Raw genomic sequence first — 144,179 nt, forward strand, 5'->3', positions numbered from 1 at the left:
AACACATTTCTTCCTTATGAAGCTTCCCAGTCCTCAGCCACAGGAACCCATTTTGAAGCGTGCAGGACCACCTAATTTCTTATTTAAGGGCACAAGACCAGTCTAGAGTATACATGAATGCAATTCAGATTAAAATACTAAACTTAGAATACTAATATAAAAAAGAAATACTCAGAAGATATTTTTATTTTTTAAGTAATATATGTATATGCTAAAAATTCAGTTGTATGAAGTCCCAGGTTACTCCCTTCCATAGAGGAAACTATGGTTATAAGTCTGTTGTAATCTTTTCCAAATGCATATTTGATGCATATATGAAGAGGAATCCTAAAAATTTTGTGAGGGGGGACTGGACAAAACTATTTCAGTTCATTTAGAAACATAAAAATCAGTGAAGACACAAGAAAACTATGTGTAAGAATAGTGAAAGATGATGTAGAGGAAGAAAAAAAATATTCTCAACCTTCTTAGGGTCCCTGGCTGGGCCTGAAAATTAAACTGACAAAACTGACAAGGACAAATTTATAGGAGAAAAAGCATGCAGATTTATTTAATGTCAGTTTCATGTGACACAAGAGTCTTCTTAAGAAAATAAAGACCAGGAAAACCAGTTAGACCTGAGTATTTTTTTTTAAAGAGAGAGAGAGCATGAGTAGTGGAGAGGGGCAGCATAGGGAAGAGAGGTAGAGGGAGAGAGAGAGAATCTTAAGCAGGCTCCATGTACAATGTGTATCCCGATGCGGAGCTCAGTCCCACAACTGTGGGATCATGACTTGAGCCAATATCAAGAGTTGGATGCTCAACTGACTGAGCCACCCAGGCACTTCTAGACCTGAGTATTTTTATGTATTTTTTATTTTGATGAATATTAGATAGGTGTGAAGAAATAGGATAGGTCAAAGAGTATGAGATTAGTATGGTAAACTGGGGGAAACAGCAAGACTTGTTCATCAGGATTCTTCTTGGGATAACTTTGTCTTCAGAGGTAAGGATGCTCCTTTCCCTTAAGAGTAGGGAGGACACCTCTCACTTGAGAGTCTTATGAGCTGTTTCAGGGGGAAAGGGCACAGGAAGTTGAGAGTGACCTTGCTTCCACTGTTTTCTTAAACTCCTTCAGCCAAGGTGCCGTTTTGGGGGCTAGCATTTCCTAAATCCCATCAATGACATGCCTTACCAGTTACCCTAATCACAGCTAACACTTCCCACTTACCCTGAGCCAGGCACGGCTCTGAACACCCTACATACATCAGTCCTTAATCCTCACAACAACTCCATGAGTTAGATACTGTTATTATCCCCCTTTTATGGTTGACGGTATTGAAGTAATTTGCCCAAGATCACAAAGTTGGTGGAATCTGATCTAAACTTAGGCCTTTGGTTTCAGGAACCCACATCCTTAACTACAATACCATCCTATTCAAGATTACTAAGCTAGTCATAAAAAGTACAGAAATAAAAAAAATATATGATATTGACATAGAAATAGATACATAGATCACTGGAATAGAACAGACTCCAGAAATAGATTCATGGTTAAGATGATGTTCCAATTTAGTGGGAAAGGGTGGAATATTTCCAGCATAGTGTGCTATTCCCTTAGATGTATCTTTAATATCTATTAAGATTTAAAGTCTACACAGGCTTTGACTTGGTAAATACATACTCAGACATCCATCCCATGCAAATAAAAAACGCACAAAAGGTAGGACACACAAAAGGGTGGTGGTCATAAAATCATTGTTTGTATTGGGAGGGGAAAAGAATGAAATGAATACAATCTGAATATCTAAAAAATAGGAACATAACTAAATAAATTCCACACTATGCAATAATATACAGTTATTTGAAAAATATGTCAGATCTATATTCATTGACCAGGAGAGACATCCTTGGGTAGATTGTTAGATAATTTTTTTAACTTTATTTATATATTTTGAGAAAGCAAGAGCAGGGGGAGTGGGAGAGAGAGAGAATCCCCAACAGGCTCTGCACTGTCAGCACAGAGCACAATGTGGGGCTCCAGCTCACAAACCATAATATCATGACCTGGGCCAAAATCAAGAGTCAGGCACCTAGCCGACTGAGCCACCTAGGCACCCCATTAGATAATTTTCTAAAAGTTGAATGATAATGTGTGTAGCATGGTTCCGTGTTTGCCAAAGTAAAGCAAACCAAAAGCAAGCATGTGGCTTGTGTTTGGTGCAGAAAGTGTAGAAGGAATCACTCAAGCTGTTAATTCTATTACCTCAGGAAGTGAGAATGGAGGAATGGGGATGGGAAAAACAATGAAACTTTTGGACTTTTTATTTAAATGCTTTTGAGAAGATATTTGCAAATGACATACCTAATAAGGGGTTAATATCCAAAAATCTGTGAAGGACTTATAAAACTCAACCCCCCAAAAAACAAATAATCCAGTGAAGAAATGGGCAGAAGACATGAATAGAAATTTTTCCAAAGAAGACATCCAAATGTCTAGCAGACACATGAAAAGATGCTCAACATCACTCATGGTTAGAGAAATACAAGTAAAAACCACAATGAGATACCACCTCACACCCATCAGGATGGCTAACATTAACAACTCAGGAAGCAGCAAATGTTGGTGAGGATGTGGAGAAAGGGGAACCCTCTTATACTGTTTGTGTGATTGCAAACTGGTGCATCCACTCTGGAGAACAGTACGGATGTTCCTCAAAAGTTACAAATAGAACCATCCTACAATCCAACAATTGTACTACTAAGTGTTTATCCAAAGGATACAAAAATGCTGATTCAAAGGGGCACATGCACCCCTATGTTTATAGCAGCAGTATCAACAATAGCCAAATTATGGGAAGAGACCAAATATTCAGCAACTGATGAATGAATAAAGAAGATTTGGCATATATGTACAATGGAATATTACTCAGCCATCAAAAGAATGAAATACTGCCATTTGCAACAATGTGGATGGAGCTAGAATGTATTATGCTAAGCAAAATAAGTCAGTCAGAGAAAGACAAATACCATATGATTTCATTCATAGGTGGAATTTAAGAAACCTTTGTGACCATACAGAAAGGGGGAAAAAGAGAGAGAGAGAGGGAAACAAACCATAAGAGACTCTTAACGATAGAGAACAAACTTAGGACTGATGGACGGAAGAGGGTGGGGGGGGATGGGCTAAATGGGCAATGGGCGTAAAGGAGGGCAGTTGTTGGGAGGAGCACTGTGTGTTATATGTAACTGATGAATCACTAAATTCTACTCCTGAAACCAATATTATGCCAAATGTTAACTAGAATTTAAATAAAAATTTGAAAAATAAAAGAAAATGCTTTTGATAATGTTTAATTTGTTAGGAGGACATACTACTTTTGTAAGCTAAAGCAACCTGTTCTTTGAGCACTCCAGCCCTGGTGTATTTTTCATCTTTCCTTCAGTAGCTGCTAATATTCTGTCATTATTTTCTCTTCCTGACTTAAGACAAATATTTTCATCTCGACAGCTCCAGCTCAAGAGTTACCCCATTATGAAGCTTTTTTTCACTTGCTGCGCAGGTAGACTTTTTTTTTGCACCCCTGTGTTTGCTACTGTTACTTCAGCACCTAGCAGAGTTGACTTGTTATTTGCTTTCTTGTCTGTCTGACCTTTGCTAGAAAGTAAACCTATTGAAAATAGAGACTCTGTTTTACTTATTTAGTATCCTCTGTGCCTGGCATAGAGTCAGGGCTTAATAAATGTTTGTTTGGTGAAGAGGCTAAATCTTTGAAGGAGAGACCTTGTCTGCTATAGTTCAGGAGCCTATTTATGGTGCTGTTCAAAAATATCATTGTTCCAGTCAGCAACCTTTAAAAAACTTGATGATTAAGGAAATTATAAACCCTCTTCCTCTGAACCTTAGTAAAAAAAAAATCTCTAGGATGGTTATATTTAAATTAGCCTTGAGAGGTTAAGCCATCATATCAAGTGTTTACATGTGTAATAGAAATAGACTTTTCCCCCTGTTCTGCATTCACTCTTCTGCTACCAAACACAAGCAAACATCACTGACAGACCTAAAAGGCAGTGAGTGATAGGGAGGGGGTGTATTATGCCCACCTTTCAAGGTTTACTTCGTTTTTATTTCTCCAGTGAAAAATACTGCTTAAAAAAATTGCCATGTGGGGCACCTGGTGGCTCAGTTGGCTATTAATGTCTAACTTTGGCTCAGGTCATGATCTCAGGCTCTTGAGTTCGAGCCCCACCTCGGGCTCTCTGCTGTCAGTGTGGAGCCTGCTTTAGTTCCTGTCTGCCTCTCTCTCTCTGCCCCTCCCCAGCTCATGCTTTCTGTCTTGTCTCAAAAATGAATAAAAAACATCCCAAAAAATGTAATGGCTATGAAAGTAATACCTAATCATTGTAAAAAAAAAGAATACATACTGCAGAAATTTATAAAGAGGAAAGTGAAACTCACCTGGAATCTTATTACATAGCAATTAAGCATTTAGCAATATGTATTATTTCAGGCTGTGTGTGTGTGCACCCATACCCACAAATATTTTTACAAAAAAGGATTGTATTAATCATACAATTTTGCAATCTGATTTTTTTCACTTAAAATAAATCTGGTCATTTTGCTTATTAATAAATATAGATCTGAATCATCTCTCTTAGTATGATTTCCTATCTGGATGTATCATAAATTATTGGACTGATTTCCTATTAATGGACATTTTAAGTTGTTTCTAATTTTTTGCTGATATAAAAACATGTCTTGGGATTGCTATCTTGAATTCTGCACTTGTCTGATTATTTTCCTATGATAAATTCCTAATGGTGGAATTGCTAGGCCAAAAGACACATACATTTCAAAGTTTTGGAAAAATAATGCCAAATTTTTGTCCAGAAAAGTTCTGTTTCTACTCTGGTCAACACTGTAGGCAAGTGCCTATTTTGCTACATTTACCTGTAGTACTGAGTTTTATCATTCTTTTATTTTGCATTTCTTTGATCACTAGTGAAGTCAAATATTTTCTCATTGTTTTTCTTTGAACTTTGATTATGGCAGTGTGTGTGTGTGTGTGTGTGTGTGTGTGTGTGTGTGTGTGTTGAAAAAGTTTTTCCTTTTTCTATGTTCAATCTGTTGTATTTTTTAAGGTATTGGCTTTTGATATCATATTTAGAAAGGTGTCTTTCATGACTGTGATAAATTAGTGCACCTATGTTTTCTATCATACCTTTACTGGGAGAGAGGCAGAGGGAGAAAGAGAGAGAATCCCAAGCAGGTTCTATGCTCAGCGTGGAGCCCTACAGGAAGCTCGATCCCATAACCCTGTATCATGACTTGAGCCAAAATCAAAAGGACCCTCAACCAACTGAGCCACCCACGTAACCCCCTTTTGGTTTTTTAATATTTAAATCTTTGATCCACCTGACAATTATTTTGGGGTAAAGTATAAAGTAGAGTTCTAACTTAATTTTTTTTAATTGTTTATCATAAAATAATTAGCCCTTCTCCTATTCAATTAAATTGTTATAGCAAATACTTCAGTAGTGATTATACACACTGTTCTGCATGCTTTATGTGTAGAACTCATTTAAACCTTGCCATCACATGGTGAAATAGGTTCTATTATTATCCTCAATTTATTAACAAGGGAACTGAGGACAGAGAAGCTAAGTAACTTGCCCAAGATCACATGACAAATCATTGCTGAAGCCAGATTGGAATTCAGGGAGCTCAGGTCCAGAATCCACTCACCTAAACCTATGCTGCCGCCTCAGTGAAAAGCCTCAAGATCCAGTCCTAACACTGCTTCTCCCAGCACCTTTTCTATTCACCCTAATGAGACATGCTTTCCCTCCTTTGACTTGAATTCTTCCTACTCACAGCATTTAAATTCCTGCTTGGCAGTAAAACTGCATGTGTATGTATATGGCTCCTATTCCATAACAATAATGCTACTTTCCTTGGTGGCAGGGACAGAATTAACTATATTTGCTCCAAATGCTGTGCTTTGCTCATAGAAGCATAAATGATTCCTTTCTGTGTGATTAGTTTCTATTTTAATTGGAAAATGATATATATTCATAGTAAGCATTTATATAGCACAAGAGTAACACTGAAATATGTCTTTGCTCTTACAAATGCCCTCCAAAGGCATTTACTAGACATTTTCCTATTTAAATATAGGTATATGTGTATATATTTTATTTCTTGTAATTAGGAATATTCTAAGTATCTTTTTTTCAATTCATATATCTTGAACCTACTTTCATATGTATACATAAAGCTCTAACTCATTCTTTTTAATGATGTTATAGTATCCATTGCAAGGAAGGGCCCTAATTTATTTAACCAGTCCCCTATGGGTGGGTATTTAGATTTCTTCCAAACTTTTGGTTTTACATTGATAAAATGAACATTCTTGTACATTTGTCTTTAAGGACACATGGGAGAATATATATATGATAAAGTTATAGCAGTAGAATTGCTAGTTCAAAGTATGTGTGCATCATAAATTTTGATAGATAATGCCAAACGAAACCATAGAGTTTTGAAAGTTAGATAATATTTTAGAAATTGCATAGTTGGCTTTCAATAGTGATTGAACACTGAAAGACTTTTGAAGAAAAAGCAATTTAAACATGTGTAGACAAAAAACAAATACTATGTATGGAAAAAAGGCTTACAAATTGATTTGATATTTACTGCAAAACAAGATGAGCTGGGATTAAAATTAATAAAATGTAAAGTGGTAGCCAAGGTCAAAGACCATTGAGGACCCTGACATCATATACTGGTTGGAAAGTAGCGTTAGAGTAGTTTAAATTAGGGCATTAGAAATGCGACTTCCTGTGTTTAAATCCATGGTGTGCCTCTTAGTTGTGTGACCCTGGGAAAATTTGCTTAACTTCTCTGGGCCTCAGCTCCCTCATCTTTAAATGTGGGAGGAAATAATAGTGCCCACTTCATAAGATTGTATGAGAATGAATGAATACATGTGAAACACTGAGAGCAGGGTTGATACACTGTATGTAAGTGCTCAGTAAATGTTAGCCACTAGGTTAAATGCCATTTGAATGTTAGTAAAGGAGAAAAGATGATCAAATGAGCTAATTGGTAACATACTCACAGACTAGAGGTTGAAATGCAAGAGTGAGTTTAGGAATAGATATAAAAGCATGTTTATCCGTAGTGTTCATCTGACATAGCTGGAGAATCTTTGCCTTTGTTTTTCAGGAAACAGTTGTTTCAGTTGTACTTGGCTCCACTTTAGAGGATGCACATGGCTCAATGCAGGATGAGACTGATTTTGGCAACTGAATGGAACACTGGAGTGTTCAGTTTTAAGGCTGATTTATGAAAAAACAATGGCAGTAAGGCCATTGATTAAAACATCCTAATCCAACAATACAAGAAAATGATTGTTTAGAGTGTTGGATGTGATTTTTGATTCTTGAATGAATTGCTTTGTTCCATTCATGAGAATAGTAGGGATTTTAACAAACGTTATATAGTGTTTTCCATTTTTGAAGAGCTTAAAGTTTACATAATTTTATATACTGTTTAGCAAAGCTATTATAGAAAGCTATATTTGATCCACATGTATATACTTATATATGTTACACTATTCATGGTTCCTTTAATTTAAATAATAATTATAACGAATTTAATTCTGTACACTTGTATAGTGCTTAAAATTCTTTTACAGTTTTTTTTTTAAATGTTTGAGAGTTGCTTCAATTGTTTTTCATGTATACAGATTAATCTCTTGGAAAAGATTGGAACATCAAACTTATTTAACATGAGGTTAAAGAAAAAAATGTATTTTTCTGTCATGAAGAAAATGCAGTCAGGAGGTCATATAAAATTAATGCCTGTTGAAATGTTAATTTTATAACTTTAGCTATAAAAGAAACCATGTGAGAGTCTGATACCATTCAAATCAGTTCATTTCTATAGGACACAAACTACATGAATCTCTTGTGGTAGGACTGGGGGAGGCAGAGACCACAGTTATTTCTTACTTGATAACAAAATGCTATTTCTGCATTATTTTTATTGGTAAAATCTCTCAGGAAGAGACAAATTACTTTTCTACCAGCTAAAACAAAACAAGACGAAACCTTGCAATTTAATTCTTTCATTGCACAAACTGTAGGGTTCCTGATGGTGGTGCTGTTTTCATGAAGGAAAATATTCTATAAATCTTTTATTTTTTTAAGAGGTAGATTATTATAATTGCTCCTTTATTTGCAAATGAAGCCATTTAAACAACAATACCATATGGATACAATTTCTATTAACCTTAAGAAATTACTGTTTCAGTGTGGGATTATTTTAATCTGTAGTGATTAATCAGCAATGTATTTAGCAAAAAGACAGTGGGATATTTATTTATAGTGACTAGTAATGTAAAAATGTGCATCACTCTCCTTTGTATTTGAAAAGCAAAATGCCCAGAAAATGCCCTTATCTTTGCAAAACACCGTGCTGCATTTATGAAGATATAAAAACCTGTGGAAAAGGTGCAAAATTCAAGACAAAAGCATGTCTAAGGTGGTTAAAATGGCAGCGCTATTCAAATTCACACAAGGAAGCAAACTGTTAAAGCCACACAATATGTAACTGCCAATAGTGCTGTTTTCGCCTTAGATAACATTTTATTGTTATTGTATGTTGTTTTTTTTAGCTTGGCCTCCTTGGTGTGAAAGTGGTAAAGAGAGAAAAGTAAATGCTTCCATGTCTTTATTTTCAAAAGTCACTTCCCAAGAGGTGAAAATTTCTTTCCATAAAATTTCCTATATGAAATAATGCCTGAATATCTGTATGTGGCTCTCTGAATAACTGTGGATGCTTAAGGGAAAAAATATCACCACATATTTACTTAAATTAGATAAAAGCCAAAAGTTTCTTGGGAAAGATCTTCAGCAATTCTGTGAATCTGGGCAGGGGCTGGTCTCTAGTGAGGAATTTGTTACCGTGGTAGAAGCCCATATAAAAATGATTGAATGGAACACTTACTGTAGGAAAATCAGCCACTCCCTATCCAGGCATCAGATTTCCCATGCCCCTTCCTTCTGTCAAAATGTCCTGAAAGTTTTGGAACTACTTTCTGTTTTTAGGGGAGTAGACAGCACAGTGGACTCAGAAAGGAATCCAAAGACTTGGATTCTAGAATCTCATCAACTACTATTGTTTGGTCTTGGGCAAGGTGCCTCACTTGTCTAAACTGTTCTTATAAATAAATAAAAGAGTTGGACTAGAATATAGATGACCTCCAAGACCACTTCCAAATCTATAATTCTGGTCAAAGACAATAATAGAGATGTAAATATATATTAACTATATGTTAATTATGCATATTGAACATATATTTAAATACTAAGCAAAGTCTATTATCTCATATAACAGGCAAGGGGATAGGGTGATTACAGGCTTGCTTAATTTAGTAGTCAGTGACATTATCAAGAACGTAGATTGTTTTCTATCTTTCTGCTCTGTCATCTTCACTATCTTGGCTTTTCTCCTTAGGCTTGTTCTTCACATGGTTGCAAAATGACTGCTTTAGTTTCTAGGTGTGGCATGGAGGCATGACCTCATCAAACAGAAGAAGAGCCATTTCATTCTGTGACCTCCTGTTATTAAGAGGGAAAATCTTTCCTTAAAGCACCCCTACTCCCACCCCAGCAGACCTGCTTTCACATATCATATGTTATTAGCCAAAATTATACAACACATGTCCATGCCTAAACCATGACTGGCTTGGACCAATAAAAATTCACTTTCTGGGGGAAGAAAGGACTAGATATCCATATTTCAATGAAATTAGGGTTTATTAACAAGAAAGAGTTGAAGGAAGGAATGACAGGTAGGCTACCAACAGGGCCAGCCACACTGCTAAATAGGGCTTGTTTGATGTCACCAGTCTATAGGCTAAGATCAGAAATATATCACATGGGTAGAAATATCCTGTACCCATGATAGATATCATTAATTAATAATGGTATGACTGTTAAATGAGTCACATATTCAACATCATATGTTAATTTTGGGGTGGGGCAAGAAAAATAACTCCACCCCACCACCATTTAGTCTTAAATTGCCAACATGATGCCCCATTACTCACAAATACTTTACAGTATAATTCCTACAAACATGGATATTCTCCTACATAATTACAATATGTCCATCAAAATCAGGAAATTAACACTGATACATTACTACCACCTAGTTCTCAGAAATGATTCAAGTTTATTTGTTGTCCCAATAACATTCTTCAAAGTTATAAGATCCAATTCAAGATCGTGTGTTGCACTTAGTTGTGTCCTTCAATTTGGAACAGTATTCCTCAGTCTTTCTTTGAGTTTCATGACCTTGACACTTTTGAAGTTTGTAAGCCAGTTATTTTGTAAAGTACTTTTCAGTATGGGTGTGTCTGATGTTGCCTCATGATTAGATGCAGGTGATGCATTTTTTGGACAGGATTCTTTTTTTTTTTTTTCAAAAAAAAATGTTTATTTATTTTGAGAGAGAGAGCAGCAGAGGGCCAGAGGGAGAAAGAAAGGGAGTCCCAAGCAGGCTGCACACTGTCAGTGCAGAGCCGAATGTGGGGGTTGAACTCATAAAGTGTGAGATCATGACTTGAGCTGAAATTAAGCGTCAAACGCTAACCAACTGAGCCACCCAGGCTCCCCTTGGCAGGATTATCATAAAAATAATGCTGTAAATCTGAGAGAGAGAAAGAATGAGAGAGAGTGAACAACTAAGTGAGAGCTTGATTGTAGGCAATTCTTAAAGCTTTAATATAATTTTGTATCCAAAGTTTAAAGAGAAAAGCAGTTGCTCATTAGTTGTACCCATAATAGTGGTATATATTATATCCATTGTTGGCCAAAATTCTGAGCTTCCCAAGAGACAAACTGCTTAGCAAGTGAAATAAAAACAAGTATATATGATTCTCTTCTTTGAGAAGATTGTGACACATACCTTTTTCAAAAGGAGTAGATCTCACTGAAGTGGTGAAAAGGTATAAGTATATTGAGAAGTAATATATCTATATGTAGATGTATGTTTTTTTTCAGAGAGTAATACTTAGCATACAGTAAACTCCCAGTAAATATTTGTCAAATAACATTGAATTTTAGGGTAGAGCAATGTGAAAAACATCAAATTAAAAGAAACAGGAATAGAGAAATTGCTGTGGCAGAGATCAAAGAATTACTGGCCAAATGGAAGGAAGAGATGATGTGTTCCTACTGCTGATTACAAAACCCAAACTAAGGCATGATATTACAGAAATGATGAATAGGATACACTTTTTCACGCTTCTCTTGCTAGCCAGCTTTGTCTCTTGGGAGACTCCAAAGACCATCCTGGCCTGAATTCTGACCAGGAAAAAGGAACCTGTGCACGAAGGTGATGCAACAGGAACCTTGTGAGAAAGCAATTGCACCATCTCAAAGTTTTGATGATCAAATAAGGGGTTTCTCTGCATGGTTAGTTGGAATGCATACAAAGCTTGAAGAAAGCGGATTTCATCATCTTCAAAAAAAAAAATTCATCATCTGAGACATGTCAAAAATAAGGTAGAACTCTGACAAAGTGAAATGTTTCCTAGGAGTGTTCAACCTTGCATTTTATGGAAGAGTGTCAAACTGATAATATTTAGGAACATCAAGGCCAAGTGACTGGGGAGAGTTACTAAAGAGAGCATTAGCAGAATTATGGAATCTAGTAGAAAATCCCACAAAGGGGCAGGTTTCTGGTTAGACACCATTCTCTAGGGAAAGAAGAGAATAAGTATCACACTTATCAGAATTCAAGCAGAGTTCTGTTTTGGAATACAAAATTATTTATTCATAGAATGAGATGTGTATACAGAAGGAAAATTAATTTTCATTGAAGAACAATACATTACAGAAGAAATTTTGATCTGTTGGGAAACTGGTCATCAGCAAAGAATCAGTAAAACTTGGGTTATGGGGTTTTACTGGAGCTTGTCCCCCAAATCCTAAGGTACTCCGATTTTTGTAGTGAGACACAGTATTAAAGAATCATGACAACAAGGTTTATTCCATGGGTCACTACATACCTTTCTTTCACAATATCTCTAACCTTTTCAACCAGAGCTGGAAGAAAGCAAAGGGACCACAGCTGAACATATCACATTACCCCACCCAAGCCCAGCAGGCCCCTTTCCCAACTCCCAGGCTGTTGTGTGACAACACTTAGAATATAAATTGTAGTGGATCATAGATCTAAATGTAAAAGCTAAAGCTATAAAAACCCCTAGAGCAAAACAAGAATAAATCTTCATGACTTTGGGTTAGGCAATCACCTCTCAGATACAACACCAAAAGTATATATCTTAGATGATTGATAAATTTGACTTCATAAAAATTAAAAATATTCATGCTTCAAAGGACAATTAAAGGACAACCACATGGGAGAAAATATTTGAAAGTCATATACCTAATAAGACCCTCGTATCTAGAATATATAAAGAACCCTTACAACTCAATAATAATTAAAAAAAAAATAAATAACCCAACTTAAAAATGGGCAAAGGGCTAGAGTAGACATTTCTCCAAAGAAGATACATGAATAGCTAATAAGCACATGAAAAGATCTTATCATTACTCACAAGGGAAATACAAATCAAAACCACAATTAAGATACCACTTCAAATGTACTAGAATGTCTATAATTAAAAAGACAGACATAACAGATCTTGATGAGGATATGAAGAAATTAGAACCCTTGGGGCACTTGGGTGGCTCAGTGGGTTGAGTGTCTGACTTCAGCTCGGGTCATGAACTCATGGTTGGTGAGTTCGAGCCCTATGTTGAGCTCTGTGCTGACAGCTCAGAGTTTGGAGCCTGCCTCGGATTCTGTGTCTCCCTCTCCCTCTGCCCCCCCCCCCACTTGCGCTCTGTCTCTCTCTGCCTCTCAAAAATAAAGAAATGTGATAAAAAAAATTTTTTTTAAAGAACCCTTGCACACTACTGACAGGGATATAAAATGGTCCAGCCACTTTGGAGAATGAGGGAACAGAGGGTAGAATAGGAATTGACTTAATGGATGAAAGGTTTCTTTTGGGGGCGATGAAATGTTCTAAAATTACGTTATAGTGATGACAGCACAACTCTGAAAGGATACTAAAGCCATTGGATTGTACACCCTAAATGAGTGAAATTGGTAGTATATAAATTATATCATAATAAAGCTTAAAAACATGTGCATCCATATATGTATACATGTGTATATGCACATACACATATACCTATCTATATAAATTCTAAAGTAGCATGGAGTTCCTGTGATAATTCCTTGGCATTATACCATTGTAGCATGATCTTAGAGCTGTCACATGCATAACATGTTGTAGGAAGGTGTGATTCCTATGAGAAGGAAACGTATGAATATGCAAAACAGTAATCTGATTTTTCAAGTGTCTGGTGGGTTTTTTTTTTTGGTTTTTTTTTTTTAATTTTTTTTTCAACGTTTATTTATTTTTGGGGCAGAGAGAGACAGAGCATGAACGGGCGAGGGGCAGAGAGAGAGGGAGACACAGAATCGGAAACAGGCTCCAGGCTCTGAGCCATCAGCCCAGAGCCCGACGGGGGGCTCGAACTCACGGACCGTGAGATCGTGACCTGGCTGAAGTCGGACGCTTAACCGACTGCGCCACCCAGGCGCCCCTCAAGTGTCTGGTTTTGAGGCAGGTACTTTGGACAGGACTGGGATCGATATTATCCTTTACTGGAACAAAAGTTATAAGACCAAGGGGTCCCTCCATCTAGGTTGACTTATTCTGAAATAAAACATCCTTCTAAGGGCTTATTTTCATTGCTCTCAATATTTCAGGTGAATTTATAAAAAATGTATAATCTTTGCTTTCTGAGCACAAGCTTCTTTATATATATTAGACCTGCTTTCTAACCATGGTTCAAATCATATGCAATTTACTTTTGGCCAACTTGCTTTATCCATCTCTAAGAGAAGTATGTTAGAGATTTCCACTATAACTGAGGAGTTTTTTGACATCTCTTTGCATGCCCACCAGTCTTTCCCTTATTTATGAATGCTGTAATGTTAGAGACATAATGGATTTATGACTGCTCTACCCTCTTTGTGAATTGTTCTTTCTACTAATGTGAAATATCCCTTGTTCTTCTTCTTGGTACATTGCATCTTGAATGCTATTTTGCTTTATATGAATGTTGCTATACTTGCTTTCTATTTCTTAGCATTTGCCTGGAAAATGCCTGTATTTTCCCTTTTTGTTTCAAATGTGTCTCTTACAAATAACATGTAGTTGAGGTCTCTTTCTTTGTTTTATTTTGCTTTGTTTTAGACCAGCCTGAGAATCTCTGCTTTTTAGTAAAGGAACTCAATCCATTCAGATTGCTATGACTATTGATTATTATACTCCTTTCTGCCCTATAACTTTATTATTTATTTTTTGTAATAGTTTCATACTTACAGAATACTTGTAAGAATAGTCCAAAGGACTCCAATATACTTTTCACCCAGATTCACCATCTGTTAATATTTTGCCACATGCTTTATCATTCTGTCTCTTGATATATACGTAGCCCTATGTCATGGGTATGTATTATATATTATATAGTTATACATACATCATTATTTTTCATTTATGAACCATTTGAGAGTACACTGCAAAGATCATATCCCTTTATTCCCGTATACTTCAGTGTGAATATTCTAAGAAAAGGAAAATTATCCTACAGATCACAGTACCATTATTAAAATAAGGATATTAAACATTGTTATGTTACTGTTCTCTAATCTACAATCCATCTGCAAATTTTTCCCAGTAATATGCATTATGGCAATTTTTTTCCACCCCTGCTTCTATTCCAGGATTGTGCATTGCATTTAGTTATCATGTTTCTTTAATGTTCTTTAATCCAGAACAGTTCTTTAGCCTTTCTTTTAATTTTCATTATTTTGACATTTTATTTATTTTTTAAAGTTTATTTATTTTGAGAGAATGCGTGTGCACACACGTGAATGGGGGAGGAGCAAAGAGAGAGGAGAGAGAGGATCCCAAGCAGGCTCCACGCTGCCAGCTCAGAGCCCCACATGGGGCTTGAACTCATGAACCATGAAATCATGACCTGAGCTGAAACCAAGAGTTGGACACTTAACCGACTGAGCCATTCAGGTGCCCCAATTTTGACATTTTGAAGAGCACAGGTCAGTTATATCCTAGAATGTGCCTCGATTTGGATTTCCTATCACCTTGTTTTGTGGGCTTTGTGTTTTCCATTGCTTGTTTTCTCTTCTTGGTCTTTTATTCAATTGTTGAAGTTTTCTGTTTGTTTTGGTTTGGTCTCAGTTACATTTAGTTTCTCTAGCTGCTTGGAAGTTAGAAAATCTATTTCTACTTTTCTAATGGTTATTTTTATATGTTTAATATGCCTATTCAGCATATTTTTAATCTACATCTGGTATGAGGCAGCATTTAACTTTGCCCTTAAATGAGATGAACTTTCATTTACTAGCTCCCTCTGCTCCAGCACTGAGATCATCTGGGATTTTAATTTCTGATGGTTATTTTTTTTTATTGCTCCTCCAACAATTATTAAGGTTTAAGTATAATTTATTTTGGTTTCTTAACACACCACCCTTTCTTGTTTTATCTATCCTATAGGTCTTCTCTTTGGGTTTATTTTTCATTATTTGCAATTACATTCTTTACTAATTTTTTCAGAAACGATTTATGGTTGATAAATTTTTTGAGTCTTTACATTTACAAACATGTCTTTGCTTTCAAAGTGAAGTTATACTTTGACTAAGTCAAAATTTGGGGGTCAATTGTTTTCCTTAGAGCTTTGAAGTTGTATAATATCTTCTTGATTTCAGTATTATTGACGAGGTCTGATGTTAATATTATCTTTGTTCTTATGTAGGTTATCTGTTTTTTACTCTCTAAAGCCTTCATTATTTTTTTTTTAAAGTAAGCTCTATGTCCAGCATGGGGCTTGAACTCATGACCCTGAGATCAAGAGTTGCATGCTCCACTGACTGAGTCAACCAGGTGCCCCAACTCTCTAGAGCCTTTAGAATGCCCTCTTTATTATTTTTGTTCTGAAATTTCACAAGAATGGATCTAGATGTAAAGTCTTTTTTCATTTTTCCTGCTTAAATCCCATTAGACACCAATATGAATTTTTTTCTGAGAGAAATTTTATTTTATTAATTCTTCAATTATTTCCTCTCTTATGTTCTCTGTTCTCTTTCTGGAACCCCTATTAAATGGCTATGGGAATCCGTGACTCAATCTTTATGTCTGTTAACTTTTCTTTCATTTTCTCTTTGTCGTTTCCTACCATGTTTGTTTTTTTTTTTAAGTTTATTCATTTATTTTGAGAGAGAGAGAGAGCATGTGAGCAAATGAAGGAGAGGCAGAAAGAGAGAATCCCAGTCAGGCTCCACACCGCCAGTGCAGAGCCTAATGCAGGGCTCAAACCCATGAAGCACGAGACCACATTCTGAGCCGAAGTCAGATGCTCAACCGACTGAGCCATCCAGGCCCCCCTCCTACTATGTTTTGAGACAATTCTTCAGCTTGGTATTTCAAAATGCTACTCATTATGTGTCCATTCTACTATTAACTCCCAAACTGATCCTTTTATTTTAATTATCAAATTTTTTATTTCTACAATATTCAGTTAATTAACTGTTTTAGTTACAGTTTCCTACACTTTTCCAGAGATATTTTTACACTTATTCTGAAACCTTGTGAGTTCTCTTACATCTTATTCTTCAAAATTCTTTATTTGTTGAATTTTGGCCTTTGTTGCAAGGTGTTAACTTTTCCTGAAATGTTTGCATAATCTTGGTTGTTTGTTTGTCTTTTGAGAATCAGTACATTTGTCTGTTCTGTTCAAACGCTGTCTGTGTGGGACAGGCAAGATGTGCTAGGGGTTCAGGTTGGTGCTGGTAGCCTGTCTTCTCCCACCCCTAGAGGGTGCTCTTTTTGGTTTCTTGCCCTGCTTCTCCAGCTCCAGGGCATAGCTTTCTGATTTAGCCAATGGATTGATACTACTACTTTTGTCCTGATTTTGTACATTTCTCTGTATCTTTCAGACCCTTACTTGGCTCGCCCACTGCCCCTTTCCCGCTATTGGCTGACATTTCCTGAGACGAAGAGAATTGGATGATGAGGTCTTTGCTACCCTCAGATTCATTGTTGTTTTAGCATCTCTTAGGAACTCAGGGAGTTACAAATCTCCACAAATTGGAAGAAAAAAAGAAAGTATGTTTAACCAACAAAGTTGGGATCCCTACCTCAGACTACGTAGTGCTGACTTCTTTAGCCTCCAATGCTAGTTAAAATGCAGGATACGAAATTAGGAAAACTGATAGGAGTTTCACTTCTGCCACTTTTTCTAGGTGTTGTGACCCATTTCTGAACCTCAATTTCTTATTTTTTCATCAAGACATTGAGGATAATAAGATTATCTGCTGCATGTGTTCTGTGAGGATGAAATATGGCAGGAAAGTGAACATACTTTGTGAGTGTCAAAGAGCTACTGAAAAGCCATTATTCATTACACTAAATAATGCCTCCTCAGACTCTGGGGTGGGGAGGAGTAGGAAGTACTACATGAAGGAAGGAGAAGAACATGAGAAAGTAGGAGAGCATGAGAAATGACCAAAACAACCAAGATGGGAGAGGAGGAGACTGCCACAAGGTCTTGCCCCAGACTTCTGTTTTATAATCACTACCCTCAATTCCATAGACTTTTTAAAACTAAAATTTTCCATGTGTCAAATCCAGAAAGCCTACTTTCTTTATGGTATAAAATGTAGTCAAAAGAATCACTGTGAAGATTCTCATTTAATCAGAGTTATGGGGGAGAAGAGGGGAAGGGATGGCTATTGATAATAATCCTAGTAGATAGCATTATAAACTCAGATTAACTTTTCCCTAGGACTTTTTCAAAGTGACAGTTTTACATATATCTTGCTCTCTGTGTAAAAGAACTTGGAATTATCTAAAATATGGATCTGAAAATATCTTCTATGAAGTGAGGACTTTGTAGTGGGGTTTTTTCCCCTCAATGATGAAAAACTGGATAGAACCATAAACACTTCAAACAATCTGAAATCCTTGTGGGCTGGACTCATAACCAGAGTCCCCATGAGGATCTCTCTCCTCAGAGGATTCTCATGCTCTTCCTTTCTTTAGGGAATGCAATTTCTTAGGCACTTCAGCCCAAGATGTGCTACAGTTACAGTACTGACTTTGGGGCTCAATGTTAAGAGGTCCAATGAGAATCGATAATACTACAATGCAATGGATACAGAGATTTCCTTCCAGTGTGCTTTCATATGGGTTATAACAGATGGCCTTAGCTAAGATTGGAATTCTGTGTTTTACTTCTTGGTTAAAATAATTCTTTGCCAAAATGTTTTCTTTACTAGTGTGAAAATGTCTAGCTGAATCAAAATGATGCTGCCTGCATACAGATTTCTTATGTTGGCTGATTATTGTTTTTTTGTTTGTTTGTTTTTTTCTTTAGGAAGGAGAGAATATTTGAATATTTGTTTCCCTCCATTTTCATTCAGGGATTATTTTGTCATACAGGTTTCAGCATGGTTTACCCAGCCCTCACTCACTATTCATAAAGGATGAGTTTGGTCTAAGGTTTCCTGTATTTTAAAGGGTGCCTGGGTGGCTCAGTCGGTTAAGTGTCCGACTCTTGATTTCAGCTCAGGTCATGATCTCATGGTTTGTGAGTTCGAGCTCCACATTGGGCTCTGTGCTGACAGTGTGGAGCCTGCTTGGGATTCTCTGTCTTTCTCTGCCCCTCCTCTGTTCTCTCTCTCTCTCTCTCTCTAAGTAAATAAATAAACTTAAAAAAATGGGTTTTTTAAATTAAGGAACCTAGTGATGGTCAGGATTCAGGGAGGGAGTGGATTTAATAGACCAGAAGAAGGACAAGAGACTGGACTCCATCTGGGGTCATTTTCAGCCAGATCAGCCAGATTGTTATTAACCTAAAGCTGGCAGCTTTTCTGTGGCCTGCACAGTATGAATATACTGAGCTCAGCCAATTCTCAACTGACTGACTCTCATGTTTCTAGGCATTCCAGCAGTGGTTCCCAGAATGTAGATTACATGGACAAGTGCAATTAAAAAAATAAAAGAAATATGGAGATAAATAGAAGACCAAAATCTTGGAATAAAAGTCAGCCCTTTAAATTTCAAATATATAAAAATTTTCACTGTATATCTTCCATTTTCTCATTTTTTTTTTCTTGACCAATGAAAATCAGATGTTGGGTCAGTACTGAGACACACAAACAGATGTGTGGAAACCCCTGTCCCTAGTCCATGGAGTAGCTTGTAACTTTTCAATCTGCAAATCCATTCCAGATGTTTAAACAGCACCTACTATGTGGGAATATGAAAGTGAACAAAAGCTCTCCATTGTGAATACACTTGTGCAACTAATTACTCAGAACACTTCACCAGTAATGTCTTATTTGAGTTCACTATTCTTCCAAAAATATTTGTGCAATTATAATCACTCAAATAGCTGTTTATGGCTATTACTTCAATCACAAATCTGAATGATGCTGAGGTGAATAAAAGGCTAATGTTTAAACGTTAAAAGTTTTTTGGGAGCGCCTGAGTGGCTCAGTCAGTTGGGCATCTGACTTCGGCTCAAGTCACGATCTCATGGTTCCTTTTGGCCCCGTGTCCTGCCTGAAATTCTCTCTCTTCCTCTCTCTTTGCCCCTCCCCGACTTGCACTCGCTCGCTCTCTCTCAAAATAAAATAAGTAAACTTTAAAAGACAATTAAGAGTGTTTTTGTATTTGAGCTGATGATTTTAAATATCTGCTTGCTGAAAAAGCAAGAAAGGGGAAGTCTGAAGAAGCATGAAGTATGAAAATGAGTATGTATATCTAAGTGAGCTCATTTCTTTGGTGTTAAGTCTGCGTGCCTAAGAAGCTAGAATTTAGATAAATGAATTGCAGTCTTAATAGCATGCTCCTGGAAAACCAAAACTGCATTTCTCTTTTGTCAGGAATGGAAATATGCGTTGTTGCCCAATTAAGGAAAGGTTAACTGAAGGGGAAGAAGGTTTCACTCTTCTGCCCTTACTGCTCAAGGAGCTTGTTTAACAAGCTAAATGCGGAGCTGGGGTGGGGGGACTGCTTCACTCTCAGTATTATTGGGCAGTTGCCAAACACAGTTTAAAAAATAAACTGAAATAAAATTGCTCAAGCATCTAATGCCGTGGAGTATAAGATTGACGTGTTGGGGCTCGCAGTTTTAGTTACAGCCAACTAATTACCACATACGTAATTTCTAGTTATGGATAAGTGGCCATTTGCACAGCATCTAGTACTTTTCATATTATCTCACCCAGGCATCTGCAAATTAATAGGGGTAATATATTATTATGGGAAAAGATTGAATCTGACGATGATCTCAGGCACTGAAGGAACAGGCTGTCCTACAGCACATGTGAATTTTTCATGTTTCTTGGAGACTAGTGTCCTTAAACTTCCACTGGCATTAATTTTTACTGTTAAGCTTTTGCCCTTGTGGCCCTGTTTCTATGGCTCAGCAGACCACAGAGCTGATGTTACAGTGTAAGTCTCCCTGTCCTCTGCCAGGAGTCTCTGCTCTGTGCACACTTTCCCAATAAGATTCTACACTGCTTTGACTCTTGACTGCATCAGTCTCTGCCAATTACCCCTATGAAAAGAACTCCTTCAAAGCGAGCAGTGTGTTTGGCTTTTATACAATGGTCTAGTCACAAACTGTGACAACTCTACCTTGAGTAGCCCATGTGGGAATCCAGAAGAGCTAGGGCTGCATTTGGACTCTCGTTAACTACAACATTCTTTTGGCTTTTCTTCTGGCCTCAAACATGGTATACACAGTGATTTTGTTCTTGCTGAGTAGAGTTTTCTCACTGGTTTCTGCCAAAACGTGGAATGCAGGCCCACAGATAAGATCATCACAATGATAACAGGTAACCTTTGTTACAGGCTTACTATGTGACAGGTACTGCACTGAGCAATGTACAATGTCCCCTCTCTTCCTCACAACCACTCTGTGGAATGGCTATGATTATTCCCATTTTATGACTGAGGAAATTGAGACTGAGAAAGATTAAGGAAACCTGCCCAAAATCACATCGCTTGTATGTGGTAGAGGCCTGATCCCAGCTAAGGTCAGTCTGAGTTCAAAGCCATGTACAGTTTCTCCAAGGCAAGACATTTGTCCTTGTTCTGTGTGGGTAATTCTGGAAGAGAAGATCAGGTATCACACTGACACACACACACACACACACACACACACACACACACACACATGAGTCTAGGTTTGCTCCCAATCCAACATGGGATTAGTACTTGTAGAGTTGACTGAGGGAGAGTCTCCACTCTGCTTAGGGCACCAACTCTCTCCAAAAGACAGTCCTTTCCTGAAGCCTCTGCTGGTGGTGGGTGGCCCTGATACACCATTTTGTTCAGGGCAGTTCTCCACCCCAAGAATGAAGCTTTTCCCCTACCCAAACCACCTAAGGACCACTTTCCAAGTGGGAGACCCAAGCCAGTTTTCTAAAAAGCAGGGTCTCATGGATGCCTCTTTGGCAACATGGAAGACATGTTTCCTGTGTTATTCTCGTTTTCTGTAGAGGTTTGATCTAAGGCTTCTTTGGAGGCAGTATTGTAGTACTGATATGTAGGCGACACTGCCTTATGAGGACAACCTCCTTTGTCAATTAACAATTCTCTTTACCAACTTGCCATATAAGATGGACCCTGCCTACCAAATTCCTCTCTGTAGTAACTAGTGTTATGCAACCCTAGATTTAATAAATTTACAAAGTATTCAACCACCTCTCCCAAAGAGAGGAAATTTTTGAGAACTCACAACTAAAACGTTATACAGAAATAGGGATGCCTGCCTGGCTCAGTCGGTAGAGCATGTAACTCTTAATCTTGGGGTTGTGAGTCAGAGCCCCACGGTGGGCATAAAGATTACTTAGATAGATAGATAGATAGATAGATAGATAGATAGATAGATAAAATACTAAATAAATAGGAATTCCAAAATGGCAAACATTTCAGTGTACTCTTCTGAAATGGTGATTAAGAGAGCTTTTCTTTCTCAAGACAACTGGGTTCTGCAGAAACAGGGTATGTTGAAAGTTTCCTATTCTCTGAAAGGGTTTTGGCATTCTGCTTGATTGCCAGAGGTAGTTGGAGTATGATTTAGATAGTGAGATAACTCAACACCAAAAATGGGTCTGTTTGGAATTATCCCAGAATCTGCTAAATTCTCTTCAGCCTCAAGGATAAGAGAAATGAACTGGGCAAAAAGAGCTTCCTTTGAATGTCTCTTTGATGAAAGCTGACTTGTTTTATTTTAGAGAAAAGCTGGAATGATAGGAATTTTAGTACATAAATTTCTTCTATTGAACTTCTCTTTAAGAAATATTCTGGAGGATCTTAAGATTATCCAATTATTTGCTAAAATAAAATTGAGTGATAGCTTTTGGAGGAACTTTCTTAGATATGACCTTATATCTGTGCTGCTCAGTCCATGGGTTGGTCTGCAAGGGAAGCATAGCCAAGGACTGCAGTTCGTGAATACATTGTCGTAAATAATGGATGATGTCATAGATGACAGGCTGCCTAGCATAATTTGATCTTGAACTAACGGATATCTGGAGTCATATTTTAGCTTTAGTTTCTTCTGTGTTCTTGTATTTGGTGTGAAGCTGTCCACTTTCTCCAAGAGGCAATCCTTAAATTCAAAGGAAGTATTGGTCTGGAGTTAGGGGCAAGGCAATTTAAAAGTTCAACCAGAAGAAAAGAGTAATTTGTATGCCTGGTTAGTATATGGATTGGTGCTTCTACTCCTCCACCTTCTACTCCTCCACCTAATAGTAAGAAGAGCAGAATAAAATGGGTCACAGAAATTATTGAATCAAGTCAATTTCATCCGTTAAGCTCCTAACTAATCCCAAACGTGGGTTCTTTTCAAAATAAATTCTTCTTTTTTATGTTTTTAAAAGTGAAATAAGAAGTGTGAAACACCAAATAAAAAATTAAACAGCCTAGACACATTAAACTAGGGCAAAATAATCCCCTTCATTTATAGCAGTGTTTCTCAAACTTCAGTATGAATCAAAATTATGTAGGGAGCTTATTGAGTGTACATGTTTCTGGCCTTACCACATGATTTAATAAGTTTGGGAAGGACTCAGGAATTTACATTTTTAAGAGACATCCAACTATTCTGATTCAGGCAACCACAGATCATACTTTGAAAGACATTGAAATCATTCAAGAAAAGATTAATGTCTGTAGATGCTAATATAGTCCTTCAGGGAGAGAAGCTTCAGGGAGAGAAGGCTGAGCAGAGAATCTTGGGAGCAGAGATTTAGATTCCTACTCTAAACCAGCAGGATTAGATTCTTGGGAACCGTCTTTGGTTCATTCCCTCTGGATTAGATAAACCACATCCAGGGAAAAATGGGAGCAACATCAATACACACACACACACACACACACACACACACACACACCCCTACAATTTCTAGACTTATTAATATTTTCTACAAATATATTCTAAGGTACCTATTTCATCATTAGCAAAGTCTTTCTTTACATTGAATAAACCTTTGACCTTTCTTACTTTCTTCATATCTGGACCATGTAGAACTCTGCAAACTCCAACCAGGACTGATAAGGGACCTCTCAGCTAACACTTCCACTTCTTCTCCAAGCTTGTGGGGGTGTAAGGGAGCTGCTGACCTTTTTTTTTTCCTTTCTGTACACCTACTCTTTTCTTTTTTTTATAAAATTTTTTAATGTTTATTTATTTTTGAAGGAGAGAGAGACAGAGTGTTAATTGGGAAGGGGCAGAGAGGGAAGGAGACACAGAATCTGAAACAGGCTCCAGGATCTGAGCTGGCAGCACAGAGCCGGACGCGGGGCTGGAACTCATGAACCACGAGATCATGACCTGAGCTGAAGTCAGATGCTTAACTGACCGAGCCACCTAAGCGCCCCTCCTTACACCTACTTCTGCACTGATTAGACTCTCTTGTTCAGATCTGTCAGGTAGACTTCATCTATAAGCTCTGACCTGGCCCAGTTCCCGATCCCATTTTGTCTGAAATAAGCAGGATGTTAACAGATTTAGGTTCCTACTCTAAACCAGCAGGATTAGTTTTTAAATCACTTTCAATTCATTCAACAACATATGAGTGCCTACTCAATATCTGACTGCCTACTATGTGCTAGGCATTGTTCTAAACATTTGGGATACATAGTGAACCCAGCAGAAAGATCACTAATCTTGTAGAGTTTATATTCCAGTACAGGAGACAGACAGCAAACAACATAATTAAGGCAATAAGTGCTATGAAAAAATGAAAAAGTAGAGCAGGAGGTTCGCACATGTGTGTGTATGTCTGTGTGTTTTCACATGTTTTGCATGGAGTGATGTGGGTCAGCCTTATTGAGAAATTGAGAATTGTGCAAGGATTAAAGGATGGGAGGGAGTTAAAGGATATTTGTGAGGAAAGCACTGTAGTCAGAGGGATGAGCTAGGGCAAAGACCCTATGGCAGGGGTGTGCCTGGCCTGCTCAAAGAATCGTCAGGAAGCCAGTGTCACTGGAACAGATTGAATAAGAGGCTAATAGAAGGAGACAAAATAAGAGATAATGGTAGGGAAAGTCAAGAAAAACGTCAACTGTTTTCTGCCAGTTGCTAGAAGACTGGAGTTGACATCAGCTGAGGCAGGGAGGGCTATGGGTAGGAGGGCTGACATGGAGCAAGTTTAGGGAACAGGGAGAAATGAAGAGGTTTGTTTTGGAAATGTCAGACCTCCAAGTGGAGACTTTGAGTAGGCACTCGAGTTCTTGAGCTTGGAGTTCAAGAGCAATGTAAATATGGAAATCATTAGCATATAGTTTTTATTTAAAGACATGGGACTGATTTAAATTATCAAGATAAAGATAAAGAAGAGGTTCAAATTCTGAGCTTTGGGGAATTCAAACATTAAGAGGATAAACTAAGCAAAGCAAACAGCAACAGAAAGGAAGCAATCAGAGAGATAGGACACAATGAGAAAATGTGGTATGCCAGGAGAATATTAACAGAGAGAGAGCACCATAAGCTGCTAACGGGTCAAGGTCTGAGGTCTGACCATTGTAATTAACCACATGAAGGTCATTGATAATGCTGCTGAAAGCAATTTCTGCAGAGTAATGGGGGTAAAACCTGATTGGAGGGGGTTCAAATGGAATAAAAGTAAGAAAAGTGGAGACAAATAAATATACACAATTCTTTCTAGGAATCCTGCTACAAATGGAAAGGAAAATAAATGAGGTAGGAGCTCATATGGGGTTAAGAGAGGTGTTGTTATCACCATTGTTTTCAAGTGGGAGAAATATAAATATGCCTATATGACTAATAAGAACGATCCAATAGAGAGAAAAGGGTTGAAGTGTGGGTGAGACAAAGTAAAATTGCTAGAGTAACATCCTTGATTAGATGAAAGGAGTAGGAATCCCAAAGCCAGAGGGACTGGCTTTGTAAGAGAGTTCACGTAGTTCATCTATGGTAATGGGCAGGAAAGCCAAGCATGTAGGAGATGATGCCATTTGGGCACATGAGATGGTATGAGTTTGGGGAAGTTCTCTTCTGATACTTCCATTTTCTCAGTGAAGTAGGAAATAAAACCATCTGTTAAGAATGAAGATGAGGATGAGGTTTTTGGGGTTTAAGAAAAGAAGAGAAGGTGTGAAAATGTTATCTGAGCGGGAGAATGAGTGATCTTGACATATATGGTATGATTGCCTGTAGGTGTCAGGGGCCCAATTGTGGTTTCTGGGTATGAAGTTAAAGTACAACTTGTCAGGAGTTTGTGGTTTTTCTCCAGTCATATTTAGCTACACAGGTGTAGGCACAGAATAGGCTGATGATTGGGTTTAACCCAGGGGGAAAAGGGAAGGCACTTTCAAGAGGAGTTGATTGAAGAAAATGTAACGGAGGGACAGTTTTCAAAGGCTCCAGCAATGTGAAGGAAATCAGCAAGGGTGGTGCAGCACCTCAGGGTTAACAACAGTAGGAAGCCATTACCACCTCCAGGCTGAAAGGGCAAGAGATGAGTAGTTATCTGAACCCTGTGAGAGGTGCAGTTGCAGCAGAAGGACCTGTCAACCCAGGGATGCGGCCTTAGAGAAACACAGCCACTGCTGAACTGCAGCCTGACCTGGAGGGAGCAGAGGATTAATACCTCTTCTCCTTTTTCTCCTCCCCTTTCCTGCTGGCACCTCTCATTGGCTGAACCTAACTGGTAGCTAAAGGGTAAAGGAGCCTCGTGGACCCATCTGTAAAGGGCAGCTCTTAACAGACAGAGCAGAGTGGAGAAGGATGGAGAGTGGATCTGGAGGAGCAAACACAGCTGGACCAGAGTTGTGCTTTCGCTGAATGAGTGCACTGGACTAAGAGAGGGGCAAGTGAGTCAAGCCAATATGCAAGGGAGTGATTTTAAGAGTTGCCTATGGAATTCAGATGGGTAAAGAGGGAAAGGAGGACATCAAGGGCATGAGGAATGGTGAGAATACAGAGGAATTGCCATCAGTGAGAGTAAAAGATAGCTGGCCTCCAGGTAATAGAAGAAGTAAAGACAGGAAGTAAAGGTAGAAGGTGGGTGGCGTTCAAAAAGGTCAAAAGTGAGATCATGGAGGTATTGCAGGTATTGACAAGGAGATGGTCTGGATATTGTGCTGTGAGTGAGTGGTTAGGGTAGGGTGAAAGACGAAGTCATCAAGGGTGGGGATGTCAAGGAACTAAGAGGTCAGACCTGGGATCTGGCGTTATATTGGCCACTGGGCTCAAGAGCTACTCCCAGACCACTGCTTGGTATTATCAGCTATGACAGCGAGGTCCTCCTGTTGCTCTGCCTGCTTGCTGCCTCAACCAGTGTCACCTGTTTTTGCCTAAGTACTGGTTTCTAAGTTCCAACCAGTACCCTGTTTAGTACTCTGGTCCCTTCTTGGAGACTTGCCCTGAAGTCCAGGACAGTTGACTCTGGCTCTGTTTTCTTTGGAAAGTTTCCTGGCCAATGCCCATAGTTGTCCTGACCTGGGAATCACTTCTGATTTCCTGTTGTAGAGTTGCACCACTAGGAGGAACCTAGCCACTTTCCTCTTGGACTCCGTCACTTTGACAGATAGCTGATCATGACTGAAACTGGTACAACACTCCTTCTGGGCCTCCCTCACCTCCCCAAACCTTCAGAGTCAGTTTTGGCAGCTGGGTGTGTTCCCTCAAGAGCCTATCCTCATGCAGAACCTCTTAACCTCCCTGCCTGTTCAGAATGCTACCAGGCCATTTTATAACTTGAGTCAGAGGACTGAGTTAAGAAATACTATCAAAGGGGGGATCTATAAATGGACACAGGAAAAATGCAGGTACTAAACACATAACAGTCTTTTTCAGAGGAATCCTAGATCCAGCTCCAAATCCTCCACACCTAGAAATCTTTCTCATAAATATTTGGATCACATAACATTCCTTTAGTCCATGGCTAAAAACTAAGCACTATGTGAAACCTTTCTGGTAAAGGAAAATCATATGAGTTATATATAAAGCACGTAATATAAAGCAGAAATAGCTTACCAAATGTACTATAGATTTTCAGATCTAGAATAATGATAATGCTAAAAAGAAAAAAAAATGTCAGTGATAATTTGACAATGCTGGGAATGAGGTGCTTCTAACTGACATAATAAAACAAAGCATCTGGAGTCTGCTAATAATCAGAAATAAGGACAGAAAAATACTCAGTTTAAAATAGTGACAAGGAGTATAAAATTCTTAGGAATTAACTTTTTTAAAAAGGATGGTACAGGACCTATATGAGGCAGACTAGAAAATCCTGCTGAAAGATACAAAATAAGATTCACATGAATTGGGAGATATTTTTGTTCTGGGTGGGAGGGAGACTTACTATAAGAAAAATGTCTATTCTTCCCAAATAAATAAGAGTCAAGTATTGGCATTCCAGGTTGAATCCCAGTAAGTTTTTAAAAAGCTGGGCAAAATAATTTAGAGTGAAAATAGAATCTAAAAGTGACCAATAATGTTTTTTATTTTTTTCTTTCTTTTTAAATATTTTTAATGTTTATTTATTTTTGAGAGAGAGAGAGTGCGCTAGAGTGAGAGCAGGGGAGGGGCAGAGAGAGAGGGAGATACAGAATCTGAAATAGGCTCCAGGCTCCAAGCCGTCAGCACAGAGCCCAAAGCAGGGCTTGAACTCACAGACTGAGAGATAATGAACTGAGCCAAAGTCGGACACTAAACCGACTGAGCCACCCAGGCGCCCCATCCAATGTTTTTAAAAGAAGGACTGAGGGGGCATGCCTCACTGGTTATTAAAATACAATATGAAACAACTGTGACTGTAGTTAACACTGTATTGTGTAATTAAAATTTGCTAAGAGAGTAGAAATATTTTCAACAACAACAAAAAGATAAATATGTGAGTTGATGGTTGTGTTAATTAACTAGATGGGAGGACCCCTTGCGCAAAGTATATACGTATCAAATCATCATGTCGTACACTTTAAATATCCTACCATTTTGTCAATTACAACACAATAAAGAGGGGCACCTGGGTGGCTCAGGCGGTTAAGTGTCCCAACTCTTGGTTTTGGCTCAGGTCATGATCTCATGGTTCCTAAGATCGAGCCCTGTGTTGGGGGCTCAGCACTGACAGCACAAAACCTGCCTTCAGTTCTCTCTCCCTCTCCCTCTCTCTCTGCCCCTCCCCTAGTTGTGCTCTCTTTCTCTTGATATAAATAAACAGACATTTAAAAAAAAAAGTACATTAAGTCAAGTGAAAACCAAAAAATAAAAATTAAAAAAAGACTGTAATTCAGAAAATTTTAGCACAGGACTACAAACATTGATAGGAAGAATGGAGTCCAGAAACAGATCCAAATACAGAAACTTCATAAAAAATGGACAAATCGTGGTTTATATAATAAATGGTGCTGAGTTAATTACATATTCATCTATAAGAAAAGTTCTAGTCCCACCTCACATACACAAATATACTACAGATGGATTAAAACCTTGAATATTATAAATAAAATGATAAACATGTTAAATGGAATTAGGAGGATATGTTTATTACTACTAAGAGAGAATTTCTTATAAAGACTATAAATATAGGGGCGCCTGGGTGGCGCAGTCGGTTAAGCGTCCGACTTCAGCCAGGTCACGATCTCGCGGTCCTTGAGTTCGAGCCCCGCATCAGGCTCTGGGCTGATGGCTCAGAGCCTGGAGCCTGTTTCCGATTCTGTGTCTCCCTCTCTCTCTGCCCCTCCCCTGTTCATGCTCTGTCTCTCGCTGTCCCAAAAATAAATAAACGTTGAAAAAAAAAATTTTTAAAAAAAATAAAATAAAATAAAGACTATAAATATAGAAACAGGAAAACCAAAACCCATACAGTAAAGGTAGCTTTATTTGACTGTGTGAAAGCAAAAAAAAAAAAAAAAAAAAGGATTCCAGATATCATAAAGTCCCAAAACAAACATGATAGACTGGGGAAAAATTAATATTTTACAACACATGCTGTGAACAAAGCATTCCTTTGTCCCTTTTACACAAATTAATAAGAAAAAGACAAACAATCCTATTGGACAATGGATAAAGAATTTGAATAGGCATTTCATAAGAAAGGAGATGAAAATGGCAATGAATAGGGGGACCTGAGTGGCTCAGTCGGTTAAGTATATGCTTGATTTCCACACAGGTCCTGATCTCATGGTTTGTGGGATGGAGCCCTGCATTGGGATCTGTACTGACAGGTCGGACCTTGCTTGGGATTTCTCTCTCCCTCTGTCTCTGCCCCTCCCCTTAGTCATGCACCCTTTTTCAAAATGGAAAGGTAAACTTTAAAAAAAAAAAGAAAGAAAAGGGCAATAAATGTATGAGGACAATGATCAATTTCATTGGTAGTTTAGCAATTTAAAATAAAATAAAAGCAACATCCCATTTTTTGGTCATCACTTGACAAAAACTTTCAAAGTGGCACAACTTCCATTTCTAGTGAAGAGGCCGAAAAAGGGGCAGATTGTATATGATTTGTGGGTGTGTGGATTACTACTAATAGTTTAGAAAGTAATTTGGTAATTTCTATTAAAATTCAGTAACAGACCTTTTGGTCCAACAATCTTAGCTTTGGGATTTTTATCCTAGAGAAATAATACACCAATTTATAAGGTCCTACAGTCATGGATATTTATTGTAGCATATATACTGTAAAAATCTTATGTCTATCTTAGGAAAAAGATTGAAAAAATACACATCCCTGGCTAATTCATACCAGGGAATGCTAATGTACCTATTCATAGAAGGAGTTTAATCTGTAGGTACTGTGTTGGAGAGATATCCAAGATCTATTGTTAAATGGGGAACAAACTAGATAATTTGCTTAGCATTTACATTATGATGTATACTATTGTGAGTTTCTGTTTCTATTTTAATTAAGTCAGTTAATCCTCACAGCAATTCTCTGGAGAGGTTCTGTTATTACTTCCATTTTACAAAGGCAAAATCAGGCATTAAGATACTAAAGTAACATGTCTGAGCTTTCAGATCTGATAAATTTGAATCCATGCAGTCTGACTTCAGAATCCGTGTGTCCAACCACCATGCTGAAAGTCATATTTTGGATGTTTAGTATATCAATCTAGTGTTCCAAAAGGAAACAAACAAAGCCAGTCCTACATCTATGTACATCTGTATGAGCATAGGGAATAAAGGTGATAATTTTGGCTACCTCAAGGTGTGGGATTATGAGAAGATTATTACCCATTTAAAAATTTTGAGTTGATTTGATTTATTTTTCTTTAGAGAGAGATAAAGAGAGTGTGCACCCATAAGTGAGCATGAGCAGGGAAGGGGCAGAGGAAGAGGGAGAGAGAATCATTAACCATTTCTTTTTTATTTTATTTTATTTTATTTATTTTATTTATTTAGAGAAAGAAAGAGGGCACAATCTGGGAAGGGGAAGTGAGAGAGGGAGACAGAGAATCCCAAGCAGACTCTGTCCTGTCAGCACAGAACCCTGTGCGGGCCTTCAACTCCTGAATTGTGAGATCATGACCTGAGCCAAAATCAAGAGTCAGACACTTGGCTCAAAATCAAGAGTCACACTGAGCCACCCAGGCACCTGTCATTAACCATTTCTTAATACATCTCTGTAATGTTTGACTTGTTGCAAGGAGGGGTTTATAAGTTTTTAAAACCCTTATAAAGAAAAACATCTTAAAATTAAACTAAAAAATTTTAAAGGCTTTTAATTGCTATTTTGTACACTTGAAACTAATATAACACTGTACATTAACTAAGGGGAATTAAAATAAAAACTCAAAAAGAAAATTAAAAAAGGGAAGAAAAACAAGTCTGGGAACATGATGTTGAATCCTGCATCTAATTATTCCACTTACAGAGGGAAAGTAACTTAATGTAAACCCTTTTATTTATTCATTCACTCATTCAACAAATATGTTTTGAACACCTACCCTGTTCCAGGTACTGGGGAATATAGCAGTGAAGAAAATACACATAGACCCTGCTCTGACAGAGTTAAATTCTAGCTAGAAATATACAAATAAACAAGCTACCTAACACATTTCAGATGGAAATAAGGGTTCTAGCAACAAAAATAAAACAAAATAAGGGGTATTGGAAGTGAGGTATGAGTGAGTGCTGTAGGTAGGTGAGCTGCTGTCTGTTGTAGAATGGTCAGAGAAGGTCTTAGGGATAAGGTGGTATTTGGGAGGAGAACTGAAGGCAGTGAGGCTAACTGCCATGTGGATAACTGTGGGAATAGTGTGACAGGAGAAAGAACAGCAAGTGCAAATGCTCTGAGGTCAGTATGCTTGGTATATTCAGGGACTAAGAAGATCATTTTGGGGTGGGGGTGGTAGGGAGGAAGAGATCATGGGAAAACCATGTAAATAAAGGATTTAGCTTTTTCTGTGAGTGGTATGGGAAGCCAATTGGAGGATGTCGAACAGATAATGACATGACGTGACTTACTAACCAATGATGGATATTAGTTGGTCATTTCAAATTTGAAGGTAGTACAGTATTTGCCATTTGCACACACAAATGCTGCAGTGATTGTCTCCTGAGAGCATTATTTGAAAAGAGAATTTTCAAATGGCCTGGGAATGTTTTCAGGGTAGTCTGAGAGGGCAACCAGGTGGGATCCCAGAGAGCGATTAGAAATCCCACCCTCATTTGAATGGACCCTACTTGACAGAATGTGCTGTCCTGTGGCTTGTTTTGTGGTTATCCCATTCAGAGAAAGAATCTTGGAAAATTGATAAGGACATTTTATTCCAGAAGGAGGATTGTTTGTTTGTTTGTTTGTTTGTCTTTCAGCAAAGGTGAGATGGCTTCACAGGACTTATCTAAGGCCTGAATTCTTCCCCCCAAAACGAAAACAAAACAAATAGCCCCCCCAGGATTTTGATTTGTCAAGAAAGCTCACAACAATATGGGGGAAGTGATTATTTCAAATATGTTTTACACACTGTAGGCCCAGGCAAGCTTAGTGTCTTAGGTTGGGTTCCCCAGAAGCAAATCTTGAGGCTGATTTGTGTAGAAGTTATTTATTGGGGAGTGTTCCTAAGAAGAGCTACAAGAGTGGGGCTGGGAAGGGATGGAACTAAGCAAGGAAACATCTAGTATCAAGTCTGAGGGGAAACAGGCACCATGGCACAGGAGAGTTCTGCAGACAGGAGGCACACCTCCATGTTGGCCCCATCAGGGCAAGTTTGCTGCGCTATTTAGCTCACACCTTAACGTCAGTGACACCTTATGTCATCATTGGTCAAGTGCTGTAGGAAGGGAGGAAATGCTAAATCCTAAGGCATACAGATCACAGAACGGACTCCACTGAAAATCTCTGAGAGAAAAAAGGTCCAGGATAAAGACATCATTTGACTGCCATAGGAGTCTTTGAAAACTATTAGTGGAAAGTACATCTCACTCTTTTCCTTTCATGCACTTCCGAACCATCACGCTTCCACAGGAAAATAAACCTTTGCCTCAAACATCAACTTAGATGTTTGAAGAGTGAAAGCAAGATGCTTCTCTAGCAGAAAAGACAGCTTTTTTTTTTTAACTACTTAGAAGAGCTGTCTTTTCAAAAGGTATAGACAGTATATAATACTTTCTCTGATGCCCGATATCCAAGTTCATGCAGACTTGGTTGCCAGTTGCCTGACTGAGGAAAAAGGCACCCACTAGTGGTCAAGAACCTATCCTGCTCTCAGACATGCTTTGTTTGGCTGCTTATGTTTAAAAATTGGAATTGCAATATTTGTCTGCATATATCTTGCCCCCAAAGAATGTATCAATTTATTCTGTGTTCGGAGTGTTCATATTATGAATAAAAGGCTGAGAATCAAAGATATAAAAGAAGCAATGCTGGTCTGGGTGGCTTAGTCGGTTAAGTGTCTGACTCTTGATTTTGGCTCAGGTCATGATCCCTCAGTCATGGGATTGAGCCCCAAGTGGCGCTCTATGCTGACAGCGTGGAGCCTGCTTGGGATTCTCTCTCTCCCTCTCTCTCTCTCTCTCTCTCTCTCTGTCTCTCTCAGCACATGTGTGTGTGTGTGCACACATGCTCTCTCTCAAATAAATTTTAAAAAAATCCTTTAAAAAAAAATAACCTATGCTAGGGGATAGTGAGTATGGCAATATAAAATATCACAACAGAGATAGGAATTTCACATCCTTCGGATAGTTTCCTTAAAAAACATAATAAGCCAAAGGTAACACACAGCCAACCTGGAGTAAGATGGTGAAACCAATTTAAGGGGCATTTTGAGGAACTGATTGTTTATTGGCCTTTTAAAAGGGGTGATAGAATAAGATTGCTAAAGTAGATACTAAGTTTTTGAGGTTGTATTTCACTTGGACAAAATCATTTGCACCTCTATTAGACAAAAAACGAGAAGTAAACATTTAACATGCAAAGTACACATCCTAACATGTAATATTTACATAAAAACATATATGTAATTATGTTATTACATATTACAAACCACATATGTAAATATGTAATTACATATTATATTTAAGTATTACAATATGTAATATCACAACATATAGGTTTATCACAAAACCTGGGCCTTTAGTCAATAGTAAACAGTGCATCAAACAAAAGTACATTCCCCTAGGGGCGCCTGGGTGGCTCAGTCTGTTAAGGGTCCACCTTTGGCTCAGGGCAGGATCTCACAGCTGGTGATTTCGAGCCCCACATTGGGTTCTGTGTTAACAACCTGGAGCCTGTTTCAGATTCTGTGTCTTCCTCTCTCTCTGCCCCTCCCCTGCTCGTGCTCTCTATCTGTCTCTCAAAAATGAATAAATGTTAAAAAAAAATAGTAAGTTAAAAAAAAAAGTACATTCCTCTAGATGATTAAATAATGTATGGGTGGGATTGGTAAATAATGTCCTGGTCCAATATTATATCCTTCCTTTGTCTTATTTTTAAATTTGGGGGTAGTTTTTAAAACATTTCTGGCCGTGCCACTAGAGATGATAATTTAATTGGTCTGAAGAAGGACCCTGGCATAATTATTTTTTAAAAGCTATCCTAAATTCATAAAATACATAAAACCCTACCCACCACCATTTTGGAACTGGCTGTGAAGAGCCAAGCTGTGGTTGAGCAGGGATCTACCAACAAAAATTTTCTGATGCATAAGGCCAGGAAATGTCTCCAGTTTCTATCTATGATATGGAGCTAAGCTAACTGGGAGTCTGAGTATGGAAAATAAGGGCTGGGGGCTGGGTTTATTTGGGGGGAATGTTAACATACGGACTGTCCTAGGGCTTATTAAGAGAAGAGATGAAGAAACAGAATAAAGGACAACAGAAACAGTAGAAGAAAGACCGGAGTATGAATTGAGATAAAGAGAGAGGAAGAGAATCTGACAGTATATTGTTCACATATTTTTGTACCTTCTGAGTTAGAAAAATTCACAGACAGAATTGATAGGGCAAAAGTTAAGAGCATTTACAATATTAATAGATTTTGCCAAGTTTCTCTCCAAAAAAGTTGTAGCAGTTTACACTCCCATTGGCCAAATATGAAAATGGATGTTTCTTAAATCCTTACCAGAACTATAAGAGCAACTGTTTTGATTTTTGCCAATATGAAAGGAATAATTTTAAAAGGCATACACAGATGTTCTAACTTTCATTGATTTGATATAAACTTTTTAAAATGTTTGTTTATTTTAGAGACAGAAAGAGAGCAGGGGAGATACACAGAGAGAGGGAGACACAGAATCCAAACCAGGCCCCAGGCTCTGAGCTGTCAGCACAGAGCCCGACGTGGGGCTCAAACCCATGAGTGTGAGATCATGACCTGAGCTGAAGTTGGACATTTAACCAACTGAGCCACTCAGGTGCCCCCTCTAATTTCCATCTGTTTACCTATGACTTAGACTGTTAGATTGAACATCTTTTCAAGTGTTTCTTTTTCTGTCAGCTTTTTATATCTGTGGATCCCATTTTTCTACTGGGCTTTAAATTGCTTTTTTCTTAGTGATTTTTAAAACTTGATTTATTAAGGAGATTAGCTCTATGCTGTGTAGTCAAGGATTGTGTGGGCAGAACCTTAAGAAGCTTCTCAGTGCTTCTTTTTGAAGACAATTTAGTCACTTTTAAACAAGGAAGACTCAACTGAATGGCCCTTCTTAAGTTCTATATAGGAGCCAAACTGGCAGGCATCACCCCTAGGGAAAGATGTAACTGGAACATTTTGTGGTTTAACTATGACTGTCCAAAACCACACATCCCTTGGTGTGTTGACACAGGAACTGTTGAAAGGGTCAGGCAAATTTGCAGAGGCACCAGGAAACCTCCTGGGAAGATAGTGTTGTATCTTCTACCCAATTCCTTCTCTTTTGAGTTTTACTAGTTTTCAAACCCCTCTTATAGATTGAGATGGTCTCAGAAGGGGCAGGAAACAGTCCTAAGAGTCTCAAAGGGAAACTCACCATAAGGAACATTTGGAATTGAGACCTGAGATCAATATCAGGTTTAAATGCCCATGGATTCTGAAAGGGGAAAGGTTGGCTCTGATACAGTGAGCAGCTCTAATTGGAGCCCCTTTTGAGCCAGATGGCCTGGAAGGCATGAACTGGGAGGAGATTTCTGGCAAACTGAGGAGCTATTCATTGCTTGAGCTCTCAAGGTGACAGCCACCATAGCACTGCATGGATTAAAACCATCCTTCCTCCTTCCTATGAGGTGATGGAAGGTGACCTGTGAGGGCACCATTGTTGCAGTAGACACATGTAACAAACTGTGCAGTGCTGGTGTTCAACAGTGACCCCATGTGGCAGCAACAGAAGCTGCACTGTAGTGGGGAAAGGGGCCTGATGTGAACGGATTAAATTCACCAGTTCTCTTTTGCCTGGAATTTGGAAACAGGCAACTCTGGGATCAAATGCCTCAAGGGTTTTTAGACAATTTGGAGGTAGGAATATCAAGAAAGAGATGATGAATAATCTGGTAATTTGACCGAGGGAATATTTTGAATAATTTTGACCTTAAACTTGAGAGACGTCTTACCTAGTGCAGCATATGTGTGGCGAATGTGTTTCACCTCTAATCTGGGATTTTTGTTTTTGTTTTTGTTTTTGCATTTTGGCACTTTTATAATCGTAGAGAGTTTTAAAATATTTATTAGTCAGTTACTTCCTTTGTGACTCTTGTGTTTTGTACCAAGAAAGGCCTTCCCTTCTTCTAAGATTTTATATATATGAGATACAGAATGATAGTGCCAGGAAAATTGTGAAAGACCTTGAAATGAGTAAAAAAGATTACTGAATGATCTTTCAGTGGCACATTTCCCGGCTTTTCAAGGTGATGTGGAGGAATACCTATGATAGAATGGATGCCCATTAATTATCATAGTATGTTAGCCATAGCATTCAGTCTCATTATCAAATAGGTTTCTGCTTCCTGAAACTTTGCCTGAAGTTCTGTAACTAACTACAGGCCAAAATCTGGTTCTCAAGCAAAGACAGACTCCCCCAGAATCTCATGGAGTTGGACTGTACCAAGTACATTAAATTATTGATGCTTCAAAGAGTAGACCCTTGGGTACAAGCTTGAGCAGCCACAGCTTTGACAACTTTCAGTCTGTACCTGTGGCAGGAGCGTGGACATCCAGGACTCTATTCCAGAAGCGGACAACTTGAGCAGAATGCTGAACCCAAGATCCCACGGAATAGAATTTCACAGGATGAAATGAGCTGATGAGGGAAATTTTATTGTGGTTGTGTTGAGGCTGTTTCAATGCTCTATTTTCTGTATATATGAGGAGGCCATTCCTCTTCTTAAGAGATTTTTAATCTACAATCCAGTAGACTCAGCTTTTGTAAAGTGACATTAAAATTTTTTTCTGCCTCTCACTGAACTTCTTACCACTCCTAAATTAAAAAGCTCTGAGTTCCCTTACTTTTTCACAGCAATACACTTATTTGCATAGGTTCAACAAGAATATTTTCCTTTCTTCTGGTACATAATTGGAAAAAATTGATGGTATAACCATGGCCTTTCTTGGAATGTCATTTTTGAGAATGATGCTCATGTAATCAGTTATGTTCAACAACTCAAAGGAACAAAGGTTGATTTTACTTATGGAGCCAATGCCTACAAAACCATTCCAGGAAAACTGGCCCAGTACTGCCCTTAAAGGTGGTAAGAAGTAGGGGGGTACTTTTTTGAGGGACTCAAGTAGAGAGGAATTCACCCAAATTTACAGATACTGCAAGTGAAATATGGTAGAGTTTCTTGGGCTTGCTTCCCAAGTCTTGAGCTAGCAAACAATAGAAACTTTTAAAAGTGCAATTAGCTGTGGCTCCAGTAGCTGTTCAATACTGCATTGGCTCTCAGTTTTCAAAGCAAAACCAGGGAATCCTATATGATTAATTAATACTTGTTGCACCTATGAAAATTATCAGGCCAAACCAAATGAGTCCAGCCTTTTTTTATGACCAAAAATAATCTTTGGGATTTTTATGGTCACAAAAGGAGAAGTTGTTAGGAAAATTGGAGACTTTGAAAGGGGCACAAAAAAAAATTACTGGGAATACTTTGATGGTATACCAGATATCTCTTCTGGGTTATCTGATTCTATACACATTTTGCTTTCTTTTTTTTTTTTTTTTTTTTTTTTTTTGGCCTTTAAGTTATTTTATAGCCCTGTAAATTACGGAAAATTGATGTAGAAATGAGCATTGCCCAGAGAAGTAAAAGAATTCTGCTGGTGGAGATACAATTGATTTCACTGTGGAGGCCTGTTTTGCATCTATTAGCAAATTCATTTCAGCTCCTGATTGCTTATGTATGTGTCTGTTCTTTGAATTCTCCTTTGAACCATTTTGTTAAACATCTTATTCTTTCATTAATAATGAGCTAAATAAAATTTCCAATACATGGCCACTTTATGAGAGTCATAGATTTACACTTGTGAAAAGACATATTTAATGCATGTGTTGTGTTTAAAGTCTTAAATATATTTGAGCTCTTTAGATATAAGGGGTAAAACAGGGACCTAGATTTACTTTTCTTCTAAAAGCTAGTCCTTTTTTCAGTATTTATTGAGTAACCCTTACTTTCCCTATTGATTTAAAGGCCACTGTTCTGATGTTATTTGGGCCATTTATGTGCTATTATGAACCAGTCATTTATTTCCACATCAGTAAAAATCTGTTGTAAATGCAATAGCTTTATAATACGCTTTGATAATCTGACAAGTTATTTTGATGTTGCACTGAGCCCATAGAGAAAGAAGAGATTACCCTGCCAATTTGGATTAGTCTAAAATGTAAACCATTTAAAGATAAAACATTGGTATACAAAAAGTTGGCCCAGTTATTTGGGCCTCATAACTCCTTCCAGACTATCCTACTCAGACAGAATACAACTAGAGGTCCAGAAGGTAGGTGAATAGGTCTTCTGAGTTGCAGGGTTAGTAAACCCATAGTTTATTCCCTAGGGGAGGTAGAGAATAACTCTTACCCCAACAATTATATATAAAACAGAGCAGACTAGAACGGTAATGGCAGACATTCATGGATAGTGGAAGAAGTCAGAACTATCAAAACCACTAGTGGATTAGACCTTTTGATTTAGAACAAAACCTGCTCGTGCACTCAATGGCCTTTTGGGTGTTCATACTTTTAACGACTGCTTGAGTTTGAAAAGTAATAATGACTTACACCCTTTACCTTTGGAGTTTTGATCAATTAAGACATAGAGACAAGAGGCTCATATGCATAAAAATACCAGCTTTATTGTTAATGAAGCTAAATTGGAATGCACAGCTTGGACTCCTGTGCCCCAAATTTCCACCTTGAGATCCGCATGTGCTCTGCAGAATTGGCTATCAACCAGGCAGCTCAGGGAGAGTCAAGAAGGGCCTCATACCCAGTTATATGAGGTTGTTTTTGCAGTAACCCTGTCCAAAAAAGGAATTTGGGTATCAGACTCTGGCCATGTTGCTGGTCTGATAAAACTTTCCTAAGATCATGGAGAGGAGGAGTCAGTGATGGACAAAGCAAAGACCAGGCTGCAGAAGCTTTTGTCTTAATAGTTCCTGGAGAAATGGAAGTACTAATAGAAGTTTCTGTTTTGTGATGGCTACAATATGAGTAGAGGAAGATTAAAGTCTTGATTGCAACATAGCACAGAAATTAATATTCATAAAGAAGAACCTGAGTTTAAAAAGAAAGAATTATGTTCAACCTACTCTGATTACAAGGAATGGAGAAATATGTAATGTTTCAAATCAGATAGATTTCTATCAGAAGTACTTTAAGTTTGGGGAGGTAAATGTAAGCTCTCATGAACATACAGTGTTCTAGAACACTGACAAATGTGTGCAAATCTGTCTCCAACAACCAAATGCCCCCATTTTAGTATTGCATCCCAAAAGAATGAAGGCAAGTTCAAAAATACTTTTAGTTCACATTTTTAATGTTTAAAAACTATGTTAACAGAACAATTATAGAACAGAACTTCTTATATTTCTTTATTTACACCACATCCTGGGGGGAAAATAAACTATTTGATTAACCATGAATAGCAAAATTTTGTGACTTGTGACATTCACTTCTATCACCCATCTGAAAGTCATTTACAAGTTTTTACATTAATAAAACTGTGGTGTGCTACATATATTGGACTTATATGAAGTCTAAAATACAACTGGACTCTGGAGAGTGGATTAAGTACCAATGATCAAGATTCAAATGTTTTGGGTAAAAATGGCTTCAGACAGTCTATGTTGGCGTCAACACTGAAAATGAAAGGCAGACATGCGAGATTTTCAAAAACTTGATAAAATGGTCCTCCCCCCCCCCCCCCGCCCCTTCAAATTCGTGTTCATAGTTAATGTGCAGGTTTTCCCCCCTTTCAAAGATCCCAAAGTTTGGGAAATGCAGCAATTCAATTTTGGAAAAAATTCTCCCCAACTTCTGTTTTTATAAACACTGTATAGTGGTATCAGTGTTAACAGTGAAAGAGCAGTATGAAGAAACAATTTGTCATTTTGAGTATATCTATATGACAATAACTTGGGTTTAAATATTCCTTATTTGTAGCTCAGAGGATTATCTCTTAAATAACTGAGCTTAATACCAGTATAAGAAATCAATACAGCTATTTCTCAGACATTTTGCTTTCTAAAACAATTAAGATTTTTAGATTCCAAGTTTACACTGAGAGAACAATGTTACCTGGGAGAGAATGTAAATTTGTCTAGTTCCCAAACAAAACCACTAATATCTAGGACAACATTTATTCTTGATATGTAGACTAGATTCTTGATATGCAGACTTCTATTTCAGTGTGGACCAACGACTGAAAAAATATACAGCCTCCTGTTTATTTACAACATATTTACATACAAACGAAGTACTTCCTACAATAAACCTCAGCTGCATAGATTCTTCCTTTTAAAAACACAAATTCAAACTTGTAGACAGCCAGGCCCAGTTCAAAGCCCTTCCTCTGAGAAAACCCTAAAGAAGGAGAGTGTCTGAGCCTTGTGAATTTTACAATTTTCAAGAACTTTCCCTTTTAGATTTAGTGATATTTTTCAGTTGTTAGCCACCCCATTCCCAATTTGTACCCGAAAGCCCTATGTCATCATAAATAATCCACTGTGTGTATTTTAGAGGAAGTGTGTTCTTCGCTAAAGGATTCTCAGATCTGCCATCCCTAAGGAAAACCATGTATTAGCATTGCTAAATGATATAGTCTGTACCTTCTTTGTTTTGAGAGCAGCTACAAGTTTACACAACCAGAATGGAGGAATTCTGTTCTTAAAGCTTCCGCCCTTTCTAAGCCTCAAGCCATTTACATTGATAAACTGAGGGAAACTAATGGCTTTTGCTCTAAGGCATAAAATCAAATCTGATCTTATCATCAACTTCCTCCCCACTCCAATAAATGTGCCCTTCAGCATTCCGATCTATTGAAATGGAGCTGGGCTCTACATCCTTTTCTGAGCAGCTTGGAGATGCTTATGAAGTGCAGAACTTTCTAGAGAATTCAATTTAAAAGAGGGACAGAATGGGTCATTACACAACGCACACCAACACTGTGGAGAGCTTACTCATGACACGAATTCAGTATCCAAGAATGCATGTACAGAGTGTGTTTTGTTTTCATTCTCCACATACACACACACACACACACACACACACACACACCTCACCTCCTTCGCAGCTTCAAAAAATGTAATCTTAGCGTGCCTCAGCCCAGATACCCCCGAGTGCAGGCAGCTTTCCTTTATGATTGTACACCTGCACCAGCGTTTCCTAGGTAACATACTCTGAGGTAGGACTAATGGGGAGAACAAATGAAAGACAAAGTGACCTGGAGTGGCTCTCAAACTTGATGTGCATCAAGATTGCCCAAAGGGCTCATTCAAACCCAGACTGCTGAAGGCTTCCACCTTGACAACTTCTGATTTCATTAGTTCTGGGGTGGGGCCCAAGAACCTGCATTCTGACAAGGCCTCAGGTGATGCTGTCGCTGCTCATCTGGGGGCCATACTTTGAGAACCACTGGCTTAGAGGCCTGAGTCCAACTCCAGAAAGAAGTCCATTGCAGGGCAACTGTCTCACGTGTCCCCTGAGACACTGAGGAATCTTACCACAGCTCCTTGTCCACCCCCAGCCCCATGACCATCACCCATGTGCACCTTTCTCAACACGGTCTGGAAGTATAAAGAAGGAAGGTCAGCAGAGAGCTTTTTTACACCGATCTGATTACTAGGCAGTTAAACAATGGTTTGTTAGCACTAAACCCATTAAAAGTGCTGTGTGCTTCAATGACTGGCATATAGGAGAAGCTAGGCAGCAACATCCTGTTCTGTAATGGGCTGGGAAGGAGACAAACAATAGGAGCAACAGGTCCTACAAACAGAAGAGTCAGGCCAAGCCTGAGAACTCCAGGCAAAAGAAAGGATAGCAGGGGAGGCACGTCCCTGGTGGTTTCCAGCCCACAAGAGGTCCCCTCATCCTCCTTCATCCTCCTTCTACCACCAGGCTCTCTGGTGGCCCTGGATTTGTTCTCCCCCTCCTGTGCTGGACACCCTGCTTCAGGCCACTGTGGTCACCACTAACTGGTGGTGGCTCTACCCCCACCACCCAGCAGCTGGTGTGTGGCTGGCGTGGGAAGTCCAGACTTCATTCACAGGAATGACATATTCTTGGCAACTCTGAAAAAATACTCCTTAGAAACAATATTATTTTGGGTGGTTAGGCTTTTTAGCAATCATGTTACATTATCCTATTCTGCTAAACCATGGGTCTGATCATCTTTCCTAGCTGCTCTGGGAGCCTAAACACCATGTATAACATAGTTCCTGGAGGAAAATACATTCTGGCTTGCAAACAACCAACTAACAGGGCTTTGTAACATGATCTGCTTATAAATTGGGGACAGCCCGTGTTTAACAAGACTAGATTTCTTTCCTGTACACAGTTTACTACTCCACTCCCAGTAAGTAACGTTAAGTAAATTAGGGATTTACAGTATATTGTGTTATAAGAACTAGAGAACAGTTCTAAATCCAAAGTATGAAACTGGCACTGTTCACTAGTGTTAAGGTTCTATCTACCAAAGGAAAACGTGCTGCTCCCAATGGCTAAGGTATAATATTCTTTAGTCTACTAATTTAGCAGAAAAAACTTCTATAGCACTTGACTGTTGTTTAAATTCTACCTAACATCTGTGATACATGTATTTTTGGCTACCAGTTCACTATTCTGAACAAGAATTATTGCAGTACATTGACAGCTAATCCCACACAAATGATGTAATTAATCAGCGGTATATAACAAATGAACAGTGGGGTCTATTATATTCAGTCGATAATGAACTTAGATCACACACAAAGATTTTAAAAACCCATGGTATCATAGACATCAACAACGTGCCTCCTCTAAATAAATATTTTAAATAATAATAAAAATTTCTTGTGCTGACACATAAAATCCAGAGATCCAAAAATACCACTATACATCCCAAGAGTTCATGATAATTTTCTAAACTGACTTTGTGAGTGTAAAAGAAATTGTTATAAATTAATGAGGAAAATACAAAGTAGCCTAATATTGCTTTGTAAACTAAACTATGTATTTTTTTATGGAGGGTCAGTCCACTACCTGGCTATTTCACTACTCAGTGCTCTAGACAAGCCTCCAAGGGCCAAAGGACTTGCTTTGCTTTTCATCCAATATGGAAGATACTGCTGAAAGGGACAGAGGTGGCTGTGGATTTTACTAGGTTAGGTATTCGTGTATAGGTAGGCATTCATATCTAATTACCTGGACTCTGTCTGACCTAATGTGGATGTAATTCAGGAGCATTACATTAAAAGCTATAATGATCCTACCAGGAAATGCAGGAAACAACCTTTCTTCCTCCCAAAGAGGATCACAACAAGGTACTTTGATGATGCCTTTTCTATGGGACATTAGTCTGTAAAGGGGGAGCGGACAGTTCCTTGTTACTTCCAGTGAATGGTGAGCAGAGGCCTTTGGGGATTTGAGTGAAGGAGGTACAGAACTCAGAGCTAAGTGCTTGGAAATCCTGCTAAGAGTCTGCAGTTAGATTCTGATCTCTGGATAAGAAATCCGTGCTCGGTGAACTTAGGTGTTTGAGAAATTCAACCAGAATATAAATGAAATACAAATCCTGTTTCAAGAGACCAGCTCACAGAACACAAACATTTCTTACTGTGTGATATAGACTGTCCAATCACAGGTGATTGTCCAGCTTAGGGAACATGTGGTTCTAGGTTTCCTTACTTTCCCCCAACTTTCCAAGCTGTGTGACTTGTCCCCAACTCTCTTCTTTTTCAGTCTCTGTGGATTTTCCCTCTACCCTGTTTAGGGGACAGTGAGGCTGGGGTAAGAGTGTGAGGCAACTCTGTCCTCTGTGTGGGTCACGTCAGGCAGGCAGTAATGGCCCACTCCTTGGTTAGGGACAAGAAGAAGAAACAGCACAGGCACCAGAGTCCGCATCTGAGGGAAGGAAGGTACACTGATTTTGTCACAAGTTCTTCTCAAAGGCTATTTCTGAGGGTGCTATGTTTCTTTTCTTTTTTTCGTGTTTTTTTTTTTTTTTTCAAGACTCTGGGTGGATTGTTAATGGAGAAGAAATAGGAATGAGGCTTATATTTAAGGTACAAAAATCTTGTATTTGTAATAACCTAAATTTATAGATATAAAACAAGTCTTTTAAAGACCCCCCTAAAGTACCCAATATAAAACAGGAATTACTTCTCTTAGATCGTCCTTGGCTAGATACACATTATTCCCTGTGCAAAAAGCTGGTGGACATGAGTAAAAGCTGCTGGGTTCATAATTTAAGAAAATGTTTTTTCTTCTTTCAACAATACAGGTGTAGGGTTGAAGGTTATTTGTATCAGAGGAATATTTTCTTAAGCATTTTGGATACTCTTGCTTCTCAATTTATTACAAAGGTGTCATGGGTCTCCCTCAGTGAAAGGTGACTCAGCTTAGAGTAACTTTGACACAATTTGCCAAGAGGGAAACAAAACTTCACTTGCTAGGTAACCCAAATGTGTGGTTTAATATGTTTACCAAGGTAAGAAGTCATTCTCACCCCCTTCCCAGCTGAGAACACTCATTGGAGAATGTCTCTGCATAAAGCAGGATGTAGTACCAATGAGGCCACTGGACTGCTAGAGCCCCCGGCTGCCGGGTGATCAGAGCCACCTCAAATATTGGGCAGGTTCTGATCCAGCAATGGCACACACCCTGTCACTCTCTTACAAGTATCCCTGTGTGCTATGTTAACCAAAGTAGGCAAAATACTTATGAAACCATTTTTTTTTTTCTGTAAAGCAAAATAACTATATACAATTCAAGATTCTTTTCTAAAAAGGTACAGATGATGTGAGTGGAACATCGGCAGGAAAATTATTACAGAATCTGGATGTGTAATAAATAAACATGATTGATGATCTTGTTTTCAAAGTTTTAAGGGACCAGGAAGTCACAAAAAAATAGAGTTAGAAGAGTGAAAAATAACTGTGAAGAGCACGGAGATACACAATTGCATGAAACTTAAAAAAAAAAAAAAATATCCACAATCCTTAAATTGATCTGAAATCTTAGAGGGACTGGAACCATTATAGAAACTGGTTTCTGTTTTGCTACCAAAATGTTATTCCATTTTAAGTATCTTGTGAATTTCTGTTTGCTTCTGTAAACTTGCAAAAGAAGTGATGAAGATTGCTGATGTGGGGTGACATGGCCGAGCAGCGGTCTGGAAATGTCTCCTGTCCTCAGCTGGTCTCAGTGGCCTTCGTCACTATTTGATGAGCAGGCCCAGTCATAGATGACCAATGGGATGCTGACCAGGGAAAACAACACCCCCAGGCCCAAGAAGAGGGCAGCCTGGAGCAACACAAAGGCAAGGGTTATTTTCAGTGAAGCCAACCACATACACCTGGGAAAAAAATAGAAATGCCTTCCCTCTCTTTTTGTGTCCCCTTTATTTGGGGTTTGTTACAGCCATTGCTGACCTGTGAGAATCATTCCAAGGCTGTATGGATCTGATTCTCCAAGGATGGGGAAACGAGGACTAAGCTATGCAGGGCCATCCTCTCCATTCTAGCTCTTTGACTTCATGGTCACCTCAGAATGAATCCATTCTGTAACGCACTGGGTATCCTTACAGTTTCTTTCACACTCAGACTACAACTAAAAGGGAAAAATGGCCTTTAAAACCATACAGGTCATTTTGTTGCTTTTTACCAACCAACCTAGGTTATCGCTGGCAGGCAAACATTTCTGTTTGAAAAAGTGGGGGGAAAAGATATATAAGAGCAAAGTAGATTTGATCAAGTGAAATAGGAAATGAGTATCCACAACTAAGTTATTTTAAGGGTTGAGGAAGGCCAGAGTGGGGATAGGTTACTAAATCCAGAATCTGAAGAACATGAGGTTAGAAATTGCTTGGCCTTAAAAGTGTCCAATGAGAGCTTTGCAGGGAGAAGGATAAAGCAACAGAAGAGCCAAGGGGCTGGACTGGAGCCTGGAGGACAGAGCTAAGGGAAGGAGAAAAGGTGAATGGTGGAGTTGTACAGACTTCACCGTCAGAAAGCTGGTCTGACTCCCAGTGGGGCCCCACATGGACAGGATCCCTTGTCTAATGCTGTCTGGTAGATCCTATGACCAGCTTTAACATGGGAGCAGGGTTGGGGAGGCCCAGCGAATTCATGGGCAACAGGCCTCTACCATTTTCTGATTTAATCTGAGTATATTTTACTGCTGTGCCAAAGTGACTGCTCCTTCTCTGTCCTTGTGAAACCCCTACTGGGAAGGTTTAGAAGGGTTTGGGACATATGGCTTCAGGGATAATCCTGTTGGGGAGGTAGGTGCTGTATCAGCATCAATGCTGCCTCTCCTAAATGTACAAGGATGATCCCTCCTGCCTACATCTCTGCTGACTCTGTAATACGTGCAGTTGGAGCGCTTACACTATTTGGGAGGGCAGCTGAGAAGCCTTCTCCGAGGCCAAACAAAATGGTGCTCCAGAAGGTACTCATGTAGCAGCCACTTCACCCCTGCTTCCCTCACTTTCTCCAAGTGCACCACCTCCAAGATGCCTTTGAACTTCACCAGACCTGGAAACAAGAATCCCAATATAGAAAGGTAGTTTCTGAATCCAGGTCTGTTGTTCCAAAGCATTTTTGTCAAATCATAAAAAGGCTCTTTAAGCTAACTCAGCCACCTTAATTAAGGTGTCCCATGTTCCCTGGGTTGTCGGAAGGAGTTGCATGACTAGGAATTCTACAGAAAACAGTGGGCTACATGAAATCTTTGAGTCTCTTTCCCTTTCCTGTCTTGATAAAGGAAAGACAAAGCATTGCCTTACAGAGAAATAGGATGACAGCTGGCCCTAACCCTAGCTCAGAGCAAAAGCTAAGGCACAGTAAGAGTAACACATTTTGAGAGAATAGAGAAGATTCTGATGTGATATTTTAAATCTCCCAAAGGGGAAAACTATAGGACTGGTGTCCCCTTTTCAGGTCACTAACAGTAGGATTAGGTGGTGGAGATGGACTATTAATTTGGTAAATTTAAATGAAAAACTAATCAGAAAACTTAGAGTGGCCGGCATGAGACATACCCAAATTCTTTGAGTCCCTTTATCTCCATCCTGACTTGTGATTTTTAAATAAAGAGATGAAGGAAGAATGAAAATAAGCATATTAGCAGATGTAACTCCTGTAAAATAAGAAAAAAAAAAAGTTTGAAGTTGTTACGGTGAAACTGTAGCATTCTAAGCAGCTGTTGTAGAATGAGGAGCATAAAATAAAGCCATACCTACGACTCCAAAAATATCCTTCATGGAGGGTATGAAGATCACCAACAAGTTGATAATAACCAAGAGTATGAAGGTAACCAAGACATGACGACATAAATTAAACTTTGTTTTCTTAGCCAGTTCAAATAAAGATGAACGAACCTACAGGATCAAAAAACAAAGACTCTGTGAGGGCCTCTGGCCCGGCAACCCTCACATTCTCAGCAGAAACGAACATACTGGTGCATGGGAATCTGTGAAGTGTTTTCTAAGACCTTGTGCAGTATTACAACCAGGGGTCTTGATTTCAGGCAGGTATTTTTATTTATAAATAGGTAGTTTTCTTTTGTGGGGAATAATTTCTGTGTGTGTGTGTTTTTTAAGTTTATTTATTTATTTTGAGATAGAGAGAGTAGGGGGAGGGGCAGAGAGAGAGGGAGAGGGTGTGAGCCTCATGAGGGGCTCAAACTCATGAACCATGAAGTCATGACCTGAGCCGAAATCAAGAGTCAGAAGCTTAACTGACTGAGCTACCCAGGGGCCCTGATAAATATATTTTTTTAATGTTTATTCATTTTTGAGAGACAGAGTGCAAGAGGGGGAGGGTCAGAGAGAGAGGAAGACACAGAATCTGACAGGCTCCAGGCTCTGAGCTGTCAGCACAGAGCCTGATGTGGGGCTTGAACCCATGAAGCACGAGATCATGACCTGAGCTGAAGCCAGACACTTAACCGACTGAGCCACCCAGGTGCCCCCCACTTTTTAAAAAAATTTTTTTAATGTTTGTTTATTTTTGATAGAGAGAGAGACAGAGCACAAGTGGGGGAGAGGCCGAGAGAGAGAGAGAGAGAGAGAGAGAGAGAGAGACAGGGAGGGAGAGGTAGAATCCAAAGCAGGCTCCAGGCTCTGAGCTGTCAGCACAGAGCCCAACACAGGGCTCAAACTCATGAACCATGATGAGATCATGCATGACCTGAGCCGAAGTTGGACACTTAACCGACTGAGCCACCCAGGCACCCCTGGGTGTTTTTATCTATGACTAAGTATTCTCTTCTGGTCCTTTTATGTTCTCTCATCATGGACAATCAAGATTCAAACATTCTATCTACATTTCTCTGTAAAGGAGGAACAGATTAATTAGAATTAAGATTCATTCCATCAAAGGCTACCCTATCTCACTGATCCTACTTTCTTTCTGAAGAGCCTCAACCGAGTCTCGGGGTCCTTTCCTGATACAGTTTCAGTGACACAGGATAGTTACCTGCAGCAGGCTTTCTCTGGAACAGCCTCCTTAACACAGAAGGAAAGGCGAGACCTCAACTTTTCTCATATTGCACCGAGGCCTTTTACTCACCGTGAAGAATAACACCGGCACTGTGAGGATGACAGCAACAATTACAGCCAGCCGCACTGTCAGGATGAGAATGTCATCTTTACTCTGGTACTTGTGAAGGAGGTCTGATTGCACATTTTCTAAACCGAGGAAAAGAGAGTATTAGAAAGAAAGCACATGGCCGAATGACAGTTTTTCTGAACATCAAAGAATTTATAAACTAAAGGGCAAGGAAAGCAATGTTCTGGGTGTTGAAATAACTATTAAAACAATTTATAAAGTTGAAAAGAAAAATCCCCGGTGTGAGACATGCTCCACCTGTCCATATGTAACTTCAAAAGGAATTTATAGTAATCACTAGAAAGAAGCTACACAGTGTAGGGATGCTTAATTTATACTAAATTCAACCTAGGTGTGAATTGGGATTAAAAATAACATACAGCTGAAGAACAAAACCCTTCTGGAGCACCTGAGTGGCTCAGTCAGTTAAGCGTCCGACTTTGGCTCAGCTCATGATCTTAGGGTTTGTGGGTATGCGCCCCGTGTTGGGCTCTCTGCTCTCAGTGCAGAGCCCACGCTGGATCCTCTGTCTCCCTCTCTCTCTGTCCCTGCCTCACTCACACGCACTCCCTCTCTCTCAAAAATTAATATTTAAAAAAATGTTTTAAAATGCTTTAAAAACCCTTCTAATAATCTAGATTTTCCCTCCCTTGTTGCCACTCATCAAACAATGCCAAATTGCTGCAGTCTTGCTGAGGGGACTATGGGCTACATAGAGCGTTTTTCAAACCCTCCTCTTTTCACACAACTTCCAGTGGCCAAGCAACAGAGGTTCTAATGGAACTTCACCACAATCAGGAAGTAATTCTCTTCCATGTATGGTTTTCTTATTTAAAAAAAGTATTTAGCTTCTGTACCATTTTGAACTTTTTCTTAACTCTGAGCTTCTGAATGTTATTTCAAAGACAACCAAAGCTAGAATGAACCAATCTCAAGAGTCTGGGGGTGGGATTCCAATTCTATGCTGGGCCATAGACTGGCCTCAGTTTTGGAAAAAGGAGCCTAGGTTGTAATAAAAATCTCATTGGTTTTAATTTTCTTGATTTAAAACTCATAACCATCTAAAAATAGCTGAGCCTTTCCCTTTAACCTAAGAGTATGAAAGGGTTTGTATTCTACTTTATGTGGAAAAAGAAATGGATTTGCAAAGAAAACTCAAAGCTTGAACAAGATAACAGTGAGACTGTTCAACTAACATGAAGCTCTCCCTCCCTCCCTTTACCACCCCCTCTCCCAGGCCTGCAACTCTGCAGGAAACTTAGAAACACCATTTTTACGCAAAAATTTAATGTGGCATTTATGGATTCATCAGACAATGCTGTCTGCCACTGCTTGTGAAAATGGTAATAATACAACTATATAATCAGGGTAGCCTTTCTCTCCAGGCTGAATTAATCATCTCTATACATGTTTAAATTTTGAGGTGTTTGTGTTTATGAAAAAAAAATGCCCCAGAGAAATATTATTTAATAGAGAACAATGTGAAATATATGTATTCAAATTTAAATCAGGTCCCAAATTATAATAATAATGAAACATGTTAAATACAGCTGGAGGATAATTTGAATAGGAGAGGATGAAGACTTAGTAAAAGAAGGTAAACTATTCATACAAAGTCAATAAATTACAAATGAAATACAGTATATCTCTTTTTCAGGTTTCATTCCTTTTAACCTTCTCTGCCATTCCTTCAAATCTTTGCAGGGCTCCAAATTGCAGTGAACAGTCAGGCGTTTTATTTTTAATTAACACAAGTGTCAGGAGGGTAGCGCCCTGCTCTTTCTCACTTGCAAAATCTGTCTCTGTCTCTTTTCTATTAATGGAATCTGACCCAATTCACAATAGCAATTAAGAAAGCCTCCTCTGGTATAGTTTTAAACTTTCCTCGGTAAAGGTGGAATACTTATAAAATGCAATTTCTTTTAAAGACAGTAGTAGGAGAAAAAAAATACAGTATCTTGTTTCAGTAATTATTCTACTGTGCAGTCTGCACAGATATATAAAGGAGTCATCACCATTTGTATAAGGAAAGACCAGCAAAATCAATGGGTAGATTTGTGGCTTTTTTGGGCTATCACGTTAAAAGTTATTTGGATACTAATTTTCGCTGATTTATTTACAAACACCTCTATTTATGTGCTAACAGAAGCCACTTACCATAGAATGTCAAGTAGCCAAAAATGGCAGTCAGGAAGTACATAACAAACATGGCGAAAAAGGAGATGTTGGAAACCATCTGCATCTTTTTCTGTGATCGACTATGAACAAAGATAAAGGAATTTTAAAAATTAACAACCATGTTACTGAATTTAAGCGCCAGTGTTAATACTGAAGAATAATAACAGCCTTCTATCAGGCTAGGACAGATCTGACCAGCTGAAATTACCTCCCTTTCCCGAACCCTCCCCTGCCCCCTGCAATTTCGCCAACTTAGAATAACTTCTTTTATACCAAATGGGTATTGTGACAGAGAGATTCATGGAACTAACAATCCCTTGAGTGTTCTTCCCCATTCTTTTGAAAGAATATCAGGTTCTCATCTGAAGGGCAGAGAATATTTTTTAGTATTTGTTTTTGATATTATCTCCATACTCAGCATGTACGAGGAAAAGGGCAGAATAAATTCAGATGCTGTTCTCCCAGCCCCAGAAATCAGGGGCAAAGCTGGAACTTGACCTCAGGTGTTCTGTTGCTAAGGCTGCAGTTTAGTTCCTTTTTTCCCACTGAGTAGCCCAGGATGCACCAGAAAGTCTCCGTTTCCAGAGCGATTAGTACACAAGTGGTCATGGATACGATGATGAAGGGCTCCTAACTCTTAGGTCAAGTTTACCCTGAGAGTTTGGACAAACCTGTAAGTTGCTTTAATGGCCCAAATAATTAATCTACAAGACTTGTGCTCAATAAGAGACCACGACAGTCCTAACTTTTGTTTGTGTCATAACAGGAAATACGGCAAACAAGAAAAATTAAGAATTACACATATCAGAAAATTACAAATTAAAAGCTGGACTATTAAATTTAAAAGATGTTAAACACATATGTAAATACCCTAAGTATAGGATCATAAAGTATGATTGATGTACATTATGATTGATGTACACATAGGTAGCTGTAGGTATTTCAAAATTTACCCATATATCAATTAAATATGAAAGAGTCCTGAGTGAATCAATGCTAAATGACATCTATTTTATTTTTGTTTCAAAATGGAAATAGACAGCTATATTGTATACATTTGCTGAGCTTAAGACTATGCCATGATGACTATTTTTGTATGGAAAGTCTGCTGACAGTGGGCTAAAAAGAGAACCCAGGATGGAATTTATAAGCAGGACTTTAATTTTCTCAAGAACAGCAATCAAAAACGTATCTATAGAATCATCTTAAGAGTTTAAAATGAATAATAATATACTTTTGTCCAGTTTGTGGCCTTAACGTTAATTTCTTTCTGCCTGATTGAGCAGCCTTTTCCATCTAAACCAAGAGGCAAATCAGACACAGCGCATTTTGCAACCTGATTATTATTATACACTTATAAAATAAGCATAAGTTACGTAAAGCAACACAAATACTTGAACTCGCCTAAGTAACACAGTATCTGAAAAATCAATTTAACAAAAAAGTCCACACACTTGGCCGCTTTATATATTTATGGTCAAAATATGCTGCAGCTTTCTGATGTTTCTTGCTCTTTTTTTTTTTTTTTTAAATATACTACTTGCTCAAGAATGTGAGAAAGTAAATGCTGAAGCTGGGTGATTAGTCTGTGGGGTTCATTATACAAGTCTATTTATTTTAATATAGGATTTTCCCATTAATGAGGGAGATTATGGGGAGAAAAATGATTAAGGGGAGAAAAAAAATCTCTTACTCTTTAAGTTCACTGTAAATCGGCAGGACTGATGGGTGGCAGACAAAAGCAAACGCAATGGTTGGCAAAGCATACACGGTCTATTGGGAAGAGAGAAATAAACATTAAGAAAAAGCATTCTTACCATAAACATTATTCAGCTCCAGTATTTTTTATTATTATTAATATGTTTAGTTATTTTTGAGAGACAGACAGAGAGTGGGTTGGAGAGGGGCAGAGAGAGAGGGAGACACAGAATCTGAAGCAGGATCCAGGCTCTGAGCTGTCAGCACAGAACCCGACCCGGGGCTCGAACCCATGAATCGTGAGATCATGACCTGAGCCCAAGTCGGATGTCTAACAGACTGAGCCACCCAGATGCCTCTTTCTGAGCTGTCTTTTTGTCTGATAGCTCTTCAGAATCCCTGGATTATTTGGTTATTAGGAGGGCTTTGATCTCTAAAATAGAAGCAGCTTTTCTAAGAGGTCTTATCTAGCTGGAGACATTAGGCACTTCGCACAGAGGGGTTCAAGGTTCACCTCACCTATAGCATATTTCACATACTTCAGGCATAGCATCGTGCTGGCTGGTCACACAGCATGTTTCCTACGTTATTTCACTGAGTCTCTACAACCACACTGATTAGTAGACAGACCACTGCTTTTCTCCTTACTCCCTCCAACAGGTTAGGTGACATGCCCAGGACTTCCGCCTCTATTTCACTGCTCTTTGCTTTATAGGGCGTGTCAATCAGACATAAAAGATGGCTCTAAAAAGAAAACTACTTCCACATTCACTACTTTGGCTGTATCATTAGAGCTGAGAGAGAGAGATCTATTTAGTTTTCTTAGATAAGACTTTTTAAAACTCAAACTCAGTGAGACTTCTTATGCAAAAAGAAGGAAGAAAAGTAACAATATATCATGCTCCAATTCTGCCCGAGCACTATACCAGGCACATTCTAAAAAATCCCGTAAGATACAGAACAGAATCCTGTTTTTCACAGGGTTTGGTAACTTGCCTAAGGATTTAGATCCAAGCCTGACTGGTTCTATAGTCCACTGTTCCCCCATACTATTAACAATATCTCAACAGTATGCAAGTTTCTTAAGCGCCAGTTTGTGGTGGTATCTGTATTTCTGCCACCAGCAGATAAGGCGCAGTGGGCTAAAGATGTTATTTATCATTTTTAAAGATCTACAAACAAGAGAGGAGCTGAGACAATTATCCAGAGAGAGATTTTCGCAGAGAAAGCTTAAAGTTGCCCTATGTGTAAACTGGACAAGACGGAGCATGAAATATAATATTTGTCTATTTCCCAAAGGTCTCTAGATTGTGGGAATTTGGAAGTACTGGTATGCCGTTCTATCGAGAATGAATATTTTCATCAAGGCAATTTAACTACAAGTATGAAAAATATAATTCCCTCAATAAAATGCTCTTTTTTATATTTAAAAGATAGGGAAACTTACCTTTGAATTGAAGGTAACATATTTTGGTGTACACATGTCAGGATTGGTTAAATTAGCACTTGTTGTTGAATTTAGCTCTGGAACAATGCAGGGAATTTGAAATTTCTTGTAGATAACCTGGTATTAAGAAATATGGGAAAAACAATATAGACTTTATCAAATAAAGCCAAACAATGAAAAATTGCTGTGTGGCCTTGTACTATGGCAAAACCAAGCCAACCATTTTCGTCAGCACTTACCACTATTAGGAAAAAAACCATACAGCTCAAAGAAAAGCCACTGGTATAGCCAAGATACCCTAAAAGAAAAGTTGAAAAAATTTATTGTTATTATTTTACACATCACCTTGTTTCCTCCAATGCATCATTTCAAGCATAGTTCCAATAATATACAAATATGCTTATGTAAATATAAGACTTATTACTTGAGAGTGCTACTTGATTTGGCAATATAATGGTGACTTTAAATAAAAACATCATATTAATGTTCTGATTCCAGTTTTCGCTGATAACACCAGACAACGCAGATTCCCAGATCTAGGGAAAAAGAGACTCCCAAATGTGGCCATTGCTCTCTTTTGCTATACTCTGATGGATTCCTATTGCCAAATCCATTTACTCTTTGACTCTGATCTACTCAATAGTTCTTTACTATGCACCTATTGTGCACGTACTGAATATCAGCTATAATGCTTCTCTTCTCTGATGAGGGGGATGCACAGAGGAGATGAAGTGATTTCTAGGAATAAACTGAGCATCTGGGGATCTTCACACTGGCTGCCTTGGAATCCCCCAACCCCTATAACCTCCACATGGGCAGAGTTAAGTTGTTTCTGGGAGGATGCGCTATTCTTGTCCCTGGAGAAGAAGAGGCCTTCCCTCCTTAAACTGCAAAGAGCTATGTGTATATACATAGAAAAGCCAAAACACAGACCTCGAAACCAGAAAATTAAGTCATTTTTTAAGAAATATACCTATTTATAGGGGCACCTGGGTGGTCAAGTGGTTAAGCGTCCAACTCTCAATTTTGGCTCTGGTCATGATCTCACAGTTCTTGAGATCGAGCCCTGCAGTGGGCTCTGCGCTATCAGCAGATTGGGATTCTTTCTCCTTTCTTTCTGCCCCTCTCTGGCTTGTGTTCTCAATCTCTCTCTCTCTCTCTCTCTCTCTCTCTCTCTCTCTGTCTCTCACAACAAATAAAAACATTTAAAAAAAAAGAGAGAAATATCTATTTATAGATTTTACAGAACAGCTACAGAGGCTTGATATTTTTCATACAAAACACTATGGTTAGCAATCATTTGGGGAAGAACGTTAATCTAAAAATGTCTGCCTTGAGGGGTGCCTGGGTGGCTCAGTTGGTTGCATGTCGACTTTGGCTCAGGTCACGATTTCACAGTTGGTGGGTTTGAGCCCCGCGTCGGGCTCTGTGCTGACAGTTCGGAGCCTGGAGCCTGCTTCCGATTCTGTGTCTCCCTCTCTGCCCCTCCCCTGCTCACACTCTGTCTCTCTCAAAAATAAATATAAACATTAAAAAGAAAATGTTTTTAAAGGTAAATGTCTGCCTTGAGTTAGCCCAGAATTAAAGGAAATGCATTTTGGATTGGATAGCAGTTTGGCCATATAACTCAATGTGTAAAATTCCCGTAACATCAGGCACGTTTGTCTCTGAATACACACAAAAAAATGTCAGAACCAAATGGATGGGACTTAGTGATTATCTATTGAGTTTGACTTCACTTCTCCCTTCCTCCTCAGTAAAGCAAATAATTGAAAATGGTTAGACTGATAATTTAAGAGTGATTCATAATACTTTTGGGGATAAATATAAGCAACTTTCTGTCTTGATAACAGATTTTTTTTTCTTAAAAATTTTTTTTTAACGTTTATTTATTTTTGAGACACAGAGAGAGACAGAGCATGAACAAGGGAGGGGCAGAGAGAGAGGGAGACACAGAATCGGAAGCAGGCTCCAGGCTCTGAGCCGTCAGCCCAGAGCCCGACGCGGGGCTCGAACTCACGGACCGCGAGATCGTGACCTGAGCTGAAGTTGGACGCTTAACCGACTGAGCCACCCAGGCGCCCCTTGATAACAGATTTTAAAATCTACGTATCTATATTATCAGGATATATAAGATCTTGTGTAAGGAGAATTCCATTTTTGGAACTTTTCTCAGAGGAGCCTGTAGGTTATGCTATTGGACATAGCACTGTGTGTGTTCCTGACCCTAGAACCTCCCTTTTCCCTCCACAGCCTGGTAGAGGGATTGCTGAGGAGGTCACATATTGACCAGTGTTTTTATCTCATATTAAAGTAAAGCCTGATTAATACTTGTAATTTATCACTCACTTAATCTTGACCCTACAAGGGAAAGTAGAGGGCAAAGTTGTTCATTTGTATTAGGTTTCTGATTCATCTGGGTTGGGCACTGTAGAGACTATGATAAAAGCAAGATCTTTCCTTACCTAAGTTCTTCAAGAGACACAGAGGGAGGATTATGCCAAAGGTAACTACCACCACCAAAACACGGCCATCCACATACCAGGCTCTGAAAAAGGCGTTTAAGTGGTTGGGTCATATTTTCTTAGAAAGTATTATTTTTTCTCAAATGTAACATTTCACAATTTTACTAATTTTTTTGCTATCATTATTTTCTATTATTGCTATTATTGTTTTGCTATTTTTTGCTGTTATTAATTTTTACCATGAATTTCTATCATTATTCAGGCTTACCCAAACACTATAACCCAACCAACCACTCCTGTTTACTACAGTCTCTCCCAAGTGATGGAAGAAAGGGATTATTTCCCGTCCCCCCCTCCGCTAACTGTGGCATTCCTTTGAATTATTTACCTGGTTTCAAAGCTGAATGCATACACTGCATTCAGTCAGATTACAACATGTCTGATCAATTATTTAAGGAGAAGTTCCTTTTTGTTGTGTTTGGCTAATACCATTGAAAAACAAGTCACCACAGGTAGGCATTGCTTTCTCCCTAATCTCCTGTACTTGACCTTGAGCCCTGGTGCTACACCACTAGGAACTCTGGCTTCTAGGATTCTCCCTTGAAAGAAAACAGAGAAACTAAGACTAACAAGAGCAGTCAAAGAGGAAGTCAAAACAAGGGATATGTCAGGTGCAGCTGTAGCGTTTTCCAGTTGGCTCATGTAAATTTCGCTCTCCAAGACAGAGACTAGGGTCTTCATGTTGTTCCATGTTCCACTTCTGTGTTAAATATACTTCTGTGTTAAAAATACTCCCTATCTGTTCTATTTTCTAGAAACCAGACATAGATTTTAGGCGCTTGGGGAGATGTAGCATCTATTGTTTGCAGCATGACAGATAAATCTACCTTTTAAATGTTCATATTCAAATAGCTTTCCCTGCTTCTTTCATTTACATAACCCCAGGGAAATTTGTTGGAGCTAGGAAGAAAGAGAAAAACAACCTAGGGAAAGCTAGGGTTTCTGCGATTTTCAGAAGACACAAACTTTGGTCAGTCCACATTTAAGTTAAAAATATTTTAGTTATCTCACAAAGGAAAATAAATGGTCCGTAACTTACGAAAATGCCTCTTCCTTTCCCATCAGAAACTTTATGGCAGAGGGTAGTTCATTTTTGACGATGAAGAGGTAGCTCAGCATTGCTAGAGGAAGATGAGAACATTTTTAGAAAGGAGATACTAAGGCTCACGTTGCAGGCTGCATAAAAGGCTAACAGCCTGTTCTTACACTGACCTTCAATAGGACACAAAGACAGTTTTAGATACTCAGTATACTTGGTTTTGAGTAAGTGATCTCTCTGCTTCACTTTCCATGTGCCATTTAAGCAATGAGAAGGACACTGCTTCCATTTTGTTAAAATTCATGTGGCCACCCAACCACCAGAATTAGAAAAGATAATAATATTCACATACTTCAAAGTTATGTATAGAAAAGCGAGTTCTTTTTACCTCCAGTGTTCTGTAGAGAGGTGGCTCCGAAGATTACGAGCTTCCCTGTGGTGCCAAAGACCTGTTCTCCCAGCTTCTCATAAACCATGCAGCCTATTTAAAAATCATAGTTGAGGACACAAGAAATGACAGCATTCTAAAAGCTAAAGAAAGCCAAGATTTCATCATTCTATTGACTATTCCCCAAGTTATTCTGTGTCTTTCTCAAAATTACACAAATGGCCTTTATGGCTTTGCAAGGGTTAAGGTGTTGCAACCTCTTGACATTTTAAAATGTCAGACATGACCACTATTTCTCCTTTTTCAGGTTGGCTACAAAAGCATTCCACTTTAAATTGTTAGGTCGTAAGGCTTATTTTTGACTATCTCAAAGAGTCTTCCTACTTTACTGGGGGGAAATTCCTACTCTGACCTCATTCTCAGGTTTGGTGCATATCATTAAAATAAAGATTTGATTTAAAAATAAAAATCCTGGGGCGCCTGGGTGGCGCAGTCGGTTGAGCGTCCGACTTCAGCCAGGTCACGATCTCGCGGTCCGCGAGTTCGAGCCCCGCGTCGGGCTCTGGGCTGATGGCTCGGAGCCTGGAGCTTGTTTCCGATTCTGTGTCTCCCTCTCTCTCTGCCCCTCCCCCGTTCATGCTCTGTCTCTCTCTGTCCCAAAAATAAATAAACGTTGAAAAAAAAAAATAAATAAATAAAAATCCTGATGACTGGGATGAAAGTTTCCTTTTGAATTAATTACATGAACTGATTAGGCTAACAAGGAATTATCTTAATAATATTCCATGAATGCCTCATGTGTCCTAAATAGAGTAACAAACTTAGAAACATAATAGTCAACACCAGAATTTTGATCATTTGTAAAATTTACTTCAAAGATATGCCACTCACAAAAGAGACCAATAGATAAATCTGTCAAAAGAATAATTTGGCTACAGCAAAATCCTTAAGTGTTCAACTGGCTCATCTCAGTAAATACTAAACTGTTAAACCATTCATTAAAAAAACATGTTTATATTTCTTTATGACAGTTCAGCTCATGTTTTCAAAATGTTTACAGAAAGCAATATGGGTCAGACTATAATTAAACCTTTGTTTAATCCTTCATAAGACTGGTGTTTAAACTAGACAATGGTAGATCCTCCATCTATTACAAAATGTCCCAGTTAAATGGAGCCGTCTATGTACAATAATAGCTGGCCAATGTGGTTTTAGCCAATGTAAAAGTCAGAGTATTACAAACAGAATCCATTCGTCCCAGGAATAGAAAATAAACACTTCAGGTAGGACACTGCCCAGAACTTGGAGCCTTTCCACAGTACCCTCGCTCCCACGTTGCCTTGGGAGTAACATTTTCTCCTTGGAATATACACAAAAAAAGAATGAAAGCTCTGTTTACTTTTAAAATCGTGAAGGTTATAATATCAAAACATGGGATCCTTGTTCTGAATTTACAAAGAACTAAGGAAAAACTGAAGCCTTTCACATGGAGTCATCTTAAACTAGAAAAACAGGTATAATTGAGGGTTCACTTTAAATGGCAACGCTATTTTCTCAATGTTCATGACAATTTAATTTCTATGGTGCTGTATCTATTTCTCTGGGTAAATACCACTAGAGGTTTTCGAGTGACTGTAGGCCAAAGTGCTCTTCAATAATCAGTGGCTGAACTGGGAGGGTATCATTTGTTCACAGTACCCTGGCTTTCACAAAATAGACGTATTATCAGCTTACCTGTTTCCTTTGAACAGATCAAAAGAAGGTTTATTGAATATATAGACAGCAGTGTCACAGAAGTCAAAAGTATCCTAAAGCAAAGAAAATAAGTCTTGTAATAACTATAAAAGAACATACTCTGACCTTACATTTTTTAGAAGGGCAAAGGCTTGTTTATATTGTTAACACTATTCGTTAGTAGCACCCAAATTTTGGGAACTATTAGTCATGCCCTCTTTAAAATCCTGAATAAAAATGTTCTACCCAATAAAGAACTGCTATTTAGAATCAGAGTAGCCCTAACAGTGCAAATCCCCTACATAATTCAAAGTCTAAATAGCTCTCTGAGGTCATTTCAGTTGAGATGACTTTCAAACAATATTATGAAAGATAGCTTTTATGGTCTATGATGCACTTTCCCTTACATCCGAGTGAGAAAGTGTGAGAAAGGGGTGAGGGGATAGGGTGAGGGTGGGGGCTGAGGAAAAGGCTTTTGTGACTCCTAGGTCAATGACCATGTGACTTTAGGCAACTTGCTCAATTTCTCCCATCCCTAGATTCCTTACCTATAGCATAGACACAGGCTCAATGATGTCTAAGGTACTTTTCATCTAATTACTCTAATGACTCTGTGGCTACTTTTGAATCTATACACTGGACCACAAAGATAATCCACTTTTTTTTGCACCTGGTACCTTACTCTTAAAGAAAAAGCACTTCTTTTAACTGATGGGAAAACTTTGATAAGAAAAATAAAAAGACTTTTTTGAATGACGACCTCATGTTTTTGTTTTAGTACATCCGGCTCATTATCAAACCCTCCTCAAGAAAAAGCACAGTTAAAATGATGCAGGAGATTACACAGATTATTTCTGAATCATTTGGTTCATATTTAGTAATTGAAAATAAAGCCTATTTACTAAAAAGAAAAAAATTCTAGTCCCCGTAGTGAAACCACTCACTTTCCTGAGGTAGGGAAATATAACCTTAGAACAATACGTTACTGCAGTTGATTCAACGTTTGAGTAATTAAGGCAATGGTTTTTCTAGCAAGTGCCATTGAGAGGTACTTGGCACATCATGTGTGGGCTCTCTCTTCCCAACCCTTCCCCCACCTTGCACACCCTCTGAACCACTGCCCTTGGGCCCAGCTCAGATGTCACCTCCTTGGGTGCCTTCCCTTGCCCCAGGCAGAAAGACAGCTCTGTGGCTCTCTCTTGTCTTATATCTCTCATGGCAGTTTGCTTCTCTTGTGTGCAGTGTGGCCATCAGGAGATAAGTGGGGACTACAGAATGGTTAACTGCAAAATAGATGGAATGCCAGAGATTGGCCACAAAACATAAAAGAGGGACAGAGCTCAGTAGAGGTAAAACAAAACACTGGGAGAAATAATAGAAAAACCTAACACTTTGGGTGAAGACCAAACTGACCAGCTAATAAAAAGGGGAATTTAGGTTAAGATAGGATTGTAAGAAAGTGCATTCAGACACAGATTGACCTAGCTAAGATCCTTGAGTAGGAGGGTGATTAAGAGGGTAAGTCCCTTATTATCTATTCTGGCTGAGGGACTCGAGAAATAGATAGTTTCTCAAGAAACTGAGAGCAAGCATTTATTAACCAATCCAGTAGTTTTGAGATATGGTAATGGAACATGATTTTATATGCTCTGTCAGATAGGAAGATATAGGACACAATTGTGGTATGACTTTTCTTTCATCTTGAAGAGATAAACAATATTTATTTTAAAGAAGCAAGCTATGAAATTCACTCAGAGCTCCCTCATACTTTTTGGGACACTGAACACACACTGGCAACTCCTACATGAGCATGCAACAAGCCACAGAGAAATTCTGTGTGACACAGAATAGCATGGACTTCCAGTTGGGGACAGGATAGATGTCATTTTAGGAATCGCCATGGAGTGACCGACATGTCCCCCATTGAGTCTGTTCTCCCGCAACTGACCTGGGGAGGAGAGGGGATATTGCCACTGAGCCCCAGGCTAATGAGTAAAGAGCATGGCCTTGCAGGAACTATGTGCCTAGCAGGCGAGAGACTTACCAACGTCTACATAATGATTAACCAAAGGCCCTAAGCCTAGAAGAACTGGGTATTTATTAGCAAAAGAAACATTATCCAGGAAACATCGGTTACTCAGCTAAGTAGCCCCTGGGACCACATGGTTTTTACACATGGTTGCCTCTTAACATGTTCTACTTGGTTGAATCTCTTTGTAGGTGATGCTCGGCTGGCCTGTGGCCCTTGGCAAGAAGAAAAGGATTTCTTCATAAACTCCTATCACCTCTTTTTCTTTTGCAAGTGGGAGAAAAGTGTTGGTCAGGGAAGATATTAGCAGGGAGTTCACCTATTTTTTTCCCCACACTGAACAGCAGCACAGCGAGGTCCTCCCATGGTGAAGGAAACGACCCTCCCACTCCCATGTTTAAGAGACATAGCATTGCACCCCCACAAAAGGACCTGTAGTAAGATCCTGACAACCTCTGCCTTTAACCACCTAGTCTCTAAGACTATCTTCTCCATTCCTCCCAAAATATAAATCTTCCCTTCGAAAACTGAAAACTAACATAAAACAAAGCCCTTTTTCTATCAGGTCATAAGAGACAAATTCTGTATGTAAAATGTTAAGACTGCTTTAGGCTGTAAGAGAATCTGGTGGTATTCACAGAATTAAAATTTAGAGAAGGACACCTTCTTGTCTAGATTCTTAGAAACACTAAGTTGTATAATTGGCTGTCATAGATCCTAGAATAGTGTAAGGGGATCCAGAGATGTCAAAGACACAAAACATAACATCAACAAGAGTAGGAAGAATGAGTTGGGAGAGAATGTAATGACTTACTTGAACATTTCTCCTGTCTTGAGCATTGTGATTGTGCCTCTGTTTGTCCAGTTAGATATTTGTATACAGTTGTGGTTTGTTGGAAGAGAAATATAAGCTGGAATTCGTGTTCTGAGAGGAACATGTGATGCATTGTTTTCGTCTCATGTGGATATCTAGACACACTTCTCATATTGACCAAAAGTTTTAACATGGTTATGGCAAAAGCTGCATGCTGAAAAAGGTGTTCCGGTGGGAACTAAACCTCAGCAATAGGAACTGAGCTGTCAATGTTGATATTTCAGTCTTATGTTTAGCCTTGAAGAGAAGGGGATTCAGAACATGTGACTGGCTGGACATGGGCACTGGGGAAGCAGTGGCAGGAGAGTTCTCTTGTTAAGAATGTGGTCAGGAACTTCTGAGAACCCTTGTGTCATTAACACTTTGAAGATATGTATGGTGTGGGGACATCCTCGGAGAGTTTGTGTCCCCTGAGAAGAAAGAGGCCTGTTAGGAAACAATTCTAGACTCCTGGATCAGGGAGACAGCTTAGAGGCCACCCTGTCCAGCTTTGCACCCAGCACAGGAAACATCTATGCTCCATCCAACACACAGACATCCAGATCTATAGAGTTATCTTACAGGGGACACATATGCAACCCATCGTGTTTCTGGAAAGTGCCATGCACGGGAACTGAGGCTGAGCTGAAACTACCGCTGCTATTTCTACCCTTGGGTCCTCATTTCATCCTGTAAACCTACTTGAATCTGCTTGAAACCCTCTCCCACCAAACGGTCCATCTGATGGGCACTCATTTTAAGACTGTACCCTTTGACCCAAACCTCTCCAGTTCTTCCAGCTTTTGTCCTGTGATGGAGTGCTCAGGCTCTACATCTCAGTCATGGTCCAGTTCCTCCACTGTAATTTTTAATGGCTGTATGCCAAGAAAAGCACAATGCTGTCACCTCAGTTTCGGGCCCAACAGTACAAAGCATGTTAAGATTATTAACTTGAGTTGGACATCATGCTTTCTTTAAGGCAACCTATTTCAGTGTTTGTTTTTATGGTGGCCATGTCACATTCTTCATTCTTGAGCTTCTGCTGTAAACTGCTATTAGGCTACTCTTCCTGGTTCTATCCTATGTACTTTTTTTGAAAGCTAAGTGCAGGGCTCTGCACTTATTTCCACTACATTTTAGCTTTCCAGTCTTGTGACATCTTTTAGAATCGTTGATCCTTTCTCCTTATGTGCCAACTACCTCATCAAGCTTCATATCTTGAATTTGCCTTCATCCAAGTCACTGGTACCAACTTTGAATAGAACAAGACCATCTAGAAAATGGCCCACCATCCAGTCAACTGCTCAAGCCAGAAACCTGGGAGTCACCCTTGATCTTTTATCTACCCTCTTATCCCTCATACCTAATTCACTGGCAAATGTCCTATCACTTCTACCTCCAAAACATATCCTAAATCCATATGCTTTTTCCCCCCAATCTCCATGGCCACTACTCCAATCCAAGTCACTATCACCCATAATTTCTGGGCAATTACAGTAGTCTCTATCTGTCTCCTGTTTCTTGCCCCCATGATCCATCCTCTACCCAAGCACCCAAGTAATCTTTTTATTTCATTGCTTTATTATGTTCCTCCATTACTGGACAGGCCATGACAGTTTAATTTGGAGTCATGGCCTATCCTCTTTGCCTGTTTACATACAATACCAAACGAAGCACACTCTTAGCTAAGAATAAGTGCATTTACAAAATATTAGAATCTCATTTGTAAGTCATGTGAGATTATGCCAAATGTCCTGCTAAAATCAAGGTACACTTTGCCTAAGACAGTCCTGTAACCTACTAGTTCACTGTTGTCTCAAAAGATGAAGCTAGTTTAACACAACTATTTAGGAAAACACTACTGGCCTCTGTGGAGCAATATTTTCTGCGGTATTTGCACATAAACAAGCTATTTAATAAATTGCCCTAGAATATTACTTGGGATCTACTTTTTACCACTTCTGAAAGCTGGGATGAAACTTGCCTGTTTCTAGTTCTCTGGCGATACTACTGTTCTCCATGGTCCACGATATATTTACTGTATTTGGTGCAAGAAAATTTTGACTCCTACCTTAAACAGTAACATCTAAACATCTATTTCAAAAACATTTATTGATTGTTTTGAATCACATTGATAAGACAGTAATTCTTTGTTCTTCCATAACTTACCCAAAGATTACATGGGTGACCTTATAATAATTTCATTTCTTAAAGCACTGTATGCTTAGAAAATGGAAAACCATGAGAATAAACGGAACCAAAACATTCAAGGCAATTGAAATGTTCTACCCCATGACTGTGGTGGTGATTTCACAACTGGATTTGGGCAAACTTATCAAATCCTATCCTTTAAATTGGAAAATTTTGTTGTATATAAACTATACCTAAAACAAAACAAAACAAAGGACCAACGCCACATCACTTTAAGGATGATGAGATTATCTTTTAAAAGCCTAGCTGAATAACAAGAAATCATATGACACACTCCCCACCCAGCACCAGAGCCCTGGAAAGAGGTGGAGATGAGGCAGCAGTCACTGCTGCGGATCCAGAAATAGCACTGATGGGGGTGTGCAGAAGGGGGTGTTCAGGGCTGCCGTGCAGGTGAGCGCTTTCAACTCCTCCAGGACCCACCCACTCCTCTTAAAACATAAGGGAACCCTTCCCAATTACTCTCCCCACATTACTCTCCCTGTCCTCTTCCCTTGCCAAAGTTTAAGGCAGCTGTCCTCAGACTTTAATGCTCTATACAGATCTCCTTAGGATCTTGTTAAAATGAAGGTTCTAACTCAGTCGGTCTGGGGTGGGACCTGAGATTCTGCATTTCTCCCAAGCTACCAGGTATTGCGGATGCTGCTGGTCCAGCACGTATCTAAATCCGCAAGCTCTGGCCCTGTGGCATACACCATTCAGCGTTTCTGTTTCTCACAACCGCTGAACTGGTGCCGCATCGCCTGCCACACTGTCTGGGTGAGGGGCCATGCCAGCACCACAGCGTGATTAGCTGTAACACGGACCCCTTGGCTGTCCAGGTGAGACTGCAGTGAAGGGAAGCATTTACAGCTGAATCATTATTGTTCCCGTGGGACACTGACTGGCTCTCAGTGTGAATGCAAGGTCTGGTCGACTTCCTCAGGGCATTAGGGCATCACTTACTTGACCAACGTGTATATTTTTAAGTGATTTTCAATGCCAGACCTCTCCCCCCGACCCCACCCCCCCAGCCAGGTCTCTTTCCTTCCAAAAGGATCTGAGGCTCACCACACTTTTTAATTCTTCCTCTTCTAAACCAGGTTAAAAGTATAAAACTTTTGGGGCACCTGGGTGGCTCAGTCGGTTGAGCGTCCGACTCTTGATTTTGGCTCAGGTCATGATCTCACCTTTTGAGTTCGAGCCCCACATCGTGCTCTGTGCACTGACCATGTGGAGCCTGCTTGGGATTCTCTCTCTGCCCCTCCCCTGATCGCTCTCTCTCTCTCTCTCTCAAAATTAATTAATTTTTTTAAAAAAGCTTAAAACTTTTACTGTCCTCATGGCTAGAACAGTCCATATAAAAACTCCCAGCACTGGAAGAAAAGTAGTCTTTAGTGTTAGTCTTGCTTTTACCTACCATCATCTCCCGCCAAATCCACAGCCCCTCTCTCCAAAACTCAGAGACATGTAAGCTGGTTGAGGCAGAATACTTACAAGAAAATTTAAAACTCCAATACAAGGGAATTGGACAAACTGTAGGAAACATATTGTTTTCTGGCCCGCCATCTTTTTCCAGTCCTTATCCTTATTACTGGTCTCTCCCTCACTCTCTTCTACCCCTTCCCTTGGTCCTACCTTTCCAAACTGTCTCCCCCTTCCTGTCTTCCCCCTCTCCACCTTTCCCTCATCTCTAATCTCCACTAACTCTCCCTACTCTTCCATCCCCTCCCTGCCAACTCCTCCGAAGGGAAGTATCAAAATGAGGTGAGTAAGGATTTAAAAACACAGAGAGCAGAGCGCTAGCTGGGGATGAGGGAAGGGTTGGGCAGCATGGAGAACCCAACTGAGGAGGAATTGAAAGTGTTACCCATCTGTGTGGTTAGATAGAGCTCAGTTTCGGGGGGTTTCCAGCTAGTGTGACAGAGAGCCAGTGGAGAAGGGAATTTTAGCGTGTGGGAAAGAGAGGGGTTTTCAAGTGAAGGGCTTGTGACAGCTACATGGGACAGGAAAAGCAGCACAGTCCAGAGGTTCTCCATGACAGTAGAGGACAGGCACAGTGGCAATATCCAAGGGAGGAGCCTGGAACTGGAGGGGGCTGTGGTCAGTAGTAGGATGTCCGGCGGGTAACTGCAGAGGTAGGGTGGTGCATGCCAGCAGAAGGAGACAAGAGGAAGGATTGTCTATTTAATGAGAGCCCAGATGGAAGGAGACATCCCTGAAAGTGAGGAGAGAAGAATGAGGTGTCTGAGTCCCTAATTCAGTGAAAATTTTAAATATTTTGGAAAATTCAAAATTATCTTTTGTATACAAATGCATTTCCTAGAACTTTAATAGGGACTCAATATAATTACTAAAACACTTCACTGATCATTACCAATAATAAATTTAGCATATTTCCACTATGCCAGGCCCCCACTAAGCCCTTTTTTTATTAAATATTTCACTTATGGGTAGTACTATTACTACTTTACAGATAAGGAAATCGAAGTTCAGAGAGGGTAAATATTTGTCTAAGGTCACACAGCTGGCATCAGAGCCCCAAACCCTCATAGTCTGATTCCAAAGTCCTTACCCACTATGCTATATTGTCTGCCAAAGTCAAATGTCCACAGAAGAATGAGAGTATAAAAGGTAAAACCTGGGGCGCCTGGGTGGCTCAGTCGGTTAAGCGTCCGACTTCAGCTCAGGTCACGATCTCGCGGTCCGTGAGTTCGAGCCCCGCGTCGGGCTCTGGGCTGACGGCTCAGAGCCTGGAGCCTGTTTAGGATTCTGTGTCTCCCTCTCTCTGCCCCTCCCCCATTCATGCTCTGTCTCTCTCTGTCTCAAAAATAAATAAACGTTAAAAAAAAAAATAAAAAAAAAATAAAAGGTAAAACCTAAGCAAAGACAAAAAAACTTGGAATGAAATACGCCACAATGTTACCAGAGCCTGTTCTAACAGTGAGACTCTAGGTGATTTCTTTACACTTAATTTATTTTATGTACTTTCAAAATGGTCTTTAATGATTATCTTACTTTTACAGTAATAGTATTAAAATGAAAAATATTTCAAATGATAGTATTATTATTCGAAACTTTTTTTGTGGGGGAGGGGGAAGAGTTGCATTTGTTTAAACCCCCAAGGTCATTCATTAATATTGTCCCTATTTCATTTAAAGAGCTCACAAAATACTTTAAAGGAGCAGAGGGGCGCCTGGGTGGCTCAGTCAGTTAAGCATCCAACTCTTGATTTTTTCAGCTCAGGTCATGATCCCACAGTTCATGAGTTCGAGCCCTGCACTGGGCTAACAGAATGGAGCCTATTGGGATTCTCCCTGTCTCTCTCTCTTTGCCCCTTTCTTGCTCATGTGCTCTCTTTTGCTCTCTCTCTCTCAAATTAAATACATAAACATGAAAAAGAAAAGGAAGGAAGGAAGGAGGGAAGGAAGGAAGGAAGGAAGGAAGGAAGGAAGGAAGGAAGGAAGGAAAAGAAAAGAGAAAAGAAAACAAAAGAAAAGAAAAGAAAAGAAAAGAAAAGAAAAGAAAAGAAAGAAAAGAAAAAGAAGCAAAAATGTAAATATTCAATCCCAAAGTGCACTTTTTATCATTAGATCCTGATTGACTTTCAACATTCTAAGGAGCAGAGGACCAGCACACCAGGTCTGATAGCATGCAATTATTTGTAATATTTACACATTAAACTAGGGAATGAAAGGGATGGTTTTTAAAGGCTGAGCCAGGAACAGGCAGGGATAAATTCTTTGTACAATTCCTTCCATTTATTTCCTCATAGGTAAGTCTAAATTGGTGCAAAGTTGCTCTTAAACTAACCTCACTGCTGGTTAAGTATTTTGTTTTGTCTAATGAAAGAAATATGTCTCACTGATGACCAAATCAAATAATATCTAGTATAATCCTAAAAAAAAAAAAAGTATTGAAAAGAGGTATGCAGATAGAACTTGTTGGTTTAGTTAGTGCTTTAAGAGGTAAAAAATTTAGGAGGAGGTCTGACTTTAAATGAGGAAGCTGTACTGGTAAGAAAGAAAACTGTGCACCACCACCACTTCCTGTTTTTGCCTCCAGTCCTTAGAGGGGGTTGTGGGTTTTATGAGCTCTCCCTTTATAACTTGACATGTCCTCCTTCCTCTTCTTCCACTCCACAAGAATAACTAGCTTCCTTTCCCCTCAAACCTAGATCCTTACTTTTCAAAGTGATGCCCTCTTTATCACATTCTTAAAATGTATCTCCTGAGTGACAGAAAACACCATATAACCATTAAATAAAGGTGTGTGCTGTTTTGGGTGGGTATTTTGGACTTCCACTCCAGCAGGAATGGTGGATCTGGAGCTTCATTCATACTTTCCTACTCTTTTTTTTTTTTTAATGTTTATTCACTTGAGAGAGAGAGAGAGAGAGGGAGGGAGGGAGGGAGGGAGGGAGGGGGAGGGGCAGTGAGAGGGAGACACAGAGTCCCCAGCAGGCTCCAGGCTCTGAGCTGTCAGCACAGAGCCCAACATGGGGCTCAAACCCATGAACTGCAAGATCGTGACCTGAGTCGAAGTCGGAGGCTTAACCTACTGAGCCACCCAGGCGCCCCCCTCTCTCTTTTTTTTTTAATGTTTATTTCTTTGTTCTGTAATGTGGGAGTGAGCAGATGAAGGGCAGAGAGAGAGAGAGAGAGAGAGAGAATCCCAAACAGGCCCCACATTCAGGGCAGAGCCCTATGTGGGGCTCTATCCCATGACCATGAAGTCATGACTTGAGCGGATGTCAAGAGTCAGACCCAAAATAGACTGAGCCCCCGGGTGCCCCCCCATTATTCTGTTTCCTTGGTAACAATTCACATTTAAGGAGAGATGGAAGAGTTCAGAGGACTACACCAGGGGCTTGTTCCCCTCCCTCCTCAGCCCCACCACCAATCACACTGTCATCCTAACAAGTTCCTTAGCCTCGTGAGTCTTAAGTTTCTTTACCTATAAAACAGGAATGATAACTAGGGGTTGTTCTAAAGATCCCATGACACACGTATACTTTATAACTAGCTTCTTTTTTTTTTCTAACTCTTAAAAAAAGTAAAAGCTATTCTCAGTCAGCAAGCCACGCAAAAAAAAGAGGCTGCAGGTCAAAAGAGGTTTTGGTCAGTATGTTGTAGTTTGCCAACCCCTGGGTATAGACGTAGATCACTGATACGAGGTACCTGATGTGAGGTGAAGCTTGTGGTCATAGAACAAGGCAAAACTAACTGGCCCACACCAGGACGGTTTTCCACTCTACTAAACCAACTACCACTCTGAGTAGTAAAAGTTCAAGCTAACTCGGAAATCCCAATTTCTGAACTATGCTGACCTGCAGTGCGGATACACATCTGGGCTACTGCAACCCAGGAAAGTGAGCGAAAAGGCCGTGTGCATCATGGAGGTATTAACACCGGTAAGACCTTAGAGAGTACACTTAAGTTGCCTCTTGCAGGCTACGAAAAACACAGTGCTACAAAATAGAGGCCATGCTCTTCTCCTTGGGTCCTCGTCCTTGCCCGACAGCAGGTGCAACTCAGTGTCGATAGGACGGAGCCCACTCTCCGCACATGCTCTTGCGCCCGCGCGCTGCGCACACACGCCCACCTCTCTGGGGCCCCCGAGAACTGCCTTCTCGGAACCCCTTATCAGACACATCTTAGATGACTCACCAACTAAGCATAACTGCTCAACTTTTAAAAACAATGGGTGGGACTCCTCTCCTACGCTTGCCAACGCTCTCCGTTTAGAAAAGAGGCACTCGTTTTAAGCACAACATTAACCACTTTCCTATTTCCCTATTTCTGAAAAGCTTCTTAATCCAATGCATTTCAATAGAGTTCAATGGCACTGCCACTGTCCTTTCTACATGTATTTCAAATGTTGGCAAGCCTGAATGTGCCACTTCTCCCCTTCCAGCATTATTATTCCCAAACAAGAGGCTCTGATGCCAGTGATTTTCCCTGCCAGCTGAAGGGCAACAATTTTCTCTTCAGATCATTTCTAAGGAACGGTGACTATAACTCAAAGAATTTTAAAAACAAGTAACTGATTGACAAGAGGGTAGATGAATGTGACTATACGGATGGGCCTCCCAGGATCACTGGAAGAGCAGGGCTTCCCTATTGACTTCCTCTTTAATCGCATCATTTTTATATCACAAGATCCAGCGTCGTCTCTCCTCAAGAGGCAAAGAACTGCCGGCTTAGGAGCGCACAGGGGAAGACAACTTAACATTTACAAGGAAGAACCTGATAAATAGCCACACAGACCATCTTCATTACTGCTAAGAGCAAAGTGACCCTCTTGGCGAGTGTGATTCATACTTTTGGGAATCTACATAAAGTAACAAAGCAATGGCGGTTCTTGAACGTGCAGAGTACATATTTGTGAAGCTGTGCTGCAATCTCACCCGACCTCATAGAATTTGCTGGAAAAGATGCAGACTTCAGAGCTATGCTGAGGCACTTATGTAAGCCTTATGCAAGCCTCCTGATATCAGGAGAAGCCCATTTTTGGTGACAGGATAATAATGATGAAATACCTATAAGACATGAACAGGACTTAGGGCACTGTGCTGATGGGTCTCTGGTTCCAATTCCATTTCTGTCTTCCTTTATGTAGGCGAAGGCCCCTGGAAGTCTGATCTTGGTTTACAGAGATCCTTATATTTTAGATTTACCCTTACTGGCATGGCTATTTACTGGTATGTTTGTAAACACTGTAATTATAGGTAATACAATGTTGCATCTTTTTGGTGGAAGGATAATGAAAAAAACGCTCCACAAAGGTAAATATTAAGAAATAGACAGAGAGAATTCACCTACAATTGAGGCAAACACTCAACCACAAAGTGAAGGTAATTGCTGTAAACTAAAAATGACAATTACTGTCCTTTTTGCAAGTAGCAATTTAACAACAAATGCCCTTTTAGCAACGCAATACCAACCTCTTACAGTATTTAACAGCCTCTGAACTATTTAGAATTTTCACATGAAGGAGGCAATCCCAGGAAAGTAACCAAGTAATCACTTGTGGTGAGTCCCGTGCTAACCTTGTTATTATCATTACATCTCCAAAGCCCATTTCAAATTTGAGGGTGAACTAAGGGTTTTGGTTGATATTTTCCCTCTGATAAGTCTGCAATAATTATGAGAGCCCTTGTTTTGCCCTAAAGCCTTGTTTTTTGTTTTGCAAAATCTAATTCTTATATATTCATTCATTCATTCATTGAGCATCATCTTATATGCAAGCAACTATTCTAGATCTTGTCGGGGCAGAGGGGATGTTTGAACAAGGAAGAATTAGACATTAGTCCTGCTCTTGTAGGGCTCAGAGTTCAATTGGGAAGGTAAAATATATGCCTAATTAATGGAAGTAATACTTGTAATTAGAAAGGTAGAGATTACACTGGAAACACAAGAGAGGGAGAGCTTCCCCTGCACGTAGGAGGATCAGGAAAACATTTTTGGAGATAGCATCCAACTGGGCTTTACAGGCCTATTGGCATTCAGCAGCAGAGACGGGCATGGGAATAGAGAGGTGAAAAAATCAAGGTGACGAGGACAGTGCAGGTGACCTTTACAGAAAAGAAGGGGATTAGTGTAGCTGAAAGGGAGGCAATCTAAAGGGAGATGGGGTTGAAAATATAGTTTGGAACGGGTATCACAGCACTAACGGCTTATTCTCGCTCTCGTGGTCTAAACATCAACACTGAAAATCTGTTTTTCCTCAAGTTTTCTGTAGGCAAGAGGGAAGAAAAAAAGCCTTATTGCATTGGTTTTAAGTTCTCTAAAACACAAGGTTTTTTTCCAACTAGATTCGTCCCCCAAAAACACATGGTAGAAAAGAGAATACAGGGGCACCTGGGTGTCTTAGCTGGTTAAGAATCCAAATCTCGGGGCGCCTGGGTGGCGCAGTCGGTTAAGCGTCCGACTTCAGCCAGGTCACGATCTCGCGGTCTGTGAGTTCGAGCCCCGCGTCAGGCTCTGGGCTGATGGCTCAGAGCCTGGAGCCTGTTTCCCATTCTGTGTCTCCCTCTCTCTCTGCCCCTCCCCCGTTCATGCTCTGTCTCTCTCTGTCCCAAAAATAAATAAACGTTGAAAAAAAAAAAAAAAAAAAAAAGAATCCAAATCTTGGTTTCAGCTCCAGTCATGATCTCATGGTTCATGAGTTCAAGCCCTGCATCAGGCTCTGTGCTGACAGCTTGGAGCCTGCTTGGGATTCTCTCCCTCTGTGCCCTTCCCCCACTAGCATTCTCTCTGTCTCTCACAGGATAAATAAACTTTACTTTAAAAAAAAAAGAGAGAGAGAAAGAAAATACAAAGAGTGTAAACTTTGCACTTCTGCTCCACCCTAGACCCCGTGTCACTCTCCAGAAGTATCCACTGTCCACAGCTTGCTTATGTGCCCTCCCAACTAGTCTGTAGGGTATATACGTATACAGTCTCCCTCTCTGCTCACTTCCACCCAGCATTCAGGTTTTTTCACATAATAATATTCCGGGGAAATTTTTCCACACCAGTACATATAAATCCAGTTTACTCTTTGACATAGTAGCCTAGTATTTTATTTTATAGAACTACTATGATTATGTAAGCAATTCCCTAATAATGGACTTGGCGTCATCTGACATTGCTAGTACTTGTGTTTTAATTCTCAGGAAGAAAATTTAAATCTTTGGAAGGAATTAAATCCAAGGGCTCACGAAGACAGTGGGGAATCTTAAATAGCCACATGAGACCAAGTCAGGTGTAGATATGACAAATATGAAGCAGTTCAGAAGTTATATTGGTTTTATAATATACTTTAGGCATATATTTTACTGGCTGTGACCAGGAACTTGACCACTGCTGATCTACAATTTGGTGCATTTGATATTACAGAACTATTTCCATTACAATGGTTCTTTTCGAAACAGTAAAATAATCCAGGAATACTGACAGATTACACAAGATGACTTTATTTTTTTTTTCTTCCAAGATTTTATTTAAATTCAAGTTAGTTAACATATAGTATTGGTTTCAGGAGTAGAATTTAGTGATTCGTTACTTACATATAACACCCAGTGCTCATCACAACAAGTGCCCTCCTATACAAAGTGATTTTAAAGCTAAAATATTAACTTGCTAGTATCTATTGATAAGAATAAAATTTCTCTTGTGATGTACAGTAATAATGCAAATTTGGTTATGGAAGAGGCATCACTAAAAGGCAGTATAGTGTTTTGTCCCTTTTTCTTTTTAATGTTTATTTTTGAGAGAGAGAGAGAGAGAGAGCACACAAGGAGAAGAGGGGGGTGCAGAGAAAGAGGAGGACAGAGGGTCCAAAGCAAGCTCTGTGCTGACAGGAGAGAGCCTAATGTGGAGCTCGAACTCATGAACCATGATATCATGACCTAAGCCGAAGTCAGACACTTTAATAACTAAGCCAGCCAGGCACCCAAGCAGTATATAGTTTTAGTTTTATAGTATATAGTTTTAGATCACACAGGTTCTAGAGTCAAGAAAGCCTGGATGGAACCCTGGTTCCCCAACTTGCTAAGTAGTTATTAAGCCTCAGTTACTTCATCTGTAAAATGGAGCTAATACTTCTGACTGGTGATGAAGATTAAATGAGATAATATGGCAAGTAGAATAGTGTTCAATAAATGTTAACCGTTATTTAGTGACTACCTAATTAATACTTCAGCAAATACTTACTATATAGTGCTACTGAATACCAGGTGTTACATTACTGGTACTCTCTTCGTCTCTTTCTCTCCCTCACACACACACTCACAACATACACACCCACACCCACACACCCACACACTCTCTCATAGCAGCCCTATAAGGTTGGAACAGTACATAATCTTCTTGCGTGCCACTTTTCAAAGTGTTTTTAGCTATTTATCTTTTGTATCCTTACAGCCATAGAAAATAGAAAACAAGACTCAAAAAAGTCTGGAGTTGTAATGAACCATAATAAAATTTAAACTATTGTCTACATAGATTGTTATGTTGTTTTAGAATTATATTTCAAACAGATGGTTTAAAAACGCACTGTTTACAATAAATGATGACATCATTGAGCTCTCAGAAGTATCATGAATTACATTCTTCTTTTTCGTGGTTTTATACCTAAGGGCTACATTATTAAAATAATAATAAACAATAACACCTGCTAAGAAGTTATGGGAAAACATAAAGCATTTATTGCTTTGTCAGATTCTGTGTAGTTTAATAAACCTCTCATTTACCTACTACTATGAGATGATACGTTCTAAAGACATTAACTTTCTATATAATGTATGCCTTTAATAGATATCTTTAGAAATGTAACTTTCCCGTTTTGGGCCAGAGTGAGGGAGACGGTAAAGTGAAATAAAAACAAAACCTGCCATTCTTACATGCCAATATTTACTTTTGATGCCACTTTGGCTATGACAGAGTTAAGGAGAAACTATGTAAAAAAAAAAAAAATCAGTGGTAGAACAGGAAGTTACGGTGGAAGATTCTTCAGCACCCATTGCATTTTCCTAGGATAACCACTCTTAGGAAAACTCAATTCAGTGGGTGCATTTTACCCTGAGATACTTGTGCCTCAGCACATCCCCAAACGGCTGCCTCTGGGTACGGCCCCGTTTTGTTTCCAACAGAGAACACCTACTGTCAGAACAACGGTCAGCTGAGATTCCCCATTCCCATACCTCCTGTTCCTCAGATGGAATTATAGGGCTTCAGAATTCAGGAAAACACAAAACTGAACTGTATTCTTACAACAGGGCAGAGTTCACCGAATCCAACTGAATCAGATGTGTGTTAAACAGGGATGACAGCCATTATGGTTAGGTCAAAAAAAAAAAAAAATGAGCCCCAAACTCATCCAAGAAAAAGAAATCACTCCCGCAAGTTTTCAGATGACTCCAGTGAAGAGCTCCGCACCCAGCCTCAGGGAGACTCGGAGGAGCCTTCCGGCTGCTTTTCTAAAGAAGTTTGGACAGGCTTGGACTCTTTTTCCATGTTGGCTAATATGAGTCTGGAACAGGGCCTTGTACCAGATGAAATATCTTGATCCTGCCAACTGCTTCTTGGCTTTGAGCAGCTGTAGGAGCAGCTGGTTTTACAACACACAGAGTGAGTCCTTGTTCTACATTTTGTGAAAAACTTTAAGTTTGGGTCTTTATACAGCTACCTCCGTGAGCTTTCACTTGATGATTTGTTGCGCCCGCTTTTCATGCATCTTGCAAATAACCAAATGATCTATAATAATTTTATGTGGGGAAAGTCTTCCTGCAACCATAAGAGTCAAGTTTTTCCAGTTCTTTGCTTCAGTTGGAAACTAAAGAGTCATGAGACAAAAGATCAATTATCCCTGAATCACTATAATTAAAAGTCAACTGAATTCTAGGAATGGTAGATTGAATACAAGAACTTACTCCTGCTCCCTCCTAAGAGCATGAGAGGACAATAATAACAAAATTTCAGAACTGGAAAGCAGACAAAGCTGAACCTTAAATTAGCAGTGGAGAAAGCCAAGACCAATCTAATTTTCACCACAGAATTCTCAAAAGGCCCTGAGGGCATTACTGGAAATAGGGAACACTGGAAGGGATGAGCTAGAATAAAGGGGATCTTCAAGAGATAGTGAGATTCCCCAGACCAGGCCCCTGTTCTGTAAAGCTATGATTGCTCCCCCTCCATCTGGCAGAAGTATATATGTGAAGATACATTCTCTAGAAAGTATAAAATATAGGTCTCTGGGTGAGGGACTCAATACAACTTGTTGGGGAGTGGGTACTGTCATGAAAGCTGGGATTCGGTGAACACATGCAAGTGAGATATTCACCACAAGCCCTACCCCCACCTTGGTTCCCAGAAAGATGGCAGAAATGCTCAGACCCTCCGGCAGGAGACAGGAAGATGCTGGGCAATCTGAAACAGCGAAAGAGTTACTGACACTGGTGGTTCCCCAAGTAAAGGGCTGTAGACAACCCTTTTAAGTGAAGCTATTGCCAACAAGCTCCCACTCACCTGTGCCGGGCTTGAATTAGGCTGGTTTCCCCCATCCCTTATTTTTAAATATAACAGACAAAGAAGGACCACCTGATATCTGAGGAAGGATTCCAAAATGAAAGATAGAGTCCAAAGCCAACAAACAAACCAAAAATGAACTTGCAACAGAGATACAATCAGCACAATTCAGACTGTGGGACCTCTATAGGACAAATGGCCCAGTTTCTTCAACAAATATATGGAATAGAATACAAAGGAGAGAGAGAATTGGGGGAACCTATAGATTAAAAGAAATTAGAACACATGTCAACCAATTGCACTATATGGACTTTATCTGAGTACTGATTTGGAAAATCCAATTGGTTTTTTTAAAATGAGATAAACGGGCGATTCAAATATTGTTTGGCTATTTGATGATATTAAGGAACTGTTGATAATTTTTAGGTACAACTATTATGGTTATGTTTTAGTAGTCCATTATATATGTATGTATATATATATATATACATACATACATATATATACACACACACATATATATGCAATACATATATATATGTAATAAATACACATATGTATACATATGTAATACATACATATATGTAATACACATATATATATATAATGAGAAATATACTGAAATATTTATGGATGAAATGATATGAGAGCTGGGATTTGCTTTGAGAGAATCTAGGTGAGGTGGATGATTAAATAAGTGAGGCCAGGAGATGATGGGAACATGGGAATCTCATACTATTCTTTCTACTTTATGTTCAAAATTTTTCGTAAAAGAGGAAAACTGTCATTAGAATCCTTGGAGAATACACTGAAATCATAAAAGAAAATAATAGAATATCAAAAAAGAACATTCCAAGAATTTTTTAAAAGCTCCTGTAAATAAAAAAATAATAACAGAAATAATATTCAGTAAAGAGCTGGGAAAAAATTTTCCAGAAACTACACATATTCCAGAAACTACAGAGAAAAATTATCAAAATGAAAATTTAAGAAAAGAATAAAAATTAGAGGACAAGTCCAGAAAGGTCCAGAATCTGGGGAGTAGTTCCAGAAAGAGTAAAAAGGGGAAAGAGGAGGAAGAAATTCATTAACACAATAGTGTATAAGAAAATGTCCCCTGGGGCACCTGGGTGGCTCAGTCAGTTAGGCTTCCTACTTTGGCTCAGGTCATGATCTCACAGTTTTTGAGTACAAGCCCATGTCAGGCTCTGTGCTGACAGCTCAGAGCCTGGAGCCTGTTTCAGATTCTGTGTCTCCCTCTCTCTCTCTGTCCCTCCCTCCCTAGCCTCTGTCTCTCTCTCTCAAAAATAGATAAATGTTAAAAACATATTAGAAAATGTCCCCAAACTGAAGACCATGAACTTCCAAAAGAAAAGGATGTACCAACAGCCTGACACAATGGATGAAAACAGGCCCACATCAAGACACATCACTGTAAAGCTGCAGAACATGGGGGACAAAGAGATTCAACAAATTTCCAGAAACAAAATAAAATAAAACAAAAACCCTGGCTATACAAGGACCGGGAATCAGGAGGATATGGGACTTCACACCAGAAGAGACCGGAAAACAAGGGAGCAATACGTTCAAAATTCTGAAAGGAACTTACTGCCAATATAGAGTTCTATATCCAGCCAAACTGCCAATCAAAGGTGAAGTCAGAATAAAGTCATGTTGCAGACATGGAGGCCTCAAAAAATTATTTCTATTCATCCCTTCTCAGCAACAAAAGGAAGAACATTCAGAAAGAGGAAGAAATGGAACATAGGGAACAAGGGAAGGGATCTAGCAGAGAAGAGAGGTGAAGGGGATTCCCAGAATGGTGACAAAGAGAGATTCCAAACTAAAAGTCTGTTCTCTCTGTCTTGGTTCCCTCATCCATCAAGCAGGGAAGTACTAATAGGACCTATCTCACAAACTTGCAAGGATTCAGCAGAGAACACTTAAGAATAGTACCTGCTACAAAGTAAGAGCTGCAAGAGTTGCTGTTGTTACCACCATCAAAGAATGGACCCTTCACTATGTTAAACATAGAACTAACTACTTGATATACTGCAGTAACTAAAAAAAAAAAAAAAAGTAAGTCAATGTAAAACACATTTCTGAGCTGAACATATTTCCAGCTTTGGAATAACTAAAATTAGTCACAGAACCATAGGGTTTCGGAGGTTGGCAGGGTTCTGAGATTTTTCTAGGGCAATTTCCTTGTTTTACAGAATAGGAAACTGAAGCTCAGAGTGGCCAAGTCACTTGCTTAAGACTACACAGCCATTTAGAAGAGGAATTGGGACTAGCAGTCAGGTGTCTCCTGCCACTGCTCTGAAAACCACAAGCGCAGCTGCACAAGCCACCCCGTGGCATCGTCAGAGAGTCAGAATTCCACAGATACCAATAAAAAAATCGCCAGAGAAATATTTTGTCCAACTATTATCATTTTACCCTAAAACCTGGCACCTGGCTCAAGATATACATAAACAGAAAGGCTACATAGAAAGATCCACCCAGGGCAATAAAGAGAAGAGGCTACAGTTGGATTTACTGAGTTGGATGGACAATAAAGAAGAAATGCATTGAATTTACTGTCCTATACAGAGTTTTAAGTCTAGGAAGGACATCTTTAGTGATTTACACATAACAGTATTAATCCCTAGAGGCGCCTGGGTGGCTCAGTTGGTTGAGCATCTGACTTCGGCTCAGGTCAAGATCTCTCGGTTCACGAGTTCCATGAGTTTGAGCCCCACATCGGGCTCTGTGCTGAGAGCTCAGAGCCTGAAGCCTGCTTCGGATTCTGTGTCTCCCTCTCTCTCTGCCCCTCCCCAGCTAGTGCTCTATCTCTCAAAAATAAATAAAAACATTTTTTTTTTTTAATTTATAAAGAGTATTAATCCCTAGTGCTACTGATCAGTATGGCACAGCATGGCTGGACATCACTGATCCCTGAGTAATGGAATGGGTAACAATGTACTTTCACTGCAGTTTTCTAAGTCTTTCTAAAGGTATATACACAATTTGTAGGATTACTAGCCATTTCGGTCACTGCTTCCAAGCATAGATGATGCTCCTATCTAAACGACCCAGGGATACAGACTACTCAGCAAGGCCAACAAAGACGTGAGTGTAGTCTTGTGGGGAAAAGGCTGGAAGAAGAGAATGTCCTCCTTGCCTCATCAGGCAAAACACCCCTGACACTCCTTAGAGGTTTGAGAAGGGAATCAGGCTGGGTGAGAATTTTCCTGGTATAAATTCTATGTCTGTTTTCATCTTGTTCCAACTAAAAATAAGCTCTCTGTACATTTGCAGAAAATCCCATTCAACAGTGTGAGAAAAAGTTATTTAAAAACAAAATTGCCTAATTTCTTTTAACTAACTCTCAGAGAAAAGTACATGCTAATTTCTCATCTGTGCTTCTTGGCTATTTATTACAAACAAATTTACAATCACCTTTGGATATAGTACATGTTCCACTGCAATCCAAACACCGAAGTGGTGAGTGGTTGGATTAAATGCCTCTTAATATTTTGACCTTTTAGCTGAGATTTAAAATGACAGGTAAAGAATCCAAAAATACCAAAAAATGCTATCTTGAAATCTTTTAATCCTTTTTATAAATGCTTATTTTGGTGTTTTTGATTAATGAAAAGATATTCTCCTTCCACTTTCTTATAAACATTAGGTGCAACTTGGAAAATCATTCCAATAAACAATATAAAAGTATGTACTCACAACTTAGCCAAGTTAGTAAAAACATAAAATGAAATGAAAACTACTTGGAAATATTTCCAGTGTCTTCTGTACATGAACAGGAACATACAGAAAATACAGTTTTAAAATGGAAATTACAGCACTGTCAACACTCACAGAAAAAGTAGAATTCCGGTGTTTGCCAGGGCAAAGGCGAGTCCCAAAATCCCACTGCCCATAATGGCATTGCTTAGGTTAAAAACAGACATGCCTAAGGAGGTTGTTCCTGGAATCTAAACACAGAGACAAACATAAGCAAAACCATCCCCAAGAAAGTTCATCATGTCAAAGTCTTTAAAGCACTATTAGGAACCAGTGCAGAAATAAAATTCAAGAAATACTTGTTTAGTGGTCTGGTTATTTTCCAAAATGGGTTTCAGGAGAAAACACACAGGGTCCATGGAATATCCTGGGGAATATAAATAGCTATACTTTTGGTAGGATGCTACATGCATTAAAAACATCTGTCCCAATTTATGGGATTCAAACAAATAAGCAAACTTTATTATAATGACACTTACATAGTCATCACATTTCTTTTTTTCCAAGTGGCTGTTAGTGAGACTTCTTCTACTTTCGCGATCAGAAATAAATTTGCTGTAAAGACATGCAGAATAATTTAATTTCACAATAATTGAAGGTTAACATTATTACTTATCAAAACATCACACAGGGAAAGTTATCAGTCAATTACTTAAGAGTTTACAGCCCTATTCAACCACCTGTTTTATTTTGCTTTGTCCCTTGCCAGTATTAGTTGTTTACACTCTTGTTTTACCAAGTAAACTATGAGTGTCCCAAGGGCAGATACTTTGCCTCATTTGTTTTTAATTTTTTTTTAATGTTTATTTATTTTTGACACAGAGACAGAGCATGAGCAAGGGAGGGGCAGAGAGAGAGGGAGACACAGAATCCGAAGCAGGCTCCAGGCTCTGTGCTGACAGCTCGAACTCACAGACCACAAGACCATGACCTGAGCCGAAGTCGGACGCTCAACTGACTGAGCCACCCAGGGGCCCCACCTCATTTGTTTTTATACCCCTCACTGTACTTACTACAAAACACTATTAACAGCAGGTGCTCATCCTGAGATGAAATGAAAGACAACCCTAAATCAAAAAGAACTATAATCTCGAATCATTCAGATTCGAATCATTCAATACTAATAAATGACTATACACAATACAAGTTAACTTTTATGTAGATTTTTCTCCAACTGAAAATTAGGTAATGTCAAGGATACTATAAAGCTGGCATTTATTTTTTTAAATGATTATTTATTTTTGAGAGTGGGGGAGGGGCAAAGACAGAGAGAGAGAGAGAGAGAGAGAGGCAGAGGAGACAGAGGGTCCAAAGTGGGCTCTGCACTGACAGCAGAGAGCCTGATGTGGGGTTCGAACTCACAAACCATGAGACCATGAGTCGGATGCTTAACCAACAGCCACCCAGATGCCCTATAAAGCTGGCATTTAAAAGAATACTGGAGCGGCGCCTGGGTGATTCAGTTGGTTAAGCGTCTGACTCTTGATTTTGGCTCAGGGCATGATCTCAAGGTTTGTGAGTTCGAGCCTTGTGCTGGGCTCCTAGCTAACAGCCTGCTTGGGATTCTCTCTCTCCCTCTCTCTACCCCTCCCCCACTCACACACACACACTCTCTCTCAAAATACATAAAAACATTAAAAATAAAAATAGGGGCGCCTGTGGGGCTCAGTTGGTTAAGTGTCTGACTTTGGCTTAGGTCATGACCTGGCAGTCCGAGGGTTCAAGCCCCATGTCAGGCTCTGTGCTGATAGCTCAGAGCCTGGAGCCTGCTTCAGATTCTGTTTGTGTCTCTCTCTGCCCCTTCCCTGCTCATGCTCTGTCTCTCTCTTAAAAATAAAAAAAAAAAACTTGACCCTCCCCCACTCATGCTCTGTCTCTCTCTGTCTCAAAAATAAAAAAATAAAATAAATAAAAAAAAAAAAGAGGGGCGCCTGGGTGGCTCAGTCGGTTAAGCAGCCGACTTCAGCTCAGGTCATGATCTATGACGGACTCTCGGTCCGTGAGTTCAAGCCCCGCCCGCGTCGGGCTCTGTGCTGACAGTGCAGAGCCTGGAGCCTGTTTCCGATTCTGTGTCTCCCTCTCTCTCTGACCCTCCCCCACTCATGCTCTGTCTCTCTCTGTCTCAAAAATAAATAAACGTTAAAAAGTAAATAAATAAAACTTTAAAAAATTAATAAATAAAATTTTAAAAAGTATGTTTTAAGAAATTGAAGCAGGAATTCAGAAAGCTCTAAGAATCATCAAATATATTCAGGGTTAATATGAGAACTTTATGGCCTAAATTTCTAATTAAAAAAGAAAATTCCCCATTAAGAAAACAAATGTTATTATTGTCAAAGAAAGGGCCATTCATAGGTAAACTGTTGTATGTATTAGTAAAACACGTTAGGGATGCTTTTAGGCTCTTCTGAAAATGTCATTGTCCGGTCTCAGCAAGAACTAGTCACAGTGAATTTTTTCACTAATAAACATGAAGCCGCTTGAACTGGACTATTTTCAAGCAGGTATCTTTAAACCGTACACTAGATTTTCATAAGCTGTTTTGAATGATGTGGTATTTCACAATGAAACATTTTTAAATGAAAGACAGATATCATCAATGTTGGTTTACTATAGCTACCTACCTTTTTGATCTTTAATCTAAGAGGTCTGGCTTCTCCCTGGCATTACTTCTCCAAATTTGCTTCATTTTGCCCTGACAAACTAAAGACAAGCAATATACATACTATAAACTTCCTCTGGGACCATCACCTCATATAAGCAGCACAATCTCTGGCTTATTCCCTTCAGCATCTGCCTGTGTCTACAACCTGTCCAGTTACCGTGAGAGAGCGAAAGGAGGTAGAAGGAAACCTCGGTCTCCTGAAACTCAGGAGAAACTGTGCCACTAAAACCAGAATAGGTTTGACTGTGCAAACCTGAGATGAGATCAGGAATCCAGAGAAGGAAACGCTTCTTCTATTGGGTGGGACTAGCCAGAGGAAACTTAAAGGCAGACGCCTAAGAAATAGTATTGCAGGCTCTTAGCAAGAGAACGACATAATGAAAGTATCTTTGGAGACCAATCTGGCAGCTGGATAGCATTGTTATTAATGATTGGTGTGGCCCTTCTTTTGTCCTTAACATTTTAAATCTTTACACAGAACTGAGGTTTACGGATCTGGCTGAAGAGGGCCAAGGGAAAGGTGTCTTCCTTTTCACACAGGCAGCCCAAAGAAAGTGAGTGCTGGACTTGCCAGGGTGAAATGGACTCCTATTTAGCGTTGCTATTAAGTAAAAGGCTCTATTTAATCAGGTTAATTTTAATAACTCAATTCTAACCAAATCTTCATCTAGAAGCTCTCTCATTTGCCTTTCTTGTGGAGGGACCTGTTTTCCAAATAGAATTTCCATTATTTTTTTAATGTTTACTTATTTATTTTGAGAGAGAGAGAGAGAGCGTGTGTGCGCAAGTGAGCACACACAAGCAGGGGAGGGGCAGAGAGAGAGAGAGAGAGAGAGGGAGAGAGAGAATCCCAAGCAGGCTCCGTGCCATCAGCACAGAACCCAATGCAGGGCTTGAACTCACAAACCATGAGATCATGACCTGAGCTGAAATAGAGTCAGATGCTTAACTGACTGAGCCACCCAGGTGCCCCCAAGAATTTCTATTATTTTTAAGTCAAAAGAAAAACCCCAACATTTTCAAAGAAACCAAACCAAACACCGATAAAACACCTGTGACAGCAGATCTAAGTTCCTAGCCTGGCGGCACTCAGAGCTGGTGGCAGAGGACTGGTGGGCAGGGGATGGGCCGCAGACACCTTGACACCAGGGGCCTTCAGTAGGGTCAAATATTGTGCAACGTAAAAGGATAAAGAATAAAGTCCCTGCATGATTGCTGGGTCTTTCTTACGGAACTTCTACAGGGGGAGTATGATAAACTGACATACAGTAGCAAGTAACCATTAAAAAGCACATTAGAAAACACTGTGTATCAAGTGTCTCCCTGATTCTGCCTCTTCCAGTCTACTTTCTGCGGAGGTTAGGCTTAATAGGTTTTCCCAAAAATCTTCACTGGCTCCCCCACTGAAAAAGCTTCAAGTACAGATTCCCTGTACTGCTTAATTTAATTTTGTCTCAATGTCCCAATCTTAGCTCCCCCTGCTTCTCAAAATGATCTTCCCAAGAGGGGTGAGGCCTGAGACAAGACCAGTGCATTTTGAGAACAGAGACTGAAAACTCTGAAAAACAAGTATAGTTGACCCTTGAACAACACAGGGGTTAAGAATGCTGACCTCCTGTGCAGTTGGAAATCTGTGGGGAAACAGGTTTTGCTTACATAAATGGGTTAGAAGTTTAGGACAGAAAGCCGCCACCATGGGGCAAAAGCACCCAAGGTTAGCTAGCAAGATACTATAATGGGATCACGAGTAACTTGTTATATCACTTGCAGGAAATTACTTTCCATCTGATGCCAATATACTATTGTGCTTTGATCACAAACTCCACTTGCCCCCCAGACCCTTTGCTTCTTACACACATAAGTTAATGATTACTGTCTGTTTTCTCCATGCTCACGTGTGTAATATCTGGTTTTCTTCATGCTCACCATGTGGGTAATATCCTGTGACCTCAATAAATACGGAGACAAAACACCTGTTTGGGGCTCTTGTCTCCTCCCTGACATTAGCCTCTCTTGTATTCAATTCTGCATCTGTTCTCTTTCTGGACAAGAGGGCACTCCAGACTCATAGTCTGCAACAGAAATCCACGTATCACTTTTGACTCCCCCAACACTTAACTAGTAATAGCCTACTGGAAGAATTACTGATAACACAAACAATTGATTACACATACTTTGTATGTTACATGTATTATGTACTGTATTCTTACACTGAAGTAAGCTAGAGAAAAGAAAACTGTATTAAGAAAATTATTTCCGGTGTGTCTGGGTGGCTCAGTCAGTTAAGCGTCTGACTCGTGGCTTTGGCTCAGGTCATGATCCCACAGTTTGTGAGTTCGAGCCCTGCATCAGGCTCTGCACTGACAGTGTGGAGCCTGCTTGGGATTCTCTCTCTGTCCCTCTCTCTCTGCCCCTCCCCTGCTCTCTCTCTCTCTTTCTCTCAAAAACAAATAAAAACTTCTAAAAAATAAAAAAAAAATTATTGCCAGTACTGTACTGTATTTGCTAAAAAAATTGGACCCGTGCAGTTCAAACCTGTGTTGTTCGAGGGTCAACTATAGTCGGAATCCACTCTCTCTTCAGGAGACCCTCCTCTCAGCCAGTGCAGTTCTGTCTGTTCAAAATACATTTTTTTCTTTTTTTAAGATTTTAAAAAGTTGGGGCGCCTGGGTGGCGCAGTCGGTTAAGCGTCCGACTTCAGCCAGGTCACGATCTCGCGGTCCGTGAGTTCGAGCCCCGCGTCAGGCTCTGGGCTGATGGCTCGGAGCCTGGAGCCTGTTTCCGATTCTGTGTCTCCCTCTCTCTCTGCCCCTCCCCCGTTCATGCTCTGTCTCTCTCTGTCCCAAAAATAAATAAAAACGTTGAAAAAAAAAAAATATTTTAAAAAGTTTATTTATTTATTTAGAGAGACAAATAGAGAGAGACTGCAGGAGGGGCAGAGAGAGACAGAGGCAGAGACAGAAGCCCAAGCAGGCTCTGCACTGATAGCACAGAGACTGATGCAGGGCTCAAACTCAAGAACCTTGATATCATGACCTGAGCTGAAATCAAGAGCTGGACACTTAACTGACTGAGCCACCCAGGCACCCCTGTCCTCCCAGTTCAAAGCCCTCATCTTCCATGAGTCTTCTTACACTCTGGTCTGAATGGAGTTTTCTGACTCTGACCTATTTACTATTTTTCTGTGGCACAGACTGAGCCATGAGGTCACTTTGCATCCCAAGCGGTTATGTGGTGTCCTCACTCCCTCTCCTTCCAAATGTACCTGCCCATGCAGTAGCAACTCAGAAGACCCTTCACAAACCAAATATGCATCTTCTTTTTAGGAATTATGGAGTAGCTTAGGCAGCAGGGAAATCTAGCTCAGTAAGAATGAAGTACTGAAAGAACGCCTCTTTATTCTCTTTGTGTTGTTCCAAAATGTTCTCCTCTTTATATCTCTTTATATCTTTGTATTTCTGTAAACTATTTTCTAAAAACAAATAAAGCCAACCTTTTTTGTAATGGAAAAGTCTATTCAAAATAACTAGGTCATGCAGCTTATCACAAGTTTCTGTTATCTCACCATTTAAAAAATGCAATTGCGTGTTAAAAAGCACTGACCTCTGGCAAAGAAACTGAAATAAAATTTCTATTTACTGACTTAAAAATGGGCTATGGGCAAGGGTGTCTTTGACATGTGGTCTCAGATGATAAAGGTATTATTTAAAAAAGAGTTTCCACAGGGTCGGTCTGTACCCACAAAGCAGAATTCAACCAACTCTTAGGTAGCCAATTGTTCTGCAAACAAAACAAAACAAAACAAAAACCTACAGTGTCTGTCGTGGTGACCTTCAATAGACAAAGCCTTAAAGAGGATGTAGGCGTTATACTGAGGTAGTGTGAAAGGACGAGAGAAACATAGAACAGTTATTTAAAACCAAAAATAAATCGGCAACAACAACAATCCAGTTAAGGATGGGTTGTACAACAAGAAGAAAATCTTCCTATTGTAATCTCCACCAATCAGGTTCTTACTAGATTATAGTGTTTCATTTGAAGATTCGTCACACAAAAGGGATGAGTGGTTGAACTTAAATGACCTTTGTGAGTTCCTTCCCTGAAATGTTAACAATCTATTAAAAAGGAAAAGAAAAAAAGAACAAGAGCAAAGAAGCAGGTAACAAAGAGACTGGAAAACATGAAAGAATGAAAGACACAGGAAGGCATTTCAAGAGAAGACCGATACAGATGGTCAACGACACATGGAAAGATGATCAACATCACTCATCATCAGGGAAATGCAAATCAAAACCACAATCAGATATCACTCCACACTTGTCAGAATGGCTTAAATTAAAAAACACAAGAAACAATAAGTGTTGGTGAAGATGTGAAAACAAAGGAACCCTCTTGTACTGTTGGTGGGAATGCAAGCTGGTGCAGCCACTGTGGGAAACAGTACAAAAGTTCCTCAAAAAGTTAAAGATAGAAATACCATATGATCCAGTAATTCCACTACCAGGTATTTACCCCAAGAATATGAAAACACTAATTTGAAAAGATATACACACCCCTATGTTTATTGCAGCATTATTTATAATAGCCAAATTATGGAAGCCACCCCAGTATCCATTCACAGATGAATGGATAAAGAAAATGTGGTATATATCTACAATGGAATATTTCTCAGCCACAAAAAAGAATGAAATCTTGCCATTCACAACAACATGAATGGACCTAGAGGGTATTATGCTAAGTACAATGTCAGTCACTGAAAGACAAATACCATGATTTCACTCATGTGGAATTTAAGTAACAAAACAAATGAATAAAGAAAAAAAGAGACAAAAAAACAGACTCTTAACTATAAAGAACAAACTGATGGTTACCAGAGGGCAGGTGGGTGGGGGGATAGGGGAAATAGGGGACTGGGATCAAAGAGTGCACTTACTGTGATGAGCACTGAGTAATGTACAAAATGTATACAATCGTTGAATCACTATATTGCACGCCTGAAACTAATATTACACTGTATGTTAACTATACTGGAATTAAAAAATAAATTAATGAAAAATTAAAAATAAATAAAGAGAAGACTGAGAAGTAAACAAAGCCTTACTTGATGGGTAAACTCTACTGAAAAGAGAAAAAAAGGAGGGGAAGGAGACTTTAACTGGAACAGGATCCATTAAAGAAAGGAAAGAATTTTCTGACATGAAAACTGAATTCAAGAAGTTATGGAATCTCCTTCCCTAAGGTTTAGACAAGATAATTAAATTTTCAAGGGTCCTTCCAAGTGATACATATTTAGTACATAAATTCTGAAAGATACAGAGGGACCAAAACAAAGGCTAGTACAGGGCATAGTGACAAGAGTTGTCCCAGATTCTTTTAAGAAAAATCTTAGTAAGACACTCAAATTTTGTTAGATGCTTCTAGGGTCATAACAACACTAACTCTACATCGAGATGAGAACAGCAGTAGATAGATATTAAAATACATGAATATGTGCATGGACACAGAATAATCTACTAATATTTCGACAACTTTAACATTTCAACAGCTTTAAGGTAACAATAACCAGCCACCATGCAAAACCTTAAGCAATGCTATTATTCCTTGGGGTGGAGAAGATAGACGTGCTTACCAAAGAAAGAGGGTTGCACTGTTATTGATACATACTTTTCTCATACTAAAAGGCTTACTATTGCCGGACACTGCCAAGTACTTTACATGGGTTTTCTCATCTGTTTTCACAATAATTACACGGGCTAGTACTATTATTAGCTCCATTTCAGAGAAATTAAGTAACTTGACCGAAGTCACATTGCTAACAACTAAAACTGTTGAGCCAGGATTTGAATATGAGCTGGCTGAATCCAGAGCCTGAATTTTAACCTACAAACAGTATAACAGTGTTGCATTTAATATTCCCCAACGATCCCATGAGGTAAGGTATTATTATTATCCCTGTCCCACAGGGATGGCACTAAGGTTCGAAGCACCAGACCACACAACATCTATTGATGGAGCCAGGATTCAATACAAGTCTAAATCCAAACCATGCACTAACTGTTCTGTGTGTGTGTGTGTGTGTGTGTGTGTGTGTGTGTGTGTGTGTGTCTTTGTCTGTCTCTCTCTCATTTAACAGATATTTTGTAACATCCACCCTGTACCAGGCACTATTATCATACCATATCATACCATTACAAGGTATAAGAAATAGAAAGATGATTAAGATGGCTCTTTCTCTTAAGCTTACACCTAGAAAGTTTAGAGCTTGCTACTACTAAAGTGTAGTCCATGGATCAACAATAAGGCATCACCTGGGAGCTAGCTGGAAATTAGAATGTCAGGACCCATCCCAGACTTCCTGAACCAGAATCTGCATTTTAACAAGGTTTCCAGGTGTTTCATATGCACGTTAAAATATCACCACTACTGGTCTAGTGGACATTTTGAAAGGAATTGCTGTTTCAGGTATAGTTTTCTATGACTACAACCCAAAAATTAGGGCATGAAAGAAAACAAATGAACTGGAATAAGGGCAGGTGTCCTAATACCAAAATGGCTCTACTCTATTTTTAACTAAACTTAAAAAGACTAGTCTTTTTTTTTTTTTTAAGTTTATTTTTTTTATTTTTTGAGAGAGACAAAGACAGTGCTAGCTGGGGAGGCGCAGAGAGAGGGAGGAGACAGAGAATCCCAAGCAGGCTCTTCAATGCCAATGCAGGGCCTGATGCAGGGCTTGAACTCATGAAACCATGAGATCATGACCTGTGCCAAAACCAAGAGTCGGATGCTTAACCAACTGAGCCACCAGGTGCCCCAAAAAAGATGATTCTCATAGTATCCTAGTGGGGAGTTTCTGGGCAAAGTTACCAGTTACATGCCAGGTAAGGAGAGACCAGCATTTGTTTTCAACATTCTCTCTAGCTTCCTAAAAAGAGGCAGTGTGACCTAAAAACTCACTCCCTTGGGAGTTGGCTCTCTTAGATTCATATAATTGAGCCTACTTTCCTCTCACCAATGTGAAAAAGCCACAAGAAGTGTGAAAGGTATTTAGGTACAGCTTTTGCAGGAATCATGATGGGTGTCTTTTTTGTTTTTTTGTTTTTAATTTGGCTTTTTTTTTTTTTTTTTGGCTTCTCGTTGTCATATCCTGTTTTTAATTTGAATTGTCCTAGAGCCAGGAATGAAGCAAGATTCATGAACTGTGTCAGTGAAAGAGAGGATATTAAAGAAAAGAAATGCCTCACACTGTATTTGCAGCAGCGGAACCAAATTCCACAAAGCAAGCGGTCAGCACCAGCCAGCTCTCCCGCTGTAGCTGCTTACTGCCTGAGTCACAGCCTGTGAGGAAGTGAGCTCACCCAGGCAAGGTGCCCAAGCCACAGGCGAGAATGGATATTTCCAGTCACTGCAAGCTGTAACCTCCTCAAAAACTTAGTATTTTCAGTTTAGTAAGTACAACATTTAAAGATCTGGCTCAGATTCTAAACTGAATATTATCAATGACTCACTTGAAGGTCCTCCAGGTTTGCACTGCTTTGGGAATGAAGCTTCATTATCAAACCAAAGTGTCCTAGTTGTGAAATGGTTAGAATCCCATGCACCATTAAGTGGAGGTCAGCAGTGACTGCGGGACGCTCCAGGTATACAGAGCTTAAAATAGCACTGGTAGAGTTAAATAAAACCAGTAAAGACGATCTTTTTCATTAATGCCTTATAGTCAGAGGCGGCAGGAGAGGAGCAGAACGACAGGGATTTCTCACAGTTCTGCGTGTGCCCTTGGGCAAGTTACTTTATTTCTCGGAGCCTGAGTTTCCTTATTTGTAAAAGGCATTTTTAAACCATCCTTATTTGCAAAAGAATGCATTGCATGATGTTATAAGGAAAAATGGCAATATATGTAAAAACACCTGGCGCTCAAGAAATGGTAATTATTATTGATAATTACTCAGAAGAGGTGCAAGAAGCAAATTTGCATCCAACAATAAGAAACATCATAACACAGTGAACTTGGATAATAACGAGGAAGTGTCTGGGTTGCAGACTTAACCTCTAAGAACATTTAAGGAAGGGAAAAAGGGAGATGAGGCAGGGTCGGAATTTCTGAGTTTGTAAATGATGGCAGCTGAGTCCTTTGCTGAACTTCCAACTGTACACCATATCAGAACACAGAGCAGATTTCCAGAAACACTTTCCACAAAGATGCCTGGTGAGCTGACATGTTTTCATTTTCCTCAATCCCAATTTCCTTCTGACCACCCCCCAAATGTATAGATCGGTGGTGATCCCAATTTCCTTCTGACACCCACCCCCCAAATGTGTAGATCGGTGGTGTTCTAATAAGGGGTCGTGTCTACTCTGCTCTCTTCCCCTGGTCTTTTAGGAGGGCTGCATTCTTCAAGCAAACCACAACACTGAGCCCCAAGCTGGAGAGCGTCCTGCTAAGGGATCTACATATGCTGGCTATAAAATCAGTATGTCAGAGAATGCCTCAGATCACTTTTTTAAAAAAGACACTGGTCCTGGGACACCTGGGTGGTTCAGTTGGTTAAGCGTCTGCACTCAGCTCAGGTCATGATCTCACAGTTCGTGGGTTAGAGCCCTATGTCAGGGCCTGTGCTGACAGATTCTCTCTTCTTTCTCTGCCCCTATACTGCTTGCACTCTCTCTCTCTCTCTCTCTCAAAATAAATAAATAAATAAACAAACCAAAAAGAAAAAAGACACTGGTCCTACTCTTCTAACTTAAGAAACATAGGACCCGAGAGCTGCAAGGATATGCTGAGGTCACAACTGGGGCCGAGAACTCTGAGGGCAGACTCTTCCCATCTGCCTCCCTACTTTCTCTCACTCGTGCTCTGTTTTCTTTCTGTTTCATGTACTAATTCTCTACTACATTTTCTCAGAGAGCCACTGGGGCTAACCCATTGTTATTATTATTTAAAAGCTGTGTCATAAATGATGCTTGCAATAATGTGTTTGCAGTTTTAAAATGGGAACATTGGCAAATAAGACGTGGACCATTGTTGATTAGTATGTGGGTGAGGGCAGACGAGAGTGTTACACACTCAGATACGGGATGCAGCGAAATTCCAATAGTCTGTCTAATTCACAAGCACAGAGCTTTGAAAAGTTAGGGCTGGTTGGGGTCCAGTGTATTGACATTTTTTTATTAGACTCAATTGAAAGGATGAATAAATTACTTTCCTATTTGTTTCATCTGCTGTTGCATACTGTGCCCAACAGATGTCACATAAGAAATTCAGATTAGATTTTCAAATGGAGCATAACTTTAGTAATGAATAATTCAAGGGAAAAACTGAAAACCAGAATAATATTTTAGAGACATTTCTTTCATTGGATAGAAAGTGTTAGTGGAAAAATACTCACCTATTTATCTGACCATTTTCTACTTCAGTGAAGTCATTGGAATCGTTGCTAATGTTATCATCTTCAGGCACAGTCATGTTTTGCAACTCTGTTAATTCGAGTCCACTTTTGAAATGCATCATGTTTAGAAAGTATCTGTGGTCAAAAAATTAGTCCAAATTCTGCTCTGAGTGTATTACAAAGGGATAGCAGCAAAAATAGAAGCTTGACACCCCTAAAATACAACACAAGAAAACATTATTAAACATATGAATACTGCCACTGATTAAAGATAAACTATTACAAGCAAAAAAAAAAAAAGTTTACCGATAATTTAACACATTTTGCTATCTAATGCATTAAAGCAATCTTTGTACATCTAGTTATAGAGGCTTATCTCTAAATTTTATGCCTGTCATAAATCTCTCTCCATCTCAACTACAGAGGGAATCATGTGCTGTAATCTTTGTGTTCACGTTTATAGGAACACCATGTCAGCTGCAGGCAATACCGATGCCCTTTTATGAAACAGTGTGTTTAAAATGAAAGCGACTCAGTTATTTTAGTGCATCTGATCACAGGGCACACACATCGTGGGTGCAGACGACAAAGACACAAAAGCACCTCTGATTTAGCAATCCCAGTTTAATAACAATGCAAATCCTCAATAAATGGCATCATGAGGGATCAACTACCCAACCTGGAGGTCAAGCAGCAAAGGACAAATCTGTGTTTTGAAATTTAGCAAACACTTTATCCATCAACTGCAAGAGATTAAATCAATCTCTTCAATGAAATCACTCCATGTCAGGGAATTAGGGAATTAAAAACTCATACTCTGGGGATTTAGGTTAATCCACCTAAAACTATATTTCCTCTCCAGAAACGAAAGACTTGCAGAGTTCATATTCTCCCCCACATGGATGAGCAGAACTTACATTTCAATGGTGTAGAAGAAGGAAAAGAGTTTCAGACACACAACATCACAAATTAAGAAGCAGATGGCAGAGTGCCTGGGTGGCTCAGTCGGTTATGCAGCCGACTCTTGATTTCAGCTCAGGTCATGATCTCGTGGTCCACGGAGTCAAGCCCTGTGTTGGGCTCTACGCTTAGGATTCTCTTTCTCCCTCTCTCTCTGCCCCTCCCTCGTTCACTCTCTCTCTCAAAATAAATAAATAAACGTTAAAAAAAAAAAAAAAAGAAACGCAACCTAAAAAGCCAGGTCTATGCACATAGAGGAGCCTCAGCAGGATCATCCCAGTGAGGGGATAGAGACCATGGAATGAAGCAGAATGCCAATAAGTTTGTTCTTCTTTTTACCTCCAATGGTAAACCCTTTTGGATGACATTTTGTCTGATCCTGAATCCTGTAAGATGATGGTACCCTAGTTAAGAGTCAAAACTCTAGGGGCTCCTAGGTGGCTCAGTTGGTTCAATGTCTGGCTCTTGATTTGGGCTCAGGTCATGATCTTGCGGTTTGTGGGTTTGAGCCCTGCATCCGGCTCTGCGTTGACAATGTGGAGCCTGCTTGGGATTCTCTGTCTCTCCCTCTCTCTCTCTGCCCCTCCCCACTCACACACATACTCTCTCTCAAAATAAGTAAATAAACTTAAAAAAAAATAAAGGGTCAAAACTCTAATGTGCCCAGCTAAGCATCCTAGTATATCCCAAGAAGCATTTTGCGAATTGATAAAATTTTCAAGACCCATAGAAAGTACCTTAGAATGATACCTTTTTTTAGAAATTTTCTTCTTCTCTTTCCCACAACCAGGCCACACAGTATTCCCGTTTGTTCATGCAGACTCACATCTAGAATGAAACTTTCCTGGCTCCAGAATCCTTTACAACTTCCAGCAGGGAGATTCCCCCAGTGCTGGGGACCTTCTGTTCCCCTTTGCACCTGTCCTCTTGAGCCTGGACCCCCAAAAGGATGGGGAGAACCTTAGACACCAGGCATGGATGGGGATCCATGGGGCCAGGGTAAATGAACCCCGGAGTGGGGGCCTGGAGCTTCCTCCCACGCCCCCAGAGAGAGGGGGACATCTTTGTCCTCTGCTTGTGAAGACACTCTCACTGCCCACTAGCAGTGAGACTGGGGAAGCTAGGCTTCAAAAAAAAAAAAAAAAAAGGAAAAAAACATTTCCTAATGCCTCATGTTTTGAGAGCCTCACCTGCCTGCAGGGCAGGGCCTCTCCTGGAAAACAGGAAGCCAGGACAGGGAGAGTTGAGTGCCATGTCTCCTGGGCTAAGGCAAACCTGGCAGCTCAGGGCTGATTCTTCTAGCCAGCTAGCAACAGGGCCTCTCTGTTTTCTGTGCCTTCACACAGCAGCAATGTTTACAACTGCCTTTACTTCATAAAAGCTGAAGTGCGTTAACATGTGCTCTTACTTGCTGACCACCTTAACGAAAGCTGCACGGATGGGCTAGACTGGGCACTTCCCAGGAGTCTTGCCACACTAGCTGTCTCCTGTGCAACTTCCTCAGAGTCTGAAGTGACATGAAGTGATACCAATTCAGATACTGAAGTGACACTACAGGGCTGGTAGAAAGTTGGTTCACTGGATGGCGTTTCCAATTTGGGTTGAGTCCTTTTCTCTCTCCAAATTGGTAGAAAATAGGACACTGGACAAAAATTTTCTGGGGACAGGAAAGATGGACTGATAATAGATCTAAAGTCTCCTGTTTGAATTTCAACTTTCATATCAATATATGTGTGTGTGTGTGTGTGTGCATGTGTGTATACAAATCATTTAATAAATGGGCATAAAAGCAAAAGAATAAAAAGACGAGAGGAAGTCCTGGCCACGAAAATATGTATTAGGCAAATCCCAGTACAAAGTTAATCACACAGAATTAATTCCCCCCCCCCCCCACTTTGGCTTAAAGAGAAAATATTTTTTCACAGTTCTGGAGACCAGAAGTCCAAGATTAAGGTGTCAGCAAGTTTGGTTTCTCCTGAGGCCTTTGTCCACGGCTTCTGGCCAGCTGCCTTCTCTCTGTGTCCTCACGTGGTCTTCCCGCTGTCTGTGTGTTGTCTGTGTCTTAATCTCCTTTCTTTCTTTTTTTTTTTTAGAATAAATTTTTATTGTTATGAAATAACCTATCTGAAATCTAACTTGTTCTTGAAAATGAAAACTGGAAAATGGGGTAAATTAACAAAGTTAGTGACACCTCTCACCAAGGCTGAGGTCACATTTAGAAATTACTCTCTATTCAGTTTATTTATTGAGGCTAGATGATTAAGGAATTTAAAAGGTTGAAAAAGGTCAAATTCAGGGATCTGAGGCAGCTTTGTAGAAAAGTCACATTTGGACTGCCTCTTGAAAAAGAATTTTTTCTTTTTCTGATTCTAAAACTAATACATACTCACTGTATAATCTTTAGAACAGAACTTGCAAAAGAAATCCCACCTGCGGGGGAGCCTGAGTGACTCAGTGGGTCGAGCATCCAACTCTTGATTTCGGCTCAGGTCATGATCTCACAGGCTTGTGAGTTCAAGCCCCTCTGTGCTGATCTCTCTCTGCCCCTCCTCTGCTCTCTATATCCCTCTCTGCCCCTCGCCTTGCCCTCTAACTCTCTCTCAAAATAAATAAAAATAAACTTAAAATAACATTAAAAAAAAAAAAAAAGAAATCCCACCATCCAAAATTGGGCCACTGTTAGATACTGGTGTGTTTCCTCTCTTCTTTTCTTCTTTTTTATTCCCCTTTCCTTCTTTTTCTTTTTCCCTCTCTAGCTCCCTCTCCTCCTCTTTCTCTTTTATTAACATTGGGATTTTAGACTCTTTTTAACCTACTTTTCTTCATGTAGCGTTACATTATAGGCATTTTGGAGAATAGAAATGTTTTTTTAAAAACATTACTTCCTTATTAACGAATAATATAAACCTTTATAGAAAAATTAGAAAATACATGTTTGTTACACAAGTAAAAAGAAAAAAGTCACCTCGTATCTCAGCAAACAGAGATGATCACTGTACATATACAGGAGTATGACCTTCCAGGGCTTTTCTATGCACATAGATACAGTGCCTGGCATACAGCAGGCACTCAATAAATACCTGTGAAATGAAAAGAATGAATACAAATAAAAAATAGGTATACATTTACAAACATGGAAATTGTACCAGAGTTTTTAAAACGTATTTTTTCACTTAACAAGATATGATCTCCTACCCTGAGTTATGTCGAGAAAGTAAACACGGCCTACACCATTACTGCAAATGCTTGCTTATCTGCTTGACTGTGCCATAAACTGACATCCAACCTTTACTGCTGGACAGTCACACTGCTTGACAGACAAGTGACTGACTAGAGATGGGGCCTGAGCTGAGACGTCTCAGTAAAGGAGAACATGGTCAATGGCACAGAGGCAGGAAGCGCAAGTTGAGCTCAAGAAGCAAAAAATTACAGTTTCACTGAAATACAGACGCGATTATCAGATCACATACAATTAATTAAAAGACCTAATAGAATCATTGTGTGAAGATCATGATGTTAGCCCAACCATAATTACTATCTCTCAACTTTTATAATAGCTTATAAATTAAAATTTACTCAGCACAGAACATCTTTTATCCTTTACCACAATCTTGTGAGGTACTCTTAAGCAAGCATTATCTTGGTATGCTTATTGGTACATTTTACTAATAGTACCAACATAAAATACATAAACTTATTCTCTATTCTTCATAGTGTTATATATCAAAGGAGAAGATCTACAGAAAAACTTGTCTGGCCTTACACTGCTTAGACCCTGTTTAAGCAAGCAAGACCATCCCATATAAAGTGACAGTATACTATAAAATATCTGCATGATAGAGACCAAACTATAGGGCAGAATAAAGAAAAAATCCAGAAAGATTTCAGAGATATACAGACATACCGATGTACAGAAGGAAGGAAGGAAGGAAGGAAGGAAGGAAGGAAGGAAGGAAAGAAGGGAGGAAGGGAGGAAAGGGAGAGTTAGAGAGTGGGAGGGAAGGAAGGCGGCAAGAAAGAGAGAGGAGAGAGGAAGGAAGGAAGGAAGGAAGGAAGGAAGGAAGGAAGGAAGGAAGGAAGGAAAGGAGGGAGGGATGGAGAGAAGGAAGAAGGAAGGAAAGGAAGGAAGGAAGGAAGGAAGGAGAGAGATGGGAAGTTGGGAAGGAAGGGAAGGAGGGAAGGAGACAGGTATGAAGGGAGGGACAGAAGGAGAGAGGGATGGAGGGAGGGAGAGAGGGAGGGAGGGAAGGAAGAAGGAAGGAGGGAAGGAAGGAAGGAAGGAAGGAAGGAAGGAAGGAGGGAGGGAGGGAGGGAGGAAGGAAGGAAAATAAATGGTTGCCTGGAGAAATTGCTAAGGTTTTACAAAGAGTTAGAACTTGAACTATGTCTAAAAACAGGTGGATTTAGACCAGGGGGTTGGGAAGGCATTGCTTGTACTGGGAACAATACAGGCCAAATGTACACAGAACAGCCCTGAGTGACCATTTAGATGAACCTACCTAGAGTAAAGGGAGCAAGGTACATGTTCTTAAATAGTAGAAGTTTTATAGGTTTGGTAAAAGCCAACTGAAAGAAAACCAAACCAAAGAATATACTGTAACTTAAACAATGTCCAAAATCATTTTTAGGGATAAATACAATTTCAATTGCTCATGTACTTTGTGGTGGATCCTGCTCAATATTTGCTCCTACTTCTTTCTAGTCTAGTTCTGTAGATGATGGAAAGTTGATGGCATCCATTCTGCTGGTACAATTCTAACAGATGCAGCAGAGAGTTCTGGAGCCAACAGTGTGGCTATGGATTCCTGATCATTGGATGTGGCTCAAGCGATGTGTTCCTGGAGCACGCAGTTGAGACAATAAGAAACTGGCTTCATGGTTTCCTGCCTTCCTGACAGAGGCACAAGTAGCAGTTCCCTTAGCAGACTGTTTTTAAGTGGTGGTGTTCTGGTAATTATTTCTAAAGACCCAGCCTCAGGCTATCTGCCATCTCTTCTAACCATCTTACAGGTATTTAGTTGTCTGTATTAAATCTCTTTCACTTAACATACATAGGAAGATCTCTGTTACATGCAACTAAACCCTAATTGATATTCTTATTTTTATTTCCCCCCTTTCAAACTTTTATGATGGGAACTTCTAAATACATATACAGAATAGTAGACAGAATAGAATAATGAACCCTCATGTACCAACTTCAACAATTATCAGGTCAGGCCAATCTTACTGAAGTTTTACCCCCAACCATCACATAGAATTATTTTAAAGCATTCTGATATCGTATCATCTGTAAAATATTTTAGCACATATTTGTAAAAGAATGCTTTTATAAAACAATACCAACAGATCACTATCAAACCTAAAAACTAACAATAATTCCTTAATATCACTAAATGTCTGGTCACACATACTTAATTCTAAAATTGTTATGAATCCCTCTTGGTTTTTTTATTATTATTATTCTGAAAAACTAATAAGATCAAACCTTTCCTAGTTCAACTCCTGAGAATCAATTATAATAACTGGGCCAATAGTTTTGAGAGAGTGTTAGGCCTTCAGGCCAGTGATGGTCCTCTTCCTCCTGCCGTCTCTTCCCCGGGCCTGAGCCAGTTTACCCACCTGGGATCCTTGGATCACCTGGCTCTTAGCTGGTAATAATGCGAACCCATGAGCTGCTTTTGTGTATCTCAAAAGGCCTCAAACATGCCAAACAGGTTGACTAAATGTCAGGTATCCTTGCTTTTAACTAGATTGCATTAACTTGGTGTGATGATCCTAAATTCTAACTGGCAATTTTATGTTTCTTTGAATAACAAAAATAGGAAATAAATTCATATATTAAGGTTGTAGTCAAAACTCATTAAACGGTATCCTTAAGATCTAGATATTGTATCTCATATAAATTATATTTCAATTAAAACAAAAGCTTAAAGGGGTGCCTGGGTGGCTCAGTTGGTTAAGCGTCCAACTTCAGCTCAGGTCATGATCTCATGGTTTGTGGGTTCGAGCCCACGTCGGGCTCTGTACTGATAGCTCAGAGCCTGGAGCCTGCTTCGGATTCTGTATCTCCCTCTCTCTCTGCCCCTCCCTTGCTCGCACTCCGTATCTCTTTGTCTCTCAAAAATGAATAAATATTTTTAAAAAATTTAAAAAAAGAAAAGCTTAAAACTGATAGAATCTTTGAAAACCTGTGATCTTTGGACCATGGGGAATAATACAAGTGCCTTTTGGTAGTGAACAGGCTGGGAGCCAGTAAGCAATCTCAAACTGTAGATGTTTTCTCTCTTTCTTATTCAAGACTCACGTCTTAACCAAGTGCAAGTGGCCTCAGCCGTGCCAGCACTTTGAATAACCACTTCCTCTCCGCCGGTTTCCCTGACTTCCGCCAGTTACTCTCAGCTCCATATCTGGGAAGTGACTTTGTCTATAACCTTGAAGTACCACCCCCACCCCCTTTACTGCCAACAGTCTGAACAACTTGCTCCTGTCTTCATCACTCCCCTGAAACCACATTCAAGTGGCAAATTCTGGCTCTACCAATTAGGAGCTGTGGACCCTGGGCAAGTAGGTTTTCTCTTTGCCTCAGTTTCTTCATCTGCAGATGGGAGACGCGGAATACCCACCTCATTCGGTTGTTATAAAGATTCTACGATACGATCGGCGGGGGGGGGGGGGGGGGCCTGGGTAGCTCAGTCAATTGAGCGTCCAACTCTCAGTTTAGGCTCAGGTCATGATCTCACGACTTCATGAGTTCGGGGCCCACATCGGGCTCTGTTCTGAGCGTGCAGAGCCTACTTGGGATTCTCTCTCTCTCTCTCTCTCTCTCTCTCTCTCTCTCTCTCTTCCCCTCCCCAGCTCACACTGTCTGTCTCTCTCAAAATAAATAAGTAAACTTAAAATTAAAAAAAAAAAAGGAGATTCCACTATCGGGCACATGGGCAGCACATACACCAGTACCTGGCCTGGTGCCTACAGGCTACTGTGACTATGCTTGCTTCCACTGCTATGACTTCTAGTCAAGGCAGGTGGCCTTGTCTCAGTCCTCATTTTCCTCAACTCCTTCCACGACAGGGAGCACTGCTTCCTGACCTCCACCAACATGCTCCGGAGCACTGCCTCCAGGCCTCCTTTACCAGCCCCCTCGCTCCTCCCTTATGCGGGAAGAGGGGTAGCTCTTCGGGCACATGCTCCAAATTCTTTCCTTCTTAAGGTTTCAAGCTCGCAGTGTCAGGCTTCATCCCACAAAGGCATCTTTCCGATTTCTTTCCCCAGTCTTTTTCATCTTATAAAACTAGCATTCCTTTGCATTACGCAATAGGATCTCCCTTGTAAATACTACTTGATAATGATCGAGTCACTTAACATGTCACATGTTTCTTCATCTGTAAAATGAGAAGGCTGGAGGGAAAGTGGATCTCTCAAGCTCCTTCCTGCTCAGAAAAATTTCCACAAGTTCTTTGTAGACTCCAGCTGCCCGCTGGACTTCTCCACGTGGATGTTTGCCATTACCTCAAACTCTGCATGCCGAGCTGAACACATCACTGACCTCACGCATCAGCTGTCCTATTCCTGTTAAAGATAACGTTCCCTCTCCTCATCACTCAGACTTGGAGTCTGGGTATTACTTTAATGCTGCTGAGTATCTAATCAGTCACCAGCCCCCATCAACATTCTTTCATACATGCCCCCATCCTCTCTGCCCCTCATTCCTCTCCGCCCACAATCCTAACTTGCAGAGTTCAGTGCCTCTGTGCTACCTGCTGACTCTACCCTCTCCCTGCTGCAGACACACGTTCTGGCCCACTTCTCTTCCCCTCTTGCCAACTGTAACTTCCCAATGTCTACAGGATGAAGTCTAATCTCTGGACCCTTACAATGCAACACGGATTGCTCATAACAATCTTTTTAATTTTCTCTCCCGTGATGTTCCTCCTGAACTTTCCGTTCCCCACCGCGGATCTAGTTGTACGCAGTCTTCTGCTTTGTTCACACCATTCCTTTGGCCCTGAACATGCTTCCTTCCCCCTTCCCGTGAAGCCCATGCTTACTTAAGGACAACATTTCTTTCAAAGCCCAGCTTGTTGACTTTCATGCTTTTTTTTTCTTTTTAATTTCAAACCAACCTTCTCTGTGATATCTTTTTCCCATGACCAACCCACGACAGATTGTTTACCTGTGATGAATTCTTTCAGGACTTTTGTATAGATTACTCATTGGCTTACACAAGGATTCTTATATATCTTAATAGTCTTCTTGCATTCTATCATCCTTCCTAATTATAATCTCAACTCCTCGAGGCAGGGACCATAAACCTCACAGCTCCCTAGCACATGGTAGCAGCAAATATGTTAACAATAATAATGATAACTAAATTTAAAAAGCAAGCTATGATCATCTGTCTGCAGATAATGTATCAGTGATCCCCACAAACACACTTTCTCAGGAAAACAAAATAACAGGTTGACCCCTGTGCATCCTACCTTGTTCACAGTATCCCAACCCTGGCTCTCATGGCTCCCAGAATTCCTCTTCTGTTCTGGTTCCTATATGCTCTTTCAAATGTCTGTTATCAAAATGCCCAGCCTATAATGTCCGGGAATTAACCTAATCCACATTCAGATGTTTTGAAACTACTGTGATTTCTCTAAGACAGAAAATATTGGTAAACTTCAGAAGTCAATGAAGTCTCTGTATTTAACTGTAACACTGGATTTAAGAGGACAAACTGTATGTTACATTAAGAAAAATCCACTTGAAACTTAATTTAATGAGAACAGCGAGTGTATCTGAGCAGTGTGTATACCACAAAATTAAAAATCTTCCTCAATGGGTTCCTGGGTGGCTCAGTAGGTTAACATCAGACTCTTGATCTCTGCTCAGGTCATGGAGATCAAGCCCCGAGTGGACTCCATGCTGACAGCACGGAGCCTGCTTGGGATTCTCTCTCCCTCTCTACCCTTCCTCCACACGTGTATTCTCTCTCTCTCTTAAAACAAATAAATAAACATTTAAAAAAATCTTCCTCATCTACTGAAAATTCATAGATGTAAGTAATTCCTAAAAACACAGAGTTGAAAGCAACCTGCAATAGTTCAGCCTTTGAGAAAATTCTCTTTCTTTGCACATGTATATTTTTCCTCTAATGATATTTTTGATTATGGTTGAACTAAAAACACTGGATGGGATTTTCTTTGTTATTAAGGCTTAGCTAAGCTATGACAGCTAGCTCCCAACAAAAATACTCAAGAAATAATAGAAATAAGGAGAATTTTAAAGCATCACAAAGTGGTACATGTAAAAAGGATCATTTGTAAAAGAAAAAAAAATTACAAATATGCCTTTACATGAAAATAGAAAATGGAAAACACACTATACCCTAATACCAAATGATGTAATAATCTTGGACAAGTTTTTCTTCCCTCTAGGCCTGTTTTCTCACTTTAAAATAGGAAGATCACATTAACTGATGCTCTCTCAAAGATATCCTCCAGTTTTAAAACCCCCTGGATTTATGATTCTATAATGTTTCTTAATGGATCACTTTCAGAGATAAGAAATGGGCTTGTGGACAAATCTTCTGAATAGGTGACTTAGGCTAGAAGTTGTCAGTTCTAGACAGAGAGGAATCACCTTGGGAGTTTTTTTTATTTTTTAAATAACCTAACACACACCAGTTTCTGATTTAATTGGTCTAGGGTGGGATCAAGCATGGATATTTTAAATGCTTCCAGGAGAGTGTAACGTGCAGCCAGTACTAAGGTCTACAGATGCAGACCAGGGGTTGCAAATGCAAACAGTGCCCAGGTCCACGAGAAAATGGGCAAGACAGACTGGCATAAGGAACTGGAGAACATGTACCCTATCTAGTTCAGTGGGAATAAGCCAGATCGTCCCTTTTTTTTTTTTTTCCAACAGATGCAGATTTTAAGTGAAAATCTGATGTTTAAATACTGACAACTAATTCCAAACAATTTTAAGAGAAAGTGTAGGTCACACAAAATGTACTCACAGATTTTATTTGGCTTTATAGTCACCAGTGTACAACCTCAACAAAATGAGTCCCATCAATCAAACACAACTTTTTCTCTGCACTCTGTCCTGTCTCTCCTGCTCAGAGCCTCTTCCTCCTATACCTGGGTCAGAATCCCTTTCCTTTTCCTTTCCATTGTCTCTTTCTTTTCCAATCTTCTTCATCACTCCTAAAACAAGGAAACTGAGATCCACACATTTAATCTTTTATGTGTGGCCCTGGCTGTATCACTGGACAGGATTTTGTGCCTGGGAAAATTCAGGTTGTAAATTGTAACCCTAAGGCTATGGTCCCAAGATGTCAAAACTGGTTGGGTTAGTCAAATCAGGGAAAAAGTCAGTCAAGCTCACAATTCTGCATCACTTAGACTTTATCAAGCAACATACGGAGGTCTTCATTTGATTTCTGACTTTGTTTTGTTTGCTTCAAAATCTAAGCCACTCAGTCAACTCAGTCAGTTGAGCATCTGACCTTTGATTTGGGCTCAGGTCACGACCCCAGGGTCGTGGGATCAAGCTTTGCATCAAGCTCTCGAGGAGCATGGAGCCTGCTTAAGATTTTGTCTCTCTCCCCTCTGTCCCTCCCCTGCTCGCGCATGCATTCTCTCTCTCTAAAATAAAAAAATAATAATAATAATAAAATAAAATCTAAGCCACTGTGATTAGAATCATCCTTGGTGTTTTTAAAAAGCTCCTAAGTCTGGGCTCCACCCCAGGTCAACTAAATCTAAAGATCTAGAAATGGAATCTGGGCATTCACTGGTAGCTTTTCAAAGACCCCAAGTAGGTCTAATATGAAACCAGAGTTGAGAATCACTAATCTAACTCATCCCCTAAAGCGGTGGATTAGCAGCACATTTAACTCCAGATAACTGGTCATCTTGGATGACATCTTGAATAGATCTTTTAACTTGTTCAAGGGTTTCCTCAGCAATATTTTCATTGTTATCTTCACAACTCTGCGAGTCAGGGAGCTCAAAAACTATTACTAGCATTGGAGAGACGAGAAAATGAGGCATAAAAACGTTAAATGATTTGCCCAAGTGTGCCCAGCTAGTTAATTGGCAAAGACACATTGTTACTTTACTTGAGGCAGAGTTCCTGGATTGTGAACTTGGTGCTCACTAAATTTCCCCAAAACATAGTGCCTTCCTGATCACCAAATTCCTTCACTCTCAGTAGGTAACCCTAACACGTAGGTGGGCACTAGAATGTCAGTGACTATAATGTGGTCCGATTTCAGAAATAAGTATAACAACGTTTTTAAAAGCCTCAGTCTAGGGGCGCCTGGGTGGCGCAGTCGGTTGAGCGTCCGACTTCAGCCAGGTCACAATCTCGCGGTCCGTGAGTTCGAGCCCCGCGACAGGCTCTGGGCTGATGGCTCGGAGCCTGGAGCCTGTTTCCGATTCTGTGTCTCCCTCTCTCTCTGCCCCTCCCCCGTTCATGCTCTGTCTCTCTCTGTCACAAAAATAAATAAACGCTGAAAAAAAAATTTAAAAAAAAAAAATAAAAGCCTCGGTCTAGGGTCAGTGGTCCAAGGTGTCTTTTTCTGAAGTCTATGATGTGATTTTGAAAGTGCTTACTTCTACACGCACCCTTCCCCCACCCCCACATCCCCTCTCAGAGTTTCCATTAAGGTATTATTTTGAGAAAAGCATTTTGAATGATTAACTATGCACACAATTTCGGAGGTAAGGGGAGCTTTGCTGATCAACTTTCCCAGCACCTCTGATAGATGACAAACCGAAAGTCCCTTTTAATTCAATACATACGCAACACTAACATGGTGCCAAGCACTTCACACCCGTTATCTTAACTACATCGTCAGGCTAACTCAATGAGATGGGTACCACTACCACCACCATGGTCATTCTCTTCATTCCCATTTAACAAACAGAAAACAAGGCAGAAACCCTGAAGTTTAGAGATGCTAAACAAGCTGCCCAATATCCCTGGGCGGTACGTTGGGATCTGGAATTCGTATCTGACTCAAAGCCTCTGGCCTCATCCCCTACCTTCCATCACCAGGAGTGACAAAAGTGCAAGAAGTAAAAGATAAATCCTACGTAAAAAGTAAAAGGAAATGCTAAGAGATGATCAGTGAACACTTATTTGAAAGGGCAGAGAAGTGGTATTTGGGCTAGGCCTTCACAGATCCGTAGGATTTTAGTAGGCATTCCAGTCCAGAATCAACACCGATATTGAAGCAGAAAAGCAACAGGAAGAGCATTGGGTGAACTGAGAGAAAGAGAGGGAAAGATTCAAGGAGTCAGATCATGGAGGGTCTGAGTGTCCGGCTAAGGAATTGAGACTGATTTTAGGCAATGGGAACCCCCTGAAGGTTTCCTTTTTAATTTTTTTAACGTTTTATTTATTTTTGAGACAGAGAGAGACAGAGCATGAACAGGGGAGGGGCAGAGAGAGAGGAAGACACAGAATCAGAAGCAGGCTCCAGGCTCTGAGCCATCAGCCCAGAGCCCGACGCGGGGCTCGAACTCATGGACCGCGAGATCGTGACCTGAGCGGAAGTTGGACGCTCAACTGACTGAGCCACCCAGGCGCCCCAAGAACCCCCTGAAGGTTTTTAGAAGCAAAGTCATTAGGAAAGCAAACTGAGTTTTAGAAATACAGATCTCATGGAAATGTGGAGATTGAATTAGGGGAGCAGAGCTTGGTACTGGAAGAGAGCAACCAGAAAGCTGTTAACACCTCATTCATTCCCTGCTTCACTCTTAACCACGTGTCGCACTTCCATGAAGCACTGGTTTCTTCAGGGCACCTCCACATCTGTTTCATGGTCCTCATACCCCAACACAGTACTCGAATTGCCATGTCTAGGTCAGGTGACAGGAACCTGAACTTGGGCAAGTGGGAATGGAGATGAGAAGACAGGTTGGAGAGGCATTTGCAAGGGCCTGGTAACCCAGGGGATAGGGGAGTGGGTAAGAAGTAGGGAGACGGTAAGAAAGAAGGAGAAGCAGGGGAGCCTAGTTGGCTCAGTTGGTTGGGCATCCAACTTCAGCTCAGGTCAAGATCTCACAGTTCGTGAGTTCAAGCCCTGCGTCAGGCTCTGTGCTGACAGCTGGGAGCCTGGAGCCTGCTTCAGATTCTGTGTCTCCCGCTCTCTGCCCCTCCCCCACTCACGCTCTGTCTCTCCCTCTCCCTCAAAAATAAACAAACATTAAAAAACCTTTTTTTTTAAAGAAAGAGCAGAGTTTAAAGAAAAGAAGAAAAAAATCTCTCATATTTAAACTTGGGAGAAAAGGGAACAAATGAGATAGAAAAAGGAAGGGATGGTCACCAGTAGCATAAAGAAATGAATGAGGTGGCTAAGGTCTCAATCCAAGAGGCATTTATTAAGCTGCTGCTCTGTGCTGGGCACTAGGGGAACAACAGTGAGTAAGATTGGTTTTTGTCCTCAACTATCACCAGGAGGGAGGAAAATATAAAACTAGAATAGCCAGATGCCTGGCCTCCTAGTCTCTGGACAAATGTCACCCTCCCACACAGGCCCCGCTAGAGGGTTATCTATTTCAAGCACCCATCCCTATCATGTGATCCTGTTTTACTTCTTCAATGCGCTAACAAAGATCTGAAATTCATTGTATGTGCGTTTATTGTATGTTTCCCCCACAGAAGCAGGAACTTTATACGGTTACAAATAGTTAAGTCCTCAGTAAGATATACTTATTGAATGTGCTGGGGGGTGGGGAGAGTAAATAAACCTCATCAAGGTTTCAAGACCTCAAACCAAACTAGGCAAGCCTCCTAGATGCCGAGAATTGAAGCCACTCTGAAGAGTAAAACCCGTTTTGAAGTTGGGACCCACAACCGGTCGGTGCCCCAGCTGGACTGTTTCACATAGCTTTCAACCCACCCCGCGTGAGATGTTTAAGAATGAGGCCGGCCGGTCACCTAGCTCAGGTTTTATTTCCGTTGTTCCTCTGACGTCAGAAAAAGCACGAGTTGCCGCACAGTTTCTTCTATCAAGGTGACAATTACAGCCTCGCTGTGCCCCGCAGTCTGCAAACCATACATTTATTCTCTCCTCCCCCTTATGTTAAAAAAAAAAAAGAAAAAATTTTAAACTTCACTGCAGAGATGTCAAATCCCCATTTGCGTGTAAATAAATACCGTTTCTTAGTGCTGGGGGTCTTTTTCACTCTTAACTACCTAACATCGCCACGGATTCGTCAGAGAAAGTACGTGATCCTGGCGGCTCTAAGGTTTCCACGGGAGAAATAGTGCTATAAAAACCGGGTCCGCGCCGCAGAGCGAGACACAAAGGACTCTCTACTGTAGCACCACCTTCTCAAGCCCCAGACAGCCTGTGAAAGGCATCCCGAAATGCGGTGACGCTGTGACCGCGAAATTCCTTTTGCCGCCATAGGCTCTTGTACACCCTGATTACAGTTCACCCCAAACCCAGGGGCGGACGATTCCGCAGGGAAGCAGCGCCCATGCAGCCGCGTAACCTGTGGGGTCGCAGTGGGTGCTGAGCAGTTCGACGCTAGGGAAGCGGATTATGGGGGGGTGGACGGGCGCCCCAGGGCGTGCATTAGGACCGAGGAGCGCTTTCCTTCCGGCACCGACGCGGCGAGTTCAAAGGCCTTTTGTGGCAACATTTAGGAACGCGAGCGAGGTGCCGGGGACTGGGGGGAGGCGGGAGGAGAGGAGGCGAGGGCAGTCCGCGCCCGGGCCCCGCGCGAGCGGTGGCCTTTTGTTCGCCAGCGGAATCCAGCTCTCAGAACAGCACTTCTCTTTCTCCCCTTCTTCATTTAGGAAAGCACCTCTTCGGGGCGGGAAAGGGCAGTGAATCACCGCCGGCATCCTTTAGTAACCTTCCCCCCGCATCCTCCTACTCTAGTCTCCCTACAGAGAGAGGCAGACCTGGAGGAGAGACTGCAAACGTGCTCCTGTTTACTCGCGCTCGGCGGCTCGGTGCCCCGGCGGCGCTCAGGCCTCCAGCCCCAGTCGGACGCACGCATACCCCCGGGGCCATCACCTGCCCTCCTCTGGGCCAAGCGGACGCAGGAAATTCCCCCCAAAAGTCCAGGATTCGAGCACTTCTCGCGTACGCAGCAGCGCCCTCACGCCCGCTATACTCCTCGCCCCCCCCCCCAGACCCGCGTGGTCCCTGACCCCTCGTATCGTTTAACTAGATAACTAGATCTGGAGCCACACTCTCCCGCTATGAAAACAGACCCAAAAAGTAAGCCACAGCTCACGCAAAGGTGAAATCAGAGGCCCCTGCGCCTCCTTACGCTGCCGAGTGCGTCTGAAAGAACAGAGGACCTGGACTTTTCCTAAAGGCAAAATCCGAACGCATCCGGTAGAGCCGCACACTCATTCCTTCCATGCCCGCATGGGTGCCTTGTACGTTACCGCCTCCTCTCTCGCATCTAAAACATCCCTTTCCTTCCCGCCGCCGCTCCCTCAAGCGCCCCTAGAAAAGCAAAATCGCCTTACCTCGGGCAATAAAGGGAAAAGTGGCCAAAGGAGACCAGGTGTCCGCCCTTCCGGGATTCCCCCCCGGCCGTGTGATGTCCTTTGTATCAAGGTCTGGCTGTCTCGGCCGGGAAAAGGTGGCCTCCGTCAGCGAGGGCTGGGCGGGGAAGCTTGGCGTGGCGTGGCGGATTTCCGAGGAAGGTGAAGGGCGGAGGTTCCCGGCGACCTTCAGGCAGAGCGGCGTGGCCACCCCAGCCCGCGCTCTCTGGCTCTCCTCCTCCTTTCTGGGCCGATTGCATCAGAGTCTCCCCCCACCGCCAACCCCCACCCACACTCTGCTCGCCAGCCTCGCACTTACATCCACACGCTAGGGCGCGGAGGGTCTCGAATCGCAGTCATTCTCCTACTGGGGGGCGCGTCGCCTTTGCGCATCCATGGCTCGTGATGGTTTAAAGGGGGAAAGTCAGGCCATTCCTCAGCGTCCCGCGTCCCGCCGCCTCCCCTCCCGCGCGCCCGCTCTTTAACCAAAGCTGCGTGTCACTGAGCGGTGCCCGTCACATGGTGTCTCCGCCGGCGGCCGCGCCTGGCGACCTCCCTCTTGCCGCTCTCAGAGGATGCAGCGAATGCGACTGGCGGAGACCGAGCATCGGGGAAGGGGCGAGGGAGGGGTTGCGGGGCGTGCGTGTGCCGGGCGCACTGACGGCGGCACCGGGAGCGGAGGCGGCGTGCAGCCTGGACACCTGCCCCACGCCGCCCTGGGGCCTGGCAGCGGGCCCAGAACCCGGCTGCGGGGCCGGCTGGAGACCCGGAGCCCTTGGGAATGGAAGTGGGGGCGGCTACGAGGGCGCCGGCGGAGGAGGGCTGTGTTAGGGGGCCGCATTTCGGGGTACGCCAGAGAGCAGATGGGCCGCGGGAGCCAGGGGAGTTGCATTGTGGGAAGGGCGCAGCGTGAGGATGGCCGCTGGAGTGGCTGGTCCGCGCGCAGCCCTGCAGGCGGCTGGCAGCATCTGGAGCTGCGGGTGGCGATGGATAGGTGTGTTGGTTCGGGGGACCGCACCGAGACGGGCCGGATCGGCTGGGGACGGGGGTGGGGGGCAGCAAGGGCACCTTTGGAAACCCTTTGTCCCTACCCCGCGGTGGGAGGCGCCTCCCCTCTTCCGGATCCAGCACCCGCAGACCTAGCCAGTCTTCCCTGAGACCTGTGCTTTGGCGCTCTGTTTGGGGGTCTGGGTGTGACGCGACCCCATAGATTTGCCGAGCTCGCAACGCGCACCTGCCTGGGCGCGAAGGGGCGCTCTTAATTCAGGGGCAGTGGGGAGCGAGGGATCAGGATGCAGGGGAGTGGGCAATTCGGCCAGTTTCCCTTTCTTTTGCTTCCTCTTTGTTTCAGGCACAGACCCTTTTAACTGGGCACTTCCCTGCAGGGGAGTTGTGTTTCCTTAAAATGGCGACAGGAAATCCCACCTGCGTCCCAGCCAATTAGGCTGTCATTATAGAGCGAAGTTGCGGGGTGGAAACTCGAGCTTTTTATTGACAGGAATCGTTCAGTCTCCGTGTTCCATCAAAACAGGAAAGGGAAGGTGAATCATAATTCAGAAATTAATCTACCTGGAGCGTTTCAACCGGGCAGACTGAATACGCCCTTATAGTAGTGGAGTGGCTATCACTTTTTTATTTTTTGTTTTTTAATCACTGCTGCAAAAGTGAGAGGACAACCAAATTTCAGACTCTTGACAACTAAAATCCTTTTTCCCTTCGAGCGGCAGTAAATGGGTTTCGTTAATATAGCAGTAGCCTCCTGAGAACCCTGTTTCGAAGGTAATGTTCTTGCATAAACCCGAGAAATTGAAAATGCAGTGCAAACAGAAGGGGGCAGAATGATGGCCGCTTACCTCCCATGGACCTGTGTTCAAATTCTGCCTCTGACAGTGCTGCCCTCCCAGGCCTCACTTTTGTCCTAGCCCTGTTTTCCCAACTTGTTGACAGAGGGTTAATTGTACCCACATCATAGTAATGTTCTACAGGTCCTCAAAAAGTTGATTTCTTTCCTACAGGAAGCTAATTTAGTATGGACTTACTAATTTGAAGTAGTGTGTGCGTCTTGCCTGGCAAAATAATTCTGATAAATAAGGAAAGAAATCCGAATAGGCAAGATAGGTTAAACCGTGAGCATGGTTCTGTAAGTCTCTTGAAATCTTTACTGTATGGGACAGAAGGTATATTCACCAATATTTGTTCGGAGAGCATATGATCTCAAGCTCATACTTTGATTAACTTATTTGCCAGTTTCAGGGTACCAAAAATGCTGCAATTACCTGGCATTTTTTTGAATTGGATTCAAGAGTGATGAATTGAATTCTGCTCCTTGCCAGCTTCTGTGCTATGCACTTTACACATAAATATTATCTCATTTAATCCCTTCAACCACTCAATTAATTGGGTATTATCCTCTTTGTATAAACAAGAAAGCAGGTTCAAAGAGGCTGAATTGGCCTTGTTCACTGAAGGCAGAACAAGGTGAAGGTGGAAACCGGGAAGTGATCCCTGGTCAGGTCTCAACTGAAAGTCTGTGCTCGAGTCTTAGCCTTTTGCAACTAGACACTCTTGGTCCTGGAGTTGAGAAAGATCTTTGGCCTCATCTGGATGTTAGTTGACAACCTGGAAGGGGAGTGCGGGCATCAACATGGAAGCTGAAATGAAGGACTTCTGCTGTGTGGAGAGCTTGGGGAAAGGAGGGAAGAGGTAGTATTCAGGACAAGCGACCAGTCACTGCAGTTAGTGTGTTTTTCTTCAGGACTGCTTGTAGGTGAAACTTCCTTTGAGTAGCTTAGCACTTAAACCCAAAAGCTGTGGCCTCAAATGGGGACCAAGGGTGTCATGGGGACAACTCCCCCATTCACTTGATGCTTACTGAGAGATCAGCATCAGGGTAAGCACTTTACAGATGGTTTCTTATTTAATCCTCGAGACATTCCTAAGACGTACAGACCATCTGAATCTCTGATTCAGATGTTCAGCAAATCATCGCAAGTTCACACAGGTCTAATTGGCACATGTAGCTCTAGAATCCCAAGCTGACTCCAAAGCTGATTCTCTGTGTGTCTGGCTCTAACATGTTCCCCGACGTGTGAACAGCTTTCTTTGGAGGGCCAGGAGGTGGGACAGGCCCCAGGCCACTCCACCTTCAGGTCCTTATGACAGCCCTGTTTCCAGAGAGCCCAGGGAGTCAGTTTGCTCTGTGACGGCTTTCTGAGTTCCAAGGGCATTGTTCCCAAACGGTACTAAGGTGCTCAGGACACATTAACGGTTGTATTGTGGGCTGCCCTATGCAACTGAGAAAATAAAAATTCTCTGTCTGCCCTGAATGTAATGCCGGAGAAGGAATCTATATTGTGAAGGGAGAGTTTAGTCCTCTCGGGTCACCTGGGAGTTTTCTAGTACCCCATGGGTCCTTTCTGGACGGTTCCAGGAAGGAGGGGTGGGTTTGTGAAGAAAGATCCCCAAAGGAGATTCAGCCTGAACTTGAGTCACATCTGCTCTCAATCCAGCTTCACCCCGTACTCACCTGGGCTGCAGGTTGCCCAGGAGGACAGTGGGAAGGGTCACCACTAGCTGCTCACTTACAGAGACACTATGCCTTCCTCCATGCATTTCCAGAGCTTTCCAATATTTCTTGTGGATGAATTTTGAGTAATAGGATAAAAACTGTCTTCTGAATATGTAGTTTTTCTTTTTAATCTATAAAGAACTGTTCTAGGACAGTCTGCATTTTAAGAATGGCGAAACCAGAAAAGTCAACTGGTGAGGTTAATTCAGTCTAAGCGTCCTGTACTTTTTCTGCTTGTAACAGAAGCAGTACAGCCATCTGTGAACAAACCTTACCTTGTTAGAAAATAAGTTATTTATTCTGAAATCAGTTTTTTGTTCCTATGTATAGGGTCCACTCTAAAATAACAGATGGTCCTTAACATTACTGGTCTTTCTTTTGACTGATGTAATCACATTTCTTTGCCTCATTAACCCTTTTTACCATCGTTGGTCTTTGGATCTTATCCATAGATGACAATATTTTGACACTAGGAATTAGTTAAGCAGCCACAGCAAAAAGCAATTTGCAACTGAAGTTCCCAGTTGTCTTAGCCATCTTTCTGCAGATACATAGCACTATGTGTTCTAACCCCTCTCCACAGCACTGTGACAGGGCCTGCTGTCACCTCTTCCAGCAGTGAAATGAACATTCTACCTCATTGGATTTGTAATTGATTGGTCCTGGCAGGAGGTCAACAATCCCCCTGACTCTAAACTGAATTTAAATTAAAATCTCTGAGTGGGCCTCTTTCAAAGTGTGTATTGTCTCTGATTTTGGCCCAGGGCACCTTAGGGGGGTCCTTTGTTTGTTTGTTTGTTTGTTTGTTTGTTTATCTTGGGGAAGCAGGGAGTAGGACTCATTAAGTATTGTGACTGTATGGCAAGCTGATAGAGAACCAGGGCTGAGATCAGTGTAATTGATGTGTAATTTACCTGACACTTATGCATCATTGTACAGGTCAGCCGTGAGTGTATCTCCCTAGCTTGTTGCCAAATGGGGTAATGATACCCATCTTATGGTCAATGCGTCAGTGTGTACAGAGTACTTACCACGATGCTTAGTACATAGTAAATGCTGAATAAATGGTATCTGTTATTATTTTCACACTTTGCAGAAAAAAGCATGGAGCAATGACTTTTCAAAGCCTGAGTTTAGAGGCACAAACTATCAAGCCCACACCTCTACGCCCATTTGTCCCACTGTGGGAATGGGGAGGCAGACGGTGTCAGAGAATAGTTAGCCCTCCGTTTCAACTCTCAACCTTATCTTTAAGGTGAGAAAGCAAAGTTTAGGATCTACCTAATAATGTATTAATTAAAAAGTAGAAGTGTTCCCAAGCAGTATGGTCTCTACTTACTAATGGTGCCAGTGTAAATTGGTACCACTTTTTGTAAGGTAGTAAGTTAGGTGGTTGAGGGTAGGCTCTGGGCCAGATTTCCTGTGTTCTAATTCTGACTCCATAGCTTACTAGCTCTGTGACACTGGGGAAGTTACTTAATGTCTTTGTGCCTCAGTTTCCTCTTCTTTAAAACAGTAATGAACAATAATACCTATCTCACAAGGTTATGTGAAATTTGTATGTTAATAAGTGTAAACACTTAAAATAGTTCACCACATATCTTAAGTATTCAACAAATAATGAAAATTGTTAGTGGAAAACAGTATGGCAATAAATAGAACTTGGATTTCATTGGTGTCACTTCTGAGACCCTGTATCCTAAGAAAAATGCACAAAGATGTTCACTACTAGCACAGAGGGCACGGGCACAGGCAAGTAAAGGTTAAAAGCATGTTTATAAATATTCATTTAAAGCAAGGATGATATAGGGACGCCTGGGTGGTTCAGTTGGTTAAGCAACTGACTTCGGCTCAGGTCATGATCTCACAGTTTGTGGGTTTGAGCCCTGCTTCGGGCTCTGTGCTGACAGCTAAGAGCATGGAACCTGCTTCCGATTCTGTGTCTCCCTCTCTCTCTGCCCCTCCCCCTGCTTGCAGTGTGCCTCTCTCTCAAAAATAAATAAACACTAAAAATTTTTGTTTTAATAAAATAAAGCAAGGATGACATAAATTCATAAATGACCTATTGAAATAAAATACTCTACTGGCTAGGCTTGGACAGAGCTATAAACCCTCCATAAGCCCTTAGAGATACTTTGGGAAAGAGGATACAGGGCTGACCTGTCCTTTATCCTGATCCAATGTGATCCTTCTTTCTTTCTTATCAGTTTGGGTGCCCAAAGGCAATATACCTAGAGAGAGGATCTGCATCCAAGAGTGAGGGTTGAAAGGCATCAGGGAAAGATTAGAAAGATAAGAAAATGAGAAAATGAATGACAAGGAGACGGGAATGTCTGAAACAAGTCACGTGGCAGGGCAGGACTACAGCTGGGCTCATCTCAGGATGTTGGAGGCTTTCATGCTGCTATTTGATGCTACAATCTTACTGGGGAGAAATAAGGGTTTTTGTCTTTTCTGATGACAAGATAGCTTTGAGAAGGAGGGGCTGTTTTTGTTTTTATTTTATGTTATTTTATTTTTTACTGCTGGCAGTACTTAGGGGGAAGAGTCCTATTCATTACTTGAGTAGAGTAACACGCTTTACTAAAATAAGATTCTATTCTAAATGATTGTTCTTAAAATAGGAAATACCCAGAAATATCCATTTTGAAGGACTCTTTATTCAGTTATATTTTAGGCACACGAAGCTACTTCATAATCACAAAGGGGATAATTTTAACAAGAGATTTAAAACTGATAGTCCTCTGTTGATAAGTATTTATAGTTTTTTATACCAACATATATTTATGTGCTTCTGAAATAAAATGCTCAAGGTTTTTATTCAAATGTAACATGTCCGAGATTGAACTCATCACTTCTTTCCCCGACCCAAAGGGCCTTCTCCTCCTGTAGACGCCACCTTGGGAAACAGCACCACCATGGACACAATCACTCAAGCTAGGAGAAGGGGAGTATCTTGGCTGTCTCCCTCACTCTTCATGTTAAGTTAATTAATTCTTCGAATTAACATTTACTAAGTGTCAGGCATTTTGCTGGTCTATCATGGAGCTTGGAGTTAGAGTGGGAGGCCAATATTCCTGAGGTGGTTTTGGCAGTGGATGTGAAAATTACAGATGGAAAGGAGTGCTCAGAGGAAAAGAGCATGACCCTGTGAGCATAACAGAGGAACATGTACTGGCCTGGGAGTCAGGGAGGCTCCCCTGAGGATATGAGCCTTCTTGGATTCTGTCCTCTTCTTACTAAGGTGGGTGTTTTTTTTTTTAATTATTTTTAGCGTTTATGTATTTTTGAGAGAGAGAGACAGAGCATGATCGGGGGAGGGGCAGAGAGAGAGGGAGACACAGAACCTGAAGCAGGCTCCAGGCTCTGAGCTGTGGGCACAGAGCCCAACATCGGGCTCGAACTCACAAACGGTGAGATCATGACTTGAACCGAAGTTGGACACTAAACTGACTGAGACGCCCATGCGCCCCTTTACTAAGGGTTTTAATAGGGAAGGGGTGATGAACATGGTCCAGTGTGCATTTTCAAAGGAATAATTGCCAGTCCCATTGCTCTGCTGCCTAAATACTTCTGGCATCTGTTCCTTTTTCTCTATCCTCATGGCCATCACTAGCGTGAGCTTCCATCAACTCACTCCTGGCCAAGTTCCTTCCAAAGAACATTGATTATGTACTTAATCATTAAAAAGATCTGGATTATACTTACTCAACACAATATGTACATGTACGTATTTCTCAATAACATATATGTATTACTGTCCCATTTATTATGTACCTTAAAAATGTTCCCCCACATTTTTAACAATTAAATAGGATTTTACATTTTGTATTTATTTGTTAACAATATTTTATTCTATTACTAAAAAGATTCCTAATGGTCATTAAAACATTAACATTTAACTTTAAATTTTTTTTTCAATCTTTATTTTTGAAAGAGACAAAGTATGAGCTGGGGAGGGGTAGAGAGCGAGGGAGATACAGAAGCTGAAGCAGGATCCAGGCTCTGAGCTGTCAGCACGCAGCCTTACACAGGGCTCAAACCCATGAACCGTGAGATCATGACCTGAGCTGAAGTCAGACGCTCAACTGACCAGGTACCCCAAAATATTAACATTTTAATTATGTAAATTGATTTGTATACTTTATTTTTATTTTTTAAATATTTATTTATTTATTTTTGAGAGAGAGAGAGCAAGCAGGGGAGGGGCAGAGAGAGAGAGAGGAAGACAGAATCCCAAGCAAGCTTCGTGCTGTGAGCACAGAGCCGGATGGAGGGCTCAATCCCACAAACAGTGACGTCATGACCTGAGCCAAAATCAAAAGCCAGATGCCCAACTGACTGCACCACCCAGGCACCCCAGTATACTTCACTTTTTAACTTGTGTTTAACACTCTGTGATACAGCAATTCACAAGTCTGGTTCCAGATTTGATTTATTTTGACTCTGAATTTAGTGGCTGTGGCAGCTAGAAAAGTAACCTCATAGACACATGTGGACCCAGTGGAGACAGTGCAGAGATGGCTGCACTTACCAGATGAAGCCAGTCATTTCTTCATCCCATCCGCTAATTTACAAAGATGTATTTTATTCATTGTTCATCTACAAATGTATGCTTAGATGAGGGTCATCATTAATAACTATGGAAGTGAGCCCATAAACCCTACTTGATACTTCCGTATTGGTTTTAATGGACTTCTTAACACCTTTGTTTAGATGGGCATTTCTTTACCTTGCAATGTGGCCAAAGAGCCCTTATGAGAAGTGAAAGTGTCAGCTCTACTTTTTCTTATTTCCTTATGCTTGTATTGTCCATTTTTGGAAGACAAGTTAAACTAAAACGTAATTTAAAATTTTAATCAACTAAGCACACAGAAATGCAATACATCACAATATGCCAAAAGGTGACAAATTAACAAGGACATCATTGTCACCCCCCTGGGTTCCTTCCTCAAGATACCCTGAGTGCTGCAAGTGACAGGGGGCCATCTAATGTGTGGGCTGAGGGAGGGTCACCAATGATCTATGTATTAATCTAAAGAGGAGTTCCAATATTTTCTCCCTGCAGTCTACTTTGTTACTCCATGTCAGCCTTCCCCCAGAGCCTTCTAGCAACTCCCTCTCCCCTCTCTTGATCACCTAATCTCTCCACTGCAGTTTAGAAGCTATTGCCATTTCTGAAATCCAAACTAGCTTAAATGCTTCTCTGAAATTATTTATTCAAAGACCACCTTCCCCACTAGTTGACAAGCGTCATAAAGGCAGATAGCGTGTTTTCAACTGTTTTCAAGTTCCTCAGACATAATGGAAGTTCAATACATATTATTTGTCCAATTAATGAATGTATGAATGACTAAATAGAATATCTCTATAGCTAAATAGCTCTAATTCTTTCATATTAACTTTAAATGTCAGGTCCCTAAAAGGACAAGGAATATAACAAAAATACAAAATATGTATCAAATGTACATTTAACTAAGTTTTGAAAGTTCAGCAGTCTGTATATGTGTATCAAGTGAATAGCCTTATTTATTTATTTATTTATTTATTTATTTATTTATTTATTTAGATTTATTTATTTAGATTTATTTATTTTCGAGAGAGTGAGCATTCAAATGGGGAAGGGGCAGAGGGGGGTGGGGACAGAAGATTCAAAGCAGGCTCCGTGGTGACAGCAGCTAGACCAATGTGGGGCTTGAACCCACGAACTGTGAGATCATGACCTGAGCTAAAGCTGGACACTCAACCGAGTAACCCAGGCGCCCCTGAAGAGCCATTTTTAGAATCTTGTGATGAATAAATTGCAATTTTAAAATGCCAAGGGTGTCTATTGAACGTCATTCTTAAAAGGGAAAAAAGAAACCTCAGCCTATGTTTAAAAAAAATAATATATTTAGGGGTACCTGGGTGACTCAGTCGGTTAAGCATCCGACTTCGGCTCAGGTCATGATCTCACAGTTGGTGGGTTCGAGCCCCGCATCTGGCTCTGTGCTGACAGCTCGGAGCCTGGACCCTGCTTCATATTCTGTGTCTCCCTCTCTCTCTGCTCCTCCCCCACTCATGCTCTGTCTCTTTCTCTCTCAAAAATAAATAAACATTAAAAAAAAATTTTTAAGTAATATATTTGGTTTAACAGTTTTCTAGTTTATGTGAATTATCTGGGAAATTCAGAACCCCAACCACTTCCTTAATAATAAGTATCGTTTTTACTTCCAGAATTTTCTGGATATGTGCCAGTGTTCTCCAAGTCACATTCTCTGCATGATATTAACATTTGTAAACGCAGTCTAATTAAATTTTGTGCTAAAAAAAAACAGTTACAGTTTGTTCTGTTTTTCCTTCTTGCTTTTCATATAAAGATGAGAATTTAGACATAATCCTATAGTTAAGATAGAAACCATTCAGCAATATCAATTTAATGATGAATATGATAGTTCTTTGTCTATATTCAGATTCTCATTTTTAATCTACTGATCTCAATTTTGAAAAGGAGCAGAATTATAGAAAACAGTCTTATTACTGCTTGGCATTCGTTCGTTCATTCATTCGTGTGTTCAACGGATGTGTTCAAAGTTACTTCCTTTTAAAGGCAGCATTCTTTATTGGGTTCTCTCACCTCCTTTGGAAACTTGCTCCTGAATTTATTTTTTTTACTACTGTATTTTCATTCCCTTCTCTACTGAGAGGGTAAAACATTCAAACCTCTCATCATTAAAAAAATAAGATAGAAAGGAAGGAAGGGCGAGGAAACAAGAGAAGACAGGAAGACAGGGAAAAAGAAAGGGAGTAAATGTCCCTGGATTTTACTTCTCTCTAGGTACAGCTTTTATCTTCCTTCTCTTTAAGAACAAGTTTCCCCCAAGAATAGCTAACAATATGTTTCCAAGTTTTTACCTCCCATTCATTCTTTAAACACACACACGTAGGGGCACCTGGGTGGTTCAGTTGGTTGAGCGTCCGACTTTGGCTCAGGTCATGATCTCGTAGCCTGTGAGTTCGCAGCCCACTTGGGGCTCTGTGCTGACAACTCAGAGCCTGGAGCCTGCTTCGGATTCTGTGTCTCCCTGTCTCCTTGCCCACCCCCCCCCCCCCCCCCGCTCATGCTCTGTCTCTCTCTCTCTCTCTGTCAAAAATAAATAAACATAAAAAAAAAATTTAACACACACATGTACACGCACAAAATTGCAAAATTGTTTCTCACTGTAAAAAAGTTGGAAAATGCAGTAAAATCTACACTTGATCTTAGCCAAAAGGCCGAGAAGCGATGAAAATGCAGTAAAATCTAAAAAAACCCAAACTCATCTCTAAGTTCATAGACCATTAAATAAACACTATTGATATCTGGTTAATTTTGTGTATGTGCCCATCTTTTTAAAATTCAGAATCATGTCCAGTTTTGCATTTTTTAGCAACATTAAATTATCATTTTACTATATCATTAATGATTCTTCAAAAACATAAAGTTTAATGACTACAAAATATCCTATCATATGGTTTTTGCATTCTCATTAACTTCAGATTTTTATTTTATTTTATGCACATAATACTTTTCCCCCATCTCTGATTATTTCTTTTTTTATGTTTATTTATTTATTTTGAAGGGGGGATGGGAACATGCGCATGGGCAGGAAAGGGACAGAGGGAGAGGGAAACAGAGAATCCCAGGAAGGATCCATGCTGTCAGCACAGAGCTGACACCAGGCTGGAACTCAGGAACTGTGAGATCACAACCTGAGCCAAAATCAAGAGTTGGATGCTTAACCGACTGAGCCACCCAAGCACCCTTGACTATTTCCGTAGATAAATTTCTAGAAGTGGAATCAAAGGGTTTAAGTGTAGCAATATTTTAAAATATTTGATATAAATTTAAAATAACCTTCTAGAAAAAGTATGCATTAAAACATTGATAGTATGTGAAGGTGCTTGTGACGTTGCATCTTTAGCAGTCTTGAGTATTATAATTTCACTCATTTTTATTAACTTAGTAAGTGAAAAAGAATTTCTGGATTGAATTTGCATTTCTTTTGTTACTGATTTTATTGAACTTTTAAAATGTGCTTATTAGACCTTTTATTTCTTCTATGAATTGTGTATCATATGCTTTACTCATTGTTCTAATATTTTGATGTTTTTAAATCTATTTGTGCAAGCTTTTTATACTTCAAAAGACATAATTGTAGCTAATTATACATCTTTTCAATTTTTGCTTTTTATTTTTTATCTTCAGAAGTTTAAACTTTTTATGTCAATGAACTGTTGAATTTTTTTTGTACATCTACAAGTTTATTTCTCATACAGACACAATATTCACCAGAATTTGGCCTTAGTTCCTATGACTTGGGTTCCCTTCCCCCATTTGTTTCATCCACCTAGGAGTAAGAGCTAAGAATCTAAATTGATTTGTTCCAAATCACTAACCAATTATTCCAGTACCAGTTGTGAAAATTACTTCTCTTTTCCCCTCAGCTGTGGTGCTTCCTTTATCAGATTTTATTATATTTTAATATATATATATATGTAATAAGTTTCTACTCCTGATCTAACTATTCTGTCTGCTGATCTGTCCACTCTTTTATCACCTATATGTATTTAGTAGACCCTTCTTGTGTGTTTTGAATATCAATTAGGGCACAAGTCTTTTTATATTTTTCTTAGCTCTTCTTCTCTGTTTATTATTCTGGGTGAATTTTAGGATCATTACGAAGACAATAAAACAAAACCCCTAGATTTGGACTTTTATTATGTCTATAAGTCAATGCAAACACACACATAAAACATTTACAATAAAAACACATAAAAATCTAGGAATTCCCTTGAAAAGAAATGTGTAGGCTCTCTTTCTGTAATTTTGAACATATAGGGGTGCTGGCTCATAGCCAGCTGGCTGGCTCAGTTGGTAAGGCATGTGGTTCTTGATCTTGGGGTTGTAAATCCCGGAACCCACATTGGGCCTAGAGATTACAAACAAACAAACAAATAAATAAAATACACTTTAAAAGGTGAACATGAAAATTGTCTAATATATAAATGAAGTACTGCATACATTGAGAAATATACCATACAATCAGAAGGTAACGAATTTTCCTAAATTAATTCATAGAAAATTAACTTTGCACCAAGATACTTTTTATTTTTTTAAGATTTCATTTTTAAGTGATACGATACTCAAAGGTGGGGCTTGAACTCACAACCCGGAAATCAAGAGTTGAGTGCTGTACGGACTGAGCCAGCCCCCCCCCCCCCCCCGCCCCCAGCCCCATAAATACTTTTAAAAAATAATAATAAAATGAATTATGTTAACCGTTCTCAACTAAGGCAGCCAGTTTTAGGTAAATTACGTTTCTATATTAGGAAAGCATAAATCATAAATAAGAACCTTACGTGCATGGGTTTTTTCTTTTTGGTTTTTGAGTTTTGGATTTTGGTTTTGTTTTTGTTGCAAAAAGCTTCATTGTTTCCCCTCAATCCACGGTTGTCGGGGGGTGGGCTACAAGTGGCTGAAAAGCTGCCTCGCAGCCGCCCAGAGAGGCTCAGGCAGAAGCCCAGGACCCAGGCGGAGGCCCGAGGGGCCCCCAAAGGCTGCTGGGCTCCTCGTCGTGCTTGGGGGGCGCCTGGGGCAGGGCCCCGCGCCCAGGCCCGCGGTCTTGCAGGCAGCGGGGAGCCGGGCGCGTGCGCGGGCGGCCCCGGGCCTGCAGGAGCCGCACGAGGGCCTCCGCGGGCGCTTCTCCCGGGCCGCGGGCGCTCCCACGGCGTCCAGGCTTCGGGCCCTCGCGGCTCGGGGAGCAGGGGGCTTCCGCACGCCCTCCGGGTCTGCACGCTGAGGGGCCGCGGGCGCCGTCGCGTTTCTCCCGGGCCACTCGGGGGACGAGGCACCCGCCGTCCGGAGCCCGGGCCTGGCGGCGGACGGGGGCCCGAAGACCCGTGAGTAGGGGGCCGCGAAGATGGTGGCGTGGGTTGTGACCGGAAAGGAGGTTGGAGGGTGGCGGGAGGCTGGATGAAGGGGCGTCCCTGGGGTCTGTTGACCCAAGAGACAGATCCGGGACTGCCAGGGGCATAGCCCTTAAATATGCTTAAGTTTTAACCATCTACAATACATTTGTTGCCATTCTTACTATATAGGTTGAAATGAAAGACACCCCTTGTGTTTGCTGTATAAAGAGAATCTTGGTCCAAGTTACCAAAAATGTTTAATAATCAACCAATTAGGTTATCTGTCGAGGGTTGGGTTCTCTGGGGAAGAATCCAAGACCGAGATTAATGAGCAGAAAGTTTATTAGGGAGTGCTCTTGGGATCCACATTTGAAGAAGGTAAGGAAGCAATACTAGGGAACAGATAAGTGGGACTATGGCACAGTCTCAGAGAGGGCCTAAGCAACCCCTTAGGGAGCCCTGAGGTTGTGATGGCCCTTCAGAGTTGTCTTGAGTTAGGGTGAGGGGCTATCTTTTTACCAGCTTGTGGCCCAGTCATTGGATGCCGAACGTGGCGGGAACAGCGTGTGACCTTGGGAGAATCCGCTTTCTGTAGCTGAGCTATTTCTGTAAGACAGCAGATAAATGAGGGCTTCTGCAGGCCTCTAAAGGGGGACATGGACAGTGTCCCATGGTGTCCTCTGCAGTACGGACTTAAAGTAGGCCTTACAATTCCACATCATGTATCAGTGCATACTCAATAAATATAAATATAAATGCAGAAGTAGCAAATCCTTGGGAGAATTATTTTTAAATACAGCCCAGTGTGCTTCATGTCATAAACAGGAAGGAATATAAAAGGAAGGATTCTAGGGTTCTCATCGTTCTGACTTGTCTGACTCTTGAGCTTGAAAAACTAGAATGGAAGAATTTGAATCTCATTTCCTTTGCTTTCCAGTCATTCCTTTCTTTAGTGAAGCAGCAAAATAAAAAGAAGCCAGGAGACGTAGTGAGGGATCAAAGTTCACCATACATTCTTAAACAGGCGGGGAGGGGTTGGGGCAGTCAAGATTTCCTAGACAGCAGCTAAGCTGAATTCAAACTCAGACCCGTCTGCTTGTACTGCCTGTGTTTCTTTTTCTGTATGCTATAAATATTTGAACTAGAACAGGACAAAACAATTAGAAACTATTCCTCCATTCTAGCATAACTCCGTTTTGTCATTCACTGGTTTAATAAATGTTGATGGAGTGCTTACCAGGCACTCTACTATTTGTTTAAAAAGAGATATAGTAGGCACTTTACTGCTTGATTAAAAAGAGATGGATGAAATACAGTTTTAGTCATGAAGATCTTCTGAGCTTATAAGTCCCGTTAATTATTAGAGTGTTTGTTTTGCTATTTTGTTCCTATGCAAGTGGCAAAGTGACTGAAATAGTTATCCAGTTAATTCCTTTGATAGCTTGCCCGAGTTACCTAAATCCATGTTGAGTGGGCATCTGAAAGCCATTAAAAACATAAGGTATACGTTGAAGTAGATTTTTGGAGATGAAAGGTGGATATGCTAGCAAGGGGAGGGGGGACACAGGCAACCCATTTTTTAAATAGAAACAAAGTAAAAGAATGTCCTATAATGGGAGTAAAAATGCCAGCGAAGAGGGGCATTCCTGAATTGTTTGTTGACTTTAATGAAGAACTTAAAATAGTAAGTTAGATGCATTTATTCTTTCTTTTTGTATAGGGTCCTGCTTACAAGCATGGGCTTTGTTAACTAAATATACCCAAATTCTAGTCTTATCCACGCAAGATGCATGTGTGGGCAAGTAACTTAACCTCCTCAGTCTTGTATCATCACTTGTAAGACAGGGATGATAGTACCAATCTCATAGGATTGTTGTGTGGATTACATGAGATACAAGCTTAAATAGAGCCTGGCACTTACTGCTTACTACTTCTTAGCTCTTGTTAAGGATTCGTATTCTTGGGGCACCTGGATGGCTCAGTAGGTTAAGCGATGAACTCTTGATTTTGGCTTATGATGGTCTCATAGTTGGTGAGTTCAAGCCCCACTTCGGGCTCTGTGAAAATCTTGGGATTTTCTCTCTCCCTCTCTCTTTGTCCCTCCCCTGCTCATGTGTGCGCACTCTCTCTCTCTCTCAAAATAAATAAATAAACTTTCAGCCAAAAAAAAAAAAAAATTGGTATTCCTTACTTGAACACCTACTTAACTCTGTTTGTAGTTAATATAGGAGATGGTAAAGCCTGATGGTTACAAAAATGGTCTCTAGAACCAGACAGCCAGAGTTCGAACCCAGTTTCTGCCTTTGGCAGGCTGCATGACTTTGAACAAGTTACTTACCCACATTGTTCCTCAATTCCATTGTCTGCAAAGTGGAGATTATACAGTTCCTACTCATAGCGTTGTTGTGAAGACTGAGTGAGTAAATGTCTGTAAAGCCTCTAGCATACTACCATGTAGAAAGAGCATGTAGAGGAGCCTGGGTGGTTCAGAGGGTTAAGTGCCTGACTCTGGGTTTCAGCTCAGGTCATGATTTCACGGTTTGGTGAGTTCAAGCCCCACATTGCTTGGGATTCTCTCTCTCCCACTGTCTGTCCTGCCCCCACTCTCACTGTCTCTGTCTCTCTCAAATAAAATAAAATAAAACTTAAAAAATTTTCAAAAAAAGAAAGAGCCACGTAAATATTAGCTATCATCATCACCATCATCATCATCATTATCACTGCTTGGGTTGTTAAAGACATGTGCTTCTCTAAACAATAAACAAAACTAAAAGGCAAACGATGGAATGGGAGAAGATATTTGCAGAAGCTATATTGGGTAAAGGGTTAATATCCAAAATCTATAAATAACTTATCAAACTCAACACCCAAGAACAAATAATCCAGTGAAGAAATGGGCAGAGGACATGAATAGACACTTTTCCAAAGAAGCCAGATGGCTAACAGACTCATGAAAAGGTGCTCATCGCCACTCATCATCAGGGAAATACAAATCAAAACCACAGTGAGATATCACCTCACACCTGTCAGAATGGCAAAAAATGAACAACTCAGGAAACAACAGATGTTGGCCAGGATGTGGAGGAAGGGGAATCCTTTTGAACTGTTGGTGGGGATGGAAAACTGGTGTAGCCACTCTGGAAAACGGTATGGAAGTTACTTAAAAAGTTAAAAATAGAACTACCCTAGGAGCCAGCAATTGCACTACTAGGTATTTATCCAAAGGATACAAAAATGCTGATTTAAAGGGGCACATACCCCAATGTTTATATAGCAGCACTATTGACAATAGCCAAATTATGGAAAGAGCCCAAATGTCCATTGATGGATGAATGGGTAAAGAAGATGTGGTATGTATATACAATGGACTATTACTCGGCAGTCAAAAAGAATGAAATCTTGCCATTTGCAACAACGTGGATGGAACTTGAGGGTATTAAGCAAAATAAGTCAGAGAAAGACAAATATATGATTTCACTTGTATATGGAATTTAAGAAACAAAACAGATGAACATAGGGAAAGGGAAGGAAAAATAAGATAAAACCAGAAAGGGAGGCAGACTCTTAAATATAGAGAACAAACTGAGGGTTGCTGGAGGGGTGTTAGGTAGAAGTTGGGCTAATTGGGTGATGGGCATTAAGGAGGACACTTGATGGGATGAGCACTGGGTGTTATATGTAAGTGACAAATTACTAAATTCTACTCCTGAAACCAATATTATATGCTATATTATATGATAACTGCAATCTAAATTCAAAAAATAGAATTAAAAATTTAGAAAAATTTTAAAAAAGACGTGTGCTTCTCTAGATTAGTTGATGTTGCAAGACACGCAGCCCTCAGACATCCACCAACACACTGGAATGCACACAAAGGCAACACACCCCAGCTACAAATAGTCCAAGCTGCTACACACCGTTCTCTGGGGAGACTAGCAGAGCACTTATCCTCTACTGAATTTCTCTGGGAAAGGGAACCAACTTCTCTAACAGTGTAAGGGCAAGATAAGACAGGAGGAATGAACTGCCAGCCCTGGGGCAAAGGGTAACCCTGGTGCCCTTCTCACCTCCCTTATCAGCCTCCTTTCCTTCCTTCTGCCACTCCCACCCTCTACTGCCCTCCCCCCCCCCATCCCCCCAGGGCCTCTCCTGTGTCTAGTCCTCAGTTTCAGTGACTTTCAACAATGAGCTCTTGCCAAAGCGTGAACTCTATTTAATGTATTTGCTGAGAAATTCAAGTACAAAACCTCCCAGAGGGCCTTTTCTTTTTTTTACAGGAGGAAGGGGCAGTCCCTGCTTTGTTTCTTCCACCTCTCCAACTCTCCCTCTTCGTAACGTCTGTTAGGGTCTTAGTGAGAGCCCACAGCAGGTGGAGCAGTGGAACTGTTCATTCAGAACAGTGCCGGAGGTGCTGGGTTATGTGTGCAAGGTTTGCTGGACACAACCCACGTCAGCTCTTCCACTCCCTTACCAGATTATGAGTCAACGCAGGGGTTCCTACCTTTGGTTCAGAAAATGTTGTCATCAGTCAGTCTCTCTGACTTGTCTCCCATAAGAAACGTTCCCACTTTTAGTTGGAAAAAAGAAGGGAGCCATTAAAAAGAGGAAGGAGAAAGAAGTTTAAGCGAGGGCTTTGACAGGTTCCTCAAACCAGCTAGACCTGCCTGAGTATGCCAGTGGCCAAGCAGGTGTCGCTGAATGTGTGAGCAGACAGATCTTGGAAGCATCATAGAAACACAGCATTCCAAGCTGGGACTCTGGAATTTCCTTTATAACATCCCTGATAAGTGGATAGGTCTAGCCAGTTGGGTTATTTATTTTGTTTTCAGGTTATTCTATTTCTCCTGACTCTGTCCTTCACCACCCCACTCCCCTCTTCCCTCTGCCACATGACAGACACTAGAGCAGCCTCTCATGCATTCTTTCTTTAGCCACCATCTCACCCAGGCCAACCCCACCCCAATCTGTCTTGTCTTCTCTTCCTCAGCATGAGTATTTCTAGTTCCCTTGATCATCCCATATATGTGTGTTGACAATATGTTCTGCACTTAAAATTTTCCAATATGTGATCTGTGCTCACTTTGGCTATTCCATTGTCAGACTTCACATGTTCTAAATATTGTTTGGAGAAGATGTTGCTCTGGACCACTAGGCTATTCCTCCAAATCCTCTAACTCTGACTCCTGATCTTGCTCTCTTCCTCTCCCTTCAACACATTACAGCTTCCTAAATACTTTGCACAGGTACCTGTAAAAGTTGCTGATCCCTAAAGAACCCTAAACATTATCTGAAGGTAGTGGTGCATGTGCAATTCAGGAGTGACCAGGATGTATTACAAGTAAATCTTAGATGGTGGAGGGGAACACAGAATTAGGGTCTAAAGCTCATATAAAAGAAAAAAAAAGGACATCTAGTCAAGCTTATACTCCCTTTAAACTTTGGGTCTTTGTGTTCCTTAATAAATATTTGCCTTTTGTAAATGATTTTTGTTTCTTTATCTCTTTATTCGTTGATAGTTTTCTATGGGCTTCAATTAATTCTTCATTTTCTTCCTGGAGAATATCTACCCAGCCCTTGCTACACAAGAATCAACAATGTGGGCATCCCATGGGAGTTTGTTAGAAATGCAGAACCTTAGGTTCTTCTTCAGACCTATAGAATCAGAGTCTGCATTGTGAACAGATCCCTAAGTGGTATTACCTTGCACACTGAAGTCTGAGAAGTGCTGTACTAAGCCATCACAGCCACCTGCAAATATACTACTGTTCTTTGTCAGTGGCTAGAAAGTCTTAAAATAATGATACTTTGTCCCCAAATTCCACCAGTATACACTAATCATTTTATCCATGATACATGCATTGGGTTTTTTTTAAAAGGCGAGTACAGTTAAATTCAGGGCCTTCACTATAATTCTAGGAAATGATAGACATTTAAATCCTTGCCTTTTGGGGCGCCTGGGTGGCGCAGTCGGTTAAGCGTCCGACTTCAGCCAGGTCACGATCTCGCGGTCCGTGAGTTCGAGCCCCGCGTCGGGCTCTGGGCTGATGGCTCAGAGCCTGGAGCCTGTTTCCGATTCTGTGTCTCCCTCTCTCTCTGCCCCTCCCCCGTTCATGCTCTGTCTCTCTCTGTCCCAAAAATAAATAAACGTTGAAAAAAAAAATTTAAAAAAAAAATAAATCCTTGCCTTTTGATAAAAATGGTGATGAGGAAAGAAAGGGGTATGAGTAGAATCAAAAGCAACCTCAGGACTGGAGCTGTTTTCAGGAGTAGATCTGGGATGACCATGTTTGCTTGCAATGAGAATGAGTTAACGGGCACTAACACAATCCCTGTGATTGGAAAGCTGAAGCCATGTGGGGGCAGTTAATAGAACATCTTGTGGACAATTGAGCAAAGAAATCATGTGACTAAAAAGGGCTTTGCCATTTTTTTAGGGGGCTGTAAAGGATGGGCTGGAACTTCTCTAAGCCTTAGTTTCCCCATCTGGAAAATGGAGGGTAATTTCCAGTGTACAGGTTGTTGTAAACCATGCAAAGAGCTTAGACCAGGATCAGCACATAGGAAGCCCTCCACAGGCACAGAGGTGGTTGTAATTATTCAGGCATGGGGGATGAGAGACTGAAAGCAGAGAATACATATGGGAGGCTCTTCCAATAGTAATAATAGCAACAGTGCTTAGGTGCTCCCTGTGGCAGGGCACTATTCTAAAAGCACTTTACAGGGGCGCCTGAGTGGCTCAGTCGGTTAAGTGTCCAACTTCTGCTCAGGTTATGATATTACAGTTCATGGGTTCGAGCCCCGCACCGAGCTCTGTGCTGACGGCTCGGAGCCTGGAGCCTGCTTGGGATTCTGTGTCCCTCTCTCTGCCCCTCCCCTGTTCACACTCTGTCTCTGTCTCTCTCAAAAATAAATAAACATTTAAAAAAGCGCACACATACTTTTCACCATAGTCCTATGAGGTGGAGATTGTTATTCCCATTTGTCAGATTGGAAACTGAGGGACAGAGAGTCTAAGTGACTTAAGTTTCCATAGACAATTCAAATGCACAGTGTGACTTTTCGTCTGACACTCCTGACCACCGTGCTATTCTTTTCCTGGTGTCTCCGTGAAGACAAGGAGGAGGGGTGTGATGGGAGAACTAGAAAAGAAAGGGAGGAGCAAATGCCCATCGGTGAGGAGAGATGGCAGTGTGTGAGCAAACAGCCCTGGATGAGTAAAGTCCAAAATAACTCTGAGCTGGTAAGCAGAGCCGGAAGGAAAACGGCACCAATGCCAGAGATGGAGGCTTGTTTTGTTTTTGGCTTAGTCTCCTTGAAATGTTTAAGGTTTGATTTAAAATGCTGGGATCCTTTTGGGGCTATAAAAAATTATTTCTGAAAAATAGCATTGCTTTTGTTTTTTGAACAAAGAACACTTCATTCACCTGAAGCCTGTGTGTTCAGTGATTAGTTCTGTACACAGGTGAGAATTTCTCTCAAGTAGCTTATATTTAAAGAGCATAAGTGGCTTTTTTTCACACCCCATTTAATTTACACTGGTTTTACCTTCCTGCACAGATGGCCTGCTTTTCCTCTTCCTGTGCTTAATTCTCACTGAAGCCAGAGAATGCTAAATGCCCATGAGGATTCAGCGGAGTTAAGGAATACAGGAAAAGGAGTCATATAGTGCTAATATTACAACACAACTGCAGGGAATGGTCCCTAACGTTCCGATTTTATGCATAAAGCATTGAAAGCATTTTTGCCACACAGTCAGTAAAATGGCAGAGATATAAGTAATGTGAAATAAAAGAGAAAACTCAATAGTATCTGCAGTATGATTCTCAAATGGTAAAATTAAAAAGCGTTTATAAGCGTATGTATTTTTTAAAGGCCAGGAGTTTATTTCAAAAAACCATTAGTGGTAATTTTGGTCGAAAAGACTTAGGGTGATTTTCTTTTATTCTTTTTTTTTTTTTTTTTTTTTTTTTCAACGTTTATTTATTTTTGGGACAGAGAGAGACAGAGCATGAACGGGGGAGGGGCAGAGAGAGAGGGAGACACAGAATCAGAAACAGGCTCCAGGCTCTGAGCAGTCAGCACAGAGCCCGACGCGGGGCTCGAACTCACGGACCGCAAGATCGTGACCTGGCTGAAGTCGGACGCTTAACCGACTGCGCCACCCAGGCGCCCCTCTTTTATTCTTTAAATTCATTTTCAATTTTCCATGCTGAGTATGTATTCATTTTATAATCAGAAGAATCCCATATTTTCAAAAAAAGAAAAACGGCATTTAGAATCTGTTTTTACTGTTAGGTGTTTGAATCTAAATTAAGGCTGCAGTTTCAGCTGAGTTTCAGCTGAGTTTTTTGCCTGGTGGGGGCAGTATTGGTCCCCAAGATTTCTGCAGTTACCATGTTCTCCGTGCGACTGGGAGAGCCTGAAGTGCAGGGAAGAAATGAGGCTCCTCTTCCATCACCAGCTGTTAATTGATTAGCAGCGCTAAGTAGAATTGTTCTTCCTATTAAGGGGAAGAGTCAGCCTAGAAGAACAGAAAGAGGGGGTGGTGGTGAAGGAAGAACCTTCAGGAGAGCTTCCTCTTCAGCATTTTTCAGTGCTGATTACTCCAGGGTCTCAGCCAGCTGCAGCGTGCAGCTGTGTTTCCAGCTGTGCCTAGTGGGGCTGGATAATGTATTTGGCAAGTGCCCCAATGGCCCTTCTCAGGGGCATGCAGACCAGCCAGTAGCTATGGTAGAGCTGTGACCACACTGAAACTCTAGGGAGCGAGCTCTCCGGACAGCCCTCATAAGGTTGAAGGTGTACCTCTCAGGTGTCAGAAAGATCAAGTGAGCCGATATACATAAAATTGAAACCCACAAAGCACAATTGTGATGTGTTTGTATGAGGTTACAATTATTTCTCTCCTTAAGCTCTAAAACTTTAAAGCTTAACCATTGTTATTTTCATAAGTGGAATAGACATCATTTTTTATTACTAAGCATATTTTAAAATTCCGAAAACAATATTATAATGATCATAAAGAATGCTTGAGAACAAGAAAAGGATCCATGATTTAAGAATCCAGTTAGTTTGGGGCTCCTGGGTGGCTCAGACGGTTGAGCGTCTGACTTCGGCTCAGGTCATGATCTCACAGCTTGTGAGTTTGAGCCCCGCGTCAGGCCCTGTGCTGACAGCTCAGAGCCTGGAGCCTGCTTCGGATTCTGTGCCTCCCTCTCTCTCTGCCCTAACCCACTCGCATTCCGTCTCTGTCTCTCTCAAAAATAAACATTAAAAAAAAAAAGAATCCAATTATTTTCATTTGGGGGGGCCTTGAAGTATTTTTATGCTTATAAGAATAATGAAACTATAGGGGCGCCTGGGTGGCTCAGTAGGTTGAGCGTCTGACTTTGGCTCAGACCATGATCTCAAGGTTCCTGAGTTCAAGCTCCACCATGGGCTTGCTGCTGTCAGTGAGGAGCCCCACTCCAGATCCTCTGTCTCCCCTTCTCTCTGCCTCTCTCATTCAAGTGCACGGTGGGTGCGCATACATGTTCTCTGTCTCTCAAAAGATAAACATTAAAAAAAAAAGAATAATGAAACTATATTACAGAAAATTTGGGGGGAAAATGTTATCCCCCTGAGATTATACTACCCTAAGACAGCTGTCACCAATTCTGTGTATTATTTTTTTAATGTCTTTTTATTCATTTATTTATTTGAGAGAGAGGGAGAGCATACATGAGTATGTGGCAGGGGCAGAGAGAGAGGGAGACAGAGAATCCCAAGCAGGCTCTTCACTGTCAGCACAGAGCCCCACGTGGGGCTGGATCTCATGAACCATGAGATCATGACCCAAGCAGAGATCAAGAGTTCAATGCTTAACCGACTGATCCATTCAGGCTCCCCCAATTCTGCCTATTTTCTTCCAAGTTTTTTTGTAGAGGCAACATCTTTAAGTTATAGTGGATATAATAATTTTGTAACCTGATTTCTTTTTGCTTTTCTGTTTAACACGATATTAAATAGGAGATAGTTTAGGGTAATGGTTAAAAATGGTTAAAAATCCATGCTCTGAAGTCAGGTGAGACCTTCTTTAAGGAATTCTCTGTTAAGTAGAAAGGGAAGTCAGGGTGGAGAGATAATGGAAATAAAAGGGGGGATAAAAAAGAACCTTCAAAAGAACTTTCAATAGGAGTAATACCTACATCACAGAATTATTGTGAAATAGAAATGATATCCACAGTATAGCTACTATATGGCCTGGGACATACTGAGTATTCAGTGAATGGTAGCTATTGTACTGTACATATATTGTTTTATGGACTTCATAATTATTTTAATACCAATATCATTATTTTAATTTCAATATGGAATTTCAGCAGATACATAATATGATAATATCTTTATTGGTAACCATTAATTTTCTTACAATTTTTCAGCATAATAAATAATGCAAGACATGGCTTTTTTCACATTTTAGATTTTTTTTTGAGACTATATATAATTTAATAGAATTATTGTGTCAATGAACATTTTTATAGTTCTCAATACATTTTGTTTTATTGATTTTTAAACATGTTCCAATTTACAATGCCATCATCAATATTTAAAAGCAATAGTTTTAGCGTACCGTTGCCAGGATTGAATATTAAAGTTAATGTATGTGTGTGTGCGCATGCTTGCATGCATGAGCACACATTGTGTGTTTGTGTATGCTTACTAACATGGTGAAAAGCTAATGATGATACAGGAGTATTTTTGCTAAGCCACAGCAAAGCCTCTGATAGGCTGGCACGTGGAATTAGGAAGCACTATTCCCCTAAAGGTACTCTGCAGGATCTGGGTGAATTAACTTTTTAACTGCATTAGAAAGTTCCAGAAATTTAACTCCCACAGGATATGTGGGACAGATGCCCAAGTATATTTCCCAATTTGCATCGGTCCAGGAATGTAATGGGAATGAATTAAAATTTAGCTTACAAATGGGGCTCAGATGTAGAAAGTTTTAATGGTAAAAGAGAGATTTTCCGGGGCGCCTGGGTGGCTCAGTCGGTTAAGTGTCTGACTTCGGCTCAGGTCATGATCTCGCGGTCCGTGAGTTTGAGCCCCGCGTGGGGCTCTGTGCTGACAGCTCAGAGCCTGGAGCCTGTTTCAGATTCTGTGTCTCCCTCTCTCTCTGACCCTCCCCCATTCATGCTCTGTCTCTGTCTGTCTCAAAAATAAATAAACGTTAAAAAAAAGAGATTTTCCAAAAAAAATGAAAGATATATCACAGTTCAGGAAGATGCAATGGAGAGTTTGAGGAAAAAGTTTCTTTGAATAAAGATATATTCTCACAAAGTGGCTCGGGCTCAGCAGCAGGAACTAACTGCTGAAAGGAGCTGGCGTGCTTCTGAGCTCTTAGAAAGAGAAGATGATGATAAAAAGAAAAAATATCACCTAGGGTACAATATCTCTGCTGTGGCAACCTTTCTCTGAAACAGCTGGTTAGGAAAAGCAGGTGTGTCCCACTAGCTGGAGAATTATAAAAGCCCTAGAATGGAAGGAGAGGCAATGTGTATGTGAGGGGGAGCAGAGCAGTAACCATCAGTGGAGCAGTGATAGCTGAGACCCCAAACACTGAGTTGGTTGGGGGGAGCAGCAATGCTTTGGCACCACTGAAGATACGTTAGACTGTGGGCCTGCCTGTAGCTGCTCACTTTCCTCTTTCTAAATTGCTGCTGCTTATCTACTATGGGCTTGGAAACCAGATACCTAATCTTGTCAGAATTGTGGGTAAAATAACAATAAAAAGTTTCTGGGATGATGGTGGAATACCAAGTGCCAGAAATCTGTTTCCCTACCTAGACAAAAATTGTACTGGCAGAATCTGTGTGATGTAACTATTTTGGAACTGTGGAATCTGTGGAAGGCTTGTAACTTTCAGAGGAAGGCTTGGATGGTAAATTGCAGTAAATTTTGGTCACTTTCAGCTCTTAGCACAGTATCAGCTACCCAGCCCTCATCCCCTAGATCCATGACAGGCAGCCATGTATGCATTCCAGAAGAAGTTTGTATGCAGCTTACAGGAGCCAGGGTAGGCAAATGTTGGGGATCTGCACTCCAATTGCTAATTACTGCTCTGATCACACAGATGCAGAGAAAGAAGGTGATGGCCATTGTTGTTGCACCTCCCCCCATTGTTGCAAGCCCCTCCTCCTCTGGCTGACATGACTTCCAGAGAACTTAAAGGGCCAGTGACCTTTTTTGCCTTCATTTTTCTTTTTCCCCTTCCATGAGCCAGACATTAAAAACCAAGACATTAAAAAACAAAAAAGACCCCAAGATTTTTCAAAAGCAACTGCAGGGGTGCCTGGCTGGCTTAGTCAATAAAGCATGTGACTCTTGATCTTGGGGTTGAGTTCAGGCCCCACGTTGGGCATAGAACTTACTTAAAAAAAAAAAGGCAACTACATATATGGGGACATTGGAAAGTCACTGCACACACCGAGGAAAGAGCACAAGCTCAGAAAAGACCTGAGAAGACATTACTATTACTCCTCAGGTCGATCCCTGGCATAGAGATAGCTCACATCAATCGAAACAAAAACAAAAACAAAAAATAAAAACAAAACAAAACTGAGCAAATCCTGGGCAAAGGGGAGAATTTGATCTTCAGAGTTACCATATTATTAGATTCAAATGTTAAGTTTTCAATAACAACAAAAAAATCACAAGACTACAAAGAAACTGAATAAGGCCCATTCAACGGGGAAAAAAACATAAATCAAAGAAAAAATTGTCCTTGAAAAAGCCCTGATGGAAGATCTTCTAGACAAAGTCTTTCAACAACTGTCTTAAAAGGCTCAAAGAACTAAAAGAATATGTGGAGAAAGTCACAGAAACAATGCATGAACAAAATGAAAATAAATCAAACACAGCAACATATACATTGTGGGAGTCCCAGAAGGAGAGAGAGAAAGAGGCAGAGAGAATATTTGAAGAAATAATAGCTAAAACTCCCCAAATTTGATGAAGGCATGAATATAACCAGCCAAGAAGCTCCATGACTCCAAATAGGATGAACCCAAAAACACTCACACTAAGATACATTATAATGAAACTATCAAATTATCAAACTATCAAAACACAGGTATCAAAACCCAAGAGTGAGAATCTTGAAAGCAGCAAGAGAGAGGTGACTTGTCACATATAAGGGATCCTCAATAAGATTATAAGCAGATTTCTCCTCAGAAACTTTGGAGGCCATAAGGCAGTGGTCTGATATAGTCAAAGTGCTAAAAGAAAAAAATTACCAACCAAGAATCCTATCCTATCCAGCAAAACTATTTGTCAGAAGTAAGGGGAGAAATTAAGTCATAGCCAAATAAAATCTAAGGGAATTTGTTACCACTAGACCTGCTTTACTAGAAATGTTAAAGTGAGTCCTGCAGGTTAAAATGGAAGGACAGTAGACAGTAACTCAAAACTGTATGAAGAAATAAAAAAGCGCAGTAAAGGTAAATACATGGGCAATTATAAAATCTAGTATTTTCATAACAATGGTATGTAACTCCATTTGTTTTCTGCATGATTTAAGAGACTGATATATTTTAAAAAACAACAATTATTAGTCTAAATGCTAGTATCATTGTGACTTTGCTCTATAACTTCACATTTTGTTTTTTACATAATTTTAAGAGACTAACACATTTTTAAAAATTGTCAGTTTATGTTTTGGGACACACAACGTATAAAGATGTAATTTTATGACATCAATAACTGAAAGGGCAGGAGCAGAAATGTAAAGGAGCAGTTTTTGTATGTTAATGACATTATGCTGTTATAAATGCAAATGTCATAAATGCTGTTAAAAATGCAAATAAATGACATTATGCTGTGTTGTAATGTTAGGATGTTAAATGTAATCTCCATGGTAACCACTAATAAAATAAAACAATTCAAAAATAAGCAAAGGACCTGAATAAACATTTTCCCAAAGAAGATATACACATGGCCAACAAGCACTTGGAAAGATGCTCAACATCACTAATTACTAGGGAAATGCAAATCAAAACTACAGTGAGATACCACCTCAATTCACTAAGATGGCTACTGAGAAAAAAAAAAAACAACAGAAATTAACCAAGTGTTGGCTAGGGTATGGAAAAATTGGAACCCTTGTGCCCTGTTGGTGGGAATGTAAAATGGAACAGCGGCTGTGAAAAACCATCTGGCAATTCCTCAAAAAATTAAAAATTAAATTTCAGTTTGATCCGTTAAACCCCATTTCTAAATTTTTTTTTTTTTTAAGAATTCAATTACATTTTATTCCACTGGTGGTTTCATTCCCCCCTCTCCCCCACCCGCTCCTTCATTTCCTCTCTAATTCTTTGCGGCACTGCAGGGTGTACTGTGTCTTCCAAAATGATTAAGGAGGACTATTCCATCCATCCCCAGACTGGCAGAGTTGGAAGGGATCTTGGAGGTGATGTCAGGCTGCCATTTACAAGTTCTAGTAGATAAATGAGTTGTGCTTCAGAACCACAACTGGAAATTCTGATTGTGTGGGTCTCAGCAGGGCTTGGGAATCTGTATGTGCCTCTGTGAGTTTCTCTACCAGTTCCTGTTCAGTCCCTGTTCGGCCTTGCTGTCCCCTGAGTTGTCCGATCTCAGTTACTCCTTGGTAAAAGTGATGCACCTGAGGTACCCAGAAGAATTCCCGGCAGGGCTGTGACCAGGACTCGCCTCTCTCCACCCTGATAGCAGTGCTCCTGGTCTTGGAGCCCATTTCTAAATTTGAAGGCCGAGTCTTGAAGAGATGTTTGTTCACCATGTTCATAACAGCATTATTCACAATAGCTAAAATGTGGAAACAAACCAAGTGCTCATTGACAAATAAATGGACAAAAAGAATGTGATATATACATACAATGGAATATTAATCAGCCTTAAATGGGAAGGAAATTCTGACGCATGGTGCAACATGCATGAACCTTGAGGACATTATGCTAAGTGAAATAAGTCGGTCACAGAGAGACAAATACTGTGTGAATCTATATATGAGGCACCTAGAGTAGTCAGATCATAGAAACAGAAAGTAGAATGGTGGTTTCCGGGGCCTGAGGGGAGGAGGGAATGGGGAGTTACTGTTTAATGGGCATAGAGTTTCAGTTTTGCAAGATGAAAATAGTTCTGGAAATGGATGGTGGTGATGGTTGCACAACAGTATGAATGGACTTAATACCACTAGGCTGTACACTTAAAGATGGTTAAGATGGTAAATTTTACACTATGTATATTTTAGCACAATAAAAAGTCTCTGAGAACCCGAGGAATTATCATACAAACAATGTGTGTGTATTTTAGTGTACAAGGTTTATAAATTCCATTTTGACTACTTACTCTTTTTGGTTTTTTCCTTGATTCTCTGCTCTGTTTTATGCAAAAGAGTTTGTCTAATAGCTGAGTTCGATATAGGTGAAGTCCTTTGACAAATTTTATATAGGGTTTTTTTGCCCTCATTCAGGTTCATAATATATAAAGGCACTTTAACGGAATGGATAAAATTTTAGGCTCTGGAGTCAGAAAAAGTCAGGAAGACCTGGGTTTGAATCTGAGTTCCACAGTGACTACTTAAGTGACTTTGGGAAGTTATGCAGCCTGTGTCAAAGTTTATTCATTCATGAAATGGAGATAATAAGTTACCTGTGGGGTCCCTTGGGAAGATTAACGAGAAAATGGTTGTGTAATGGTACAGTGCATGATGCCAGATACCAGTCAGGGTCAAGGTGTATTAACACTATACTGAGAAGCTCCAGCAGGATGAGGGCGAGGCAGGGAGTCTCTCTTGTTCATTCTGCTTGGTGGTGAGTGACCATTTCAGCCAGTTCACTTTACAATGTGGAGGGGGAATTACACCCAGAGCATTGCTTTATTATTAGATGTTATCAACAATATGCAGATTTGTAATGATAAAATTTGTAAAACTTCTTTTATAAAAGAAAAAAATGATTTTTCAATTAAATTTAGAAAATGGGCAATGAGAAAAAAACTTATTTCACATGAGTTTACCCTATGATCACAAAGTGGGCCTGAGTGAGCATATGGCCTCTTAGAATAAGGGTAAAATAAAGTCTTTCAAGACCCAGTGGGGCACATTGGTTTTCCCTAAAAGGCCTAGGGACCAGATATTCAAAAGAGACATAACCATATTTAAGTTTGAAAGCCTTCTTTCTCACTTTTTATTTGCCTTTTGGATGGAATCCTTTATACATACACATACAGGTGCACACACACACACACACACTGTGTGTGTGTATTCTTAGTTTTCCTACTTGTATTTCTTTTTACAGAAAAAAAAAAAAAAGAAACATACAGTTGCCAGATAACCTTGGTGAATACACTTCTTCATTTGGAACCAGGAAAGGGATGTTTGGGGTTCCAGGTCACCCTCCTTTTACCTCTCTTACCTATTCTCTTCTTTATTCAGACTTAAAGATAATGTGAGAGCATAATTGATGATAAAGTGTCTTTCTTTCAGAAGCAGGCACGCAGAAGGAAAAAAGCATATGTCAATAAGCTATACAGATGTATACTGGGATTGAAAGCATATGTCCAAAGACTTGGACATGAAAGTTCACAGCAGCATTATTCATAATAGCCAAAAAGTTGACATAACCCAAATGTCTATTCCCTGATGAATGGAGAAAATGTGGTGTATCCGTACAATGGAATATATCTGTGTATATATAAGTATATACATATTTGTATTTAGTTTATTCAGCTTTGTTGTATTCACCGAGTTGTATACCTCAAAAGTGTAAATCTTAACAGTATGTGGATTATATCTCAATAAAGCAGTTTTCAAAAAAGGAAAAGCCTTGGGGCACCTGGGTGGCGCAGTCGGTTAAGCGTCCGACTTCAGCCAGGTCACGATCTCACGGTCCGTGAGTTCGAGCCCCGCGTCGGGCTCTGGGCTGATGGCTCAGAGCCTGGAGCCTGTTTCCGATTCTGTGTCTCCCTCTCTCTCTGCCCCTCCCCCGTTCATGCTCTGTCTCTCTCTGTCCCAAAAATAAAATAAAAAACGTTGAAAAAAAAATTTAAAAAAAACAAAAAAAACAAAAAAGGAAAAGCCTCAAAAAAAAAAGGAAAAGAAAGGCATGACTAGATTCTCATAGAACTGTTGGTTTTATGACATCTGTATGTAACTTCACCATAGCAGAGTTATAACATTTTCATGAATAACCTGAAGGTTATTTACATAGAGCCAATTTATTCTGAAAAAAAAAAAAAAAAAAAGAGTTTCCCAGGAAAAGCAGGCAATATTAATGGTAAATTAGCTCCAACTCTCTTGGAGGATTATGGAAATATTTGCACTCTGTATTCACATTCATCAGTTGAAGCTTCTGAGGCAGTGTTTGTTTTCTGAATGTTTCACGCTTCCTGGAGAGGTTGAAAAATTCTTATTATTAGGAGTAATACCAAAACAGCATTATGCATTTGACGTGAAAAATTCAAGAGAATGACTAACAAAGTTCTAGCAAAGCTGCTTTTACATTCTACCTCTGTTCTCTGCTAATGTGTGTGTAAGTCTTGTTTTCCGATGCCTGTTTATTTAAGCAATGAATTTCTTCCAGAAATGGAAAACCCAGTAAGCAATGATAAAGTCCACTCTAAAAACAAAGTTGAGAAGTTGAGTTTTTCATTGCTTTTCCACTTGATCTTCTTTAATGATTAAAATGAACAATGTCCTCAATGTGCTAAAGTAAGGAATTAGATGGAAATAATATTACAGGCTTTAAGTTGTGCAATGCTTTTAATCTTATAGGGATGGCAACTGATATTTTGGGGCTAGGGATCATTCCTTAACTATCAATAGAAAAATTCTTTTACAGAAGAAACGTACATTATGTGGTTAGATTTAGAGCTTATTTGGATCATACATTTAATTATGCTTTTTGAAAAAAAAAATTCTAATCTATAAAACAGATTAGAAATAACAGCGCAAGTCCTTTTAGCCTGCAAGCCAGTTTTATTGTCAGTTATTATCAGAAATTATCTATAACATTCAGTGAGCCAGTCCACTGCCAGCTCCTCTAAGAACATAGATTCCAAAATAAAACAAAAATAAATTAAATGAGAAATAGAGACAGAGTGTTTCATTTGCAACCTCCTTAAAGTCAAATGAAATGATTCCTCCCTGGGTCCAAACAGCTTTCTTTTCAGCTGATGTCACTAAAGAATTCCACACCCAGCAATGCCTGAGGGTTATAGTGGAAGTGAAGGGCAAAGATACCCTGGTTTCCAGGGACAGCTTCCTGGACTAGAGACATTGGAAAAACTGCCCCCTAACAAGTCTTTATTACACATTTTTAAAGTCCTGAAGTCATTCTTGGTGGCCCTACTCTTGATATGACCCATCCAGCAATGAGGCGCCCATGGCATCTGATCAGGAAGTAGGGACCACTGCACTCACATCTGATACCTTGGGAATCACTACAGTAGACTTACGTTTTCATCAGTGTCTCTCCCATACCATTTTAAAATCTGTAGCTCACCAAAGTGATACACTGTTCCTCTACACAGCAATCCCATTTGCCTTAATTCTCACTACCTCTGCTTTGCTTGTCAAGGCATACATTTTCTCTCCATGTAAACAATCTCTGTGCATGCCAATTTTGGAAAAAATTCCAAATCTCCATTGAACACTCACCACCCACAGATTGGTGGAACATATTAAGCTGGACCTAGCAGAACAGCTCTATCTGTTGCTAGACATTCTACAGACAGCTGGGCTAGCAGAGTACTGAGCCACTGTGGTATTTACAAACAAGGCACCACTTCTCCCACAGTACATCCACTTCCACACCAATTGTCTGTTCTCCCCACCTGACTCCTGAGCTTCCCTGCACCATAGTTTCTCCAGCACCTGGCTAATGTCTGAAAGAATGACAGGCAAGTCATGAGAACTTTCAGAAGAACTTCCAGTGGCCCAAAGAGCACAAAGAATACAACAACTGGCTGAGAATGTCCAAATGGGAGAGACTATTAGGTTCTGCTTCCAGCACACATGTCCTCTGCATATATCCTGCATTGGAAAACCAAAGCATGGAAGTCATCAGATTCATCACCTCCTCAAGTCATCTATCCCAGGCTATTTGCAGTGACCTCTCTGCAGGTATTTTCTCTCTGCAGGTACCTCTCTGAGGTATTTTCCCCACCAAGACCTCTATCCTTTCATATCCCAGGGCCCACTTCAATAATCTGATAGTAGAAACCCAAGTACCTTATCAAAAAGATTCTGAAAGAATGACAATAATAAAAAACATGGACAACAAAAAGTGTTGCTGAGAATATGGAGAAATCGGAACTGTGCTAATGGTGTAGCCACGTTGGCGTACGATTTAGCAGTTCCTCAAGAAGGTAAAAGTAGAATTGCCATATGACCTGACAGTTTTACTCCTGGGTACATACCCCAAAGAACTGAAAACATATGGCCACACAAAAACTTGTTAACAAATGTTTACCACAGTATTATTCATAATAGCCAAAAGGTGGAAACAACCCAATCATCCATCAGCTGATGGATGGATGAACAAAATGTAGTAAGTCCATGTGATGGAATATTATTCAGTCATAAAAAGGAATGAGGTACTGATACATGCTACAACATGTATGGACCTTGAAAACATTATGCTAAGTGTAAGAAACTAGTCACAAAGGACCACATATTGTAGGATTCCATTTATATGAAATGTCTAGAGTAGGCAAATTCATGGAGACAGAAACTAGATTAATAGTTGCCTAGGGTGAGAAGAAATGAGAAGTGATGGGCTCTGGGATATGATAAGATAGAGGTCTTGGTGGGGTTAATGCCTCAGAGAGGTGTTAGCGTTAGGGTCATTGCACATAGCCTGGGGTAGTTGGCTTGGTGAGGTAATGAAGCTGATGACTTCTATACTTTGGTCTTCCAATGTGGGATATATGCAGGGGAGCAGGGATATATATGTGTTGGGAGCAGAGCCTGATAGTGTCTCCCATCTGGATATTCTTAGGGTGATGAAAACATTGTAAAACTAGATAGTGGTGATGGTTATACAATGAATTACTTAATTGTATACTTCAAAAGGATGACTTTTGGGGCGCCTGAGTGGCTCAGTCGGTTAAGTGTCCAACTTCGGCTCAGGTCATGACCTCACGGTTTGTGGGTTTGAGCCTCGCATTGGGCTCTGTGCTGACAGCTCAGAGCCTGGAGCCTGCTTCAGATTCTGTGTTTCCCTCTCTCTCTGCCCCTTCCCCAGTCATGCTGTCTCTCTCTCTCTCTCTCAAAAATAAATAAGCATTTAAAAAAAAAAAAACAAAAGGATGAATTTTATGGTATGTGAATTATATCTCAATTTCAAAAAGATACTAGATTCCTGGTGAAATGTCCAGTTCTAACATCTGGTTCACTGAGAAGCATATAGGCCAGAAGAAATGGGAACTTGCCTTCTACCTCAGGAAAGTCTTAAGTCTAATTTATTAAGACTGTCCACCCATGATGAGATGAATCAGAGAAGTGCCAGTGCAGACAGGGCAGAGGTTGCATTCATGTAAAGCCAGCTCCTAGCTGTCTTTGCCCAAGTTTATCTTCCTCTTTGTTTCTTCAACCCACCTATACTTGTTAGTCTGCATTTGCCCCACCCCCAACCTCAGCCCATTATCTATTCTTTTCCACCCTGAACTGTGCTTTTCCAGATTGACCTTCACTGATGCAGCTTCTGGGTTTTTGGCTTTTTGGAGTCCAGTTGGATTTGGCCAGTGGGAGGCACCAGAAGTTAGATTGGAGGGCGAAGGTGGAGAGGATGGGATATTAATTCTTCTGGTCTTCCTTTCTCCCCAACTCCCATTCTTTGCCTCCTTGGGATCCTGGTAATGGCTTCATCCCTCTATAGCCATAGACCCTTCTTCCACATCTCCTGCTCTCAGTAGGCA

At 40.4% G+C, this 144,179-nt stretch overlaps 1 protein-coding gene and 1 pseudogene across 5 annotated transcripts; both read right to left on the reverse strand.

Moving 5' to 3' along the window:
- Positions 1–40,056: 40,056 nt before the first annotated feature.
- Positions 40,057–110,405, reverse strand: SLC38A1 (solute carrier family 38 member 1). 5 transcript variants are annotated; one of them, XM_030322401.1, is made up of 18 exons: positions 110,067–110,311; positions 108,176–108,314; positions 97,197–97,311; positions 93,272–93,485; positions 81,703–81,778; positions 81,299–81,414; positions 60,358–60,431; positions 58,624–58,716; positions 58,236–58,317; positions 57,137–57,219; positions 54,911–54,969; positions 54,672–54,788; positions 53,220–53,299; positions 51,506–51,606; positions 49,310–49,428; positions 47,976–48,117; positions 47,779–47,876; positions 40,057–46,040 (listed from the first exon to the last, which is right to left on the reverse strand). In XM_030322401.1, the coding sequence occupies exons 4-18, from the start codon at positions 93,391–93,393 to the stop codon at positions 45,939–45,941; spliced, it is 1,464 nt and encodes a 487-aa protein (XP_030178261.1). In that variant the 5' UTR covers positions 93,394–93,485; positions 97,197–97,311; positions 108,176–108,314; positions 110,067–110,311; the 3' UTR covers positions 40,057–45,938. The 5 variants fall into 5 exon arrangements, 4 of the variants coding, with proteins under 4 accessions (XP_030178261.1, XP_030178260.1, XP_030178259.1 ...); XM_030322400.1 differs by having other exon boundaries at positions 109,730–110,311; XR_003970335.1 differs by lacking the exon at positions 108,176–108,314 and adding an exon at positions 47,126–47,272 and having other exon boundaries at positions 45,953–46,040; positions 109,730–110,311.
- A 10,017-nt stretch (positions 110,406–120,422) lies between these two features.
- LOC115519638 lies at positions 120,423–120,581 on the reverse strand (annotated as a pseudogene).
- Between the last annotated feature and the right edge of the window lie 23,598 nt (positions 120,582–144,179).

The sequence above is a fragment of the Lynx canadensis genome, chromosome B4 (genome assembly GCF_007474595.2).
Source record: "Lynx canadensis isolate LIC74 chromosome B4, mLynCan4.pri.v2, whole genome shotgun sequence".
Taxonomy (NCBI): Eukaryota; Metazoa; Chordata; class Mammalia; order Carnivora; family Felidae; genus Lynx; species Lynx canadensis.

Coding starts and splice junctions, on each gene's coding strand:
- SLC38A1 (XM_030322399.2), bottom strand. CDS start 93,393: ATGATGCATTTCAAAAGTGGACTCGAATTAACAGAGTTGCAAAACATG. Junction 54,789..54,910: donor TGGTTTTTTTCCTAATAGTG/GTAAGTGCTGAC, acceptor TCTTAATACCAG/GTTATCTACAAGAAATTTCA. Junction 48,118..49,309: donor TGCCGGTGTTATTCTTCACG/GTGAGTAAAAGG, acceptor TTGATCCTGTAG/GTTCGTTCATCTTTATTTGA.